This window comes from Bidens hawaiensis, unplaced genomic scaffold (genome assembly GCF_021521415.1).
Source record: "Bidens hawaiensis isolate Kalapana, Puna unplaced genomic scaffold, B.hawaiensis_p1.1 tig00033486_1, whole genome shotgun sequence".
NCBI classification, from domain to species: domain Eukaryota; kingdom Viridiplantae; phylum Streptophyta; class Magnoliopsida; order Asterales; family Asteraceae; genus Bidens; species Bidens hawaiensis.
Window position 1 is genome coordinate 4269 of NW_027495734.1, and position 144179 is coordinate 148447.

Below are 144179 nucleotides of genomic sequence, written 5' to 3' on the forward strand. Positions count from 1 at the left end.
TTGACACCCAATAGTGTCACAAGTAATGAAACAATATGTGGCGCCCCGATGTATAATCCGCCTTTGGTCGGGGTGTTACAGATTGGTATCAGAGCTCGTTGACTTTAGGATAGGTGGTTAGACGTAACGGCCTAGAATACCTAAGAGTCCCTTCTCGCGCATGAGAGAAATCTCATGTTTGCGCGCTTATTGTTAATTACTCGTTATTTATGAATATGCTCGCGCTTGCGCAGTATATGATTTTATGATTTATTTTCGCGATATTTCGATTTTTGTTGAATTTCGATTTTTATTGATTTTTCTTACATATTCGTTTGTTGGGTTTGAAAATCCGAAGAGTCATGGTGATACATGAATAGTTGATTTTCAATTTCCATTTACGATTATGTTCTGAGGTTGGAGACTTGAAAAGTCATGGTGATACATGAATTGTCAACCTCCAATACTCATTTTCTTGTATATTTTATATTGAAGACTGAAAAGTCATGGTGATACATGAATCGTCAATCTCCAATACTCGTTTGCCCGTATATTTTAAATTGGGAATTCGGAAAGTCATGGTGGTACATGAATTGTCGATTCTTGATTCGAATTTGTTACCTTTATTAAGTCTGCATTTAGGGTCATTTATTTTACTTTAACTTTGGACAGTAACTGACTCCGCGAAACCAAGCTTTATAAGGTTATACTTTGCGATAAAACCAAGATATTAACTAAAATTAAAATTTTTATAGAATGCCTCCGCTATCTCGTCGCCATCTCAAGAAGAAAGAAGCCGCGCGCAGACGTTCGCTGCAACGTTCCCAGGAAATGGCCGCCGCAATAGCCCGAGCCTTAAACCAAAACAATGCTAACACCTCTGGTTACAACATTAAGTCCTTTAACGCGGGTAACCCTCCAAAGTTCACAGGTCTTGAAGGAGCCACCGTGATGCTCCAGTGGCTTGAGAAAATAGAAAACACTTTCCTCCACACCCAATGCCCCTCAGACAGACGAACCCTATATGCTTCCAGTGTCCTGGAATCTAGAGCGCTTACATGGTGGAATGGAGTAGCTCATGCGCGTGGCGCAGAAGCTGCTTCTAGCATGCCCTGGGAGGAATTCAAAGAAATTCTGACGCGAGAATTCTGCCCTCCCAACGAAGTTAAGCGCCTGGAGGAAGAATTTTGGAATCTTAAGCAGTACAGCGGTGAAGCGCGCGAGTACGCGACGCGTTTCCATGAACTAAGCCTGCTTGTCCCTCACCTTGTTACCCCTTCCCGCCGAGCCATAGAGAAATTCCTTGGGGGTCTCCCCATGGAAATTCAAGATTCTGTATGGGCCAGAAACCCAGTAACCCTCTCTGACGCCATCGAGTTGGCCGCTGTGCTCAGCGACAACCATGTCAGAGCAGGAACCCTGTTCCTGCGGGGAACAGAAAAGACCAAACTCACCAAGACTGCCCCTGAACCAACAGAAACCAAACCTGAACCCTCAAACCGTAACAACCTCAAGCGCAGGCGCAAGGCCTATGCGCTTACCAACCCGCCCATTGTCCAGCAACCCATCTACCAACCTCCAGTTTACGCGCCTAACCCACTGTCAACCTACCCAACACCTCCTGTAGTCCACAACTATGCCTTAACCAATCCCGCACTCCCTGCCCCGCCACCTAAGAAACCTTACACAGGAAATCAACCCTTTTGCCCAACCTGTAGACTTCACCACCCAACCCAAACCCCGTGTCGACAATGTAACCGATGTGGCCGCGTTGGTCACTCTGCCGAATACTGTAGAGTCCCTCTCGCCAATCCAATTGCGCCAACACCACCAGTCTACCCGCAGAACCCACAACCAACCTACCAAAACCCACGACCCAGATCGTGCTTTAACTGCGGTGATCCCAGTCATTTCCGGAACGCGTGCCCGAGACTACAAGTGCAAATCACACAAGCGAATCCAGTGAACCAGATTTCGAACCAAGTGACGCGTGGACGAGCTTTTAACATAACCGCGCACCAAGCGCAAGCAAATAATGACGTAGTGAATGGTACATTTTTGCTTAACGGATTTTATGCTTCTGTACTTTTTGATACTGGCGCCGATCGAAGTTTTATTTCTCGCGCGTTTGAACAGAAGCTTGCGCGACCGCGCAACGATTTAAAGGAGAATTTTTCAGTTGAATTGGCTAATGGCGAAACTGTTTTAATTAACTCTGTGATTAAAAATTGCACGCTTAACCTTAACGAAAACGATTTTCTGATCGACCTCATCCCCATGCCTCTTGGAAGCTTTGATGTTATCATTGGTATGGACTGGCTTACGCATAATCGCGCCGAAGTTATTTGCGCCAAGAAGTTGATTCGCATTCCTCGAGAAAATGGTGATCTTCACATCTACGGCGAAAAACCCTCCAGTGGTCTTAAGCTTATGTCCTGCGCCGAAGCCCAAAGACTCATGAGGAAAAGGTGTATTGCATTCTTAGCCCATGTGGTTAAACCTGCTGAAGAAAAGAAGCTTCGCGATATCCCTGTTGTGCGTGATTTCCCTGAAGTTTTTCCTGATGATCTTCCTGGTATCCCGCCCGCTCGTGAAGTCGAGTTCCGTATTGATCTTGTCCCTGGTGCTTCCCCCGTAGCTAAATCTCCTTACCGTCTTGCGCCCGCTGAGATGCAAGAATTGGCAAGCCAACTTCAAGAGTTGACTGCTAAAGGATTCATTCGCCCTAGCTCTTCGCCCTGGGGTGCTCCGGTGTTGTTCGTTAAAAAGAAAGATGGATCGTTTCGCATGTGTATTGATTACCGCGAGTTGAACAAACTCACCATTAAAAACCGGTATCCCTTACCGCGTATTGACGACCTCTTTGATCAACTCCAAGGCGCCTCTTGTTTCTCGAAGATTGATCTCCGCTCTGGTTATCACCAGTTGCGCATCCGCGATGAAGATGTTCCGAAGACTGCCTTTCGAACTCGTTATGGCCATTTTGAATTCTTGGTCATGTCCTTCGGTCTAACCAACGCACCTGCCGTTTTCATGGATCTAATGAATCGGGTGTGTAGGCCCTTCCTGGATAAATTCGTGATCGTGTTTATCGATGATGTTCTGGTGTATTCTAAGACCAAGGCCGAGCATGAGCAACATCTCCGATTGGTATTGCAAAGGCTTAGAGCTGAGCAACTCTATGCTAAGCTTTCCAAGTGTGAATTCTGGTCTGATGAAGTACAGTTTCTTGGTCATGTTGTTAACAAGATGGGTATTCATGTCGACCCATCCAAAATTGAAGCAATCAAGAACTGGATTACGCCATCCTCTCCTTCTGAGATCCGTTCCTTTCTGGGCTTAGCTGGTTATTACCGGCGTTTCATTTCGAACTTCTCGAAGATCGCTTTGCCTTTAACAGCTCTAACGCGCAAAGGTAAACCGTATATTTGGGGCTCGAAGCAAGAAGAAGCCTTTCTATCGCTCAAGCGATTGTTGTGTGAAGCTCCTGTTCTTGCGCTACCTGAGGGTAATGATGATTTTGTCGTGTACTGCGATGCCTCCAACCAAGGTCTCGGTTGTGTTCTTATGCAACGAGGCAAGGTTATCGCTTACGCATCAAGGCAACTTAAGGTTCATGAAAAGAATTATACAACTCACGACCTCGAACTTGGTGCAGTTGTTTTTGCCTTGAAGATCTGGAGACACTACCTTTATGGTACTAAGTGCATCCTCTACACCGACCATAAAAGCCTTCAGCATATCTTTGATCAGAAGGAACTCAACATGAGGCAACGCCGATGGAACGAACTCATCAGCGATTACGATTGTGAGATCCGGTATCATCCTGGTAAGGCTAATGTGGTAGCCGATGCGCTCAGCCGAAAACCCTGCCAGCTTAACTGTATCTTGCCGCGCACGCATCTTCACTTTGCGCCGATCCAAAGCAACCTTGAATCGCGTATTCGTGAAGCGCAGCGCGCATCCATCAGTAATGGTAACCTTCGCGCCGAGTTAGCGTGTGGCGCGGAAACGCACTTTGTCCCTAATCTGAGTGGAATTCTCTGTTATCTTAATCGCATCTGGATTCCCTTTGATGAGAATCTTCGTGCTGATATCCTGAGTGAAGCGCACAAATCTCGATATTCCGTTCATCCTGGCGCCGATAAAATGTACAAGGATTTGCGCATTACTTATTGGTGGCCCGGTATGAAGAAGGATATTGCTGTGTTCGTAGCTAGATGCCTGACTTGTTCTAAAGTAAAAGCTGAACACCAACGCCCATCTGGTTTGCTCGAACAACCAGAAATTCCTACGTGGAAATGGGAATGTGTAGCGATGGACTTTATTACCAAGTTACCTTTGACAGCAAGCAAACATGATAGCATTTGGGTAATAGTGGATCGTTTGACTAAGTCTGCTCACTTTCTGCCCATTCGTGAAAACTACCGTGTTGAGCAACTTGCGCAGCTTTATGTCAAAGAGATTGTCTGCCGCCATGGTACTCCTTTGAGCATCATATCCGATCGCGATGGCCGTTTTATATCCCGCTTTTGGAAATCTCTCTAATCTGCGCTAGGAACTCGCTTGGACATGAGTACGGCATATCATCCTCAGACTGACGGTCAGTCTGAGCGAACTATTCAAACTCTTGAGGATATGCTCCGATCTTGTGTTCTTGATTTTGGAGGTAATTGGGATTCGCACCTGCCTTTGATCGAGTTCTCTTATAATAACAGCTATCATTCCAGTATTGGTATGGCCCCATTTGAAGCACTTTACGGTCGTAAGTGCCGCTCCCCGATTTGTTGGAGCGAAGTGGGTGAAGCTCAAATCATAGGACCCGAACTTATTCAAGAGGCAACCGATAAAATCGCCAAGATCCGTGATCATCTGCTGACTGCCAGAAGCCGACAGAAGAGTTACGCAGATCGCAGGCGAAAGCCTCTCGAATTTCAAGTTGGTGATCTTGTTCTCCTCAAAGTGTCGCCCTGGAAGGGTGTTGTCCGCTTTGGGAAGAAAGGTAAGCTTGCTCCTCGTTATGTTGGTCCATTCAAGATTCTCGCGCGTGTAGGAAAAGTTGCCTACAGACTTGACCTGCCGCCCGCGCTCAGTAATGTGCATCCAACGTTCCATGTATCCAATCTCAAGAAGTGTTTAGCTGACGAGAACCTTCACATTCCACTTGATGAAGTTCAAGTTGATGAAACTATGCATTTCGTTGATAAGCCTGTTGAGATTATGGATCGCGAGGTAAAGCGAACCAAGCGCAGTCGTATCCCTATCGTGAAAGTTCGCTGGGAGTCCAAGTGCGGAGCCGAGTTTACATGGGAAAGGGAAGATCAAATGAAGATCAAGTACCCGCACCTGTTCTCTGCGCAACCTACTTCGAGATAAATTTCGGGACGAAATTTCTTAAAGTAGGGGAGACTGTGACATCTGCCCCGATCCGACCCGACCCAGGTACCCGTTTCCCTTATCCGATCTTTTTCTTTTGTGATTTAATATTTATTTATACTTATATTTTACTTTTAATAATAATATATATTTTCCTTCCCGCCTCTTTCTCTCTCTTTCTTTCCGCCGTCCCGTCCCTCTTCTTCTCTCTTTCCGCCTTGTTTCCCTCTTTTTCTTCTAACTCTTTGCTTGTCCTTTGTTCCTTCCCGCCTAAGGTTGTCTGCGCAGCTCCACGCGCCAGACCCCTTACAAGGAATCCTGCGTGAAGACCATCTGTTACAGCGATACGCGAGACGAACTCTTCTCGCAGCGCGCTAAGATTTGTAACTCTTCTCGCAGCGCGCTAAGAATTGTAATTCTTCTCGCAGCGCGCTAAGAACGGTAGTTCTTCCCGCGACGCTCTAAGGATTTGTAGTTCTTCTCGCAGCGCGCTAAGAAATGTAGTTCTTTCCGCGACGCGTTAAGGTTGGTTCTGTCTACCTTCGCGCTCGCGCTCTCTTGACCTTCTATGTCTGCCTTCGCGCTCGAGCTTTCTCGCGCTAAACCCTTTGAGTTTTCTTTTGTTTAATCTAGCCGTTTGCTTTTGTGTTGTCTTATCTTTTGTGCTGTTGACCTAATCTGCTTTATGTCTGAAAAGTTACATTCGGCGCAGCATGCGCACCAACCCCATTGGTTGGCAGAAAAAGTGACTGACATTATCTTTTGAGATCTGCTTTTGCCATGCTTGACCAGTACCTTTTTCTGAACTGCCCATGCCTTTTTACTGTTCCCTGTCAGCTTTTTCTCTTTTTCCCTGCTGCCATATCTTTCCATATCTTTTGCTTTTGGATTCTTATGCTTTTTGATATCTTTTGCTTGATCCTGTTAAGATCCTTTCCCCTTTTCTAGGGATTATGTCTCCTAGGGTTTTCCTATAAATAATAATCTTATTTTCTTTCTAACACATCACACACAAACACTTAATTTAACCTCCTCCTTGCTCTCTCTGCCGCCTCCCTCTCTGCCTTCGTCTTCCTCTCCGTTCTGCCCTGCTTTTTCGGTATTATATATATAATAATTTACTTATGCAAACTTATAATCAAGACTTAAAACAAATCATTAAAACAATAATCTTATTTATAGGTTAACTTGTGCTTGTTTAAAGTTGGTTCTTGCTTTATCTTACACCGCATCGTTTATCAAGTGAGTAATCTCGTACCTAATCCCTTTTTGCTTTTAATGTTTTGGGATGTTCATGTGTTCATACAAACTTAGAGTCTTAAACTTGTTTATGAGCTTTAGTCGCGCAGTATCCCATGTGTTGAGGACGTTTACTTGGCTGTTTATTTGTATGTGTGTATCATTAACCGCTTTGTTCGGCCTATTCCGTAGTTTTCATGGATCCATTAGATGAACACGGGAGACCTATCGTTTACGGTTTTCTTTGTTTACACTTGCACAGATGTTTTCTCGTTTTTGTGCTCAATTGGGAGCACGGATTGAACTATGAACTATGAGCTATGATCTATCTAGGCTTGATCACAATCTGATTGCACCCTTGTTAAACACCAGACATACACGTGTTGCGCGCAGATTTATTGTTATCTATTATTATCTATTAAACTTGATTTCTCACCAACACGCAAGTGTTTGACGTTTATTTTAACACATGTTCAGGTTTGCAGTAGCTGTTTTGGAGCTTGTGGACACGTAGGAAGTTTTCTTTATTTTGGACCTAGATTAAAATGTATCAAGACAAGTTTTTGCTGTTCGAATATTATGATTCATAATATATTGATTTATGATGTTTTATGTTATCTTGTTTACTTTGCGCGTGCGCGAATGAATGTATTTATTAAATATTGACACCCAATAGTGTCACGAGTAATGAAACAATATGTGGCGCCCCGATGTATAATCCGCCTTTGGTCGGGGTGTTACATTTGCAGTTTATCAGTTATTGATTTTGGTCATCAACAATTAGGATTGAGTTCTTAGTGTCATTGGCCTGATTATCTTTAACCATAGAACTAATATTTCATCATTACCTAAGATTACAATCAAGTAGATCATTGTTTAGCTGTGTCAATCAATTGGATTAAGTTCTAACGACCACCATAGTCAAACATTTAGTCTTTTTATTTATTGATTCAAACAAAGAGTATAATTCCATAGGTTTAATCATTTATCCAATTTGCTTCGATACCTGAACCCTAGAGTTTGGTTGCTTTTTAATCATTGTTTACAAATCAGAATCTTTAAAACCGCTTGACATCGTTTGTCTACATAGTATAATTAATAATTAGGTATTAGAATTGATTTGCACTTTCCACTGATTCCCTGTGGATTCGACACCTTACTTGCCCTAGCTAGTGAAGGTATTTTATAAATATTTTTGATTGACCTTTCGACATCGATCAATAACTCGACTCGTATCCTCATTCCGATCAAAAGCCTTAAAAAAATTGAAATTTGAAATTTGAAAAAAAAAAACTTTACGGCGTTAAGTTTTTTTTTTTTAACGCAGGTCTAATGAAAACAATTAGTATTCTATAATACAATGTAGTTTTATGAAGAAAAAAAAAGAATTATATAAAACAAGATAAGGGACTTTAAATCAGTATATACCACACGATCTTCAACCGTTAAGGTTGAATAAATCAAAAGTTAGAGTTTGACTAATGTCACGTATTTGACAAAGGTTTTTAAAAACAATTTTTATCTGCTCACGAAATAGTTTCACAAGGTACAACAACAAGATTAGTTGCGGTACTGCTGAAGATAATCGACTAACATTAAGTTACATCTAAAGGAGCATGTCGTAGTTGCAATAATCCATGACATGTTTATCTTAATATTGTGGTATATCACAGTATTGTATCGTGTTTCACGAGTCCTCCTCAAGTTGCTAAACGTAAGGTAGTGACCATTTAATGGTTCCCTTTTCCACCCAACACAATATTACTTGATAGCTTATTCATTGATTTACGAGAACATGACATTAGAAACTTTAAGGGACTCGTGAACATCTTTCTCACTGATAAGATTAAGCCATTTGTGGTTTACGTTGGACATGTGGTTTTCAAGAGATTGTGATATATGCTTTTCGCATTTTGTTTATTAACAATTTAAGTTAATTTTTGTTATATGCTAATCAATAAACCAATTATTTAGCAATAACTAGGTTAAGGATATAGAAGTAATTTCAGCACAAAAGTTCCAATAATGACCATCAAATTAGAACTAAACTTGGCCCACAAATGTACTCCTCATTCAAATCCATCCATCACATTTAAATTATTTTGTCTAAAATCATTTTTAATTCTGTGGATTAATTTTTTAAACTAAAAATTGGTGAAACGTTTTAGCTATCAATGAATTTGATTCTATAGCTATCAATGAATTTGATTCCTATAGATACCAAATTTAGGTAAGTTTTATAAATAATGCATTATTTTTTTTAATGGCCATGTTTGTTTCAAAACATATTTTAAATAACTATTTTTTTTATGTCAAACTCATTATCTTACAACAATCTCATACCAAAATATTGTAATGTAGGGATATTTCAATACCCCGTAACAAACCGATAAAGTCAGACTTAAACAAACCGATTAAATTAGACTAAAATCATTTAGAACCTAATCAAATTACATATTTAGTGTTTAGTTTTAATAAATTAAATTTGGTTACATTGGGGAAATCAAATTCATTGATATTAGCTTATGGATTTGCCTGTTAGTACAACTCATAACATTTGGCGTAGTAAAAAGTAAAAACTAAAGAAACAGATGCTAGGAACCGAAGAACTCAAATACGAACCAATGAACACCCCTGCCGAAGTATTGACTACACAAACGTACAATTCCAACGTATAACCTAAACAATTTACGTGACTTAAAAAACATGTAAAAAAGTAACGTATTTCCTTTTCGGATCAAGTTCGATTGATTGTCGGTGAGTACTGACAAACTTCGAAAACAATTTTTTTGCTTTCCGAAGTTTATTTGATCAGTTGATGGTCACTGATGAACTGTTCGGTTGATGAATTTTCGTTGATAAAGTAAGTTTTTTATAGTATTTTATAACTACTTTTAGCAATGTACATACTTGTTATAATTGTTCAAAATAAGATTTTAGGAAAAGAAAATAGCCGGTAGCCTTTCATCCAAACACCGTTTTACAATGCTTGTTCTTATTTACATCAAGTCTCGAATTCTTTTAACGACCTGTCTAGTTTATCATTCAGTGAGAAACTTAACCCTTTGTAATTACACGAGATTTACACTAACGTATGATCTACAGATATCTAACATCATCTTCATTTAAAACTTTAAGCAATCTTATATTTGTGCTAAGTTGAATATATAAAATGTAATAATGTTATACTTTAAGCAAGATACATCATTAAAAGGATTGTGGTATAGTGATGATTATTTTAGTTTTATTTTTATTTTAAAAATAAATACAACATTTTATTACTACAATGATCATCTCAATCACAATGTAATTTCAATATAAATCATAGATAATTTAAAAAAAAATGCTAAACTTTTTTAGTGCCATATAATATAAATCCATGAGATCTTGTAAATAATCTACTTTATCATACTATCATAAGTTTATGTCAACTCCACTTAAAATGGATATACTTTCTTATGAAAAGATGTCAAAAATCAAGTTGGCATCCAATAGTGACCATTTCATTGTATATAACTATTTATACAAAATTGTTAGTATGGTTTGCATCTCATAATATTAAGTTGGTAGATTCAAAAAGTGGTCGTGATAAACTTTTATGGTTGTCAATTGCCATAGTTTACCAGAAAAAATGTTTACAAGTCCACTTATTATTTTGCAATCAAAAGTATATACTATGATTATTGATAAGTATAGAGCTTATAATGATTTTATCCCATTACTCCTCCCTTTTCCACCACCCAACAACCATCACCATCTTCATTCCACCACCCACCATCACCTCCACCATCTCATGTTATTATAATTTTCTTCATAATCAATCACACTCAACAGCCCACACGTGTGTCATATCAATGTCTTTTACGTTCAAAAAAATATGCCAAAGACCAAACTAATCAACCAATTAAGATAGTAAAATATGCCCTGAAAACTACCCAAACTACTTTGGACTTAATTGGATCGAGCAACACAAACAACACTGATAATTTTGTGGTAAATCATAATGACTTTTTCAATATTATTAAGAACGAAAATCATATAATATTGACTTGCATACTACTCTAACTCTAATTCCTAATAATACTCAAACAATTAATAAATAAACTCTATGTCTATAACTCAATCATTATCTCTTCTCTTTAATAGAACTTCCGTATAAGGCTATTCACTATGGATGGGCTTTGAAGCCCCTCCACGTCATCGCCACGTAGAAAACGAGGCTTCGAAGCCCTTCTTCATAAGTCCCGCTGTGGTTTAAAGCCCCTTTACCGCCCCATTATGTATATAAATATATACATATATGTATGTAAGTGTGTGTGAGAAAGTGAGCCCCCCCCCCCCCCCCCGCTCTTGAGCGCCGGTCTTCATGAACCCCCCCTCCCCCGACGCCCTCTTCTGAGCGCCCCTCGACGGTGTTCAATCCCGAAGGCGTCCCAACCCCCCTCCAAACCCGCACATAACGACCCGTTTAATAGAATTTCCCCTAGTACCCTAACGGTTTGGGGGTTTGGGCCAAAACAAATATCTTTTTGTATAAAAAGTCATCAAGTGTTTACTTTTACCTTTTTATACATCGGTAGAGAAAAATAACATATGAACTCTGATAATAAACTAAATTCTTTATAAAACAATCTACACGAGTACTACAAAATTCGTAGAATGCATAATCAACTTTAGTAGGAAATCACAATTAACTTGTGTGTACATATATTGTTTTAAATGTGATACAAAATACAATTTTTTTAACCACGTCTCTTTATCCATTACACTGTTTCTTATTATCTTTCTTGCGCTACGCACAGCTTTGTTATGTAGTTCTTATAATTTCCTATTTAAATTGGTAATGTATTAAACGTGCCATGTAATACAATTTTGCCAACCCTCTTTTTTTATTCTCTTTTGTATTTGTAGTAGGGATGAGCAAATTCGGTACCGGTACCGGGTATCGAAATCAGTACCGATTTGGTACCGTCGGTACCGAATAGGTACCAAAGTTTTGAGTTTCGGGATCGGTACGGTACGGTACCGGTATTTCCCGAATTTTTACCTTCAATACCAGTATTTCGGTACCGGTACCAAGATTTTATGATTTTCAGGATCGGTATTTTCGGTACCGGTACGGGTACCGTACCGAGCTCATCCATAATTTGTAGGTTTAAAGTATAATATAACTCTTTTTAACATTTTTATTTTTTTAAGGTTAAAGAGAAGACTTGGTTTACTTTGAAAGTTGAAACAGTAAGACTCGGTAATAATCAACTTCACCATTCAAAAGTCTTTAAAAACAAAAGTATTCAAACATATCGGTATAATGTCACAAAACATTACATATGCTTTTATTTTAAACTTTATGAAATGCATTCTTCTAGAATTAAATCGTGTACATGACCATTCTTGACGTACTATATGTCCATATAACTTAAAAATGATTGGTATCGAACCATATTATAACCGTATTATATCGATGCCAAGATTCCGTTATTGGACCTCATCTTATGTTGATGATTTTAGTGTTATGAAATCGTTTTAGGTAATTAGAGTTTTCGTAAGACCTAAAGGAAATCCGAATGAGTTACGTTATGAGTTAGGATGTGCATAGTGCACACTTATTTTAGATCAGTCTGATTTCAAACTCCGATGGACAACAGAGATGAGAGATCAAGCGAGCAACGGTTCCTTGGTGGGGATCAAAGGGAGTAACATTTCTAGCAAGCGGAAAATTGATTATCAGTACGGCTGATGAAAATCCTGAAGAACTAGAGGTGCACAAACCGGTTTAAAAACCCAAAACCGGTTCGGTTTAGTCAACAACATTCAATACTGGTTTATGATCAGTTTCGGTTTGGGTTTAAATATGTTTCTTGACTAGGTTACGACCAGTTTTGGTTCGGGTTTAAATCTGTTTCTTGACTAGATTACGACCGATTTTGGTTCGGGTTTTGACTGGATTTTGGCCGGTTTGGGTTCGGTTAATCGGTTTCGGTGGAGAAAATTACAAACCAGTTCTGAACCTACGGTTTCAGTCGGTTCCAAACCGGTTTTTACATAATCGGAACTCAAACATGTTCGATTCAGTTAACCAGTTCTTTTGCCCATCTTTACTAAAAACTAATCTATCAACACTCACTATCTGCTAAATAGGTATTGCCCGATCAACAGTAACTGACACAAACCATAAATAAGTTACCATTGACAAAAGTCAATCATTAGTGGTAACTAAGTTACTATTGATAGAAGGCAATAAGATAACAATACACTTTAGACCGGACCAAACCAAAATTGTACCATCATATGTTCATATAATATTTGTCTAACCACAAAGGTCAGTTCGTTCGGTCAACCAGTCTAATCAGTTCAACTTCAACCAGAGGCAATTCAAATGAACTCAACCAGACCAATCACGTAACCAGTTCTTTTCGGCTCAACTGGTCGGTCCGTCTCTAAAAGTGAAAACAACTCTCAAAACCGCAACGTTTTTTCATTCATCATTACACAACAAATACTCTATTTACACATATATAAGGATCTCCATACCCAACATTAACAAAATCTGTAACTTAGATACAACCTAAACAAAACAAAATACTATGATAATAACAAAGTATTATGCTTCTTCAGTTGTCTTAAGTGGAATCCATTCCTTATTTGTGACTTCTTTCTTTGCACGTGACATTAATCCAAGTAAATATCCCACCAAAACACTAAATAATAAAACACCTGCCCCTTGAACATACCACAAATACGTTGTTTTTCCCATTTTACCCTTACCATTACCGTTACCGTTACCGTTACCGTTATTGTTACCCTCGGTAAGGACCATATTAGTAATTTTACCATTCACAACTTCCCCGGTCGATAGTATCTCTACACTATCGTGCATCTCGCCATCATGGTTTCCTATATATGTAAATGTTAGTTTTTCCTTGCTGGCAATGAGTTTGGTGTACCCAAACTCACCGCCTCTGTATATGGAGTAGGCCGGCTGTGGGAATATTGGCATGTCTGGGTGGTTAGACCTAGGCTCCCAGATGGGTTGCCAGTCCTGTCCAGCCATGCCAATAACCACATGTACCGGCCCACTCCCGCATGTGTAGTTATTTATTGGACAGAAACGTTCGTATCTATGAACGTGGCCCCACAAGGCCAGGTTCACTTTATTGTCCACTAACAAGGGTTCTAGATGCTCGAGCATCTTTTCCCTGATCGGACGGTCTCGCACTTCGTTACTCGTGGTGTACATTGGTCTATGTCCTTGGACCACGACGAACGGTGTTTTGACCCGGTCAGCGGACTCCAGATCGTTTTTCAAAAACTCGTATTGTTTGCTCCCTTTTAAAAAGTTTGTTTCTGTCGATAGATACACGAAATGAACGACGCCGAAGTTAAACGAGTAGTATAGGTTCCGAGTCGGTGGGGCCCGGGACCCGGTCGACTCGGACGAGTTTCCGGGCATGTGGAATTTCAAACTATATGGTACACCACATTCGCCACCTCCGTCTTTCGCATAAATATACATGGCCCAGTCCGGCTTCCACGGCTGCATCGGCCAATCATATTCATGATTCCCGATGCAGACATGGTAAGGGACTTGTGAGGCCACGGGCTCGATTTGGTTAAAGAAGTGGTCCCACACCCACGAGTAGCCGCGGGCGTAGCTTATGTCACCAATGTGGGATATTAAAGCCGGTTTATCACCGAGTGCCTTGATGTCACGCGTGATCCATTTTATGGTTGAAATGCTTTCGTCTTGTGTTCGAATATATGTGTTGTATGGTGTTGCGGTTCCCATATCCCCGTATAGAAACGCTATCGTTTCAGTTGCGTTTTCGTCCGGTGACACAAATGTGAAAGTTTTGCTCCAACCACCTGCATCACTCCCCACCTGTAATACCAATTACCAAAAAATATTATGTGCCTAAGTATTATAAATATGAATAAAACATCAAAATCAAGTCTTAACAAAGAACATTTGCAGACAGAGACTTTCTTATATGAGTTTTGGTCGCTTAACACAGACTTTCAGCTTGAGCTCGAGTTCGGCTCGTTTATGTGAAAATTAATATTTGGGTGGTTTTAGTGGAGATCAATGCACCACATAATGCAGGCTTATTTACAAAATAAAAATTAGATTATAACTTATTAAGTTATAAGCATTAAAATTTGGGCTTAACTTAAACGAGCCAGACAAGCAAACAACAAGCGAGCTTACCTTGGCTCGAGCTCGGCTCGTTTACAAACCAAGCCAGAGTAACTTGACACGTTTATAAACGAGCTGATTTCAAACGAGCCACGAGCTTTTTGAACAAAAGAGCTGCTGCTACACTCTTAACCGAGTTAACATTTGACCCATTTAGTAATCGTTATGATAGCCGATAGATCTTAAACCTTATAAAACTAACCGAACCGTAACTGAAAACCAAACAGACTAATTGATACCGACAAAACTGGTCGGTTATGGTTAAGTGAATATAACTAACTGATCATTCGGTTATGGTTACAGTTAAGGTATCTTCGTTAACCGACTTTAAGCAAACCGAACCACATCATCAACACATCAAATAATGCTTATTATTGTATGATGAAAGGTGTTATCACCATAAAAAACACACGCTTTTCGAACTACACCGGCCACTTTGAACCGAATCGAACTTATAATTGAAGTCTGATTCTAACTATCGATAAACAGAAGCAAAAAACTTAAGTTTAATATAATAATATGCATCATAAACTCAAAACACAGCAGAAAAAAAATAAAACAAAATAACGGAAATAACCATAACCGGCTGTTAACCGACAATAGGTTATGGTCGATTAACCGACTTTGCACAACCCTAATTTTGGGTTCCCCTAAAACCTAAACCCTAAACCAATTATCAGTATTCTTTACGTCAAAGAAACTACTTGCAATCACAAAATTAACATGAACACACTACGATCTTAATAACGAAAATTAAATTTTATTAACCAGACTTATCAACCGCCGGCCAATATTAATCCCTACTAACAATCTGACCAGCAACAAATTACCTTATAAAAGTACCTCTTTCCGGGCTCCAAACCCACCATCACCCCATCATGTACAAACCCGGGATCCCTCCACCCGACACTACTATTCGCCGGCGCATCACACATATCCTCCCTCTCATACCGCTCCACCCGGGTCCCCACCTCCCGCTCCATCCCACCCGAACCCAACCCGTATCTCACCACACTCTCACTCCCATCCCCACTCACAAACATCACCCTCATCTCACCAACCCGACCCGTCAACGCCAAATGCACCTGGTCCGGACCCGACCCGGATCCACGACCCGACCCGGACCCGGACCCGAATTCTTCGGTTTCGGCTAAAACATGTTTGGGTTGGGGTAACGGGTTGCGGTCGTGGTCGAGCCGAGTCGGGACGATCTCCGACTCGGTCCAACGGAAGATCCGGATCTTGTATCCGGATCTTAAGTTGATCAAAGGGAGGGTGATAGAACCCGACCCGGATTGCCAACCGGGTGAGGTGTTAAGGTAGACATAGCCTATATAGTTTCTAAGAGATGAGTTGGGTGGTGAGTAGATACCGAGCCAGTCGAGTTGAGAAGGTGAGTTGACTCGGGACCAGGTTATGGTGAGTGAGTTGTTGGAGTTTGATAAAGAGGTTGTGGAAAGAGTGAGTGAAGGTTGAGAGATTGATGGGGTTATGAATATTAATATTAATAATAATGATAATAATAATAATATTGGTGAGATCATGTTGGAATTGAGGGTGTTGACTATTGACAATGGGTTTGTGAAGAAGATGATAAATATTAAATAGATTTTGTTTTGAGGTTTTGATTGTGATGAAAGCAAGGTGGTTGGTTGTTGTTGTGTCTGTGTTTTCTGACAGGAGTTGAGATGTGATTGGGCCAGATTGGTGGATGATGGGCAGTACAAATCGTTCGGCTTTCGCTCGAAAACTGTTTGAAAAATGATCATTTGTTTTTTTACTTGATTTTAAACGAGCCGCTCTGCTCGGTTCTGTTTTTAAACGAGCCAATCAACGAGCAAATGTCTGCTCAGTTCGATTCGGTTCGGGTCGAATATTATTTATTTATTTTATATATAATTATATATAAACAAATGTATAAATATATAGACAACACACACAAAATATAAGTATAATGTTTTTTAAACCCTTTTAAATTTTTCCTATTACGTCAATTTTATATTTATTAGTTCGATTCAAGTTTTTAGAATACTACAAGTTTGTTTGCGTGTTTATTATATCTCATTTCAAACTTCTTTCTTCTAAAAATTTACAACATATTATATGTTTGTCTAAAAATTAATAACTAATTTACAGAATATATTATTTATAGCATTTAAACTTGTTTCTTATAGAAAATTTTAAAGTGAAAAAGAAATAAAAAATGCTCGAAATCGCTCGATGTTTGATTGAGAAATGCTCGTTTCGATTTTGGCTGGTTTCGTTTTTCACTCGGTTCGAATTCAGTCGTTCGGTTCGGCTGTAAACGAGCCAAGCAACAAGCAAACCTTCGCTCGGTTCGGTTCGGTTCGGTTCGGCTCGGCTCGTGAAGAGCCCTAGGTGGATGGATTGGATGGTTGTATGTTTGATTTCACAAGCTTTGAGAGGAATAGTGAAACTAGGGACTTTTCGGTACATTCACATCTAGCGCGTTAAAGATGATTTGGAAATTTAACGGGCGCGTTTGGAGTGTTAATGGGCAACGTGTTAACGGTGCGAAAGAGGGGGAAGGGTGATCCCCCCCCCCCCCCCAATGATCATTTGTTTTTTTACTTGATTTTAAACGAGCCGCTCTGCTCGGTTCTGTTTTTAAACGAGCCAATCAACGAGCAAATGTCTGCTCAATTCGATTCGGTTCGGGTCGAATATTATTTATTTATTTTATATATAATTATATATAAATAAATGTATAAATATATAGACAACACACATAAAATATAAGTATAATGTTTTTTAAACCCTTTTAAATTTTTCCTATTACGTCAATTTTATATTTATTAGTTCGATTCAAGTTTTCAGAATACTACAAGTTTGTTTGCGTGTTTATTATATCTCATTTCAAACTTCTTTCTTCTAAAAATTTACAAAATATTATATGTTTGTCTAAAAACTAATAACTAATTTACAGAATATATTATTTATAGCATTTAAACTTGTTTCTTATAGAAAATTTTAAAGTGAAAAAGAAATAAAAAATGCTCGAAATCGCTCGATGTTTGATTGAGAAATGCTCGTTTCGATTTTGGCTGGTTTCGTTTTTCACTCGGTTCGAATTCAGTCGTTCGGTTCGGCTGTAAACGAGCCAAGCAACAAGCAAACCTTCGCTCGGTTCGGTTCGGTTCGGTTCGGCTCGGCTCGTGAAGAGCCCTAGGTGGATGGATTGGATGGTTGTATGTTTGATTTCACAAGCTTTGAGAGGAATAGTGAAACTAGGGACTTTTCGGTACATTCACGTCTAGCGCGTTAAAGTTGATTTGGAAATTTAACGGGCGCGTTTGGAGTGTTAATGGGCAACGTGTTAACGGTGCGAAAGAGGGGGAAGGGTGATCCCCCCCCCCCCCCCCCCCAAAACCACACACACATAATAGATTGAAACACTTTAAAAAATCAGGTTTAATAGTATGAGCATTCAACTTTATATGATCATATGTAGTGGATGAAGTTTCGGGCATTTAGAAAAAAGTTAATGGATGTAGGCACTTGTAATTATTAAATAATTATTATTTTTTGAATTTTTTAATAAAATAAAAAGTTTGTTCTTTGAGATGGGAAAATGTCGGATTCTTTGTATACTAAAATAACAACTTATGCAATAATAAAGCTTCAAGAAATTACAAAAACAATGACTTGCATCCCAAAGAATACACTAACACTTCAAGGGCCTAATTGGACAACTAATTCAAACTCATCTCCTCCAACAAAACCTTAGACCTCTCACAGCTCACCTAAACCTCCATCAATTGTGGACAATTCCGTCACAACTCACACGATGGGGCGCTTTCACCCCCTCCAAAGCGCCCACTACACATGGTCTAACACTAAGACCAAGTGTGGGCGTTAGACACTTAGACCAACGCCAAATCAACAAAGGGGCGCCAAGGGCACCTCCATGAGTGCAGTTGCGACTTGTGAGCGTCATTCTTGAATTCTGACATATATTTGTGTTGGATTTGTTCCAGCCAATGGAGAGGGACACGAAGTGAGAGTGAAGACGTCATTGGGTGTGACCAGTACACTTGGTCTAAGGGCGACTCGTGTCATATGACTAAACTAGTCTCTTTCTTCCTCATCATTTTATTTCTCATATATGTTAAGTCGAATTACTAGTGATGAAGCATCTAACTTATTAAAGATTATTTATTTATTTATTTTCTTTTATTTTCTAAATCAATTAAATATATATTCCATATCTTGGAGGTATATAAAACTAAAACAATATCAAATTAACTATGTTCTTTGTCATATTCAGACAAAGTTGTTCGAGAAATTGAATTTATATTTGTCAAAAAGCTTATATTTGAATGGATCTTAATTTAGGTGATGTTTATGGAAGAATATTAGAGTTATGAAAGAGAAATCCAAATAATAATGTAACTAAAGTTAATAAAGTCGTACATCATAAAATTAAAATGACTCAAATTGTAGCTTAAGTAACCAATAGCAGTTCGTAGCGTAGTTTTTTTTTTAAACGGCCGTTTGAATTACTGACGGACCACTGGTCCATCTAATCCTCTCCATTCCACTCTTAAAAGAAGGCCCAGCCTATAACCCTATGTTTTTTGTCACACGTGATACTTGAAGTCTTGAACCCAAGACCTCCTTTATTAAATTAAACTTTTAGGTGTCCCGCCTCAATCACTTAGACTATGGGAATTGACACGTTTGGTTGATATTATATATTGGTGTAAATCCACTCACCTCAATTCAAAATGAGAAGCAATTCTGTTGGTAACAACTTGTTATCCAATACCCATTAAGCAAAGGAAGCGTTGATGGCATGGCGGTTGATAAACCTATTTTTCTTAATAAACCCAAGATCAAATACAAATCATTCTTAACATGAAAACAATAAGAAACGATTTGCTGTTATTATTAGGTTTGTTTTTATAAGTGTTTGCTGGTATTTTTTGTTCGTATTTGCTGATTTCCGATTATGAGACGTTATAAGTATTTGCTGATTTACATTTTGTTGTTATTATTAGGTTTTTTCTTATGCTGTTATAAGTATTTACTCTTATTATTTTATTACTAATATTGATTATTTTGTTGTTATTATTAGGGTTTTTTCTTTGTTATTATAAAATATTGATTATGCAAATTGGTATTGTAGTTGGTATTGTTTCATACGCTCTCATTTTTTATAGATTGATATTGTTTCCTACGTTCTCATGTTAAGATCATTTTATATATGAACCTTCCCCGTTAAACAAGATACATTGTCTATTTCTGTATGAATTGAAATTATATTATTTAGGAGCATAGGTTTTATAATATAAATTAATTATTTTAAGTAATTACAATAAATATAAATGAAAAGGTCACATGGTTTCTTCAACTCGGGAAAGTTTAACTTATAGATTTTGTTTGATGTTGATGGATTTTGAAATGTCATGTTTTTAAATGATTTAATTTTTTGAAATAATTAAGATGATTAAATGATAAGGATTGATTTTGAGCAATTCATGTTTTAATTTCAATATTTGTTTGTGTGTTTTTTTATAAAAACTAAAAAAAGTACATGTTTGTTTTATTTTAACCAAAATTATAAAATATAATGAAAACAATATAGAATATGTTTATATAGACGAGTTGAGATAGATATGTTTATTATTTTAATTATATATATAGTTACTATAGAGTGGGATTTGATACTGACTGTTAGATGAAAATCCAAGATTGATTCTCAGCCCTTCGATAAGTGAAGTTTAAATCTGACCGTCCGAAAAAAACCAAGATTGATTCTGAACCCTCCGACAAGGCTATAGCAGTTAATTACGTGTTCTTCCTCTTACTTAAAAAGTTCTTCCTCATCCTTAAAAATAGAACCTCCTCCTGGACTGGATTCTACAAAACCCAGTTGATATGAACGACGATACAATCTGACCTCCCTTAGTTTGATTTCGCTTACTTCGTCCAACTCATAACTCGCGGTGTTTCGTCCTAGGGCGGATAAGATCTCGCTTCTCACGGTTAATAACAGCCGGTAATTTGTTGATTTTATTGGTTTATGTGTGAATGGCGTGATTGATTTGTGTTAATTCGGTTTGGATCTTTGTTGACGGAATTAGGGCTAAGTGGATACCTAATTTAGGGAAAGAGGGTTTCAACAATACCAACATCCTTTAAGAACAATGGTACTTGATTTTATCAATTTCGAATTGGGTTTTCATTAATTTACTGATTTATCAACTGGGTTTTAATTGTTTTAATCATTTATGATCTGGGATTATTTTTTATTTATTTATTTATTTATTTTTTGCGTTTTTTAGTTCAAACAAGAACTGGGTTTCAGGGTTATCTATGAAGCGCGTGTTTTTATCTCGAAAAAGAGCAAAGCTCATAATGCTTCAGTTTCGTCTGTTGAAGATTTAGTCGTCGTTATGTATTGTTGGCTATCACCATATTCAACACTCTCATAATGGTCAGTATATTCTTAAAACCTTAAATTATACTCCTGTTATTGTTTGATTTTTAGAATAAATCAATTAAGTTTGCTTAGATTACAAATCGAAAGAGACGGTTACTTTTTGATCACATGTTCCAGGAAAGGGGAGGTTGAGGATGGTTATCTCAACCCAAGAATGTCATTAAAAAGACAGTTGTGGGTTTTTCATCACGTGTTGTTGGAGGTTTACGACGGTTCCATGCTCTCAGGCCGTTCCTCCCCCCCCCCCCACCACCACGTTGCCTACCTCCATATGCATACATTCAGAGATCTCCCACAACAGAATGTTTGTTTGTTCATCGTCCGATTACAATCATGGTTAGTAAGTACGATTCCTTACTCAAAGCCCGGTTTTTTTTTCTTTTTCATACTAAGCTCGCTTGATGAGGGTTTACACAATGGGTATTCAATTGAGTCATTGTATTTGATCAATAGTTTGGTTTAGCGGAATTGTATTCCAGGAGATTTCCTTCTATTAAATTAATTCTGAGGTTACTTGAAATCAGAAACTTAAATTTGGGCCTACTTAAATTATGTTTGTGGTTGTGTAATCTGGATAATGGTCTATTTTACGTTATTTATATATTATATCTGTGCATGTATTGAGATATTTTTTTCTTACAAGAGTTGTTCTGACTTAGTATGGCTGTTAATTCGGGGCAATAATTTTTTATTGCAAGTAGAGTTGTTCGTTTTTGCTGATATACAGGCCAATAGCAAATAACAGTCAAATCTAGCTCTTATTATTGTGTTCTGATTCCGATTTGTAGCAACCTTGGGTCGAAGTCGGTGTCCAATTGTGTCGTATTTGTATGCATTGCATATGGGATTGTTGTAGGTGTTGGTGTTCATGTGACTTCTAATATCTTCTGTTTAGCGTTTTTTTCTTTTTTTTTTCATAGGTGAAAATGGTTTTTCCTATATTTGCATTGCACCTTATAAGATAGTTTTAAATAAATAAAACCTATAGACCTAGAGGATTGTCCTTTTCTCTATAAAGATTGTCTTTCGTCTACGATTTGTGTTTTTGAATATATTCATATAGTTGTGTATTATATGAGTTTGACTTATTGTGCTATATTTGACAATTTTTGTAACATTAGGTTGAATGGAAATTTGTTAAGATTGATAAGAAACATCATCTTAAGTTTGCTTGATAGTTTATTCATCTTTTTTAAAGTTTCATATCAGGCTACCGGGACCAAGGAAAGTTGATTAATTGGATATGTGAACTGATTAAAGCACAGGTCATTAATTTACTAAATTTTTCTTATTATTTTTAGTCTGCTTCTTTTATATTTCCTAACGTGTGGTTTTATCAGACCTTGCCACCGATTTTAGATGCAAGAGTGGGACTCGGTAAATTCCTATTGTTACAGGACTTGCAGGTATGCATTGTAGACTTGTGCCATGCTGTTTCCTTAGCATTTAGAAAAAAGTTCAAGAGTTAAAATTACTAATTCTTTTTTTGCTTTAAATTGATGAAGATGTAAAGGCAATCTGCTTGGGATGGAACAAGTATGGTCTAGAACACATTCCTCACTTATAAGTTTTACTGTCACTTAAAAAGAAGCGAAGTGAAATTTGAACTCGACCATGAAACCGCTTTCATTAGGGTATAAGTATCGTGTCTCTTATGCATCATGCTTATACGACTCCGTAATTAATTTAATATAAATGAGCAGGTTGACCACATCTTATATTCATCCTTGGTCTACTCTCATATACGTGTTCATTCCCTGCACGCTATGTGAAGATAATGACCTGATGGACGTACTATTCCTTATGCAGGTATCAATATATACATGTTTTTATTTTTGTTTATACTTTATACCAATAACATGTTAAATGACAAAAAGATCCCGTGTTTCAGGAACCTGTGTTACCTGAATGTTTTCTTACAGCTAGAGCCATTTGATTGATTAGTGCTTATGATTGATCTAGAACATTGGATTGACTAGTGCTTATGATTGATCAAGTTCTTCAATCATCAACATGGTTGCTTTTATATGTTTTGTCAATTCGGACCGAATTGGAGCTTATAAGCCTACGGTTAACCGAAACTTGCTCTGGTTGATTGGCTACTATGCCACCCCAGTTGAAAGGCTCCTGGTTTACAGGTTTACCTTTTCATGGCTAATGGCAGTGTGGCTTCAAGGCATAGAGGTTTGTACTTTGTAGCGTTGTCTATTAATTTTGGTTTGGGTCAAGACGGGTTATTAGCAAATGAGTATATTAATTTGGGTCAAGACGGGCTATAAGCAAAATGAGTATATCAAAATTTGCACCTGTACTTTCATAATTTGTTGTATATCAATTTGTTTATTCTATTGTTTGTCAAATTATAATTTTAGTTATGCTCACTTTCAGGGACAATAACTGTAAAACTATAATGGTTGACTTTTTAAAGTCAAATGTATTACTTTACATGCTAATCTTTGAAACTGCTTTATTTTACCGTCACGTAAAAAAATTCATGGACTTCAACCACGGTTCAAACAAATCTTTAAAGTCAGAACACATAATTAGATTTATTACTACAAGAATGATAATATTAATATGTTTCTTGCTGAAATTAAGTTTTTTGTGAATAAATGTTGTTGTGCAACTAATATGCAGTTAAAAGATTGATTATTCAATATGTTGAGTAGGCCCCGGGAACAAGAAGAGGCTGGCAAGGAGCTCCAGCAAGCCTAGGTGGATACCCCATAGAATCTTGCGCTTAGAGAATATAGGTTTAATGATTCAATATTAGCTATATTTTAGAAGGACCGAGAAAAAGAATACATTTTTGGTTGTAAATATCATTGTATAAAGTATTTAACTATTCGTCTATTCATATACCAAATACATTGGTTAAATTGTTTGTTTTCAGTTATAGTATTCCCATTGAACGTTAAAGGGCACGCATTTGATGGCCTATTATTAAAATGAGCTCAGGTCGAAACAGGTTATTTAAAATAGTATCAAATTGGTTCGGATCAAAATGGGCAAGTCAAAAAGGGTTCTTTGTTAGAATGAGATCGAGTGAAAATGTTGCATTAAATTATAGTATTTTTTTTAACTTAAATGTCTAATTCATGTATTCTAAGTATTTATGTTAATTTAAGTGGGCTGGTCGGGTTCATGTTTGGTTCAAAACAACTTTAGGTCAATGTGTTTGCTTTAGTATAATAAGTATTTATGTTAATTTAAGTGGGCTGGTCGGGTTCATGTTTGGTTCAAAACAACTTTAGGTCAATGTGTTTGCTTTAGTATAATGAGTTCGGATCAAAATGGGTTATGACCGGAATGAGTTCGTGTCAAAACAGATTGTTTTAAGTTGTAATATATTCTAACTTGAAAGTCAGATTCATGTATTTTAAGTTTTTATGTTTGTTTAAACGAGTGAGTCGAGTTCGTATTTTGTTCATAACAAACTCAGGTCAATGGTTTTCTATGTATATTTTTCTATTGACTATCAGTCTATTACTGACTTCATTCAATCAAGTTTTATTAGTGTTAGTTAGTATGTTAATTATTTTTTTCACTCACTCACAGATTGATTACCAATGGGTTGATGGCCCACTAGAAAAGACAGAAGTCTTTAGAACTTCAAAGGGTGGGAGGTCTTTCAAGTCTTCGTAATGGCAGGAATTCGTCAATCGAAAATAATAAAAAAAAAAGAAAAATAACTTTTATTAGTGGTCTTTTATGAGTTAAAAGATGAGTATGTGCTTAAGGTGCGAATCATCCATTTATGAGCGCAATTGGTGTTTTCAAACCCGATGAAAATGTTGTACATTAAATTATTTCTCTTACGAACAATTTTTGTATGATATTTCTTTTTTCATTATTTCATTATTATATTTAATGTAATTGTAATTTTTTTTTGAAAGATGCAATAAAAAAAGTCCGACTAAGAAGCCGAACTCAAAAAGATTACATCAAAAGAAGTGGGGTTTTTAGCCAATCATCCCAAGTAAACTTACATTTTCTATTTCTGTTAGAATACCAAGTAACCAAAAAATAAATTATCGAATAAAAAATTTCTCCACTTTGAACCTCCTTCAGTTGATAAAGTAGCATATTTCTGAATCTTCAGCCCACCACGTCATGAAACACACTCAATAAGGTTTTTGTGTTTAATTATGAGAAATTGTTGTGTGTTAACATAATCGTGTCATATGTTATGGCATATGTTTTATGTTTGATTTCACACAATGCGTTGATGTTCCCGTCCACCGGACGGGCAAAGTACTAGTTGTACTAGGAAAGCAAAATTCAACCAAAACGGATTTGAATTATACCAATTCCAAATTGTGTTTGAATCGGGTTATTATTTGACATTTTGAATCAATTTTTTTTTTTTGTCTTGTTAACAGAAAATATACCTTTGTCGAAGTTTCCCGTCACAAAACTCGAGCCTTCGACATTCACAAAAAGAAAACCTTTTGAGACAACCTCTCTAACCATTCCATCAGAGTGGTGATGGGATTTAAATCAAATTATAACAATTTATCCAAAATATAATATCTCAAAGACTGAATCTATAAAAATTAAGTATTATTTAAAAGAATTAAAAACTTAGTTTGTGTTTCCAGTTTAACGAATTAATAAGAATATATTTATTTTTACCTTCTATCAAAAACCGTCTATAAATTTCGTATCAAGAAAGACACTAATTTTCAATTCCTTTAAATTACATGCAAGATTAAGATTCATGGTCGATATCACAAAGTATACATTCAAGTTTAATTGACATAACAGGATGTGAGCATATCATATCAACTTAAAAAAATTATGTTAATTCGCTGTATTTTTACATTAATAAATTAATTTTTGTTTAGTTACGATGCAATAACCGGATAGCAACCGAATTTGCGTCAAACTCGCAACCACACAGCATAGGTTTTTACCAACCAACTACACGTCATTTAAATATATCTTTTATCATAAATCACACAAGTGTCAATATTATTATGCCATTTCATAATTTCCTGTTTGAGTTTATTATCATAGCCATAACCATAACAAAATCATCCGATACCAGCTAAATTCGTGTCACTATACAACATGTTTTAACTCCCTATAATTTTCAACAAACTCAAATAAACGACTTGATAAACATAAATATATTCAAATAACAAGTCCCAATTTAAACCCAATACATATTAACACCATCACTTATAAATACCTCCTATTTTCACCACCATTCATCATTCATAATCTCCCTCCAACAAAACTTACAAAATATGAAAACCACTCACCGGAATATTCTCTTACCACTATTACTCCTCCACCTCCTCATCACTGGTGTGACATTCGTCAATTTCGGGTCTTATTTGTATTCGTTTTTGTATTTGTTTATTATGTAAACCGACCCGATTTGTAAACCGAAGCTTATGTTATAATCAAAATGATGGATTTATGTTACAATATTGTTTCACACTTGTTGGGTCTTGAAAACATCATATTTTTATTTTTATTTTTATTTATTTATTATTTATTTATTTATTTATTTATTTTTTTGTTTTGTGTTTTTGTCTTGATCCATTTTGCATGAAAACTCTTGTGTCTCATACCCATATTTGACCACCAACATTACCCTATATATACACCACCTTTCTTCTTCATTTTCCCTTGCTACAACTCCAAAAAAAAAAAAAAACTCTCTCAAACATCAAAGATTCAAGGTTATCTTCTTAAGTGTTCTTGAAGGATTTTGGTCTTTCATCTTAATTAGTTTATGTAGCCTTATTAATACTTGTTTATGGTTGTGCAACATATATATAATATACACCCCTTGTTTACCTTTGATAGTTACTTCTCCGATTCCGGTCGGTGAGGTTTCGGACCCCATAAGGCAAGGCTTCATGAGGACTTCGTGTCCTTGATATATATACATCTATATAACTTGTTCATACATATTAATCTTGCTTATTTTAGTTTGTTGGTCATGTTTACAAGTTCCATGGTTATGGGTTTTTAAGAGTCTATGCTTCGGTTTAACCGTAAATAGCTCTAAACCGTAAACCGAACTTTGTTACTAGTTTTGTTTGTTTAAATATACTTAGTGTTAGATCTAAGTTTCTAAAATCATTTTTACAAATTCTATGGTTATGGGTTTGTAGAATCTTACCTCGGTCTTAACCCGAAACACGATCTGAACCGAAAACCGAACTTTTGTTTAAAGACTTTATTGTTAACTTTTGGTATTTTTTTATTTGTACATTATTATACAAGTTATTTAGTGTTTGGACATGTGGAAACCATCTATGAACTTGTTGTAAGATGGAAACCGAACCAAACCGATTCTTGCTCGCTTAAGACACACAAGTGTGTTTTTTTTTAGCCATCAAGACTTGTATATTTCTTTAAAAATAGTTACAAATTGATTTTTAAATATTTTCTGAAGTACTTGGAAATGTTGGATCCAACTTGATCTCATAACAAAGTTTGGACCGACAAAACCGAACACTCGCTTAACGTGCGTTGTTAGTTCTAAAACAATGGAACTACATACTTGGTTAAGTCTTATTAAATTTTATTGAGTTATCTCATAACATTCAATATTTTGAAAAGTTGACTTTGGGTTTGACCAATTATCAAGACCCGAACCGACAACCCGAACACTCGATAAAAAAAACCCGTTTTAGTATCTTTATTCCAAAGGGATTTGCATTCTTGCATTTTACCCACCTTATTACTTAACATAGGTTGAGTAAATATTAAGGTTAGATACTTTAACCCGGTTTCGAGCAAACTTATATTTTTAAAGGGTTATTATTATAAATTCTTAAATAGTCACATTTTAAACCTTGAACTTTAATTATTTACATTTCTCAACATTTATTTTGTTTAAAGACCTTCAAGACAACATTTCTAAATTCAAGACTTCTTTTCTTTTTAGGCATTGTGCGTTAAACTCGTCGTTCCGACAAACCTCCAAATTATCATCTTTCAAGTTTACTACTTGAAGGTGAGTACTTCATACCCCATTTTCCATCTTTTATTTTGGGGGTGACATTTCATACTTATTCAACAAAATGCTTTATATTTGAATCTTAAACCACAAACGTAGTTGTATACTTTACCTAAATAATTGCTCGATTTGGTGTTCTATGCTTATATGCATATGTGTTTATCGCTTTTGGTTGGTGGAACTATAAAATCCTAGACTATTTGGCATCCCCTTATAGCAAGGTGTCGTTAACGTAATGCAATTAATGATAACTATAAAATCCTAGACTATTTGGCATCCCCTTATAGCTAGGTGTCGCTAATGTGTTTAGCGATATCTATTTATCCAAATTACCACTTTTATTTATCGTTTCGTATGCAAGTTGTGTGGCTATCTTTATTATATACTAATATGATTAAACTTATGAATTGCTCACCGACCTTTGTGTTGACAAATTTTATTTTATGAAATGTTGCAGGTTTGCATCTTGGTTGATTTATGATTATGAAGAAAACGACATCAAAGACCTTAGGATATTAGTAAAAATGAACAATATCAATTTGCCATATTTTGTGATATCTTGTTTATGGTTGTTTTATGGATAATTGTTATGTGACATTTTCGATGTTGTGAAATGAAATGAGTTTATTAAATACTGTCACTTTAATTAGTGTCATGTGCTTATGGACAATCGTTACACATCGGCATGTTTCGCCGCCTTTGGTCGGGGTGTGACAACCGGAATATCCCCGATCACTTCCATCCACCACCACAACCACCATTGCACCACCACCACCACCACCCCACTCCACCGTTGCCTGCCACCGTTCTCGCCACTACCACCAAACCACCCACCACCGGAAGAAATCGATCCAAGATACGGCGTATCGAAAAGATTAGTCCCAACCGGACCAAACCCGATTCACCACTGAACCAATAATCAAATCTACGATATGGGTTTTTGCTGAAACTGAAAATCTTGGATGCCCATATCATTTATTCGATCAAACTCGTTTGAATTCCGTCAATTCGTTTCGATTTCAAGATCCTTTGTTTCTTTCTTTTTACAATTAGTTCGTTTTTTAGCCTAATTTTGTCTTTTTCTTTTTATTATTAATAGGTTTATAGAATTATAGGTTTATAATTTGAAAAATAGGATTGGTGATTAGGTTCTTATTTTCCTTCAAAATAATAGTATTTGTGTTTATATTATTCGTTAACAAGCTTTAACTTAAGGGTGTTTAATGAATTAAATTTAGAGCTAGTCGAGTAGAGACGTAGAGTTATTCGAATATTAAAATTTTGAATTGAATCCGAATTCGATTTGAAAAAACATAAGTTCAAGTTGATTCGGTTCTGATTCAGTTCCTTTCTAAATCAGTCAAGGAAACAATTTAATTCAATTCATTTTCGAAACTAAAACTTGTACCTTTTTTAACATGCAATAAAATACAGGTAATAATATATGTAAATGTTAAATGACTAAAATCTATCCGTAAATGGTTATTATGGTTTGAACAACAAAATTCAACCAAAACAAATTTGAATTACCGGTTCAAATTTGGATTGAATCGGATTATCATTTAAATCGAATTCTAACAATTTATCAAAAATCTAAATCAAAGTAAATTATCCAATGATTATAAATATGAATTGCAATTATTAATCATGTTGTCGTCTCAAAAGCGTATTAAAAATAATGTATATGTTTTTAATTTATGACTTTTACATTTCCACCCGTGTAACATACGAGTCAATATTCTAGTAAATAGTAAGTATTACTAGAAAGAACTAATAGCCTAATTAGTACCCGTTTAACGAATTAAAAAGAATTTATCATCTTTCCTTCTCTTAAAAACCATCTATAAATAGTAAGTATTACTAGAAAGAACTAATAGCCTAATTAATACCCGTTTAACGAATTAAAAAAAATTTATCATCTTTCCTTCTCTTAAAAACCATCTATAAATTTCGTATCAAGAAAGACACCATTTTATAATATTAATTAATCTTCAATTCCTTTAAATTATACACAAGATTAAAATGCATGTTCAATGACACAAAGTATACATTCAAGTTTGATTGAGTCGCTTAACTTATTGTGGTTGCGCCATATCATTTTTTTTTTTTTAAAATATGTTATTTTTTTGTATTTTTTACGTTGATGAATTTATTTTTTTGTTTAATTCCGGTATCGTAACCCAATACCAATTAAATTCGCGTTAAGCGCACCACACCACACGAGCTTTTACCAACTAATTACACATCTCAATGTTATTCAATCGTTTCCTAGTTTCCTTTTAGAGTTTATTAACGAAACTAATGAATACTAACTGAATTCGCATTCAACTTAAACATGTTTTAAATCCCTATGATTTTCAACAAACTACATTTAAATAAATAAATGGCATGATAAACACAAATACTTAAATAACAAATCCCAATTCAAACCCAATACATAATCACCATCTCCTATAAATCCTCCAACTCCTATTTTCACCATCACCACCATCTCCCTCCAACAAAACTTCCAATACATTCACCGGAATATCCTTCTACCACTATTACTCCTCCACCTCTTCATCACCGGAATATTCCCAATTACTTCCATCCACCACCATAACCACCATTGCACCACCACCACCACACCACTCCACCGTTGCCTGCCACCGTTCCCGCCACCACCACCAAACCACCCACAACCACCATCACCGGAAGAAATCGATCCAAGATACGGCGTTGCGAAACGATTAGTCCCATCCGGACCAAACCCACTTCACAACTGAGCCAATAATCAAATCTACGATATGGGTTTGTGTTAAAACTTGAAATCTTGGATGCCCATATTGTTTAATCGATCAAATTGAACTTGAATCCCATCAATTCATTTCAATTTCAAGATCCTCTGTTTCTGTCTTTTATCAATTCATCTCAACTTCTTTAAAAATTGAACCAATTATCAAATCTACGATATGGATTTTTGTTAAAACTTTAAATCTTGGATACCCATTTCGTTTAATCGATCAAATTGAGTTTGAATCCCATCAATTCATTTCAATTTCAAGATCCTCTGTTTCTGTCTTTTATCAATTCATCTCAATTTCATGAAATTGATCTTATATTTTACAATTAGTTCGTTTTCTAGCTTAATTTTGTTTCAATTGAATCTCAATTTCCATCCTTGTTGTTGAATTTGAATTCCAAAGTTGAAGTATAAATGCACTAAAACAGAGAGTTGTGAATGGTGGTGTGGAAGCAGCAAAAACAAGAATGGAAATAATGAAGAAAATAGTTGTACTAAAGGCGATAGTAGTTGTACTTTTTTAGTTCTTTTTTTTAATATGTTTATAGAATTATAGGTTGAGGTGGTGTCAAGAGAAGTCCATGACTTGCATTAAATTTTCAGGCTTTTTTCGCATGAGGAAGGTGGTAGCTAAATCAATGGGAGGTTGGTTGTAGTTTCAGAAACTTTTGAGGGGGGTACTTTTATGCTTATTCAATTGCTTAATATTGGTTGACTTTGTTAAATGTATATTGTTGCCTCTCAAATTACATAATATGGTGTGCATGATTTGATTTGGTTCGGTTTTAAGCCTAATCAAAATTGAAATTTTTAATTATGAGTTTTTGAAAAATGATGGGTTACAGTAATTTTGTTTCTCGTTTAATTGGTTATGTATGCCAGTTCGCATCAGATTGATTTTTGGTTAATTAACCGAAAATTTTGAGATGGATTAAAACTTAGTTTAATACGATTCGGTTAATTCGGGTTAACTAAATGATTGAAAAGTTTCAACTAAATGATTGAAAAGGTTGGTTGTAGTTTTAAAACTTAGTTTAATACAATTCAGTTAATTCGGGTTAACTAAATGATTAACTTAGATTAAAACTTTCAACTAAATGATTGAAAAGTTTTGGGTTAAAACCTAGTATAATACGATTCGATTAATTCGGTTATAATTTGGTTATAGGCCACCCCTACATGCGTGATACAAATTGATTAATTGATATGTGAGTCTATTATGATTTTTTTTTATCAAATCACATCAATAATATCAATATTTATTTGAAACCGATATTTTCAAAAATTTAGTAAATGCTGCATAGTTATAATTGTGACATTTGAGACAAAATAAGGTACACCTCAGTACGTATTTGCCGATTAAGCAAATAAACGCCTTTTGCGTAACAAACAAACGATTAACCGAACGGGTCGGGCTATGACCCAGATATCTCGGGGGGCCATTTATAAGTGATATACGATCTATACAAGCTAAAATATTAGAAATATGGTCTTAGTTAGATAGCAATCAAGTTAAACGAAAACATGCTCGTTTAACCACCCGCTATAGATTTAAACGTGAAAGATAGTTACAAACCAAGCATTGTATCATCCGTTAAGCCGAAAAAGACTTACCAAACACTTATTTGAAATGTTTTAAGCGATCCGTGAAAATATTTTTGATTTTTACAAACATATAGTATGTTTTTATAATTTTACTCAAAACTAGCCGAAAAACACTCGTTTTCGCGTTGTTTAACGCACCCGATAAGTTTTTCGCGCCAAAAACCGAACCCAAACTAAATTTGGACTGGGCTTTTCGTATTTGGGCTTGAGAAATCAGAAACTTGGGCCAAAATGGGCCCATGGACCTCCGATCGCAATCAGCCCCCCCCCCCCCCCCCTTTTGGTTCTTTCATATTTAAACTAGATCCAAGATATTTTTAGCCTCATTTTCTTGAAAACTCTGGATATAAACTCTGTTCCAGCCAAAAACCTTCAAACCCTAAGGTAAGGGGCTTAAATAAGTAGCTTTTTTACTGGTTTAAACCTGTTTAATACCATAAAAACATGTCTTGGTTACTAAAAATCATTCATAACCGTGTAAAAATCCTAAAAATGGTCCATAAACATGTTTTGATCATACACATGGTAAGGAACCTGTTTTGATAGTTTTTTTGGCCATAAACACGGATTAAAGGGTTGAAACGGCGTTTTTACGGTTCAAAAGTTCGTTTTTGTGCACTAGCCGAAACCCTAAGTTAAGGGCTGTTATGTTGATGAAAAATTGCTTGGTTTGTGATATAGGACTTGTACCTAGCTTTATTAGAAGCACAAGAACCTGAAAACTTAATTAAAAAGTCGGAAACGAGCCAAACCCGCTAAGGTAATGCCGAAACACTCGCTTACGGGCTATTTAGGTTAAGGTTGTGATGTGCAAATTTTTAGGACTTGAAATTTTTAAGGGACATAAGGGACCATGTCAATGAGCTCCTGTTTAAATTTGGTAATTTTTCGACCATCTGAGAATATTTGGCGAATTTATTACCGAATTGGGACGTTTATTTGGGATAAATAGCTAAAATACTTCAAAAATTATGAAATTTTTCTGATAACTCAGATTTGATGCATTTTGATCACATATAAATTTTGGGATCATTTGGAGAAGTTTATAGATGTTTTGTTTATTTGCGTTCGTGTGAATTTTTACATCCGAATTTGGGCCAAAAAGAATATTGCACGAGCTTTTTACATTCTGAAATTAATACAGGTTGTTTTGAGACATGATTTTAGTATTCAGGAATTTTTGTGGAATTTTTGGAAATTGTTTGGGGTAAATGGACGATTTTCAGGCGAAATATAGCTGATAAAATGAATTTTTATAAATTAATAAATCAGTAAATAAATTCCATAAATATTTTTATAAAACTCTACATATTTTAATTGATAAGTGGTTAAATTTTCATAATTTAATGATTAACGGTTAATTAATTATGCTAATCTGAATATTAAACAAATGCATTTTTTATAAAAACCGGCAAGTTCGTGACTAGTGAACATATGGGAAAATCAAAACACCAAGAGTGATCAAAAATCATATGTTTGGACTAATTAAGTGAAAATGAACTTTTCTATGAGAAACCTGGACAATCCGGGTGGATTGTGCGCGTTTCTTCTCAAATCAAACTGAATAAACGGAAACGGGCCCCGTGGCTAATCCGGGACCCTAATAGGTGATCCTTCTTTATAACTTAATCATTTTAGTAACCAATACATTTACTCAAGCTTATTTTCCCATAAGTGTTTTCTGAACGCGTAAACGAGCAACTTGGCCCAGCTGGGAAAACGGGAGTCTGAGCCAAGTTCAGTTTTAAGTATTAGACATTGAACAACATCACAACCTAAGCCTATTGCCACTTTCTGGCATTCCAGCTACACCCAGATTAGTTATACAGCCCAGTTTAGTATTGAGATTATAATAATATTAAAGTATTAATATTATTATAATATTGATTATAGGAACTACTGATAGCGGACCGAACAAACCACGAGTCGATACAGTTCTGATTATCTACTAAACCGTGAGTTTCATGACCCCACTTTTAAACTGTTTTACGAACTTTTGGGGTGAAAAGCATGTTTGATTACATATACATACCTGAAACATGTACTGATGTGAATTATCTAAATGCTAACACACGAAAGTCCCCACGATCACAGTGATTAACTTCGAGCCGGTGGCTTGTGAATAGTACTATTGGTTTGACAAACCCAAATGGAATCGGCCTGGTTGCCGTGTCACATAGCGCCGTTTGCACATGACCATATTTATACAAACAGGCTATGTAGTGTTAGACATAGCTACCGGGGCATGTTGTGGGCGGAAAGGGGCCACAGTGGTTGATTGAGCGTGGGAAATGGAGGCACGCAGCACGAACATTCCAGGCTTCACTGTAGCTTAGCATAATTACATCACATACATCATTTACATACATACATACTTCTTTCATGATTACAAGTGCTGAATTGTGAATACTCATTACTATTTTTTTGAAACTCGTGAAACTCACCAACTCTAGTAGTTGACCCGTTTTAAACTGCTTTTCAGGTGTACCTAAATCGGAGTAATTTGGTGATCTGTCACTTGCCTGAAGTGTGTGGTTGATGCTATGTGAATAGAAGTAAAGACGTTAGTAGTAAGAACGTTTAGTTAACGAACTAGTTTTGTTTGTACTACCTAGACTGTAAAACAATGATAGAACGAAGAAATGTAATACAATGTAAATTAGTTTGTAATGTTTATTTATAAACAATGTGTTGATACCAGAGGTGTCTGTTACATTCCCGTTTTACGCTTCCGCATTGTGCTAGTCGGGGTGTGACAATAATTTAGTAAATGGTTTTTAAAAAACTGGGTTTTGCAATTCAAAAAGGAGTAGGAACGCAACATTTTACCCGCTTGCCTTTTGTTTTGATGCAATCACTATCTTGCTTAATACAATTAAAGTATTAATTTTAAAAAAAAATTATCTCAACATATTATCTAAAGAGTAAAGAAACATATTATACTCTTTGAAAACAACTCAAACATTTTATTCATAAACTAAAACTTTACTTAGAGAAACTTATGATAGTCAAAATAGAAGTTCTCCCATACATTTGGTTTATCAGCATCATAAGTTTCAATTTCCTTCTAGATGCAGACGCAAGTAATGTGAAAATATGTGATGATAGTCACATTTTCTATATTTATAAACTATATTAACGTTATCTGTTGAGTCTATACACGTCGGTTACGTGACTAAATGTAGAAAACTATAAGGTAAATCGTTGTCAATCAACATCACAGGCGTTTTGCAAGGTCGTCTTAGATCTTATACAGGGTTTAAACGGCGTCTAGGGCATGAAATTTAAAAAAGAAAGTTATATATCTACACATAAATATTTTTTTAACATTAATAAGTAAACTTGACTTATAAAAAACCAATAAGATCCTATCCCAAAAATATAAAGAAGTTCATCAAACATCAAACAATTTAATAATATGATACTGGTCTAGGCATACTAGTTAAGTAATGGACATGAAGATATCCTAATAATATGTTTTATTGGGCCATTTTGTGATGATTTTTTTATTTTTAATAAAAAGGAATTTTTCTAATACTCCTATCGGGCAATTAAAATTTCAAGGACGGCCTGATGTTTTGGCTGATGTGGCAGCCCCTTAACATCAGTTACACTGCGCTACAGCGTTAAGGGGCCGATGTTATGGAGGAGGCCGCAACCCATTAACGAGCATGATAACGGATACATGGTGGGTTCACCACCCACTAACAACCAATCAATTTTTTTCTTTTTGTTTTTTATTTCCTCTATTATTATAACTAACTAGCCACGCCGGCCCACATGCATAAGAAACTAAGCTAGGGTTTTGGGTCATCAAAAATTTCAGTCTAAATTTTTTATAAAAGATGGTATGCTACATATGTAAATGTTAAGCTGTTTTCGTTTACAAATAATTCTATACTAGGTTAGATCTCGTGTTCTACACGGGTGGAAAATATAATAAAAATAAAAATTATTATATGTAATACGTAAATTCAGTTATTTCACATAATAATTTTATTTATAACTTTTATTTTATATTCATTTAAATCAAATTCTAACTTAAAGTAATAAAATTGAAATACATGTTTATAAAAAAAATTAAAAGATTTGTCCATGATTTTCACAATTTAATAATTTTCCAATATTTTAGCCATTGTATTGATTTATATAGTCGAACTTTTGTTATTGATTTAAATGATTATAAAATAAAATTAATGAATTTATATTAATTTGTAAAAGGTTTAAGATTAGTCTTTTTAAATTTATATGAATAAGTTACTATAATTTTAGAATGGTAATTAAATGAAAAATAATAGATAGAGGCTTTCATGCATTTAATGAATTGTTATATATTTTAATGAAAATTAATTAGATGAAAAATGTATTTAAGGGAATTGCATATGTGGAATTCAATGTGGACACTCTATAATGGTGCCATGTAGAAAAACCATCTTGCTTTAATAATACAGTTAGATTAGTTTAGTGGTAGAAACTTTCACTTGCTTCCAGGATGACCAGCTGTCAAACCTCACTCTTCGCATTTTTAATTTTACCTTTTAGAATGGCATTTGTTCGGTACGGATGCCATTTGTTTTTATCGAATGACATTCGTTCGGTGCGGACGCCATTTGTTCGTTAGGAGGTCATTTGTTCGTTTCGGGTGACATTTGTTCATTTCAGATGCCATTTGTTCGTTTTGGATGCCATTTGTTCATTACGCTATATCTTGGATCTCATTCTAATACAACCTTCATCAATCTGCATCTCAGTCTATCAATTTGTTTACACGTAGGGCTGTAAACAGGCCTCGTCGAGCCGTCTCGTATTGATTTACAATAGCTCGACTCATTTCAAGCTCTTTATATGAAGCTCTAGCTCGACCCATTTATTATGTTAATTAGTTTATATATGTTTATATATATTTTGAGAAAAACCTTAAAAATGAGCGTAAACTCAACTCGTGTAGGCGTAGCATCTTAAATGAGTCAAAGCTCGGCTCAAGCTCGATTGTAAAGTACAAAATTAATATATAGAAGTCCAAAAGAAGTAAACGAGCTTCCTATACAACTATACAAGACTTAACCCCGGGCTCAATAACCAAACTAACTAACTCAAAAACACTTGTCTTATTCCAAACTTTTTATCAATCCGAACTCGAACACAGCTCCCAAACACCTTTACTCATAACTTCTAAGCAGTGTTGCAAAAATTCCGACTAGACACTGATTAATCCCCGATTAATCGCTACACTTCATTGATTAATTTTGGGCTAGTCGGCTAATTAATTGGTCAACGGTCAAATCCGGCCAAAATCGGCGAGTTCCGATCAAAATTAGTGGCTTCCGGCGAGATTCTGAACGAAATCATCGGTTTCCAGCAAGATTACTGCAAAAAAAATAGCGATTTTCAGCGAGATTCCAGCCAAAATATGACTGTATATGGATAAAACTGAAAATTACATATAAAAATGTGTACGTATATGAAATTGAAAAATATATACACTAAACTCCGATCCAATTAACCGACTAGCGATTTTTACGACACCGGTTCCAATCTAAGGGGGTGTTTGGCCTTGCTTATCAAATAATAATAGAAAATAAGCTATAAGCCACAAAATAAAAGTGAGGCCAAACACCCCCTAAGAGCTTTCTCATCCCATCCATCATCTTCTCCTCCATCTTTAAATTTTAAAAAAATCTACCAAAAACTAACTCCATCCCATTCACTATTTGTTTACCCCAACCTTAAATTATAAAAAGTTGCTCCACCAACTTTTTATATATAAAAAGCAACTATTCATCATTATTTAAATTATTGTGAGTGTATAAAAATAAGAAATATAATAAAATAATTGTTTGTGAGTATGATAAAGATAAAAATGATAGGCGGGATGTAAAAGATTTTAAAAAATGAGTATCAAATTTTAAAAACTATAAATTTTAGTTAAATTACAGGTAAAAAATGATGGATCCAATATGAATACTCTGAGGCTTCAAATGAAAAATAAATCAGTTGAGATCTAGCAACTGCTAATCTCAATCACACTCTCTCTGTATCTCTATCTCTACTCAGATCTCACTCTCGATATATAATTACGTACACAATCAAACAACAAACAAATGAGCATTCAAATCTCGGAATCAAGTTGACCTAACATGACGCGTGCTCGTGTATTCGCAGCGGTTTCGTTGATTCTATTGCTTCATTGCGTTTTAAATGCTGCCGTTGACGGCAAAACGCTAAAACGAGACGGTAATTGCTCAATTATCTATTTATCTTCTAATTTTTACCGTTTGAGTACATAATTAGGTTAGGTTTTGTGGATACTGTTAGCGTAGATGATGTGTTGTTGAATATGCATCTGTTTATCGGTTAATTACTTATTAGAATGTTTTTGCTATTAGATAATAGATAGTTAGATCCTATGGTTTGCACATAGAGCTCGGCTCGTGAGTCGTTTTTTCAAGCTCAGACTAGGCTAGGCTAGGCTCGTTCGTTATTTATTAATTAAATTATGTACGTTTTCAAGTATTTTTATATGTTTTGAGAAAACGATTATTTATTAATTAAATTGTGTACGTTTATAAGTATTTTTATATGTTTTGGGAAAACGAGCTCGACTAGGCTCGTTTAGAGCCTTTTTTATTTATTAATTAAATTGTGTACGTTTATAAGTATTTTTATATGTTTTGGGAAAACGAGCTCGACTAGGCTCGTTTGGAGCCTTTTTTATTTATTAATTAAATTTTGTACGTTTATAAGTATTTTTATATGTTTTGGGAAAACGAGCTCGACTAGGCTCGTTTAGAGCCTTTTTTATTTATTAATTAAATTGTGTACGTTTATAAGTATTTTTATATGTTTTGGGAAAACGAGCTCGACTAGGCTCGTTTAGAGCCTTTTTTATTTATTAATTAAATTGTGTACGTTTATAAGTATTTTTATATGTTTTGGGAAAACGAGCTCGACTAGGCTCGTTTAGAGCCTTTTTTATTTATTAATTAAATTGTGTACGTTTATAAGTATTTTTATATGTTTTGGGAAAACGAGCTCGACTAGGCTCGTTTAGAGCCTTTTTTATTTATTAATTAAATTGTGTACGTTTATAAGTATTTTTATATGTTTTGAGAAAACGAGCTCGACTAGGCTCGTTTAGAGCTTTTTTATTTATTAATTAAATTATGTACGTTTATAAGTATTTTTATATGTTTTGAGAAAACGAGCTCGACTAGGCTCGTTTAGAGCTTTTTTATTTATTAATTAAATTATGTACGTTTATAAGTATTTTTATATGTTTTGAGAAAACGAGCTCGACTAGGCTTGTTTAGAGCTTTTATTTCTAAAGCTCGAGCTTAGCTTGTGAGTGTTTTTTTCAAGCTCGAAATGGCTCGGCTTGTTTGTTTACTATTTGGTAATTAAATTATGTACGTTTTTAAGTGTTTTTATATGTTTTGAGAAAAAGCATTAAACGAGCTTAAGTTTGGCTCAAGTTTGTGTAGTATCTTATATGAGCCAAAGCTCGGCTCAAGCTCGGTTGTGCAGTGTGAAGTTAATACCTAGAAGTCCAAAAGAGGTTAAACTTAAAAATATTCAAGGCTCGTTAAGGCGCGACGAGCCTAAACGAGCTTCCCATACAAGGCTTGATTAGGCTTGGTTTTGTGTATTTTGTTAGCGTAGATTGATATGTGGTTAAATTTTCATTTGTTTATCGGTTAATTTTTAGGATGTTATTGCTTTGTGTGATTGGATTGGTGTTAGATAGTTAGATCTTATGGATGTTTGGTTATAGTTTTAGCATAGGTTACTTTTAATGAGGATTAACTGATAACTTAAATAAGCTTCAGTAGGTAAAAAGTTATAATACTGTGCAATTGATCGAACAAGTTCAGGTTGAAATATGTAATGAGGTTGATTAGTTTGTGGGTAACAGATTTTGTTTCATTAACTAACGTGTAAGCTCGTTTAGAGCTTTTTTTCTAAAGCTCGAGCTTAGCTTGTGAGTCCTTTTTTCAAGCTCGAAACGGCTCGGCTCGTTTGTTTACTATTTGGTAATTAAATTATGTACGTTTTTAAGTATTTTTATATGTTTTGAGAAAAAAGCATTAAATGGGCTTAAGTTTGGCTTGAGCTCGTGTAGTACCTTATATGAGCCAAAGCTTGGCTCGAGCTTGGTTGTGCAGTGTGAAGTCAATACCTAGAAGTCCAAAAGATGTAAAACTTAAAAATACTGAAGGCTCGTTAAACGAGCTCGACTAGGCTCGTTTAGAGTTTTTTTTCTAAAGCTCGAGCTTAGCTAGTGAGTCTTTTTTTCAAGCTCGAAACGGCTTGGTTCGTTTGTTTACTATTTGTTAATTAAATTATGTATGTTTTTAATTATTTTTATAAATTTTGAGAAAAACCTTTGATGAGCCTAAATTTGGCTTGTGCTTGTGTAGTACCTTATATGAGCCAAAGCTCGGCTCGAGCTTAGTTGTGCAGTGTGAAGTTAATACCTAGAAGTCCAAAAGAGGTTAAACTTAAATATATTCAAGGCTCGTTAAGGCTCGACGAGCCTAAACGAGCTTCCCATACAAGGCTTGAACTCAATAACTAAATGAGATTTAATTGAGACCCAGGCTCGGCTCGTTTTGAGCTTTTTATTGATCCGATCTCGAGTAGATCGCGAGCTGCTCTTCTTGGCTCGTTTGCACCCCTATTAACCATGGAATTGATGTCCAAACTATGTCTTATAAGATTGGATGCTGAGAATCTGCACTTTTCTGGTGACAGTTCTCACGAAAAGATTATGTATCTGCTTTAAGAAATTTTGATTAAATCCTTGTATTTTTTTTTCATTTCTGATTCATATTAGTAATGATATGAAATTTGATTTGAGAAAATTATGATGATTAAAGCATGCAATTAACCTTATTGGGCTAATCAGTAGTACTTGTGTTTGATTGTAGTGAAAGCACTTAATGAAATTAAAGCATCTCTTGGATGGAGGGTGGTGTATGCATGGGTTGGAGATGATCCATGTGGAGATGGTGATTTACCAGCTTGGTCTGGAGTCACTTGCTCCACGCAAGGTGATTACAGAGTAGTTACCGAACTGTAAGTATAATTTCATTTTCTCATGTTAACAGTTTATGAATCTGTCAGTTTATATGAATGTCTGCATTTGATCCAATTATGTAATTTCAGGGAAGTATACGCGGTTTCAATTATTGGGCCCTTTCCTACCGCTGTAACCAATCTTCTAGATCTTACAAGGCTGTAAGACTCTCTTCAAGATCTTTCTTTACTATTATGCTTGTGAGTTGTGGTGTGATAAAAATATTTACTTTTTCTGTTGGTAGGGATCTTCACAACAATAAGCTGACAGGACCAATTCCACCTCAAATCGGGCGTTTGAAGCGTCTTAAAGTACTGTATGTTTCTTCCCTTGAATCTTTAGGATTAGATCATTTTGTGATTCTTACGTATATTGCTAGTGAAGCTTCATAGTTCGTAATATTACTTTCTGATTTCATCATATTAGTTAGTGGATCTTAGCAAACTTGATAATGATTAGTAAGCTACTTTTTGGAGTCAATGCACCAACCAGGGGCATTGTTCTATTATGTAGTTAGTTACATATTCATAATATTTACACAATAAGATTGATGTTGGCCCATAAGATTCCTCAGTATCGTGTTTATGGAAGGGCCTTTTAGGTATTTGCCTAACAGTCAAACACTCACATTAAACCATATATCTTTCCAGTAATTTGAGGTGGAACAAGCTGCAGGATGTAATCCCACCTGAAATAGGCGAACTGAAGAGACTAACACATTTGTGAGTAATTTTCACCATTTATTATAAGTCCAATTTATATCAAACTAAAATAAAACACATATTGAGTTAGTTACTTGTACATCTTCAGGTACTTGAGTTTCAATAGCTTTAAGGGTGAAATCCCAAGGGAACTTGCCAATCTTCCCGATCTACAATATCTTCATCTTCATGAAAATCGCTTTATTGGGCGGATTCCAGCAGAACTAGGGACCTTACGAAATCTTCGTCACCTGTACGTTTCAACCTTTTTGCTAACATATACCTTACATTTTAAACGTAGCCCACTCAATGACTTTATCTTTCTTTTTTTTTTCCTTGAAAACTAAATATCTCTTTTTGCATGTGATATAATAATGTATACATTGGCCATCAAGTACTCTAAAAGGTTTTTATTAATGCCACCTAACTATTTAAACAACTTTAGAGCCCACCCAAGTATTAATTTGGTTTCGTTCGTTTCAAAAAGTTATAAAAGGACTAAACGTTCTTGAATTTAAAGTTTTTGCCACTCCTAGAGTTGTAAAATGACAATAACGCCCCGCAATCTACTCAATATGTCATGACAGTTCATTATTAGTTGATTATTTTGGGTAGCTTCTGGCACGTTGTTGTCATTCTTACAACTCTAGACGTGACAAAAGCTTCAAGTTTTTGTTTTTGTCATTTTACAAATTTCTTATGAATCTTTTGTCAGAATCGACATAAACAAAATCATTAGTGGATTTTCTTTTTCCAAAAAAAGTTTTTTTTTTTTGGGGGGGAGGGTACTTGATAAATTTGCAAACCTGGATGATGCTGACGTGGCAAGAAATTGTGTTTGTAGAGATGTTGGAAATAATCACTTGGTGGGAACTATAAGGGAACTGATACGTATCGAAGGATGCTTTCCGGTTCTTCGCAATCTGTATGTCCTTTATGCTTCTGATTAATACTTAGTGTGTTAAACGTGATGGCAAAAACTATATTATTCTTTGGTACCAATCGTTTTACAAATACTTGGTTTCTTAAACATGATATCAAGAACTATGTTATTACTATCTGAATCTTTTTTGACAACTTTCAACCCGTTTGACCGTCCATTTCCCTTGTAACTGAATATTTCAATTTGGTTCATTTTGGCTCGTGTGTGATAAAAATAAACCGAAATCTTGAGTCAATTCACATATAAAATGATTATAAACTTATAATTACCACCTGTACTATTTACACAAATGTTTAATAGCTTTTGTTTACCGTTGTGGAATTTGCAGTTATCTAAATAATAACTATTTAACCGGAGGAGTCCCCGCACAGCTTGCAAACATGACTAATCTTGAAATTTTGTAAGTATTCGTTATTCAAACAACTTTTCAGCCCAGTAATATTATTCTTCTAAGTTTCTCGAACATGGCAATAACGTTGATGATGATTTCAGGTACTTATCTTACAACAAGATGTCCGGGATCGTGCCAGCTGGACTTGCTCATATCCCCAAGCTCACTTACTTGTAAGTGTCCCCAAATCCATTCATACGTTGTATTAATTAGTTATTTGATTAAAATATAAAAAAAAATGTACCGCTCGATCTGATTGAAGGGTTTGTTGTTAGGTATTTGGATCACAATCAATTTAGTGGGAGAATTCCGGATGCTTTCTACAAGCACCCGTATCTAAAAGAACTGTGAGTCTATACTCGTTTTTGATTTATTTGTTATTATTATTATTATTATTTATCACAATCAGTTTGGGAGAATTTTTGCTTACTTCTGTGTTAATATGCAGATATATTGAAGGGAATTCGTTCCGACCCGGTGTGAACCCGATTGGTATTCACAAGGTACTCGAATTATCAGACTCGGATTTCTTATTTTAGGTACCCAATTTGTTGTGTTTGCTCGAGTGTTGTTAGCCTTATTATTTATTCCTGAAAAAGCAAAACGGTATAAAAGAGTATCAAAAGTTTTGTTCTTGATAATCTACCGCTTATCGGTTGTGCCCCAAATGGGGATTACCGTCTCTTTTGTAATGGCGATTTGAACGTATGGTGAAGTTTTCTTGTAGTTTTATGTATATTTGAAGCGGGTTTTGTTATTATAATATAGTTTTGAAATGTGTTTGGTTATCAAAGATGGTTTTTGTAAAAATATTAAAGCTTCCTGAGATGATATTGAATCCTCTCCAAACGGGCGTGACCGCGCGAGCCACTGTGCGTTATTATGGCTCATCAAGCTCGGGTTGACTCGTTGACTATTAAAGCTTTGATGACTCTTTCACCATCGTTCTCTTTAGAATCTGTTAAATAAACTGACATTTAACGAAACAAGTGTTTAGTTGATAGAATAGTAATGTCTTGACTTGTAAACATGTTACAAAATGTGTCAGGAAAACACACTATTTTGGATGTTGTACCTAAAAACATAATGTGTGGGCTGGGTTGACTACTCGGCCCAGCTGAGTAGTCCCATGAGGCCTGAATACTCCGGGTAAATCGAGTAGTGCGCTGTCTGTAGAGGTGCATAAATCGGGTTTTTCAAATACCCGGTTCCGGGTATAGAACCGGGTTCGGGGATGACCGGGTATTGGCAATACCCGGGTCGGGTTCGGGTCCAGGTATTGCCTCTAAAAACCATACCCTATGTATCGGGTTCGAGTCAGGGTATAGAACCGGATATTCTAAAACTGGCTATTTGAATACCTATTTCCGGGTATTAAAAAAAAAACCCTATTTTTGGGTTTTTTCGGGTATCGATTGGATTTTTTTTAAGGGGTTGCACCTTTTAGGGGTATTTTTCGGGTATTTTTTAGGTATTTTTTGGGTAATTTTGGGTATTTGAAAAACCCGGTTTCAGGTATTGGAAAAACCGGTTTTGGTATGAAACCGGTTCCGGTTTTCGGGTATTACCGGGTACAAATCGGGTTCGGTTTGGGTACGGGTTTTGGTACCGAAATGCATACCCTATCCGTACCCTACGGCTAGGGTTCGGGTACCCGGGTAATACAAAATACCGGTTCCAGTTTTTTTTTTGGGTCCGGTTTCAGGTTCAGGTTTTTGGTGCACCTCTAGTGGGCTGGATACTCGGGTAGTGTGACTTGAAGCGGCATTATCTTATTAGTTAATTGTTGAATGAATCCTTGGGTACTGACCGAGGAACACCCCATCACCCAAAAAAAAAACCATTTTTGCAGAGTGATGGGATTTTCACATCCTTAATTTTCATTGACTTGTGATAGATAAAGCTTACACGTTCTCTGTGACGATATGAAGATACAAGATATTAATTTTGGGTTCCATTCAATGAAACTTGACCTATGTGAAGTTGACATATAGTTTGGAATTAACTAAAAAATGAAATTTGGAAAAAAAAAAAAATCTGCAAGCAAGTTCACCTTTGTTTGGTTGAGAACATTGTAATCTATCTTATTCGACTACACTTAAAATCATGTAGGCTAGATACAACATGTAACTCTTTAACACGTTAAACGGATTTGGGGGTTAAAACACAATTAAAGTGATAAGCTGACATAGAGTTATAATTAAGTTGTAAACGGGTTAAATAGTTGTAATACAATTATGAGTTTTTGAATTGATATAAATATTTATTTGTTTTTCTCAAATTTTAAGAGGGTGTGCGGTGTACCCGCTAATTTAAACAACCCAAAGACAATCAACAGACCCACAAAAATTAATTATATTTATCTGTGGTGTGGTCTCTATTATGACGACGACAATAGAAGATCAGATGAAAGAGAGGGTAGTGTTTTTATGAAATAATCGAGCAACATCGATCATCATTTAATTCATGACAACGATACTTTGTAAGATAGTTAGGCAAGTGGTTGACATATACGGAAACAAATTTAAAGTTGTGCCGACCATGATCACAAGTGGAAATGATATTTGATGTGGTTTAACAAAAATATTTATATTATGTCTACATATTAAATAAGTGATTTGCAACACAACCACATGTGTAACATGGTATGTGATATACTGATATTTATGTGGTGGCTTAACAAAAAGTGCTTATTTAACTTATATCAAGATGACCATCGTATTTACTATTTAGCGTGTACATTTGAGATCTTTTTATGCTACTTTGTACAGTGTGCTACGAACTACAAGGGTGGTTTGTGAGTCAGCGAAATGAAGATAGAGTTTTAGACCCACACTTAGTTAAGGCCTCCAAATATATATATATAAAAAAAGCATTATATATAAATATATATTTAATCGGTGGATTAAAAGTAAATATGTTTATTGGTTTGGTGGTAAGCTTGTGTGTTGCTAACTCGTAGGTTATGAGTTCAAGACTCAGTATTAGCACCTTTTTTATTTGTTTTTTTTTTAAATTGTCATAAAAGGACCACAAAATCTCATTTCGATTTAGGCCTCCAAATAACATCGTTAAGCTGGGCCTCATGAACTAATATATAAATAATTAGTTACAAAAGTTTTAAACTTATTCAACATTTTAAATAATGTAGTACTAAATTATTAGTTTCATCTATGGAAAAAATATAAAAACATTGAAGACTCCTTTTCGTACAAAGTGTACGAATAAACCATGAATCTTGATTTCACTTAAAACAAAAATGCGGTAGCATAATAGTAAGTACATAAAAGATATTGGTCGCGTAATTGTTTTATACTTTTATAAATTGTATAATTTTCTTCTTGTTTAATTTTCTTCATGCGTAATTATTTTACTCCATGAGTAATTATAACTAATTTACATCATGCACAATTATTTACAATAATTTACTTCATGCGTAACTCTTTTACTCAATGCATGATTCTTACTTCATGAGTAACTATGACGCGGAAGGACTTCATACGCTTTATATGTTAAACAATCATTTTTATTGTCATTTATATTGGATCATTTACCTAATTATAGATACATTTTCATTTGTAGTCGTTCCTACAATTGTACAAAAGAACATTTATGCATCATAAATTATTATGAACCAAGTATTATGAACATTTATGTAAGATCACGTGTTATGGGCTCTAAGGGGAGCGTCATCCAGTGCCCAACTCAGCCAATCTTATCCAATAGCATGGAGCACAAAGGAGCTTCACTATAGTAACAACATCAATCTCCATTTTACATGCAACCCACTACAATCTAGAGGTGCACATTCCGGTTAATCGGTTAACCGAAAACCGGTTTTTTTTCTAACCGGTCTTTTTCAGGAAATAACCGGTTAGACCGGTTAATCGGGTCGGTTACTAACCGGTTTTGAAAAATTAATAAAAAATAAAATCGGTTAACCGGTCGGTTATTAACCGGTTTTTAATAAAATAATAAAAAAAAATCGGTTAACCGGTTAATAACCGGTTTTGAAATCAAGAATATAAACCGGTTACTAACCGGCGGTTAGGATCGGTTACTAACCGATTAGGATCCGACCGGTTAATAACCGGTTAGCTTTTCGGTTGGGAACCGGTTAGTATGTGCATCTCTACTACAGGCCAATCAAACGGATACATGGTAAAGGATGAGTACGCTGTTGATGGATCCATAACGCTTTCGTAAGTGATTCCGGCCCATAACACTTTCATAAGTGATTCCGGTTGTGGGTCGTACTTCATATGTGAGATTTGACCTTTTTGAAGTTTGTTTTTTTTATTTAAAGTGACACATTCAAATAATCTAGTTTATGTTTAAATAATCTTGATTATTTTAAATTTAAAGAAAAAATGAAAAAAACTAAAATATCCATATGACCGGTTAATCAAAATATCCATTTGATCAACCAGTTTCATAATATTCACCCTAAAACTTATCAATCTGACAGGTTAATCAAAATATCCAATTGATCAACCTATTTCATAATATTCACCCTAAAACTTATCGAGTCACTTTTAACCCGGTCACTTTTTAACCAACCAGATTACGCTTAACTAATTTCCAAAATAAAACAACAAAAAATTATAAAAGTCAAGCATGTTAAGTCACATTCCATTTTTTTATATAACAAAACACATAAGTCACAATCCGAAATTAGTTAATAAGTCACACTTCACAATTATTAATTACACATAAAACATCAAACTTCAAACAAGGTACAAGAAGTAAAACACGGTGTACAAGTCAACAATGCGAAAATAAATTCGACATAGTTCTTGTTTTAGTTCTACTTAAAAAAACTTCCGGCCGCCATAAAAGCGTCTGCGGCTCCAAACTCGCTTCCCGACTCCTCTTTCTTCTCCTCCTCTTTTTTCTCCTCAGCCGGCGGCGGCGCGTCTACCTTTTTCTCCCCCTCAGCCGCCGGTGGCGCCGCCGCCGGAGTACCGGACTTTTCATACTGGTGTAAATAATCATTAGCCTGTTTTAAATACTGGCCAGCCCCTTGAGTCTCATCGAATTTTCCGTATTTTTTGGCGGCGTCAAGAAGGTCGGCTGCGGCGCCAGCCACCTTCGGCTTGTCAATTTTGTCAGACTGGTTGCTGGCTGCACTCTGCGCCGCTTCAGCAACCAACTTGGCACTTGACACGAGGTCACTGTTCGATGTCTGGTTCGGGTTTGTGTTTTTGTCGTCGCCGCCAGTAACGGCGCTAGCGGCGGCGCTTTTAATGTTGCTTAAGAATGAGCTCATTTTTTTTTCAAAAAAAGGTGGATATTGATATTTGTTGAGAGGTTGGATTTAACATTTAGGGGGTTAAATAGATGAGGTGTTGACGGATTTCCCCTTTGGGAAAAAGGTGGTGTGTGGTTTGTGGGTTATTTTTGTGAGGGTATAATGGTCATTGTGTGTTTGTTGATATTATTTTGTGTCGGCCACTTCGTGTTGGATAAGTATGTGGGCCCCAGTTTGGATATTTTTTGTGACGTGGCAGGGGCTTAGCTTTACAAGTGGGGCTCTAGTGATTTGTGTTGAATGCGTGTCGTGAAAGTGTAACCATTAAATATCTTTACTTGAGTCGAGCACGTTAGGATAAGCTTGGTATCAAAAGTCCGATATCATATCAAACTGGTATTGATATCGGTAGTATCAATCTTGAAAATCGTAAAAAAAGAATATCAATGCTAGTATTGAAATTGCTCGGTACGATAACAGTACGGTTTGATATTTAAAAATAAATCAACTTAAAATATCGGTACCGATAACACCGAACCAGAAAAAAGCAAAAAGTGGTTACCGAAAATGGTCTGGTACAGTACAGTTTGATACCTGGTACTATTTGTCTGTCCTTACCACTTGGTTAATGTACTAATTTCATCGACTTGTCACTAACATCGACGTAATTGGCTCGGTATGTGAGATTGGCAAGCAAAATTCGAGTTAGTGAAACCGAAGGAGATGCTTGTTATGGCACTCATGTAGTTTTGTGCATGCTCTAGTAGAATCGTTAGTTGCGAAGCTGAAGGTGAAAGATTAGTTGTCACGCGGCTCGCTCAGTTTACGCCCCCAGTACCCTAATAAATTTCATCACTTATGAAATTCAAAATCTTAATTATTTATTCGGAAAATCTTACCACACATCTTGAGTTCACTAGACTACACGTCTATAACTTATCACTTAGTGGGTGATAACTCGATTTTTGTTTACTTGGTTATAAAATTGTATCATGTATCCCGTCTTGTGTTGAATATACATCACTTATTATCTTTTGAGTTCACGAATATTATCGTCTTATGTGGTTAAAATATGAATCAAATTACTACACAGCTGCACTCCCTTATTTAGTGAACATCAACAACCACATTAATAGCTTTGACTCATGTACCAATTGGATCAAGAGTCTTGTGAACCTTGTATTTAAGAACAACATTTGTGGAATTAACTTCTTCAAACTTTTGAATATCAACCACCACCACATTTAATCATATTCGTGTATTAAGATATGTACTTTGCATTATGTAATCCTCAATCATTTCTTTTAAGAGGTATTTAATTTTCAATGTCACTTTAGCAAGAAAACTAACGGGGTTAGATTCCGTTAAGTTCGGGAGTGCAAGAAACAAATAAGGTCAAAGTTGAGAGTGATCTGAAATTTGTGTACTTGCAGGCGGAGGAAGAGGCCGACTGTGGTGGAGGCTGTCAGTGATGGAGTCCGGAAGTGGCGGAGGCTGGTGTTGGTGATGAAGCTGGTGGTGAAATTAGGCCTTCAAATTAAGTTGTATACGAAACTAGGGATTGAACTTAGGTGTTGCAGATGGTGGTGGAGGCCGGTGGTGGCCGGCCATAGGTGGTGGTACATATATGGAATTAATTTATTTTAAGAGGTATTTAATTTTCACATAAGCATGCCACATGTATTAAAAAATGCCACGTTAGCAAGAAAAGTAACGGAGTTAGAGTCCGTTACGTTCGGAAGTGCCAGAAACAAATAAGGTCAAAGTTGAAATCGATATGTATCAAAGTAAAAGTTGGGAGTGCTATCATCCAACTGATGAAACTTAAGAGTATTAAAAACCGATGCGGCCATACCCCTAATTTATAGCCATGCATTTTATTTTATTAGTGAACTTCTGTCGGCAACATCTTAATAGCATATTCCGTTAAATATTAACTTTCCAAAAAAGCCCATCAAAATCGAACGTGGTTCAACTACGATCACATATTCTAGAAAATAAGTTATGTTAACTTTTAACTATAGGTAAAGTAAATATAATGTAAAAGTTATGTCAATAAAAACTTGTGTATTGCACAGATTAAGTAAACCTGTATGCTATACAAATTAAACAAAATAATGTAATCTGTTAAGAGTTAACACATGCATTCGTCAAGATATGTGCTAAAAAATGAACTTTGACGTAACAGTTATGAATTTTGTCAACTTTTAAAACACTATTTTTTTCAGTTGGGTAATAATTTTTTTATGTTACTGATAAATTTTAATTTAATTGAAGTGTACTTAATCCTTTAAATAATATAAATATAAGAAACTAAGAATTAAACTTGCTTATAATACCACCTATTTCTTTTTTCTTTTTCCTTTTATATTATCATTTGGCATATTATATTTTTTTTCTTTCAAAGCAGCCAACCACGTTAATATTTTAAAGTATGTGACTTTTATTTAGAAATAACTCATAAATAACGGTCTTTATCATTATTCCTTTTCTTTATCTTTTTATTTTTTTTAAATATTTAACTAAATAATTTTGAACTCTGTGATATTTGAAGACTTAAATAGAAGCTTTTAAGTTAAAAAAAAAATATTTAGAGAATTCATAATTAATTTTATATCACCCTCTTATCTCCATGCCCCGAGTACCAAAGATCACTCTTAGGAGGAAACCCACTTATATGTGAAAAAACCCACTGACTCAACCTGAAACCCTTTATTTTTTGTCACGGGTGTGACTTGAGTTCAATACCTTCCTTTTTTAATTTGAATTCTTTGGGTGTTAATGATATAATAACTATCAGTTTTTAATGTATTTTTTCTCAACTAAAATTATTAAGATGATGACATTATGTGCGGTGATGAGGACATATGTGACATTTTGCAACTACTCTTAAAACCATAAATAACTTTCGGTTGCATGCTTCATAATTTCATACATTACAATATACAACCCTTGGCTCCACCACCCAACAATTGTATTTCTCCACAGGAGTGACACTAAGAACACATATGATGGAATTGCAATTTACATATGAAAGGTGCATTGACATGTTATACTGTACAACTATTCGATGCACATGCTTTTCTTTGTGAAGTCTTGTTGGCAATCCATATGTGTTCTCAGGTCACCCCTTTAGAGCATCCTATTTACTTTCTTCTTTATGTACAACTCCATGATGCACAAATGGGTAGGATGCACAACTCTCTTATGCACAAAGGGGTAAATAAGAGAAGCGGAAATAAGAATCGTGGACTTATAGAAATTTAGCATGTGGCGTAGTAGTTACTTGTTTATCAGATATAAATATTACAAATAACTAATCCATATCTATATTTATATCACAACTTTTTAACAATTTCCCTCATTAAATATTAATTTTACTAATAAAACACATTTATTTTAATATATCTCTTATTTTAAAAAACTTAGAAATTTAACTATTATTTAATTTTTGTTTTAAATCAAATAATAATGAAAATTAAATTGCATTAAATAACACATAATGTGTTTCAAAACCCGAGTTTTCGTCCCACCGTGTGTTACGCCAGAGAGTTCTGCTCTTGTGGTGGCACAACGGCCGTCAAGTGGCAGTCGACGGTATGGTTTCCCGATGCAACGCCCAAGCCATACTCTGAAGCTAGCGTGGGCCTGGTTAAGACAACATAGTTTGGCCAGAGTGAAGGCATCAGGAATCTCCAAATTTAAAGAGTGCGGTAGCCTAAATAAGAAGTCGACGTTCTAAAAAAATGTAATACATCTTCTCAAAACAATTTAGGTTTTTCAATGTTATACATTGCATTCCTAATTTGGGCCTTTTCAAATGACCTTAAATGGGCTTATAGTATGTAAGATGGGCTCTATCTACAACCAGTTTTTCATTTGGACCTTTTCATCTTTTTGATTAACTCCAAATCTCCAATAGTCCAATACAAACAACTTTTTGCTATTTAAAAAAAAGCCCAGCCACACAACCAATTAAAACAAGCCACATCATCAGATCCAAATAACAAATTAACAACCAATGGTTTGCACCACTTTATTATCTATGTACATCCACTCGTTAAACATTTTAACAAACTGAAGTGAAGAAGTAGCCATGGTTTCTTCTGCTTCATTTGCACCTACATGGCACACTTGCTTCTTAACCACACCATCTACCGCCACTATTGGCTTTCGCGGCGGCAAATACACGTGTAATAATATTTTACATTCATCAACACCATTAATATTGCATAAAAGAAGTTGGTTTGATAAGTCTAATATTATTCCTTTGGCTGCTTCAATGACACTTCTTCTCTCAACATACCCTGGTAAATAGTAAATACAATTCTTGTTGCATTGGTTAATAGTATCTTTTATGTATATATAGTATAAAGTTGTTTTATTATCATTATCTTATCCTTGGTCCAATCTTGACAATCTTAAATGTGTGGCTCATTTTGTTTTGACATGCATATAATGGATCATTGGGCTTATGAATATTTTATTAATGGGTTAAAACAGGGCCGTCTCAGACCTATAAAGAGCTCGGCCGACGTCGAGGCCACGGTCTTGATGAGGCATAAAATTAAAAAAAAAAAGTTATATCTAAACATATAAATACATGCTTTTTTAAGATTAATAAGTGAATTGGTCGATAAGATAAGAGCCACAAAATATTAACAAGTCCATTAAACATCGAGCAATCTAATAATATGTTACAGGGTCTGGGCATACTAATGAAGTAATAGACTTGTAGATAACCTACCTAATGATATGTTTTATTGGGCCCTTTTGAGAGGATTTTTTTTAATATAAGGGTCTTTTTCTAGTACTCGTCTTGGGCATTCAAAATTTCGGAGACCGTCCTGGGTTGGTTAGAACTTAAATTCTTAAAGTTAGATTTAAGAAAATAAGTAATTAAAGGCTTTCACTATCTAGACAGCCACTAACGTGTTATACATGCCGCATGACAGAGGAAAATGATCATACGGGGTCATACAACATGCGAATAGTGGCCAGACGTGTTGTATGACAGTATGAGGGAAAAATTATACTACTGGCATGATGTGTTTGACTGACAAACAAATGATTGATGTGACAATTGACAAAGTCCTAGGACCCATATGACCATTTTTCATCTTATCATATGGCTCGTATCATGTGTAAAAAAACCTTGATTAGATGAAAATTTTGTATAAAAAGTTTACAAAATCATTAACTGTTTACAAAATCCTTTGAACAACTTTTAACCCTTTGATGTAACAGTCTTTTAATGCTACATATATTCTTATAAACTTTATTGAGGATTTTGGATTCTCTTACAAGACTAATTTTTTTGGCAATGATGTTACAGCCCAAGCCGGAATACTTTCGGGTTTCCCTGGGATCGAATCACTCCCTGGTCCCGAACTACCAAAGCTCGATTCACTCTCTCGCTTCAACGGTATCATGTGCCTTTCCCACTCTTTTATAGTTTTATTACACACGAAAACAATTCCCATTCGCGTTCCGGTTTACTAACACAAACTATATATAACTTTTGTGCATTGCAGAAGAAAACCAAAAAAGGTATGCAGAAAATGATGCAAGATTTAAAGATTCTCCTTTGCTTAAGGAGTTTCTTGAAAAATCCAAGTTGAACAAAGCAAAGTAAGACAATATGCATTTCTCAGTTATATAAAAATTCTTTTTAATAAAAGTTGAAAATAATTTATGAATAATGTGTTTAAAGTGTTAACAATATGCATTACTCTATGCAATGTAGTTTATTTATTACCAAAAGATGTAACAAAATTGTGTTACATTTACAAATTACACATCATAAATAATCAATATACTTTTTTTATTTTAAATAAAAATATATCCTTTAGCCTATTAATTATAATACATAATACATAAAGTCCAAATGAAAGAATATTAAGCAAAGCCCCTCAAACTACTACTTTTAAGTATGGGTGCAAACGAGCCGAGCTACTCGCTAGCTACTCAAGCTCGGATTGATAAAAACTTGAAACGAGCTCGCGCTTCAAATAAAGCTCGCTTAGTTATCAAGCCTGAGGTCGAGCCTTGTATGTAAAGCTTGTTTAGGTTCGTTGAACCTTGTTTATTTTTAAGGGTTGCTTCTTTTGGACTTTAATGTATTAGTTTTACACTGCACAAACCAGCTCGAGCCGAGCTTTTGCTCATTTAAGGTACTACACGAGCTCGGGTCGAGCTTAGGCTCGTTTAAGATTTTTCTCAAAATATATGAAATTAATTAGAAAAACAAATCACAAGCTGAGCTTGAGAATTAGAAAAAGAGTTCTTAACGAGCCGAGCTCGAGCTCTAATAAGTCAAAACCAGCTAAGCTCGAGCCTAGTCGACCTCGGCTCGTTCACACCCCTACTTTTAAGATATTAAAGACTATAAACTTGTCAAAGGTATACATATTTGTGAAAAAAAGTTTTAAACTAGTAACTTGTTACCTACTAGATTAGTCCAAATAAAATGGTCCTTTTTTTTTTCTTTTTGGTTTAAAATCATGCAGTGTTACTTCATCAAAATTTGACCACTCTAAGTGGTAACTTTGATCCAAAAAAAAAAAAATGTGGTAACATGTTTTTTCAAAAAATTCATAGGTACCTGCATTCTAAATAAGTTTAGGGGTTCAATAATTATATATATGAAAATTAGGTTGCAGGATATTTTTCATGCTACTTAGCTGATGGGTTCATCATTGTTACATAAGTTTAACAAATGATTTTGGTCTGATTTTCCCGGAACATATGTGATTAACTTGTGAGAAAATTTCAGGAATCGACAATCGATACAAGACAAGTATTGCATAAGAGGAGCGGAATGGGGAGTTGGCGATTGCTCGACCGAAGGAATGACACAACTAGAAAGGGACGAGTTTATCACCGCGTTGAAAAAGAAAGCCGGAGTAGAATGAGAGTCTTCTATTTTTTGTAGACTAGTTGTACTTTTCCTTATCACTTGATTACATGACCAATGTTAAGTTTTACATCTTGACTTCTTGAGCATTCTTTATAACAAAGATTATGTTGGACCAAACACAGATTAAAACCAGTAAATCAACGTTGGACCCGCCAAACAACCTTGAAACACGAAAACAAGGTAGTGTGTCGTGATCATTGGCCTTGAACGGGCAACACTCCCAACGGATTGGATAACATTCGGTCCGGACAACAATGCTATAGTATAGTAAGAAAAGGATCTTAAGATAACTGAGACTCAAGTTTTTTTCAAAATTAGGTGTACGACTATTATACTTATTCTCATGTCCGAGCTTTTGATCACATAGATAGCTCCTTGTAAACATACTAGACGTTAAGTAAACCATCTATGAACTGACTTCAGAAAATATGTTATGTTTATATTTATTAAGACGAACGAACATGAACTATATTTTATTTTCATAGAATAAACAGACTTTCCGTTCATTTATATACGCTTTTAACACCTATATATACGTGTGTGTGTGTATGATATTTTACTTTAATATCTTTTATACCAAAATTTATATTTTACTTCAATATCTTTTAATAGGCTATTTTAGTAGATGGTTTATGCTTCTTCATGTTTCTTTGTTTATCTATTAACGAACAAACAAACATATTCTCTTAATTTAAAAAAAAACAAGAAAAACCGTTCATTTTAATGTGTTTCATCCATTTAGTTTAACATAAACAAGCGTACTTTCATCTTCATTCAGTTCGTTTAAGCCCTATTCCAATTAATCATGAAAACTTGGTAGTAAATAGCAAGATAAAACATTAGATACATAAAACTACAAGCTATCACATGTCCCTACCATAATCACCCTTAGGGCTGTAAACGAACCGAACGAACACGAACAAAGCCTTGTTCATGTTCGTTTGTTAAAAAATAATGTGTTCACGAACAGTTCAAGAACACTTACCGAACAAGTTTTATGTTCGTGTTCGTTCATTAAGGAAATAAATGTTTTCATGAACACAAATAAAATCGACAGAGCCTAGAGATTGAGACCAATGTATTCATCAATGTGAATAATAAAAGCTTGTAAACGAATCGAACGAACAAGAACACGGGCATGTTCGTGTTCGTTCATTTAACTTTAACGAACATGAACACTTAATCGAACAAATATTTATGTTCATTTTCGTTTATTTAAAAAATGAGCATTTTGTTTTCGTTTATGTTCGTTTATTTAAAATCTAAACGTAAATGAACACAAACAAACATAAACGAATATAAATGAACACACTTAAATGAACACAAATTAACGAATATAAAACATTTAAGTAGATGACTCATCCAGATAATATTTAATTATTTTCTATTAATACATAAACGAACATAAATAAACAAACACAAACAAACATAAATGAACAAACAGAACATGTGTTCATGTTCATTCGTTTATTAAATAAACAAACTTCCCGCTGAACGGTTCACGAACAGTTCACCGAGGCCTAATCACCCTTCCAACATACCAAAATGAGTATTTATTATTTAACTTACCAAAAAAAACAGAAAAACAGCCAAATTCTAATATTTTATTCAAACAAAGGAAAAACAAGATTCTGATGTTATTAAATAAACAAAACTTCCGGTTCACGAACAGTTCAACGAGCGTTCGGTTCTTTTACAGGCCTGATCACCCTTCCAACATACCAAAATGAGTATTTATTATTTAACTTCCCAAAAAAAAACCCAAATTCTAATATTTTATTCAAACAAAGTAAAAAAAAAAAAAAAAAACAAGATTCTGATGTTACTAATTTGAAGGCAAACTCCCATAATTTCTTACTCTTTTTGCATCCTCAAACTCTTGAAGAGATGCAGCATGCCTTAATCCAGCAACATGAAGCTCCATAACTCTACCACTTGAACACATAATATCACAAGCTTCACATAAAAATGGATTACTTAAGCTTTTCCCACCTCTTCTTGAGTTGTTAATTTTCGCTTTATGCGCAAACGTTTCACCGTGCATCTTTAGATGGTACACGGTAGCAAACGCGACCTGGCAGACCACGCAAACAAACCTTGTAGACGACCGAGAGCTTCTAGAAGACTGCGCGTTGAAGGGTTGTAACTTTCTTTTCCGGTCAACCGCGGGTTGACTTTCGGAAACCGGCACCTGCATGAAATGTTTTAGTAAGGCTACACATGCAGAATAGTGTCCAATGTCATATTAATAATTTAATACTCATAAAAATACGCTTGCAAACGAACCAAGCGAACATGAACGTTCGTTAAAAAAATGAGTGTGGTCGTGTCTGTTTATGTTCGTTCCTTAATAGTGTAAACGAACAAACATAACAAAGCAAACACTAACTGAAAGTAAGCATGAACATCAATATGTCGGGCCTAAAAATTTAATAAAAGTAGACTAAAATGTAACGACGCGATATATTATAATGTAATAAAAGAAGACTAAATTGTAACGGTTCTAAAATATTTTAATTAATATGTAAACAAACGAACATAAACGAGCAATCGGGTCTATGAACTAAACTATTTGTAAACAATAATAACTTCGCAAACAACTTTATTTTTGACAAGTGGGTCCCACAAATTCGGTTAATTTTTTGTCCTTTTGACTGAACTTGAGACCGATAAACTATGTCTTGACCCGTTCAGATGCGCCTCGATTTGGCCCAAACTTGAAGACGGGGATCCGCATAATTCACACCAAATCGGGTTGCTAATCGCCTCTCTTCTCTTCTTCATTTGAGACATGTTGACTTTGTGTTGTTGACTTTCAACGTGACAAGTAAGGTGAAAAACAGAGTTAAAAGTCAACTGACAAGCTTTGCAAGAAAATGCAATTTTCTCTGGGCTTGACGAAAACTGCAGCATTGGAGACTTTTGAGACGTGCGCGGTGCCAACTCAGCATCCTCGTTCCTGACTTGTGTCGGTGGGCCCTACAATGTGGATTTCTAGGGTCAAAACCGAAAACTGATTCTGATTCTTCATGTCACAATAAGTTAACTGTTTTCTTGGTTCAACTGATAGACAGGGCCGTCTCCGAGAATCGCGAAAAAATTTTGGGCCGAAGGCGAAAAAAAATAATTGGGCCTTAAATTAGTTGAGTAATTGGGTTTAAACATTAAGAATACATATTTTTTCTCAAAAAAATACATATATAATTTTTTTTAAAAAATAATTCGGGCCTATCGGGATGTCGGGCGGGGGTCCGTCGACCACCCGGCCCAGCCTCATAGCCGGCCTTGCTGATAGAGGTGACAGTTTTGATCCAATTATAAAAGAACGGGTCGATTCTGGTTATGTTTGATCTCTAACGGGTCAAAGGGGTAAATAAGAAACGGGTCATACGGGTGGTCAAATAGGTCAAAGTTACCCAAAGTCTACACTTAATGCAAAAAACAAACCAAATTTTCTGTATTATAAAGCATTAAGAACCAAGTAACTTAATAATAATAATCGCCGTATAAAATATTCATAATATGCATTTTGAGAAAAAAAAAACAAACATGACGATTTTTCACAAAGTTACCTGTGCAAGTAAGAGCGGTTTCAAGTCATTTTGATGTTGATTTTTTAGTGCTTCGATTTTCTTGCGGTACTCTAGCTCCCTTTTGATTGCAAGCTCCACTGGCATGATGCTACACAGCTTAACCATCTCTTCCTCCATCTTGACTATTTGACTTTTCGGGTTGGTATTGTTGAATAAATAATCACATCTGAAAAACACAAGGTGGTTAATCATTTAACTTGCAATCTAAGGAAATTATAAAGGTGATCACCCAAGTATGGAAACCTTTTACAAAAGTGAAAGTAGGTTCTGTCAACATAAATTGATTAATTTGATAAAAGTTATGCGGGTTGACTTATTTGAAAGGCATTTGTTTCGAAAGGACCAAAATATAACGAGCGCGCCATAATGCTTATGTATTGTGTAAAAAGCCATTTCTATTAAAAAAAATGTAAAAAAGATGCAATTTTTGGTCATACATATCACATAAAGCCGATGAAATTATCATCTCTCTAAGAAAGAGACCAACGACGAAGACATTATGAATGGTTTACTTGATTTAAAAAAACCCGACACGTAAAAAAGATGCAATTTTTGGTCATACATAAAGCAATGCCTTGCGCGTTTTAAAACCAAGATTAAACTAACTGTCTAACAGCTAAGCAACTGTCACAGGGTGCTGCAGTAACGATGAAGATATTTATTGAAGATAAAATCTTCTGTTCCACAGTGAATTTACTTTATGGTGTGACCAATGCGACTTGTCATTTTAGTTGATACAGTTTAGGTTAAAATCGATACTTTAACTGAAACCGACAACTAAAAGGCATTAATTCTTTCCATGTATAACATAATCCATTTCGAATGTCTTAGACGTCAAATCTTGTACTTTCTAACTTTAAAATACTTAAGGAACATGCTACAGTTTTTTTTTTCAGATGTACTATTTTTTAAAGTTGATGCTTTGATGAAATTATCAACTTTCCACTGAAATAATAATAATAATAATAATAATAATAATAATAATAATCTCTTCTCAAATTCAAAGTTGCAGTTGCAGAGTCCAAGCATTGATCTGAAAAAGTTGAAATTTACTTCGAAGATCAAAACACTTCCTATAAAAATAATTAGAACTTCACAAAGTGACACAATCATATCTCCGAACATATATGATTGCAGCCCACTCCGAGATAAACCAGAAATACCCTTTTTACCGAATAATTTGCCTTCTTAGCCATACAATTAGTTTCCTTTTACGTGTTCGATTTACGATCATATCATTATTAAATTTTATAGGCGAAAGTTCTCAACTTTCCACATTAAGCTTTGCAAGAATATATAGACGAACATATATACAAGAAAATACAGAAAATAATTAAACTCTTAGTTTTAAAAAGTGAGAGACGAACAGAAAAACGCCTTGGTGCCATAATGCAGCACTTCATTTACACGTGGGTCAAAAGTCAAAACTGGTAACATATATGGTCTGGAGGTGGCTGATATATAAAACCGACCAAAAGAACGAAGACCTTATGAATGGTTTACTTGATTAAAAGACCAACACATAAAAAAAGATGCAGTTTTTGGTCATACGCATTGCACAAAGCTTTCACGACTTAAACGTCTATGAGCACCTCTTGCATTTTAAAACCAAGATTAAACTGTCTAACCGCTAGGCGACTGTAACGACCGGGAGTTGCAGCACGAAGTAACAACAGCGATGAAGATATTTTATGAAGGGATGCTATATTTGGACACCAGCCTGTCAAGGCCTATACGAGGCGAATAACCCTATATGAGGTGTATAGACTCTAATATCTCGTATAGAGTCTCAGGCCCATACGAACCGCATAGGCACCTAGTTTTGCGTGTTTTCTGAGATTCTTGCCTCGTTATCGTATAAAAAAAAAAGTAGGGTATGTTTTTTTAGAACTTAATCATTTATTATAAAATCTAATTAAAGTTATATTTTTTACAAAGGAACTCTTAACAACCAAACATTTTTTAAAATTTTTTTTTATATATTAACATTATTTGAAAGTAGTTTTATCATATTTTATACATAGTTATTAAAAGCGATAGGCGCACACAAGGCGAACGTGCCTCTCCCAGGCGCTAGGCGCAAGGCGCAAAAAAAGCGTGGGCCTGAGACAAAAAAGGCGCACTTAAATAAAAAAAATCACAAACAAAATTTATAATGGCAAACAATACTTTATTCAAATACCAAAACAATTCAAAAGCATAATCCTCAACCATAGTTTCCAAAATCATATGAAAATCCAAAATAACCAAATTGTTCATACTCAAAAGCAAAAAAAATCATAATAACAAAACAGAAAACCATTAACAAGCTTGACTAAACTAACAAAACAGTCTATTACTAACCTCATAATCGAAAACAAAAAATAAAACAAACAGAGTTTTACTAATCTCATAATCGAAAACATAAAACAAAACAGAAAACCATTAACAAGTTGACTAATAACCTCATATTCTAAAACAAATATATATATATATATATATATTGCTAAACTGTTCTTCCGGTAGAGACTGGCTGCTCTGTAGTTGTGATAATAAAAACTTAATGCCAAAGATAGACACTAACACTTAATTATGTTAATCCCATATTTTTTGGGTAGGTTATTCAACTATTAATCATATAATAATCACATAAAATCAAGGTTAACAAAATTTTTTTTTTTTAAAATATGCACTTGCCGTTTTTATTCCTAAAATCCGCCTTTAGTCAACCTAAGCGCTGTAATTGCGCCTCGCCCTAAAATGTCGCCTAGGCGGCTAGGCGCAGCGTTTTTGATTACTATGATTTTATATATAAATTTTTTATTATTACACATATAAATCACAAGTTTACATATGTCTAAAATTTATGTAATAACAAAATTTACATATCTGTAAAAAAACATAGATATGTGTAAGAACTAATTTTCATAATTGAAATCTTAAATATAGATATAAGAATGATAAAACTACACTCAAATAATGTTAACATACAAAAAAATTTATAAAAGACGTTGATTATTAAGAGTTCCTTAAAGTCCTTAAATAATTTAACATCCATAAAACATATAAATATAAAGGCAAACTGGAAATAAATAATCCCAACTTTTGTGTATTGACCGATAATAATCCCGACTTTAAAAATCACTATCAGCGGTCCCAACTTTCAACTATTTTTGTCTCTACGGACCTCTATTAAAAAACACTTAACACCGTTAAGTTTTTTCCAAGTTTCAAACCGATACTTTTTTTACATCAGTCAAATCGTATCGTTATTCCGATCAAAAGCCCTAAAACATCGGTCCCTAAAACATCGGTTTGAAACTCAGAAAAAAACATAACGACTTTAAGTGTTTTTTAACGTAGGTCCATTGAGACAAAAATAGTTAGAAAGTTGGGTCCGCTGGTAGTGATTTTTAAAGTTGGGATTATTATCGACCATTGAGACACGTATAGTCTATACGACACGTATATTTTACTAGTCAACTTTATCTATATGACTGAATAGGCCTATACGAGTCGTATATCAAAACTTAATTTTACAAATTACAACCAAAAACAATAAGGTTATACCGTATAACCTTATTGATCTTCTAGATATCATTAAAACTGTACGGAAACAACAAATTATCAAGTAATTTGAGAAATCAAATTAATTATGAAAAATGAGAGATCTAATTAAAAATTAAATAAAATTGTTTAAATATAAATTAGGGAAATGATGAGGAACATTACCTAGATGCAAAAGTTTAAGGAATCTGATGTTGTGTTGTGTGATATTATGTTACATGGACGCCATGAAAGTAGAAGTGAAGATATGTCGTTAGGTGTGGTCGGAGTGGCTCATTGGTTGTATTTATCGGACAACAACAATAAGTTTAGTTTAGTTTAGTTTCGTAGGGTGAAGTTAAAAAATAAAAAAAATAAAAACACAAAAATGTTTTCAATAGTACTTCTTGTTCTTAAAAAGAAAAGAAAATAAAAAAACACATTGATGAGTGAACATCATTGTGTCTTTTTGTTTATCATTGTGTTTTGTATTTATTTTCGTCATTGATTGTGTCTTTTTTTTCTTAATATTGTTTTATATTACTCAAAATTGTGTTATATTTTGTTTGGCATTGTGTTTTTTTTTTTTTTTTGCGATCTATTGTGTCTTTTTTTGTTATAATTGTGAATTTTGTTTATTTTCATTATTGTGTCTTTGATCTCGGTATTGTGTCTTTTCATCAGTTTTTTTTTTGAACGAGATTGATGGGGGAAATATTTTAGTTTTTTAAATTTTTTCATTTTTTTTAATGTTTTGAGTTATGATTTTTTTTACTTTTTTGAATTTATTTTTAAGGGTTTTTTTGAATAGTCACAAAAATCATTATCACACTTCTTATTTTTATTTCCCTTTGTGTTCTAACTTACCCTAGTTTAGTTTAGTATGGTTTTTGCTTGCCAAATTTATGTTTTTAGTTTGTATATTATGTAATGTGTTGCATTGAGTCCTTGTATTTCAAATGTAGTTGATTAGACACCTTGATGGAATTAAAGTTTTATGTGTCGTACTCGTACCGAAAACAATAAAGTTGAAAACCGAGTACTGTATCGAATTTGTTGGTACGACATGGGTATAGGTATCGATATGGTATCCATTTTGGTACCGTTTTGTTTTTTCTTTTTTTTTAAATCTTCAATAATCTTGGCCGGTATGGATAATAAGTTGAATTGGTACGGGTACCAAATTGGGTATATTGTACGGGTACCAGTTGGATTATACGATTTGTGACTGCCAAACATTTTCTTTTACTTATTTGATTTTTGAAAACGCCAATATAAGTAATAAGTTGTTTTCAAATTCAATCCCAAACATGCCCTTAGTGTTGGTGGTGTGATTATTCGTGAGAGTGAATACGTGCCGGTGTGAAATTGTCAATGATCGACATGCGTTGTGGTGTTGTGTATTATTATTTCTAAACATAATTTAACCGGAAATGACACCAATTTGAAAGCGGAATGGCGAATAAAAACATTTTCAGTTTGAAATCAAAATTTAATTTTCTTACTATCGCCAAGCCATGTCCTAATATCTTTAGGTTTGCTTTTAGGCTTTTAGCTAGATCTTTCCATATGCAACACCAAGAAATTCGTCTAGGACGACTAATGACAAGAACGAGCCTCTGTTTCTTTATAAATATGATAATTTTACCAAAAAGAAAACATAGATGCAATGACGACGAATTGAGACATAACAATAAATCCGTTGTTGATGTTTCTATATGGGTTTCATAGAACACCCATGGACGCTAAAGATTTGTCAACTAAAAGTCTACAACAATGAAAATCAGGAGTTACTTAGTTAGATGTCATATGTTAACTAAAGTGTCTATAGCATAAAAGAAAAAGAAATATACTATTATTAATTACTCATTGATGATAAAATAAATGTTAAATAATTACTATTATTAATTATTCATATATATTAACATAAATGTAAACTAGTATTTATTTTATCGTCTTATTTTATTTTCGTTTTACTAAAAAACAAAACTTTATACTTTCATAACTATCTAAGTATACTATTAAAGAAATAAGAATTTTGGACAAACGGCCTCTTTTGATTGGTCCATCCCTATTACTTTTATATATATCAAGTATTCTTATATTTTCTTCACAATTAAAAATTCAAAAAAAATAAATAAAATGCATATTAATTTTTATTTATTGATAATTGACTTATTATTATTACTAATAAATTTAACTTGTAACTTATTTCCTAACTTTTTGATTGCTTTCTATATTATTTTTTTTAAGAAACCTTTTGATTACGTATGTGTGAATTGTACATGTCTTCATTTTATTAATTAAGTTAAAAAATTACGAAATATACTTTTCATTTTTACTGTAACTATTGAAATTCCTTTTTAAAATAATTCCATAACATTTTATAAGATCCATCATGTTACAAATGCAATACACTCATTTAAATGTTAATTCGTTTTGAATCATATGTTTTATGCTAATCCACTAGGTTCATCAAAACAAATCCCAATATCCAGGTACGTTGTGTTGTTCCATTCATTTTGTAGTGTATTCATTAAGGAAATTTTTAAAGATTTATGATTTGTTTATAATTTTATAAATTATAAGTGTAAATTAAATTCATCTTTATTTAATGTAACACGCTACTTTTCTATTTTTATAAGTTACCACTTATATAATTTAAATCGTTTAACTCATATAAGTAGAGAAAAAATTACTTAAGGTTTTAAGTATAGATATAATGATTTCTTGACTCTTTCAATGTGGTTATCATGTTTTGAGTAAAAGTGTCAATTTTAACCCATTTTCTAATGAACGACCGATTTTGGTAACATGTTGATGGGCCAAATAAAATATCTATTACTATTATTGTTTTTAAATCCGCTAAAATTGGCTCATTCAATTTTAGGTTGGGTTATGTAGGTTACTTCGGTTACGAGCTTGCTTTAGTTTCATGCACACCTGCCAAAATCAAAATCATCCAATTGTAAGTAAATAAATTAAAAAACTAAAATATTATCTTATGTTCATTCTTTTTTTTTTTTTTTGCAGCATGCTTTTACATGGTCTTAGATTAATCGCTTGCGATAACGTCAACATAAAGTTTTTCGGGAATTCGACTATTATTTTAATAGAAATGTCAAGGTATTAGGTTACAGTTTTGTTGTAGGTGACGGTCTTTACCTGTCCTTAATACATTTTAACGCTTGATGCCGAAATTCAACTTTGGTTGTTTTTGTTAGCCTGTAATAAATAAAAGTGTAACATAAGATCTAATAATGCCACCAATCTAAATCAAATTAAATTATTATGTTTATTTAAGTGAATGTGATGAATACTAACTATTAAAATTTTAAAGTATATTGTTTAGATATTTCTATTGAAGTAATGAATTTTTAGACATGTATTATTTTCTACAGATTTAACACCGCATTAGTTTACTTTTCTCAATACAATCAACAACGTTTTTTTGGTCCATTATAAATACTTAGCCAATACGCCTAAATCCAATTACATTATAATTTCATCAAGTACATGTATCTTTTACCTATTAACCAATTTCTAAACGCTCCGCAAAGTGTTCCGGTCGGTGGAGCGACTGAAAAATTTCGAAGGCTTTCCCTGAAATTCACTTTCATTCTCTATCAACCGATAATATGAGACCATTAACATGGTTAAATCTAAACTGTTTGTCCAGAAATGTCTACGATCGAGTAAATAGCTATACGAACGAATGGATTGGATCAAGTTGGAAAATAACGCTTTACGCCCAAACATTACGTATAATGCTTGCATCCTCTATATTACCGCGACCCCTTCGCGCAATTCTTCTGAATTTCTAATATTTATGTACTTGCTCACATTCATGGTTTAAATGGATCGATTTATTGGAACTTATATAACGTGTACGTATTTTTCGACATGACACTTCGTAAAGATGACCGACATGATAAGTTTCAGTTATTTTTTTGACAATATAGTTTCTTATATTAATTTCTTAACTTCTATATTATGTGTTTATAGTATTTATTACAATATTTATTTGTGAAATATATATGTTTTTATAGGTTTTTTCATGTTTTAATGATTTTACATTACATTTATTTGTGTATTTCAGTTACGCACGTAATAACATCATGTTGTCGTCCCAAAAAATATACTACAAATTATCTTGTCATTTAAAATTATATATGTTTGTTAGACGATTTCTATATTTCCACCCGTGTCGTACACAGATCAATAGCCTAGTTAATTAATGTTATAGCTTACAAGGAAATTGCTTCTTGATACAAGCAGAGAACCAAAGGTAAAATATTAAGAGATTTATGATAGATAGGTCCAAAAAAATCAACATAAAATACATGTAAGAAAAACATTATAAATCATACCAACCAAATAACATGTCGTGGTTTGTTTAAATCCGTGATTTTAGTATAATAGTTTTAAATTTGTGATTTTCGTCCCTGTGGTTTCATTTCACTGGCAATTTAAGCCGAATTCACTAAACCCGTTAAGTCTTGCCGTTAAATCCACCAGTGTGTCGTTCATGTGAAGGGTAGTTTTGTCCTTTTTGTCCCCAAAATACGCCCAACCCCTCATATGAGGAGGCTTGCGAATTAGGACTGAGGTTTATTTGGGGAGAAAAATGACAGAGCTGCCCCTCACGTGAAGGACATGCTGATGAGTTTCATGACCAAACTTAATAGGATTAGTGAATTCGGGTTTAAATGCAAGTGACATGAAACCACATGGACGAAAATCGCAAATTTGAAACTATTGGACTAAAACCATAGGTTTGGACAAACCACAGGAACGAAAACCATGGTTTACTTTTTTTTTTTTACACTTTTTATTTGCAAAGCAATCAAACCTTATCAGGACGTGATTGAGATTCTTAGAAAGCATGTAACATGTGAATATCGAATAAGTGGTTAAAAAGGCAATAAATTGAGAGTTAAAGTTACACTGCTTTCAATCTATGTTTAAAGAATTACATTCTTGACGTGCATTTGTTTATTTTTAGAATACCTAAAAAGGTTTATAAAATTATTGTTACTTTTGTTTGATTGTGTAGAATACAAAAATAAAATTCAACAAATTTTGTAAAGGATTTAGACCGATTTTAAGCTACTCGAGATAAACTCGTTAAAAAAAACAAACTAAGTCAAGCTTAAGCAAGCTCAAACCCAAACTCCATATCTCGAGTTTGAGTAGAGCCATGGGCCCGAATAAAGCTATTATTTATATAAGTATAATAATATTTAGTTTTTTGTAATCAATATATAATTAAATAACAAATATTATTACATACAAATTATGATGAAGTAAGTTAATATCATACAAATATATATTTATAAGTACATATATTTATATGCTTATATAAATAAAATAATTAATTATAACAATAATGAATAAGTCAACTTCATACTGAGCTCAAGCTAAAAAAATATTAAACTAAACTTGAACATTTAATTATAAACGAGACGGGCAAACTCAAGTTCAAGACCTTTAAGTTAAACAATTTGAGTTCGAACTTGACTCAACTCAACTCATTTAACCCGTCTTTAATTTTATTTCTAGGTTCACACTTCAAACCCCTTAAAAGATTATTTATTTAAGAAAAGCAGGGCCAACTCAACTCTTTTGGAGGCCTAAAATGAAACGAGAATTTGATGCCTTTTTCAAATTTTAATGTTACAAAGCAAAACAACTAACAATGAATATGCTTGTTTTTTCAAATAACTTAAGAGTAATCTTTATCATTTAGTTTGTTATTTGGTCTAATGGTCTTACTTTTATCATTTTGTATGATTTTGGTATAAATTATGTCTTATCTAAGTAGAGACCTAAAGCTGTGGCTTAATTTTACTCCTCCTAAAAACAGTTATGAAGAAAAGTACATTTTGTTACTCTTAAAAGATTATTTATTTAAGAAAAGTACAATTTCTTTTAACAGCATTTAAGATTCTTTAAGAAAAGTATTATGTTTGATTCTCTAAAATCAATAAAGATCTCTATATCTTCTCCCATGAAATCAGCACATCATCCTCTTACATTCCCAAATCCCTTACCACCTTTTCTCATTCTTGTTCTTCATCTTCATGTATCATCACATGCTTATGTAACCATAAACCATACACAACACAACACATATCACACCATCAAAGGATCAAACCCATATTTCAATCCAAATCTCAATCTCCATGCAATTTGTCTAATACTTTTTTTACATTTATTTCATGGAATCCCCTAATTCAACCAATGCCATCCGATCCGATCACTCGTTTCGACAATCCAGTTCGTTACAAATCCTAACTGAAACCGTTAGAATCTTGAAATGTAATCCAACTACATTCATCACCATTAGTTTACTTCTGATCTACCCGGTTTCAGCTATCCATTTATCGAATCTATTAGTCGATAAATCCATCATAAAACAAATCACAAAATCAATTCTAGTCATTGTAAACTCATGCGGGCTTCCATTGACTCCCTTCGTGAAGGAATGCTGTCGAAAACTTTCAGAAATTACGATTTCATCCCTGGTTTCTTTCCCCTTATACTGCACTTTGTTATTAGTTTCGAAAGCAGCTGTTGTGTACTCAGTTGAATGTACTTACGGAAAAAATTCGTTATATTTAAATTTTATTTGATTATGCGAACGATTTGGAGGCGAGTTGTCACAACTTATTTGTTGGTTTGTGGATTAATTGTTGGGTGTGTCACTTTGTCTGTGATCATGCTAATTTGTGTTAGCAGATTGCTTTTTGTGATCGGGTTATCGCACGAATCGATTGCTAGTATCGCAGTTGTATCGGTCGTTTGTTTCTTGGTGTTTTTGGGTTATGTTATTATTGTTTGTGATCTTTGTATGGTGATTTCAGTGTGGGAAGATGTTTCGGGGCTGCAGGCGGTTATGAGGTCTAGTGTGCTGATTAAAGGTCAAACTCGAGTTGGTTTGATGATATTTGTTGGGTCGACGATTGGGATGGCGATCGTTAAAGGGTTGTTTGAGCTTCGGGTGAAGAGTTTAAGTTATGGAGACGGGGATTCGAGGATATGGGAGTGGGCTGTTTTGGTGCTTGTGTATAGCTTCGTTGTGCTTATCGATTTCATGATGAGTACGGTTTTCTTCTTTAGTTGTAAGTCGTGTAGTTTAGAAGTCGTCGAGAGTGGAATGTAAACGAGTTTTAGAAACCTTTTATGTTCAATCGGATATTACAAATGATGCGTCATTTACATGTAAAGCTAATTATAAACACAGTATTCACCAAATGTCTCTTTACAATGACTTGAAAATTCATATCGACGTTTTATATAATCTATTCCACCCGTAATAGTGATAACGGATACCATTTCACCGAACTTCAGCAACAGGGATAAGCGGTTCACGAAGACTGCTGTGGTTTGAAGAATATGACAGAGGAACTAAGGCTGGGTCCTGATAAGCAGAACTAAGTTGCCTCAGCAAACGAGGCATTTCAGGTAGACTTTGATCTTCTCGGTCTTTCTTTCGTAAAGTCTACATTTATAAAGGAACATTAGGTAAAGGAATTTATGGAGGTTTTGGGTTTGCTTAGTAAAACTGTTTATTTGTGAGTGATTCGATTCGGGTTGTGTTTAGTCACTAACGGGCCCAATGAGTAAGGTCAAAATATTTAGCTAAAAAGAAAACGGGTTTAACGGGCAGAAGTTGCCCAAAGTGTATTTTATTAATGTATACAACCCTCTCGTATACCTTCATTAGAAATTTTTTTTAATCACAGTTAACACATTGACTCTTTATACGAAACTTATAAAAGGGACAAGTGTTTAATATTCATATTATTATTATTATTATTATTATACCTTCATTAGAAAAACAAAATTTGATTTTCTTAATCACAGTTAACACATTAACTCTTTATACGAAACTTAAAAAAGGGACAAGTGTTTAATATTCATATTATTATTATTATTATTATTATTATTATTATTGTGAGCGACTTTTGACATTTTATAAAGCACCTCTATTCTTTGTGAATTTAGACAATATTTATATAACCATGAACAACATACCTCGGTTGAATAAGCACAAAATATGGGTAAAAAGCGTTTCCGACAATATTCGTTGAAGAGAAGAGTGACAACCGGAAGAGGTATAGTGACGGATGTTGCATAAGGAAGCTTCTTCAGTTTAAATATTCCAGACGCAATGAATTGCATCAAAACAAGAGAGAAAATAGTGGTATCATGAACAATGGGCCAAAACTTCCCAGCAGATTCATACTTTGGTGCATAGACGTATAACGTCTGCATAAAAACGGTGCCTATATCATCAGCTTGAACAAACCGAATGGAGCATGAAGAAACATGAAATGAATCTGACCTGATCCATGACGATGTTTCCCGGTCTTCGAGATGAACGAACCACGACTCGATCTTCTTCCCCGGTAGCTTGAGATCTAACCAAATCTCGGATCGTCTTCTCCGCTCAGATCTGCAATGGCTTTTGGGGGTGTGGAGGCGACTGCTAAGAAATCTCGAGGATCTCTTGTTTACAGACACAAAAATGGTTATGGTGGTGGCTCTTATTGAGAACAACAACAACCCTTAATAAGGAGGTGGAGACCTCCTTATATAGGGAGCCTCATGGCCACCATCATAGTACCCTAATGGGCCTAGCCCAGTTAGGGTTACCTCCACAAAACCCCCTTAGCCCAATAATATTGTATTAGTCCATATAATAAAATAAGCCAAAAATAATAAATTAAGGTCGTAAGCCGGGTTTAGTACCATACCCCTACAAGCCCCCCAAGTCCAGTGTTGCTCCTAGGCGTGCAAGCGTTTAGGTGGAGCGCTGGACTTCATAAGGTGTGTTAGGATATGAGGCGGTTTTTTCCCCTTTCTTCGGCCTTGTCTTTATTGTCTGAGTTTTGAGAGGTTTTCTCCATGATGGTGACATGTTGTGATCCTTATGATAATAATGGGGCACTGGCATGAATAAGATATAGCACGCATCATAACAATAGTGGCGCGGGGCCTGATAAAAGATAGAGTGCGCATCTCGATAATAATGTAATGCAACTTGCGCGCGAGGCAGCTTACGAGCTATAAAAATAATGAAGCTTGCGCGCGAGGCGACTTACGAGCTATAAAATAATGAAGCATGCGCGAGTTGCGGCTTATGAGCTATAATATGATGATAATGACTGGCCCACAAGGGCCTCTTCTATGCAGGATGACTATCCCGGCTTGTCTTCAAAATAATAATTGAGTCACAAACGGCCAGATAATAATAACAATGTCATAGGTGCTTGTGCGACTCGTAGCCGAACCTGCAAAAACATATCAACAAAAGGTGGATGTATTACAAGGTTCCCAGCCTCGGGCAAATTATGAGGTGTGCCCAACCTATGTTGGCGCGTGGCCGTTTGGGATATTATTAGGCTCCCGACCTTTATGTTTGGCGCGTGGCCATGTGGGATATTATTAGGCTCCCGACCTTTATGTTTGGCGCGTGGCCATGTGGGTTTATAAGGATTCCCAACCTTTAAGTGTGGCGCGTGGCCGTATGGGTTTATGAGGATTCCCAACCTTTAAGTGTGGCGCGTAGCCGTATGGGTTTATGAGGATTCCCAACCTTTAAGTGTGGCGCGTAGCCGTATGGGTTTATGAGGATTCCCAACCTTTAAGTGTGGCGCGTAGCCGTATGGGTTTATGAGGATTCCCAACCTTTAAGTGTGGCGCGTAGCCGTATGGGTTTATGAGGATTCCCAACCTTAGTATGGCTCGTATTGAGGACCCGCGGATGCGCATGCATGGCGGCATACTAAGGATCCGCGGGTGCGCATGCATGGCAGCGTATTGAGGACCCGCGGATGCGCATACATGGCAGCAGAATGTTGATTCACGGCGCGCAAGCATGGCAACGTAGTGAGGATTCGCGGGTGCGCATGCATGGCGGCGGAGTGGTGATCCAAGGTCGCGTATGCATGGCGGCGGAGTGGTGATCCGCGGGCGTGCATGCATAGCGGCTGAAAGTTGAGCGCACATGCATGGCGGAGAGTTGAGTGCGCATGCATGGCGAAGCGTTGAGCGCGCGTGCATGGCGGTGAGTTGCGCACAAGCATGGTAGAGGGTTGCGTGCACATGCATGGCGTTGGAGCCTTCTACGTAAAACCAAAAGCATGGAGTCGTCTTTCGAACTCACATGGTGGTTTTCGCGGGCGCACATGCATGGCTGCGGATTGAGGATCCGCAGGCGCGCGTGCATGGCGGCGGAATGGTGACCCGCTGGCGAGCATGCATGGTGGCAGTCTTGATCCCGGCGGTGCGTACGTATGGTGGCGGAATGGCAGAAAGTTGAGCGCGCATGCATGGCGGAGAGTTGAGCGCGCATGCATGGCGGGAGTTGAGCGCGCATTCATAGCGAAGGGTTGAGCGCGCATGTGCTTTGCCTTAGTTGTGCTTAGGTATTTTTATGGTCCAGCTGCGCAATGCGTAGGATGGATGCTATGAGTAATTTGAGCTAAGGCTCATATTATTGGGCTAAGGCCCTAACGTTTTAGAGTTAAAACTCGTTAACGCGTCTGAGCTTGAAGCTCGCGCATGTATGTTTTACTTCGTTTTATTTTTAGTTTGATGTCAATACAATGTTGTCATATTGCTCAAAATTAATAAAGGGAAGTGTGAAACATGTATGCAAAAGGTAATAGAACGCATGTTAAGAAAAAATAGAGCGTATCATTATTCATAATGGCTTAAAAAGCCTTGATTATGAACTTGACAACTTTTACATGAGACATTTTCTAAGTTGTGCTGCGTTCCATGTGCGCGGGATCTTCCATAGGTGGTGGAATGTTGATCCGCGGCTGTGCGCATGCATAGCGGCGGAGTGGTGACTCGCGGGCGCGCATGCATCGCGGCGAAGTCTTGATCCTCGGCAGTGTGCATGCATGGAAGCAAAGACTTGATCCTTGGCAGTGCACATGCATGGCGGCGGAGTCGTGACTCGCGAGCCCGCATGCATGGCTGCAAAGTCTTGATCCTTGGCAGTGCGCATGCATGGCGGTGGAGTCTTCTGCGTAAAACCAAGGACATGGAGTCGTCTTCCGACCCACATAGTGGTTTCCGCGGGCGCGCATGCATGGTGGCACGCAGGTGTTGACCCGCGGTAAGTGACCCTCGGCAGTGCGCATGCATAGCGGCGGAGAGAGGACCCGCCGGCGCGCATGCATGGTGGCACGCAGGTGTTGACCCGCGGTACTGCGCATGCATGGCGGCGGAGAGAGGACCCGTCGGCGCGCATGCATGGTAATAGTCTTGACCCTCGGCACTGCGCATGCATAGCGTCGGGGTGTTCCTCCGATGCGGCGCATGTATGGCCGGGAGAGTTCGTCCGCAGCGCACTTGTATGGCGTCGGAGTGTTCCTCCGATGCGGCTTCCTCCAAGGCGGCACATGCATGGCGAGGAGTGTTCCTCCGATGCGGCGCATGCATGGAAGCAAAAAGGTGATTCGTGGGCGTACATGCATGGCGGCTAGTTGTTCCGCAGGGCGCCTGTTCATGGCGGCGGAATGCATCATCCAAGGCGGCGCGCATGCATAATGGCGGGTCGTTGATCCGCGGGGTCGCGCATGCAAGGCATCGGAGCATTCCGCCGTTGTTGGTTTCATGGCGGCGCGCTGTTGCCTCAAGGCGGCGTGAATGAATGATGGCGGAATGTTGATCCGCAACGGTGTGCATGCACGGTGGCGGAGCGTTGTGCCACGGTGATCATCACAACTTGCGACTTGCTTGCCGGAGCAGGAGGCGGCGTGGACTCTAATTGCCCGCCATGTTTTTTGTTTTTTCCGGTGATAGGTTTTTCAATGAAATTTTTGGATGATGATAAGAAAATTGGAAACTGGACCCACCGGGTATTTAGGATCCTACCTCCACTAGTCCCCCTAGTCCAGTGCTGCTCCTGGGCGTGCAAGCGGTTAGTTGGAGTTCTGGACTTATTAGGAATGCTTGTACGGTTTTTCCGATCCGGTGTTTCCCAAATGTACTTTTTTGCTTATATTTCTACTTTGCTTCGGGTTGTAAGAGGTTTTAATCATGATGGCGCGTTGAGCGAAGCGGAGCGCGTCCGGTATACGGAGCCTGCCCAGCCTTGTATTCGGCGCGAGGCCGTATGGGTTTATGAGGATTCCCAACCTTTAAATTTGGCGCGTATGTTACCCGCGGTGATCGTGTCGGAGCTTTAACTTGGCCTGCGGGAGCCGTATCTGAACGGCCATTTCTTTGCTCAGAGCGTACATGTGATCCGCAAAAGCCGGGTTTGACCCGCGGAAGCTTTCTTGTGACCCGCAGAGGTTGTACTTAAGCTGCTGGAGTTTCTCGCCATGACCCGCGGTATGTGAGGTTGGTCCCTTCCAACATTTAAGTTGCCCGCTAGAGTTATTCATTGATCCGCGGGAGTTCACAATGTGATCCGCCAATTATTATTTAGCGCGTGCGGCATGCTATGGCGGAGTTGAATCGCCGCACGCATGCGGCTTGTTTGTTTCGCGAACGGCGTGGAGGTTGATGTTGATTGCGGAAGCTAAAGTTGACCCTTGAGGCTTTGGTTGTGCCTTTGTTTCGCGGGAACTTTGCTTGCGGAAGCAGAAGTTGATTGCGGAAGCTAAAGTTGACCCTTAAGGCTTTGATAACGCCACGCGGGAACTTTGCTTGCGGAAGCAGAAATTGAACCTTGAGGCTTTGATTGTGCCTTGCGGGAACTTTGCTTGCGGAAGCAAAAGTTGATTGCGGAAGCTAAAGTTGACCCTTAAGGCTTTGATAACGCCACGCGGGAACTTTGCTTGCGGAAGCAGAAATTGACCCTTGAGGCTTTGATTGTGCCTTGCGGGAACTTTGCTTGCGGAAGCAGAAATTGATCCTTAGCGTTCATAAAGCTTCATTCGCAACGTGGAAGCAAAAAATGACCCGCATGAGATTATAGTTGATCCGCGGGGAGCGATTTTGATCCGCGGTTGATTGAAGTTGACATGCAGGGGCTATGGCGGAGAGTAATCGCCGGGAGCGCGCATGCAACCCGCTGTGACGGAGAGTAATCGCCGGGAGCGCGCATGCAACCCGCTGTGGCGGAGAGTAATCGCCGGGAGCGCGCATGCAACCCGCTGTGGCGGAGTAATCGCCGGGAGCGCGCATGCAACCCGCTGTGGCGGAGAGTAATCGCCGGGAGCGCGCATGCAACCCGCTTTGGCGGAGAGTAATCGCCGGGAGCGCGCATGCAACCCGCTATGGCGGAGAGTAATCGCCGGGAGCGCGCATGCAACCCGCTGTGGCGGAGTGTTGTGCCGCGGTAGCAGACATGCGTGTTGCGTTGTTCTTCCGTGGTGACGCGCATGCATGGTGACGCGGCGACGATTTGCGGTGGCGCTCATATATTGTATCGGGGTGTTCGACTGTGCGCGTGCATGATGGCGCACTGTTGCTTATGGGCGCGGAATGGACGTCACAGTGGTGGTGTTGGAAAGCCAGAGCGCTTATATGGTCCGCAATGACGCGCGGTGTTGATTCACGCCAGGGCTCATGGATGGCCGCGCGGTGCAGATCCGCGGCGGTGCACATGTATGGCGCCTTGATGGCGGAGACAGCCCCGACGGAGCTGAATAGAAGAAGGAGGCGGAGTCTATCTGGCCAGCACTGTTCTGATGAGATTTGTACAAGACATCCCTGGATGACAAGACAATTGAAGCTGGCCAGCGCCATCCTTTTTTTTTTGTAAGGTAGCAGATCTAAAAGCTCATTTTTTGCATTATGAACTCGTATATGAAGATTTCTGCGCCGGATCTTGGCTGTATTGCCGGAAAAAATGCAAATCTTGCACCGTGAGAATTTTTGGCCACCGAAATAAAGTAGATCTGGTCGTCTCGGTCAGATCTAATTAAAACCGTCACAGATCCGGAGCATTATTGTCCGAATCTGGTAGCTTTTTCTGAAAAATTATCAGATCTGAAAAGGTTTTCAGATTTATTTCACCCTCTCGTTCTTCCAAAAAGCAGATCTAGAAGTCAAAAAAGGAGAGTCGAAGATGCGGCTCGTTTTCGATGTGGTCCCACGGATAGATCTGAGGACCGAGACGAAAATCAAGACGTGGTTCGTTGCCGGTCCCACGGATGGTGCCAATGAAGAAACATGAAATGAATCTGACCTGATCCATGACGATGTTTCCCGGTCTTCGAGATGAACGAACCACGACTCGATCTTCTTCCCCGGTAGCTTGAGATCTAACCAAATCTCGGATCGTCTTCTCCGCTCAGATCTGCAATGGCTTTTGGGGGTGTGGAGGCGACTGCTAAGAAATCTCGAGGATCTCTTGTTTCATCATCATCATCGTACTCAGTATATCCCACCAATAGCAATGCTATGGTAGGGTCTGAGGAGGGTAAGATGTAGACAACCTTACCTCTACCCCATAGGGATAGAGAGGCTGCTTCCGATGAGACCCCCGGCTCGATAGTAGTTTTGCATCAAGCCTTGGACATAAGGCACATAGCACTCAATCATCGGGACACCGGCTGATTAGTGCATGTGCCCTTGTCTTTCGGCTATCAACGCCACCACATGATGCCTGATTAACCTTCCCCCACTTTTAACGTTATTTTCACGAGATTAGTAAAATAACGTCAAAATTAGTGCAATTTTACTTTTGCCCACCCGAGAGTTCACACATATATACATTATATGCGTGCACCGCCAGCAGGGCATCGAGGATCTCTTGTTTACAGACACAAAAATGGTTATGGTGGTGGCTCTTATTGAGAACAACAACAACCCTTAATAAGGATGTGGAGACCTCCTTATATAGGGAGCCTCATGGCCACCATCATGGTACCCTAATGGGCCTAGCCCAGTTAGGGTTACCTCCACAAAACCCCCTCAGCCCAATAATATTGTATTAGTCCATATAATAAAATAAGCCAAACATAATAAATTAAGGTCGTAAGCCGGGTTTAGTACCATACCCCTACAGAGCATGTTCGTGTTCGTTCGTTTGTCTTTAACTGAACAAACGATAGAACACGAACAATTAAACGAATGAGTCGGGTCTAAAAAGCTAATAAAACTAGACTAAGTTGTAGCAGGCCTACAAAATTTAGTTGAATATACCAACAATAGTAAACGAACGTACTTAAACAACTAAACAAGCGTAAATTAATGAACATAAACGAATTTAAATGAACAAATTGCTCATGTTTGTTCGCTCATTAAATAAACGAATGACAAGAATATGTACAAAGTAAAACTAACCTGGTTTCGGTAGATGATGTATGCAAGAGCAAAATAAATCAAGAGAAAGGGAATAATGAGAGGAGCCAAGAAAAAATATGTAATTCCCACAAGTCCAAAAAAAGAATCTTTGAAATGTCTTTATGATACGGGAAAGACGGAACTGTAACCTCATCTGAATTCTTCGTAAAAGGTTTACATATTAAGCTTATTATGAAAGGTATCACACGAAAGAGTTCTGATGAAGTACTCGTCCACCCTGATGTCACCACGTATGCAATGAAAAACGATGCCTGCAAAGCCGTTTAAAAAATATAAAAATGTGTTATTTGTTTATTTAAATTTTGGAAAAATGTTATATACCTGAGCAGGGACCGAGACAGCAAGCTTGGAAGGAATATCTTTGACCTCAAGAAATATAGATAGTAGACCAAAAGCCGATGCAGATAAAACATTGGCAAAAAACACGTTCCACACAGTGAACCAAATTACCTTGTGACAAGCGCTCCTTTCAATATCACTATTACAAACATAACCTTGTTGAGAGGATAACAGTTTCATAGTTGGAGGAATAATCTTTAATGAAATCTGAAGAATCAAATTCGGAAGGTATCCTGTAATTACTTGACTCACAATAGATCTGCAGCATTATAAAAGATTTCCTGTGATATGAGCTTAAATTTTTCATTATATTTATTTTTATTTGAATACAGGCATTATTACATGTCATCAAGAACACAAAATTTGTTGACTTCAACATCTCTTAAGATATTAGAAAATCCAATTTTTCTGCAACAGCTTGCATTTTGTATTATCTCTAACGGATCGAAAGTCCCCTGAAGTGTATTTTTGTTTTTGAATGCAGAAAACCCTCCTAAATCATTTTGTTTGAAAAATTAGATTGTATATAATCTTTGGAATCTTTTGCAAAAATTATTTATAATTAACTTTCCAAAAAAAATTGTTCAGGATCAGCACGGCCCTACCCGACTTGTAGGGGGTGTAAAGTAGCCTAGCCACTCGTAAGCTACTCGAGACCGGCTCGTTTAAAACTCGAATTGAATCGAGACGAGCACAGACCTAAAAGTAAGCTGCTTTATTAAACGAGCCCGAGCTTTACTCATCAAGCTCGAGCTGGCTCGTGAGCCTAAACGAGCTGATTAGTTATACAATTTTTATTTGATATATTAAATATATATTTGTATACATAAAAGAAACTAAATAATATATATTTTGTTATACATAAAACTTGTATTTAAAATATACATAAAAATACTTGTAAATATAGATAAATTAACTAATAAAATGATAAACGAGCCGAGCCCGAGCCTGAAAAAGTACTCATGAGCTGAGCTCGACCTTTCGTAACAAAGCTCGAAACGAGCCGAGTTAGAACTCTCTGTAAATTAAACGAGCCAAGCTCGGGCTCAGCTAGTTTGCACCCTTACTGATTTGTACCAAATTCACCCGTTTGGACTCTAACCAGCCAGCCCGCTTGACCGGCCCATGTTTCATAAAGTGATAGAATGTTATGGTTTGTGGAAACTACTTACATTGTAAGGATACTTGTGAGGGCAGGAAAATAAGTTTCCAACTGAGCAAGATTTGCAAGTCCTTGAAATATAAAAACCGGAATAAGGAATATGATTGTAAGAAAAGCACACGATAAAATAACCACCAGCCTTGAAATCCATCTTCTCATAAATGTTGAAGAGAAAAATGGCCAATAAACATCCTGTGTCTCAGGTGCTTGCTCAGTTCGCCACTCTGTGGGATTATTTGATTGTAGCATGTGAAGAGCGACTGCAGCACCATAACGGGAATTGAATGACACAAAGGCAGCTCTAACTTCCTTTCTTAGCAACAAAGTAAATATTAATAGAAAATTGAGATGCTATAATAAATATGCAAAACTAGCTTGCATCATTCATGAAAAGTGTAACTAATGTATGGGAGGTGATTTATACAGCACCAAGCTATTGTTTTTACTATTTTCCCTTATACAAAAAAACCGTAAAGAAAAAGGTATAATTGTCAAATCCAATATGTTAATAGTGTACAAATCACCTATCCTAAGGTGTTGATCTTATATAACAGGATTTGTACATACAAGAAAATATTTTTCCCGAATTTTCCAAAATTTGATAGTTTCTTTATAGTATTAGTTTTGTATCAAAAATACAAGTTTACAAATTTCTCTCTGCATATTTATATCTCTCTAGCATCTAGTGCAATAATTTCTGATTTTATTATTTTATTGATCATAAAAAAAATTGTAGTTGGGATCTACCTCTCTTGATTTGTCCTTTTTCACTTTCACATTCGAGCCATTTAAGAAACCATCATGATTGAACATTGGCTGAGTTGGCGTCTTTCTGATTTTGAAAATCTTTTTGTAGAGTTTCTTCACGGCATGCTGAACATAATAATTTATAGTAAAACATACTAGCAAATTATTTACTTATAAAATTTGGTAAATGTAAAAGAATGTAACTTACAGCAACGGTCCAAGCTTTGCTCTTTCGATGAACCACCACATGAGATAGATATGTGTCCGGGTGATTTTGGGTAAAAAAGTTATCAACACTGGTGCCAACACTGATACCTTTTGAAACAGGTATATTGCTAACTAAAATAGTGAACTGATGAGGTTGAGGTTTTGATGAACTGAAATAATCAATCCCTTTTGAAGATACGTATTTGTATTCCTGAAGGATGCAAAGTAAGATCTTAAGCTCAATCAGTTATTTAAAGTACAATTATTTTGTTTTTCTAATTGAAAAGAATCACAATCAAAGATGTTTTTTCCAGTAGATCGAATAATTAGATTGTGTAGATACATCGCACCCAATTTTAAGACATGAATTTACAGGAGATTGGCTTCTTTCGTAAAGTGTTCGGCAAGAAGTTCGTTTATTTAGTAAATGAATGAACACGAACAACAATGTTTGTTCATTTAGTTAAACGAACGAACATGAACACATGTCTTGTTTGTTCACTTCGTGAATGCGCATTTACGTTCGTTCATTTAAATTCGTTTATTTACATTCGTTTATATATCTATTTTACTTTTTTAGGTTCACTACAATTTAGTCGAGCTTTATGGAATTAAAATATAGCCTACAATTTGGTCTGGTTTTATTAACTTTTTAGGCCCAACAGATTGATGCCCATGTTCATTTAATTGGTTTCGGCTCAGTTATGTCTGTTTATGTTCGCTCATCTATGTTCAGTTATGCCCATTCGTTTACATTCATAAGCCGTTTGTTTATACTCTTAACGAACGAACATGAACAAACTCTTAACGAACGAACATGAACAAACACGAACACATTCATTTTCTTAACGAACGAAAACAGACAAGAAAATCCTGTAATCCTGTTCGTTTAATCTTCGTGTTCGATCGTTTGTTTGGTTAAATTATAAAAAAAATATACGAACATTCCGCATTCATGTTAGTTCGGTTCGTTTACAAGCCTACTTTCGGAAAGTTTGAGACTGATATAAAAACAATGTACAATCTAAATATTATTTCATATGTTGTATATTTAGAATGAACTATCTACTTATTCACACAATATACAAAATCTATGTAAGATAAGTTTACTCAGCAGATTATTACCAACAAAAACAGAAATAGTATAACTTACAGAAAAGAGAAAATAGCATGTAATGAGGGTGACAAAATACACAGCACCTAAATGTATCCATAAACTGCAAGAAGTTTCAACTAAGTTGTTAGGTTTCAATAAACACACATTTGAAAGCATGTTATGATATCAAGTTACCACATATTACCTATTTGAACCATTGTTTACATTAGAAATGCTAAATACTTCCAGTGTATTGTTTGTCAAGTTTATGAAATCGACATCTTGCAGCTGATTTCCAGAGCAATTCACAGGAATCAGAATAAAGATTCCAACAATACCCGCGACAGTGAATACTTTAAAACTGAAATAAAGAAAAACAAACTAATTATCGTGCAATAAACATCAATCTTAAACATTATTTTAAAAACATAATCACCTGAAGGTGATTATTCGCATGAATACAACCGCATCAAGTCCTGAATAAGCCAGCAGTTGGTCTTCGGTAGGATGCCATGCATTTTTTATCCAACCAGCAGTAGGTAACAGCCTACTCAAATGAAAATGACCTGGTCTACGTACACTGGACATCCCCTCGGCAAGCAAACGGGGAATAAAAACTTTATAATTTCCAGGTTGTTTACTCAGAATTGAAAACAGGGTGAAGAAGATTACACATAATGCAAAATTGATTGCAACAGACGTAAGAAGACCCGAGAGAATCATTTGGTAATCCCAGTTTTTATTAAAGAATCAGACTAGTGAGAGTCAACAGCAAAGCTGCATACAGATTACTAGATTAGAAGTGTGAATAATGGTATTGATGCTCAAATACAACTATCAACTTCTTCCTAAATTAGCCGACAAACACTCATATGTATATGAGATATTCCAAGTTCAAATCATATAACGAACTACTTGCTACTGAAGCATAACACGACTAATTCAACAACTTCAACAACCCAAACATACTACAGATAGATCTTCAATGCCTTTTAAACTCAAAAAGATTACAATTCCAGGTTGTTTACTCAAAATTGTATACAAGGTGAAGAAGATTATACAAAGCGCACACTGATTGCAACTAACGTAAAAAGACAGGAAGCAATCATTTGGTAATCCAAACTTTTTTGTTGTAGAAGATCAGACTAGTGAGAACAAAACAACAGAAATGCATAGATATTTGGAGTGTAAATAATGGTGCTCAAAATTCAAATACCATTAACTACCAGTATCTTCCTTTGTTAGTCGATAAACACACTATGTATGAAACTTTCCAAGTTCAAATCAAATAATTTTACTCACTGTGAAACTGATATAAGAAATCTGCATATTTGTGAAGTTGACTAAGTATTTACTACAGAAACATCTATAAATCAACAGCTTCAACAATAATGGTGCTAAAACACAATGAATTAACTACCAATGTCTTGCTAGATTAGGTAATATACACACTCATTCGTGCATGACACATCCCAAACTCCAGTAATATAGTTTTACTATCACTGTGAAACTGAAATAAGAAATCTGCATATTTGTGGAGTTGACTAACTACTTGCTACAGAAACATAACACAACTAAATCAACAGCTTCACCAATAATGGTGCTAAAATACAATAAAGTACCAATGTCTTGCCAGATTAGTTGACAAGACACACTCATACGTGTATGACACGTCCAAAGCTCAAATCATATAGTTTTACTGTCACTGTGAAACTGAAATAATAAATCTGCATATTTTTTCAGTTGACTAACTACTTACTACAGAAGCACAACATAACTAAATGAACACCTTCAACCGCCCTAACACACAAATGCAGATCTATCTTCAGTGCCTATTAAACTAAAAACAATCCAGTTTCACGATCGCAGATACGTGACACACAAGTAACTGCCCTAACAACAATTATGAGTCAATATTGAGCATCTCATTTCCTGTTAAACTCACATAGTTTCCATATTTCAACGATTAACAATATCACAAAATGATCTACTAACAAACAGAAAAAAATAACATGATAACATCCGATTAGTAAAAACTAAATCTAGCAAAACATGAGTCGATTAACAGACCTAATCATCCAGACGGAAGTATCATGATTCAACTGTCACTGTGAAACTGAAATAAGAAATCTGCCTATTTGTGGAGTTGACTAACTACTTACTGCAGAAGCATAACACAACTAATTCAACAGATTCAACAGCACTAACACACAAAAAACAGATTGATATTAGTGCATACTTAACTAAAACTAATACAATTTCACAATCACATATGCCTAACAGACAAGTAACTGCCCTAACAGACAATTACGAGTCAGTATCAAGCATCTAAATGCCTACAAAACTCGCATAGTTTCCCTATTCCAACAATTAACAACATCACAAAACGATTTACTAACAAACAGAACAAAATAACATGATAGCATCCAATTAGTAAAAACTAAATCTAGCAAAACATGAGGACAGCATTCGAATCACAGACCTAATCATCCAGACGGAAGCATCATGAGTGGTTAACAACAAACCATACCTAACTTCTCGTTCAAATCATATAATTTTACTATCACTGTGAGACTGATATAAGAAATCCACTTATGCTTGGAGTTGACTCACTACTTACTACAGAAGCATAACACAACCAAATAAACACCTTCAACAGATCTACCACACAAATACAGATAGATCTTAGTGCATATTAAACTAGACATAATACATTTTTTAATCACAAATGCGTAACACACAACTAACTGACTAACTGCCCTAACAGGCTATCAGTCCATTACGAGTCAGTATCGAGTATCTAAACACCTATTAAACTCGCATAGTTACCATAACTCAACAATTAACAACATCACAAAACGATCTACTAACAAACACAACGAATTAACACGATAACATCCAGTTACTGAAAACTAAATCAAACAAAACATGAGGACAGCATTCGATTCACAGACCTAATCATCCAGACGGAAGCATCATGATTGGTTAACAACAAACCGTACCTAACTTCTCGTTCAAATCATATAATTTTACTATCACTGTGAAACTGATATAAGAAATCCGCTTATCCGTGGAGTTGACTCACTACTTACTACAGAAGCATAACACAACCAAATAAACACCTTCAACAAATCTAACACACAAATACAGATAGATCTTAGTTCATATTAAACTAAACATAATACAAATTCACAATCACAAATTCCTAACACACAACTAACTTACTAACTGCCCTAACAGGCCATTAGTCCATTACGAGCCAGTATCTAAGCAGTTAATGCGGAAAAATATCGGATATCGGTCAAGGACCGTTATCGTAGTGAGATATCGTCGGAATATCGGTAATTTTAATATCATGTAAAATTCATATATATAGCAACTTAACACTAATAATTCAGTATGGTCTCCTACCATTAACAAGTTAACCTTTCGCAACTTGCAAAACACTAACAATTATAGCAAGTAAGAATTGATTAAGACTTAAAACACTAACATTGAACACTAAAAGTTAATAATTAAGACTTAAACTCTAATATCAGGAATATTAGTAATATATCGGTCAAATATCAGTCCAATATCAGTCAATATCATTGATATTATCGGTACCGCTATTCTGACCGATATTTTAACTGATATTGGTGATATATCGGCGGTATCGACTGCATAGGTCAGTATCGAGTATCTAAACGCCTATTAAACTCGCACAGCTTCCATAACTCAACAATTAACAACATCACAAAACGATCTACTAACAAACACAACGAATTAACACGATAACATCCAGCTACTGAAACCTAAATCTAGCTAAACATGAGGACAGCATTTGATTAACATTTAACAGACCTAATCATCCAGACGGAAGTAGTTTATAGCTAACAAATCGTACCTAATTCTCGTTCACACCTGCCGCAAGCTGCCGTTGACCGATTGGCGGTTGTGATGCCGGAATTGAGTGTAATCAGCAGCTTGTTGACTTCGTGCGGAAGAAGATACCGTTGAATATTCCAACAAACTGGCCGGTATATTTGGAGAATAACTTTAATATTCATAGGGTATACTGTTTATTATTAAGAGAGAGGAGTTTGATTGAGAATTGGATGGTGACATAACGTGTGAGACGTGTGAGTTTTGCTAGAAGAAAGATTTTTATATTTTTTTATGTTTTGTTTCTTTCTTTCATTTTCCATGTGCTGTTAAAAAATTGTAATTGTCACATTTTAAAATGTGGACCTTGGAACTTTGATTTTTCATTTTTGTTGGATTTGGACATCATATTAATCGTCGGTAGATGTCACTAATAAGCTTATCAAACCAACTTGATTTTGTTATTAGTAATAGCAAGGTATAAATATAAGAAAAGAAAATCGGTTACAAGCTACAAATCTTGAATATTAAATATATAATAAAAACTAAGCAAACCTATTCAAACTATTTTAATATAAACGAGAGTTACAAATTTTAAATATTAGATTTGTATGAACTCTTTGAAGGGAAACCGTTAATGGTTATGTTCTCTAATAGTCACTAGAGGTGGGCAAATAAACCGGTTAACCGAACTAACCCAAAAACCGAACTGGTTTGAAACCGATTATGTAGAAACCGGTTTGGAACCGATTAAAACCATAGGTTCGTAACCATTTGTAATTTTCTCCACCAAAACCGGTTTCAAACCGGTTAACCGAACCGAAACCGATAAAACCCGAACCGAAACCGATTGTAACATTGTAAGAAACTGGTTTCAACCCGACCCGAAACCGATTATAAACCGGTTTTGACTTTTGTTGACCAAACCGAACCGGTTTCAACCCAGACCGGTTTTGAGTTTTAAACCAGTTGGTGCAGCTCTAGATGTCACCATCATTTTGGTTTATATTGAAATACGTGTTGTAAGCGCGTCGTTTTATATAGGTGAAATTATACTTAAAGTTCATTTTAAAATTGTTTGGCTTGTCATAACACAAGACGAACACACTGCAAGAAACCACTTAAGATAAGCACCAGAATGTTTAGACATGTTTCAAAAGTTGACATAATCACAACACAACCTATGCGTGCTTTTATAACGCATCAATACATGTTCACAAGTTTTTTATCGTATTCATAAATAAACTGGCTTCACACACCCTGTGTATTTTACATTTAGCCATTTGCACTTACCACATCACTTTAAAAACTACTGTGTGTAAGTGAATAGACTGTTAGGTTGTGTGCTATGGGCGCGGAAGGAGGGGGAGAGGGGCGCGGTGGGGGGAAAACACCGTAGAGGGACGCGATGAGGTGGGGCGCGGAGGGGGGAAGGGTGGAGGGGATGATGGGCGCGGTGGGGGGGGTGAGGTGGGGGCCACCACCAACAGCTTTATGGCCGTTTAAAAAAATAAATAAATAATATAAAATACTACATATATATACCATTCACCCAACCTCTACAAACATTTCATTCTTCTATTTAAACTTTATAAAACTTTCTCCTCAAATATGTCTTCCGACTCATCTTTGACACCCGACTTCCAGCCCGATATCGACGATATTTCCAATTCGGATTCAGAGGATGAAGCGATATTTAGTGTCGTTCTAGAGGCTGCCCGACTCGTAGTCCAGAATTGCGAAAGCTCACAACCACTAGAAAGACGTCTCGTCTTCAATGGGATCGCGTAGGTGAGCATGACCGGTTGATGAAAGATTATTTTTCACCGGACGCGACTTTTGATTCGAAACGATTTCGGCGCCGTTTTCGAATGAGTCGCCAACTATTTTTACGAATAGTTGGTGATTTAGAAAGCGTTTATGTATTCTTCCAACAACGGGCGGACGCGAGAGGTAAACCGGGATATTCAACAATGCAAAAATGTACGGCGGCAATTCGTCAACTAGCGTACGGGACTGCGAGCGACACCATAGAAGAGTACTTACAGATGTCGGCGACAGTGACTCGTAAAGCACTTCACACATTCTGCGAATGTGAGTATTAATATTCTAATTATTTATTTCAAAACCGTAACATTTTAAGCATGAATTTCATAAAATTTGTTAAACTTAGGTATTCCACAACTATATCATAAAAAATATTTGAGGAAGCCGACTCAAAGCGACGTACAAAAAATATACGAGGTGCATCATCAAAGACACGGTTTTCCCGGGATGCTTGGTAGCCTCGATTGCATGCATTGGGAATGGGAAGCCTGTCCTGTTGCTTGGCAAGGTCAATATCATCGGGTGATCATGATGGCCCAACAGTTATTCTTGAGGCGGCTGCATCATTTGATCTTTGGATATGACATGTGTTTTTTGGGACACCCGGTGCAAACGATGATATAGCTGTGATTAACGCGTCCCCTATTTTTGACCGCCTCACAGACGGAGTCTCGTCTGACATCTCATTTTCCACGAACGATGTCAACTACGAATACGGATATTATCTAGTCGACGGTATTTATCTGGAGTGGGCCACGTTGGTTCTTAGCTTTACGTGCCCGACTGACGAAAAACATCAGTATTTCAAGAAAAAAACACGAGTTGGTAAGAAAAGACATCGAAAGGGCATTCGGTGTATTAAAGAAACGTTGGTCTATCTTTAGACAACCGGCTCGTTTTCTAAAAATGGATAAGTTAAGAAACATAATGTACACTTGCATTATCTTGCATAATATGATATTAGAGGACTCGGGTAGAGCAGTTTGCCAAGGCGAGTACAACGATGAGCCAGAGCCGGTCTGTACTAGAGATGGCCAAAAAAACCGGTTGGGGAACCGGTTTACCGGTTTAAACCGGAAACCGGTTTTTACGAAAACCGGTTTTTACGAAAACCGGTTTTTTAAAAACCGGTTTGACAGGTTTAGAAACCGCCGGTTCGTCTTTCGGTTACAAGTTCTAGATCCAAAACCGGTTAACGAACCGGTTAATGGAAAAACCGGTTTTTTTATTAACCGGTTATGGAAAAACCGGTTAACCGGTTTATAAAAAAACCGGTTTATAACGGCTATATGCCCGTTTTTTTTTTTGTTTTTGGACCGTTTTTTTGTTTTTGGACCGGTTTATAACGGCTATATGCCCGTTTTTTTAAAAAAAAAAAACCGGTTAATAAAAAAAACCGGTTAATAAAAAAACCGGTTTATTAACCGGTTCTAATCGGTTTCTAAACCGGTCCTAACCGGTTAGACCGGTTAGGGTTTTGACAGCAAAAAACCGGTTATTAACCGAACCGGTTTTTTTCCGGCCCAAAAAAAACCGGTCCGGTTAATAACCGAACCGGTTTTTTTAAAAAAACCGGTTTGTGCACCTCTAGTCTGTACACTAAACAAAGATGAGAAACTTGCTAATCTATTAAAAACACGAAAAAGGAAAACGAATTTCAGCCTTCGATCGGATTTAGTTGAACATCTTTGGAGTAATAAGCAAGATGACGGCGAGGACGGCGACTAAAAATAGCTTTAATTTTTTTATATGTTTTTTTATTCAATTTATTTTGTATTTTAGTATTATTGCATTTTTTTATTATTGTATTATATATTATTGTATTGGTATTTTTGTTTTAACAAAAAAAGAAAAATGTTGGGCTTCGAAGCCCCCTCACCATAGAGGGGCATTATGTCCTGGGGCTTCGATGCTCTCAATGCCCACGTGGCGCTGACGTGGCGCTGTGAAGGGGCTTTGAAGTCCCCCACCATAGCATACAGCCTTATGAATGATGTCGTATACCTCACACCTTGTCAACATATGGCCCTTTACCACTAAAATGATGTTTTATCCTTGTCAGTACATAGCGCGGCCCTTGTTTATGTATCGACCAATTATATCAACACCCATCACAAGACTATACACCTTAACCTCATGCGGCTACAACCCTAAAGCCCCTTCTGACACGGTTATCTATGCTATAGACCCGCCACAAGCTCAGGAAAGGATGGGTTTGTTTCACAAAAGTCTTAAACCTCACCTTAGCGACCCGTGTTTCAATATTTACTTGGATGAATCTTTTATTCAAATTAAAGATGGATATATGTAACTGGTTCACTCAAATAATACATTATAACATAATTCAGTTTGTGTAACATCCTAATCCTGGCATGGTATATTAAAGCCTTTTGTTTTTATTAAGTAAGATAATTAAAATGACTTGATGATTTTGATTCAAGTTATGTTGATTAAAGTAAGACTAGGCTCAACAAAACTTATGTTACAAGTGTGTGGTGTTAGCGAACCTATCAATAGCTGAGACTAAATATACGTTAATAAGGAAAGTTTAGTGCCCGAAAGTGTTAACACAATCAAATTTGGAGTACAAGATAACCAATTGGGGAGAAGTCACATGTGAGAGTAGTTTAAAGAGATTGCGAGTGTGTTCTGTGTGTATCGGAGAGAAACCGACAAAGAGAGGAGAGATCAAATTGTTAAATTAGGATTTTGAAATCAAACAAAGAGGATAACCAGCCATCTTCAAGTGGAGATCAAGATTGGTCAGTGATTTCTTAACCCAAAACTCAAGTGTTTGATGTTAGCTTTTGGTTCATGACGGGTTATAGTTGAAAACGGAAATTGTTGTTTGCATATGTTCGGATAGCTGCCTTAAGGATTAATCAAGTTAGAATATATGAAAAACCCACATCACCACCTTTTTGTAGTTTACTTAGTTTAAACGTTATTTTAATTAAACACTTTATGTTTTTTCCAAATAAAAACTATACCACATTAGGCTACCTCTTAACCATTCAGAGTTAAGACTACATCTTAATCATTAAAAAGTTATAAATCATTAAGGGCGCGTTTGTTTCACGGACTTTTTTTAAAGGATTTGGAATTGGAATTGGAATTGGAATGAGAATGAAATGGAATGTTTGAGAATCCCTATCATGTGTTTGGTTGGTTAATATCTATTGGAATTGGAATCTTCTTCATTCTCGGTTTTTTTTTTTGAAGAACGAGGACAATGAAGGAAACGTTTTAGTTTTTTTATATTTTTCGTTTTTTACTTATATTTTGAGTTATGATTTTTTTATTTATTTTTTTTGCATGTTTTTTAAGGGGTTTTTATTAACAATAAAAACCTCTCAAAAAAAATTCAAAAAAATTAATAAAGAAATCATAACTCAAAATATAAGTCAAAAACGAAAAATGTAAAAAAACTAAAACGTTTCCGCCTTTGCCTTCATTAAAAAAAAACACCCGAAACCCGTTTTGACCCGTTCCGACCTTGACCCATCCGACCCGGACCCGTTCTGACCTGAACCTTTTGACCCTAACCCGTTCCGACCGAACAAAACAACCCTTTTTTTAGTTGACTCATTCCGACTAATGACCCGTTTCGACCCAACCTAACCCATTTGTCACCCCTATTAGGGTTAATAAAACAATCCTTTATTTTCCATAACAATCCTTATAAAATAGGTGGGATTTTAAAATTCCATGAAATGTGAGATTTGATGGGATTTAGTTTCCATTCCCATTATTTCATTTAATGGAACGAACATATCAATTCATGGGATTTAAAATCCAATTCCTTAGAATTCCTTCCAAATCCTTGAAACGAAAAGGACCTTCAAATGTAGCATCTTAATGACCATTAAGAGGCTATCAAGCAGCCCCTTAATATGATAAGACATTTTCCACGTTTTAGTGTATTATTAGTTTACTCATTAACACAACACAATCAAAGGAGCAATGTTCTAACAGTACCCTAATGACTTTCTTTAAAGAAGGAGGTTGTCACTTTTTGTTCATGAAAAAACGTCATCCACAACCCTACAGAAGTAGCCATTCGAGTGTTTGAGTTTTTTCTGTAATTGATGACTGACCAGGTCACCAGTAGTCAAGTACTTTCTACACTCGCGAGCATAGACAGCGTTTTGCCAATAGACAACCCGAACAAAATAAGAAACACACGAGGCATTAGCCCGCGGACAAAATAATACGTGCCCATCTCCCGAGAAGCCACTATGCGACACAACTAACAATAATAATAATAATAATAATAATATCATTTCTTCTTTCACCACATCTTCTTCAACGCACTCATCATCTCTGTAAGTAATCCATCTCCAATTCCAATTACTCGTTGTAATCACATTCGAATTAACGCAATTAACACAAATCCTCGTTCGATTTCACCGTTTAACACCAATTGATTCCATATTATCGACCGGATCACGAAATTAGGGTTTTAAATCAGGATTAACCGTACGAATTACATGATTTACAATAATAGATAATGCTATTGCCTACTTTATTATATTGTAATCGTTGTGCGAATGATGGATCTGTTTTAATTTGATTTGTATTCTGTTAATAGTTTAGAGTTGTAATTTTAGCTTTCAATTACTTGTTATTGCAATTGAATTGACGCAGTTAGTTCTAATTCTCGTTCTGTTTCAACGTTTTAGCCTTTTAGGTAGATTGATTCTCTGTTATTGACCGGATCACGACTTAGGGTTTAAATTTAGGATTATTCATACGAATTACACGATCTATAATAATAGATAATGTTATTGACTAGTTTATGAGATTGTAATTGTGTTGCGAATGACGGATCTGTTTAACCGATCCGTTCAGTTCAATTTAATTCAATGAATATGATTGAGTTAATACTTTCGAGTTGCTTTGTGAATATATGAAGTTATTGTGGTGTAATTTTAGCTTTGGATCTGAAGCAGGTTGTAATCAGGATATATAATAGTGTTTTTTAGTTTCAGTTCTATGGATTTATGTTTTCGGTGAATGTTATTGACTAGTCTATTGGATTGTAATCGTTTTGCGATATAAATTAGGATTAATCGTTTGACTTACATGTTTATATTAGAGAATGTTATTGACTAGTTTATTAGATTGTAATCGTTCTGCGAAATAAATTAGGATTAATTGTACGAATTACAGGATTTATAGTAGAGAATGTTATTGACCAGTTTATTAGATTGTAATCATTGTGCGAATGACGGATCTGTTTATACATCTAATAAACTAGTCAATATCTGTTAATCGTTTTATTCTTAGTTTTTGAATATGTAATTTTAGCTTTGGATCTGAAGCAGGCTGTAATCAGCATTTGTAACAGAGATAATTAGTTTTAGTTATATGGATTAATGTTGTCAGTGAATGTAATTGACTAGTCTATTGGATTGTAACAATTTTGCGAAATAAATTAGGATTAATCGTACGAATTACAGGATTTGTAGTAGAGAATGTTATTGACTAGTCTATTAGATTGTATTCATCGTACTCATTTTGCGAAATAAATTAGGATTAATCATACAAATTACAGGATTTATAGTAGAGAATGTTATTGACTAGTTTATTAGATTGTAATCATTTTGCGAATGACAGATCTGTTTATGCAATCTTTTGAATTCGATTTGATTCAGCAGATTTGATATCTGTTAAAAGTTTAGAGTTAGTTTATGAATATGTGATTTTAGCTTTGGATCTGAATCAGGTTGTAATCAGGATTTATAATAGAGAAATTTAGTTTCAGTTTTATGGATTAATGCTTTCAGTGAATGTTATTGACTAGCCTATTAGATTGTAATCGTTTTGCGATACAACTTAGGATTAATTGTTTGACTTACACGATTCATATTAGAGAATGCTATTGACTAGTTTATTAGATTGTGATTGTTGTGCGAAATGACGGATCTGTTTGAGTGATTGTTTCAGTTCAATTTGATTTAGTGAATATTAGAGTTAGTTTATGAATATAGGAAATGATTGTGTTGTGGTTTAGCATTGGATCTGAAGAAGGTTGTAATTAGTATTTATAATACAGAAATTTAGTTTTAAGTTAAATGGATTAATGCTTTCAGTGAATGTTATTGACTAGTTTATTAGATGTAATCGTTTTGCGAAATGACCGCTGGTGAGCTATTGTTTTAATTTGATTAATGAATATGATTTCTGTTAACAGTTTCGAGTTGTTTTATGAATAAAAGATATGATAATGTTGTCATTTTAGCTTTGGATCTGAAGCAGGTTGTAATTTAAGGTTTATTGTAGAAGATAGACAGAGATGAGTGAGGTATTCGAAGGATACGAGCGACAGTATTGTGAGCTGTCTACAAATTTGTCCAGAAAATGTAATGCTGCTGGTTCAATTCTTGTTGAAGGTATTGTTTATTTTAGAATAGTTTTTATAACAGCTTTTGTTTGTCTATATTCTTCATTGCCTTAAGTTTTTCAGATTTTTGGCTTTCTGTTAAGATTATGTTTTATAATTTATCATTATTTTGACTAAGATCATCATTTTTTTTTTGTTTAATTTGATGTTCTGAGGTGTTAGTGAAAGATTATCTGTACAAGTTATGTTATCATTTATTGAAAACAACTTATTCATGCTAAATGTAAACTTGGAAGTTATAATTTTGAGTCAAGAATACCAGGTTAAAGAAGCAAACTAACTGTTTACTGAAAACTTCTAAAATAAGCATATAAGCAAAAATACTTTTCTTCATCCAAATGCTCAAAAAGTGCTTATCTGCTTTATTTTCTTTACCATGCTTAATGACTCTTCAGCTTTCAGTTATATAATACACGATTAAATAGTGCTTTCACGCAATGACTATTTCTTTTACTTAATGATTTTGTACAATGTTTTGTTGAAGGGTAGTTAATTAGGTGTCATCCTTGCATAGGGGCCATGCTAACATTCTCTGTATCGTTCCGATTTTATTAGATAATATGGCACATCATATAATCAACATCATATTAGTACATTAACGCATTTCTGATGAAAGTTGTTAATGATATTCTTAGAAGCTTAACATCTGATTAGCACACGTAAAAGACGTATCAAGGGTTTATTAGACATTTGACTAATAAACAAGCACTTCTGATTTAGTATTTACCAACTGTTTTGACGTGGGATTGCTGAGCTTAGATGTATACAGTCTCTCTAATTTGTAAAAATAGAGTAATGCTAGAATTAATGTCATATTGGTTTTATTGAAAACTGATCTTTTACGTGTAATTGTGATGATATGAAGAGCAAAAAAGCAAAGAGATATCAGAACTACAATCTGGATTAGATGAGGCTGATGTTCTGGTAACAATTAGTCATTAAACTTTATTTTTATATGCAAAGCTTCTTATGATTCTAGTTTATAATTCGCATATAACAAATTGGTCCAGATAAGAAAAATGGATCTTGAGGCAAGAAGTTTGCAGCCAGGTGTGAAAGCAATGCTACTTGCCAAACTTCGTGAATATAAATCTGATCTAACCAAATTGAAACGAGAAGTCAAAAAACTTGCTTCTGCTAAATCCAGTCAAACTGCACACGAGGAACTACTTGAATCTGGGTTGGCCAATGCTCATATGGTAAGCTATATGTGTTATTTTTAAACGTTTGTTGCACTTTTCTAGGTTGGAAAGTGGAAACTGTAGTTGTTTTCTGTATATATGGTTTCCTATCTGTTTATTCTGTATATATTTTCAGTAACCTATAATAACACTAACACCATCGTTTATGTTAAAACAAACTTAAGTTTCTCTTTTTAATTATATTTGAGATTTTATGGTACTTCATCTAATCTAATTTTTTTACTTGGTAAACAAAATTAGTGGTGTGATAAAAAAATGTTTTATTTATTAAATATAAGAATTGTATCACAAACAAACATGAAATAAGAACATGAAATAAGTTTACATCTAAATTATTTAGTTGTATATCTTTCATGAATGAACGTTTATCTTTATATATTGTATTTTTGTTGTTATTTATCGATTTAATTACAATAAAATTTTAAACTGTTTGCCAACCAAATATGAGAATAGATGGTAATAAATCATTTGCGAAGAAGCAGTCTATTATATGGACTGGTTTTTATCTTCCTTAAAAAATAAAAATATTAAATCTGTCTATTTTATGGTCAACAGACTTGTGATTTGTTTTTTGGTCAGGATGATCAAACAAATAATGCAATGGCAAGATTAGTTTAAGTTTAGGAGGTGGTTTTGACCAAACATTTTAATGGATGTTATGGATAATTTTACAGGCATCTGCAGATCAACGAGAAAGATTAACAATGTCAACCGAGAGATTAAATCAATCTAGTGATCGAATTAAGGAGAGCAGGAGAGCTGTGTTTGAAACTGAGGAACTTGGAGTTTCAATTCTTCAAGATTTGCACCAACAACGAGAAACTCTCTTAAATTCCCATGCGAAGGTATTTTATAATCTTCAAAATCATCATTATAGGTTGATATACATTTAGGGGCATTTTTTATATACCCCTAAAAACTTGGAAACTATCTGCTATCATATATACCCTTGCAAAAGTATTATATATGTCCTTACAAAGTAGTTAAAACTTAAAATATCATATATACCCAACTCATTCAAAACAATTTAGTAAATGGCCATTTTTCCTTTATTTTTCTACACTTGAAAGTTTCATACATGGCCATCTTTAACTCCGATTTTTTTATCTACCCATTTTAGCTTAATTTTTTCTAGCCGTTGTTAACTTAAATATTTTTTTAGTTTTTACTCAAAAACAGTTTTCGTCAATAACAAAATCGAACATAAGTCGGTAAACGGTTGTGCTAAACCGATGAAATAATGCCCTGATGTGATAACATAATGGGACAGACCGAGATGCATGCGATTATACCTGTTCGACTATCTAATCCAAATTAGATTGCTTATCGTTCGATTATCACGCGAATATACCTGGTTTGATTTTCTGATATGAACACTAAGATTTGATTCTTGTATTATATGCCGTCGAGTGAACAAAAGAGGAGAGACGATGGTTCCTGTTCGTTTGCTTGTCGTCGTTGTCGATCAAAATTCAAATTACAAATAGGATTCAAGCAAATAGAATAGAAAGGGGTACAACGGTCAACAAGTAAAAATTCATTAAAGTTAGCTACATATGATATCTTAGTTTTGGTTAGGTATATATGAAAATTTCGCGTCTGTAAGGGTATATATTGACAAATGACAACATGATAAGCATTCGTCATAAGGTTTTGCACGCATCAATAACGCTTGTACTTGTTTGACAGCTTCATGGCGTAGACGATGCCATTGATAAGAGCAAGAAAGTGTTGACATCAATGTCAAGAAGGATGTCAAAGAACAAGTGGATTCTTGGCTCTTTGATTGGTGCTCTTGTGCTTGCAATCATCCTTATCTTGTATTACAAGCTTTTTCATTAGTGAAATCATATTTGACCATATTGGGTGTACATAAACAAACTTATGTTGTTTTAAACCTCGTGTTTTGCTGTTTAGAAACCACTCGTTCATTTGAACCTAAGTTGTAACATTAATGTCAAGTTTGATTTCTTTTCAAACATGGTCTGGTTATGTTATGTGTGAACTTTTTTGTAGAGGTGGGTTGTTTTTGTTGATGTCTTGATGACATCCGGGAACAACATGCTTCATATCGTATGAGTCGTACTGTAATTGAACATTTTAATTCAATGATTAGAGGGTGATGCTATACGGGCGTACACCGCCCATTAATTTGTAGAACATGTTTCACATCATACGATTTGTATAAGGTCATATGACCCATATAACTTTTGCAAATGCCTGTTACGACTATAACGTCGTATGGATGTATATAAGACGGTATGCTAGCATATAGAGGGTGTAACACGTCTATACGAACACATAGATGTAGTACACAAACATGTAAAGGTGGTATATTGACATATAGAGGCTTGTACGGTTGTACATGACTTGTAAACGAACTGGAGGAACAATAGAACACAACAAACATGTTCACCTCCGTTCGTTAAACTTAACCATACAAACAATCAAACACAAACAGTTAAATGAACATGGTTTTCTTGTTCGTGTTCGTTTGTTAAAAAAAAATCAAAGTATTTACGTTCGTTCTTTAATAAATGAACGGTTCACGAATGTAAACGAACAAACATAGTAGAAAACAGATAAACAAAGATAATTGAGCTAAAACAATTAAAAGTAAATGTGAACAACAATGTTACGGGATTAAATTATAGTAAACCTAAAATTTTAATTATTATTAACATATTAATGAATAAACTTAAATAAACGTAAACTAACGAACATAAATAAACGTACAATAACAAACAAACTTTTGTCAGACGCTTCATGAGCAATTCACCGAATGCTTGGTTTGTTTTAGTGTTAAGTGTCACGGATCAAGTATCTGAAGATCGAGATGCTTGAATTGTTGAAACGCTTGGGTTTGTTGGCTCACCTCGGACTTCATCGGGCACGACGAATGCATCATTGGTAGTGAGCTGTTGCCGCTCGCCTGATGAGTCCAAAGGCAGAACAAAAACCAGCAAACCTTGATCATAAGCGGACCGATTAGCTGGCCTTCGGACGCCATGGGTGGATCTAGAGTTTAAATGGGTGGTTCCCGGGAACCACCCGAGTTTCGAAATAATAGTGTATTGATATCTAGAAAATATTAGAGGAACCACCTTATAAATTAGAAAAGAACCACTGTATTAACATTACAAGTGCTGGACTAGTTGATAAGTTGTTGCCTTTGTAAGTGGAAGGTCATGGTTTCAATTCTATGAATTAAGCAAATTTTTAAATCTTTTTTTTAAGTCAACCTTATATTAATTTAGAGTTTTATAAAACACACGAAATTTATAAATCTTTTTTTTAAGTCAACCTTATATCAATTTAGAGTTTTATAAAACACACACTTACACAGTGGTTGTCTCTTTAAAGTTAAGTTTAGATTCATTTGTTAAATATTTAATTGTTCTTGATGTTGTTAATTGTTAAATTTTAGTTTTAGTTTGGTAGTTTTTGTTAGTTTTTAATTTGTTAGTTTGTAATGAACTCTGCCCGAATCATCGAACCAACCCGAATCATCGAAACGACCCGGATCTCGAACTGACCCGAACCTCGAACCGACCCGGGATTTTTTATACCCGATTCTATGAAATTGAAGCATATAAAAGTAGTGCACCACCTGAAAAAAAATTCTGAATCCGTCATTATCAGACGACACAAAAGTCTGAAGAGTAACTCCATGACATAAGTAACTCCATGACATAAGGGTGGATTCACTACAATATGAAAGTGTTTGGACTTTGGAATACATTTGTCACACATCTTTTTTGTTAATAATTTTTTTATCACATGCATTTCCTAAAAAAGCCGCAAAAATGCAAAATTATGTGTTTCAATTCCATTCATAAATAAAAAATATATATATATATATATATAGGGTTATGTTAGAATAAAAACCCACTTAAGTTGTGAAAACTCTAGAAACTCATTCTCAACCATATGTTTTAATTAAAGTTTGAATCATGTGGTTCACAATTAAAGTTAATAAAAAAATATAAACATAAATATAACATTTTCTCTCTCCTGAAAACATATAAAAAAATTAGTAAAAAAATGTTAAAAAATAGCAAAACAATTTTTTTTATGTTTCGATGTTTTGTATTAAATGTTACAACATATATTACGTGTGTGAAAAAAAAACAAAAAAAAACGATGTTACATAAGGTTTTCACGGGTTTTCACAACTCAAACAGGTTTTCATTCTATACTTCCCATATATATATTTGAGAACCATGGTGAGTTTTAAGAACTTAATAACTCAATTCTACGCCACACGTTTAATTCATTGGATTGAAATATGTGGTTGAGATTAAATCTGGTAAAAAAGTCAAAGTAGGAGAGAGAATAAAGATGTAAGTGGTTACACTAACTTTTACGTCCGTTACACATGTGTAAAAAGTCGACTCGGTGCGTAAAAAAATATGTAACTTTTTTACGTATATGTAGCATGTGTAAAACAAATTTCTAAAAAATCTGGTTCTTAAAACTAAAAATCTGCACAAATAGCTTCCAAGTTTCCAACTAACTTCCTTTCGTTCACTCCGGCGGTGTTTCAGTCGTTCACGCAGCCACCAAACCACCTCCCTCTCTCACTGCATATATAATAATATAATTATAAACCTCACACACATTCACACACATATATCTATAATAATAATAATGTCCTCTGTATCCACCTCAATCATCCTACCTCCGGGAACCACCACCACCACCGCCGGCGGAGATCCGGTTCCTTATGCCTTCGACATCCGTCCGGTTCAATTTCTTCAAACCCTAGGTTACAATGGTACGGAAGCAGGATTGATGGTGTGAAGGCTGTGGGAGAACGAGGAGGTGAAGGTGAAGAGGAGGATGATGATGAGGTGGAGAAGGCGTTGCGATTAGACGGAACGATACCGAGGTCGTCGAATGAGTTTGTCGAGCAGGTGTCGTCTCGGGCGTATGATATGAGGCGCCATCTGCAACAAACTTTTGAAAGCAGCAGTTATGATGGTATCATTTACCTCTTTGTGTTATGTGGATATAATAATTTTGATTAAACTAGAGTTTGATATGAAAGTTATGGTTTATTTCTTTGGTTTCGCATTGGCTTTCGCTTAGTTTATTATTATTAACTATTTCTTGGATATCTGTGATAATATCTATGAGTTCATGAAAGTTGTTCCCTTGTGAATTGTGATTCAGAAAAATAAATTTATTTACAAGTGTGCTTTATAAAAAAAAAAAAAAAGAATAATAATTATCAGTTTCCAAATTTATAACCTTCCCCTGGCATTATTCGCATAGATTGGGAAAAAAATCTTGATTTTTCTCTTCTATGAATTACGGAAATAGGTGTCGGAATGTTGGATTGATCATTGATATATGAACGTGAATATTCAGTGGTATTTGTTTGCTTATTTGTCAGCTAATCTCATATATAATACATGCCAAAATCCCAATATTCTAAAAGCTTCTTTTATGATCTATTTATTCAGTATTGGAAGCCAATCCATGGAGAGAAGATTCAAAAGCTGTCTATGTATTAACCCGCAGGGAAAACGAACTTTGCACAATGAAAACCCGAATGAATCGCAGGTTTAACTTCTATTTTCTTACTAATACAAATTTTTGTGTGTAACTGTAAAGTATATTGTTTGGGTTGCGCTTTATCTCATACGGGTCAAGTGGGCCAAATCTGGAAAATTAGTTAGAAGGGGAACAGGGCAAACGGGTCAAAAGTCGCCACAACGTCTATGCTTAGTGCACACAATCCCCTATATCGTTGTTATCCATATATTTAGATTATCAGTGTAATTCTATCATTTTGTAATCATAGCAAACACGAACCCGTTTTGACCCACCCATCTTGTAGCCACTAAAACATGGTTTGCATTTCAGTGAAGTTGAAAGGGAACTTGGGATGTTGTTTTCCAAAGGACGTAAGTTAAGAAATCAAACGAAGAAACCAAGTGCCAGTAAGTTCCAGATGCTTGTTGAAGACGTGAGGGATGGAGTGCTCGTAAGTTTTAATTTAACAAATGAATCAATCAATATCACAATTATTTTGAGACCCAAAGTGGGTGTTAGAATATGAAATGGATGACTAGCTTCATTCCCCCATGTAATAACTGTTTTAAATATCTCACATCTCCTAAAGTCTAAAAACAATTAACAAATGGCAATTATTTGGTTGTAGAAAATATAAAATATAGAGAATTTCTTATTTACATTTTTTTTATTTTTAAATACCACATATATAATTATATATCGTTCATGTTCTTAAAATATCTCCTAAGTAATAGGTAGAGTGTGCATGAAACTGAAAAAACTGAACAAAAACAAAAACCGACGATTTGGTTCTATGATTTTGCATGTAATAAAAACCGAAATGGCGTCGAAAATTTATAGATTTTCATTCGTTTTATTAAATTTTAAGTAATTTATATGAATTTAATAAATACGTAATTAATATATTTTAGCTCAATTAATCAGTTACTTAGTAATTTAAAAAGTAATTTAGATCAAAATTCATTATTTTTGGCCAACTTGGTTTTTGACTCAAAATATTTAAATGATAAAACTGAAAAAAACCGAATCGAACTCAAATTGAAAACTGATAAACCGAACCCGAACGATTTTTAAAAATTCAAAAACCTAATTTCAATTTTTGGTTTGATTTTAGCCTAAAATCAACCCAAACCGAAGCATACACAGCACTTAGAAGTGTAGAAATGCTTTTATACACACTTATTTTACCCAAAAAGTTCTTCTATTATTAATATTCATTTGGTAATGATTTACATACAATGATTACAATCAATCCAAAACTCAAAACTATAAGTACAAAGATTTTGAATGCTTATTTACTTAAACATTAAGATTAAGAAAACAAAATTTTAAGTATCCTAATCAATGAGAATACATACAATATTTAACCAATGTTATCTAGGTCCGGACAGTTGTTGTGATGACATGTACGAAAACGAGTTAGGAGACGCGCTCGGGCTACTACTATAAACTGTGGCCACCATAAACCCGCTTGGTACCTCGATCTCCGCACCGGTTACAGCCGTGGACGGCTCGGTGAACCTTCGACCGTAAAATCTCAAAAAGTTTAAACACTCCAGCCGTGGCTTGCCCACGGGTAAAGTCCCTTCTAGCATTGCCACGACGTTAGCCATTGTGGGCCGTAGGGACGGGTCTTCGTGTAGGCAACATAAAGTCACTTTTACTAGCTTCTCGGCTTCAGGATGTGTCACACGGCCAGCTAACCTCGGTTCCACTAGGTCCAGGTACCGACCTTCCTCGTGCATCTCTAATGCCAGTAAAGGGAAATAAAAGGCACGTGCACGAGGACGGGTCTGGGACCCAGAGGAAATCGAGGACCGGCCGTCAGTGCTGGTGCTTGGGTTCCCCGAGCCATGGCTTGGGGCTTGGACACAGTTCTTTCTACCTTGAATCAATTCCAGTAAAACCATACCGTAGCTATAGACGTCAGTTTTATCTGAAATAGCGGCATTCGTGAGCCACTCAGGTGCTAGGTACCCGCGGGTCCCTCTCATCGTCGTAAACAACCCGGATTGTTCCGGACTTAGCAATTTAGACAATCCGAAATCCGAAATCTTTACTTGCATATTATCACTTAGAAGAATATTTTCCGGCTTAACGTCACAATGTATGATCTTATGCTCGCACCCGCTATGCAAATACGCAAGACCACGCGCGGTCCCCACCGCGATCTCAAACCGCTCTTGCCACTCCATTGGCGGTCCAGAGCCGAAAAGCGTGCGGTCCAGCGAACCCCGGCTCATATACTCGTACACCAAAAACCGCTCTCGCCCGTGCGCACAAAACCCCTTAAGTTTAACCAAATTCACATGATGAATGTTCCCAATAATTGCGATTTCGGTACCGAATTCCTTCTTCCCTTGCGCACCCAATGCGGTGATCTTCTTCACCGCGACCACCGTCTTATCCCGAAGCACGCCTTTATAAACCGTCCCGAACCCACTCGACCCGATCCGAGTACTAAAATTCACCGTCGCCTCGACAAGATCCCCGTAATCAAACCGAACAGGCAAACCCGCTATCGAAAACATCTCGAGATCACCCGAATATGAATCCTCACCCGATTTATTCGAATCTCGCTTCATTTTATTATTTTTCGCTCTTCGACTAATCCAAACAGCCAAAATTGATATCACAAGAACTCCGGATCCTGGAAGTAATATTAACCCGATAACCGGGAACCTAGAACCCAAACCATTCGCTTTCTTTCGACCCGAAAACGATATAGATACCGCTTTCACATACCCTAACTTATCATCTGATTTATTACTGGCTTGTAAAACAATAGACCCAAAATGATTATCAATCAAATGACATGATCCTGATTGGCTTCCATGAAACAAACCCAAACAAGAACAATTTGAACTACACATATCTTTACATGTTGATAACCCGATTCCGGTGCCATTCGGGTTCATAAAATCGACCGGAACATACTTCATACCCGCCCCGAGTGGGACGTAAACATAATTATGCGACGAGTTCGAATTCTGGCGCGTTTTATTGTCGGTACAAGATTCCCGCAACGAGAGCGAAGTATCCGATAACGAGCAGCCCCGTTTCATGACCGGGTCGGTTCGAAACCCGGGCGGGCAAGAACAGCTGCCCGCAGAACAGAGTCCGAGCTTAGCTGTTGGACACAATTGTTAGACACATGTAATTAGTCAAATGTTAGAGGTAGCGTTATGTAAATATGAGTTAACTATATAAACGCAGTGAAACTGTTTCTCACATTTAATATAATATTATTTATATAGTTAAAAAAACATTTACAGTTTTACACACACTTAAGAGTTAAATATAGCTTACCGCATTGGAACGGGGGCCCACAACTGTCTGACGGCGTCATGAAATCCGTTACCCTAGCTTTATTTACGTACCGGTTAACGACGAGACGACCGTCAGTTGTAACTTTTAATATTCGGTAAGCGGAATCTGTAGGCGCGGGTGTAATCAAAACTTCTATAGCGAGGTTGGATACCGGGTCCCCAAACACGTAAAACCCTGACCCGTTTATCAATAAAGAGGTAACGGGCGGGTTCGAGTTTTGGATGGATCTGGTATCCATTAATAAAGTGAAGTATGTCAAGTTTTGCCACTGGAGTATCCCGTCCTCGGGGATTAACCTAAACGTGTAATCGCCTTCGGAGTAATCTACGTCCAAAGTAGCCGCGGTTAACGATTTCCCTGTTGGAAATCGTTGGCCCGCAACGATTGTGTCTGTCGGGTAATCGAACGATTGCCATAGAGTTTTGTTGAAATCGTCAACGAGAATTAAGTTTCCGGAGTCCAACAGCTGTAAGGCACCCACCGTGGAGTTAAGTGTTGGCGTGGACCAAACCGGTTCACCTGCATTGAACACAAATGTTAATTAGTAAATGCTAGAGATAGCTTTATATAAATATAAGTTAAATGTATAACCTCACGTCTCGTAAAAAAGAATAGACGTCAGGTTATACACTTAAATTATAATTAATAATTAAATTATGATATTGTATTGATAATTTACAATATTAAATATCATATACAATACAATATCATAATTGTGTAATTTTTATATTGTATTGGTAATTTAATGTTATCAATACAATATAATTATTGTGATATCGTATTGATATTGATATCAATACAATATCGCAATTATATTATTATTTACACACACTTAACAGTTTAACTACCTGACACGTCATGGATAGTTAATCCGCTACCAGACAGGCGAACTTCACCGGAATCCGAGATCGCCCGGTTCCGGTTCGCGGCCCAAACGACGGTGTCGGAGGCGGTATGGTAAACCACGAGGTAAAACGACATCGTTTTGGGCCGCGGGTTGCGTATCGCAGCGGTGTAGGTTCGGTTAACCGATCGTAGGAATTCGCCCGATAAGTTGTCGATTAACCGATATCTAGTAGTTGTAAAATTCGGGGCGATGGAGCCGGAGTAAATTATGGCGGAGTGGGAGGTTGTGAGGAGGGTGAGAATGAAGAAGACGGTGGCGGTTACGGCGGTGGCGGTGGCGGCCATCCATGCATAGAGGAATTGGTCGCCGGAGAAAGTTGTTAATATTTGAAGTGTATAAAAAATGGTGGTGAGTTTGTATTATTGTTGTTGTTGTTATTATTATTATTGTGATGGTTTTAGTGGATAAAATATAAAAGAGTTGACTTATATATGAATATATGAAATGTTGATGGTGTAATTTGTTTAATTTATTATTATTATTATTATTATTATTATTATTATTATTATTTTGTTTTAATTTAATTATTAGGCTTATACGTGTGGACTGGGCTAACGTGAGCTAGCTGACGAACAGTTTAATTCGGTTAAGTTTTTTAAAATAAATTTTAAAATAAAAAATTTGTTACCAAATTAGAAGTTGCAGAGGTATTGTTAACTGTTAAGTAGGGTAAGGCATATGTGTTAATGAGATGGTGGTGGAGTATTAAAGAAGAGATTTGGTGATTCATGTGATTTAAGTTTGATTTTTGTCGTCGTTATTTAGTTTCGGCGGCACCAGGTGATGATGGGAGACTAGGGGAGTAGGTGGTGTTCACTGGTTGGATCCTTGAAATGAACGCGTATTATTATCTCACGCATTGTTGTGCCTTAAGGCGAGTGTTCACGGCGTTGACCTTAGGTGAGGGTTTTTCCCGGATTGGAAGACGAGTGTCTCCCGATGATGTGAATTTAGCTCATTTGAAGGATTTGTTGAGCGTTAAAAAAACGGCTAAGCCTGATCTAGTGTTTTTTGGCACGCAGTTTGAGAAAAAGTCAACGGGGTCCCATCATTTGACAAATTAAGACTTGATATGTGTTACATGTCGTCAAAGTTTTAGGGCTGCTTACGAGTCGAGCCAGGGTGGTTTCGAGTTCGGACTCGAAATTAAACGAGGCAACTTAGCCAGACTCTAGCTCGATTTGAAGTTAAACGAGCTTAAGATCGAGCCAACGAGCCGAGCCATGACTCAAGCTGAGCCTGGGTCGATTTTGGCTCGGTTACAAAAACGATCCAAATCAGCTCAGGATGTTTCAAATCAACTTTTTATAGCTAGTTTTATTCGAGCTTTTATCGAGCGAGCCACGAGCTCGAACTTCAAGCCTTGAGCTTTTTGAACAGTCCTACTAAGTTTAGTGGTTTAGCCTATAAACACATTTCCTTTTCCATCTGTCATTTGGGCTAAGAGGTTCATACCGATGATGGTTTAGTTGACTTCTCTCTTCTTGATCATCACTTCTATATTATTGAACTAGAAGACCAACTGTAAATTATAAAATATTTTATAAAACTGGCATAATTGGTATTTTATAAAATCACTAGCAATATGCTTTACACAATAAACAATGCATATACATACATGTCACATGTGTGTATACATAACATAGTATATATACACATTAGGCGAGTGATACAAAAAGGTTTTTTTACTTTTTTTTAGGCTAAAAAGGTTTGAAGAGAAGAGAAGAGAAGAGAAGAGGACATGTGACTAGAAAGATGGTTGGTGAAGTTGATGAAAAAACAAATCATAACACAAAAAAAACGAGGTTAGACAAGGACATGTCACTCTTTTCTTCCTACATTTCTTTACTTAGAAAACTTTTCTTAATTTTAAAAGGCATCAAAACAAAAGTCTAATGTATCCTTTTTTTTTTAATCTCATAGAAGCTAAAGTTTTAAGTAATTGACTAATTGATGGTTAAAATTAAGAGAAATTACCAACATAGGAATGAATTTGTAAATTACCATTTTATTGTTTTGGCGTAGCAAGACTAAGAATGACGTGGGAGAACTGGTGGTGCAGGAGTTTACGGCTTGCGCCAGAAGATTCTTGTAGCCGGCCAATATTGGCACACCAGGTGATGTGATGAATCATATAACGTACAAGAATGAAAATAATGGCGTAGAAGGTATAGGTGTTTGTGGAAGAGCAAAAATGTTAAGGTTATTTTGGTAATTCAAAAAGGTTAAAATTATTTTCATAATTTTATTTTAATCAATTAGACTGTTTTAAGTTTTTTTTCTCTTAAATTAAATATGAAGCATCATTAAATATTTGGAAAGTTTAAGGAGGAGAAAATGCTAGAACTTTTTTTTATTTTAATCTAAATCTAACTTCCACCCATTTTATTAATTTCAACTCACCTTAATACATTTTCTTTTAAAATAAATTATATGATAGAATCTAAAACGTTTTCATCGTAATTTTATACGAGTCTTGTTGTATCGTTTAGAAAACAACGTTTTCAAAATATCTAAACCACCACCGAAAATGACAACAGTGCATCTAAACACTTACCACCATTCATCTTTAACCCATTATAAGAGTGCAACTATCATAGCACAACAATGTATCCAAGTAACACGTCTCATCCTTTCTAAGTACCGAGTTTTGATACATTGTGGGTTAAAACGCTATGTCTAACATACGATTCATCCAGTTTCCCGTCTATGATTCAACGTTGTAATCAACGTCGATAGATAGCGTAGATACCCTTCTCTAATGATTCATCCAACTTCACACATACAACTATTTGATGTTAGATAAATGTTATATGTATCAATTATTTAGGGCAAAGGAGCATACTATATATTATCTTGAAGCATTGACTTCTTCCATGTTGTTGAATCTTGACATCATTATTTATTAATGTATTAATTAATTAATCAATGCCCATAAGTCCCCCTGGTCTAAAGGGTAAGTTTTGGAAGAAATGGCAAGCCCACCAGGGCCCACCAGTTTGGTGGGAAGATTAGAGTTGACAACTTTGCCATCATCATTTATCAAGCCAGCATTTTCACATATAGGTGTACAAAAACCGGTTTTAAATCCAAACCGAACCGGTTTGGTCAACGGATGGTCAAAACCGGTTTGACTTAAACCGCTTTAGAAGCAAGATAGGCCGGCCTAGTCATGTCGGTTCAGTCCGGTTTATAAACCGGTTTAACCGGTTTTAAACTGGTATTAGCCAGTTTTAAACCAGTTTTCCTCAAATCGGTTCGGTTTAACCGATTTGGTAGATCTTAAGGGGAACCAGTCCTGAAACTGACGGTTTGGGAATTTGTTTGGGTGAAACCGATTTTAAACCCAAACCAGTTCGGTTCGGTTTGCCTAAAACGGTCCCAAACCGGTTTTCTTGTACACCTCTATTTTCACATATTCAGCTAGGCATTAAGAGACATAATCGATTAAGAGGTAGTCTTTGAATCAGCCAGCAGTTATAAAACTTACCCATCAAGAGGTGTATTTTAATTTTTAAGTGACTCAAACGTATGCTACCTCTGACCGATTCAAAAGACGGCCTCTTAATGGAATCATTAAGATGCTACCAAACCACCTCTATAAACCTACTTTCCTAGGTAAGGGTGGACAGAGTGAATGTGGGCTGGTGGAAAACCACTATCGGGACCCTCGGAATCACTACCCCGGCCCCTTCGGTATTGACCCAAAAGCAACCCGCTCAGGATAGTCACCCGCATATAAAACATCATAAGCTCACTTATTTGATCCGTTTACATGATTCATTTTTGTGAACATAGTTTAACCGAAGTTGGAAATTCAGATAAAATTTCTTATGCCATTTTTTCCCTTCTAAACCGGCACACACTTTTTTAAAAAACACACATTTAGTCAGAACCCATTTTGGCCTGAACCTGAACTCTTTTAGGCAAAACCGTTATAACCAATTACCCAACACACTATGCTTACTCCCAACTAACGATCATCGATAAACACAAATATAAAATATCAGTCATAGTCATTTGATTCTCTTAGTTATAGAAACTTGCTCGATGCTACATGTATTTGAATGAAGACTCATAGATATAACCAAAAAGATCGGTATTAAATGAGCTTCTTTTTTTCAAAGAAAGTTTTCAAGTGCCAAACTTGCATGCCTGCAACCGATAAGCATATGAACAGCGAAAGAAAACTCAACCACGCCATTCTCGAATTTGTCACTCTGTTAAGCTCTTGCATCTCTCGTTCCCTATAATAAACATATAAAATATTTATTAGCAAAAACATGAGATAATAATATATTCATAATATCCGATCATTGATATTTAACTATTTTATCGCGAAAATGTAAAAGAGAGATAATGTGAACATTGACCATGTGTGCATTCAAAAAGTTACATATATGTGACCAAAATATCAATCTGCTTGCATTTTCTGGTTCTAACTAACAACTTGCAGGATGACAAAAATGCCCTAAAAAAACCAAAAGACATATATACCCTTGATAGGAAACCGACGTGTAAGAGGTCAAAAATATAGATTGTCATCAATTTGTCATGATGAGGTACCGACATGTTACATGCCAAAAATATTGTTTGTCATTAAACTGTCACATTCTTCAAAATAAAAAAATTATATATTATTATTTCTTAGGTAGAGCTAGAGGTATATTAGTCATTTTACGATTTCCGGTGAGGTTTTGACCAACAAAACAAAAATAAAACTTGGGTCGCCTACGTACGGTTTTTTGTATTTTTGCAGGAACAAATAACAATAGTATATTTGAAACAAAAACCAAATATGATAGTCAAATAGTTCAAATCATTTGTTGACCAAATCCCATGAAACTGTAACATTTGACCTTTTCATGAATATGAAAAAAATTGTAGAACTAGTTTTAAAAATAAATAAAAAATAAAATAAAAAAAGGATACTTTGACTCAAATCAATCTCATAAATTTAACTTTATTGTAATAAAGAACAAAAAATTGGACCTTTGAATATTTTGGTACATTATTCACTAACCTTTCTCGGAGATAAAACATTTCCTCATGAATCGAAGTGATGGTGTCTGCAAGTTTCTTCAGCTCATATTCCATTGCCTGAAATATAAGCAAATTTGACAAATTTAAAACGCAATAATAATAATAATAATAATAATAATAATAATAATAATAAATAAATAAATAAATAAATAAGGGTATAGGTTGGGTTGCTGGATACGGGATCCTCGTAGTAGGCTGGACCAACATCCAACCGAGAGAGGGCAGTCTTTAGAAGCAACAGGTTGGGAAACCAAGAGAACGCTTGGCCTTTTCTTATCTTCTTCCCGCCCTAGGAGTAGGAGTAGCACAAAAAGAGGGATTAGCATTATGGACCATAAACCACTAACGCCTTCCAATTTCAACCCATTTGCTTATAAATGGATTAACTTGGGTCATGTTTTACGACTTTTATCTAGCAGGTACAATTGAAAAAAGGTTAGTTGAAAAGATAACAAGTCTATAATAATATTGAAATAATGTAGTTTTTGAATCCAACTTGAACAAAGTCAAAAACTACTTGTATTGATCCAACCCGTTTTGGCATGTTACCTAACCCGTAAAACCCGTCCATATTACCCAACAGAATTAGCCTCGTAGAGTTTCTTGTTCGTTAATGTGAAACCTGGCCCAAGTTATACTTTCTCTGACTCGTCTGTGTTAAGAGTCGAGTCGACTCAGAACGAGTCGGCTAATACTCGTGACTTCGTGAGCCAAGGTGTGAGTCAGGTGTATTACAAGTCAGCCTATCAAGTCAACACATTTTACGTAATTTTTGGCTCGTCTCTGATGAGTCAACTTGTGACTCAGATGAATATTATTTATTATTATTATTATGTTAACTTGGATTCCAAGACTAATTGTAATACTTGGTCCCCAAGGCTATCCTAATCCTAGATAATTAATAACAATAATTCTTTCGGTCTACCATTTGAGCTTTATTAACAAAATTATTTTAGCTTAATCATAGGAATTTTTTTTTATTGTTTTCACCTATTGATCGTATCTTTTGTGCCCAAAGTTTAATCATTTGCTATCAGTAGTCATTACAAAATACCTGCAGAATCAATATTGGTACACCTAGTTCTCCTAACCTATCAATATTAAGTATTTAATAATTTAATAAATAGTTAACCCTGTCTATTCAAACTCGCATTTGTTTAAAGACAAAGGGATTAATTATAATATTGTGGATAATATAACCGATATGTATGTGTGTATATAGGGTGAGGATCCTAAGCGAACATTTTGAAATTGAGAACTTTGAGAGCCATTTTGGACCACTAAAAAAATACCCCTCAAAAAAATATTAAACAGAATAAAAAAAATATAAAACAAAAAAAAACAAAAATTTTAAAAAAGTAAAAAATCAAAACGTTTATCTTACATCCTGGTTTCAGGAAAAGAAAAAGAAATGTTAATTGTGCATATATGCATATTATCATTTAATCACCAATTACATAATGTACACATATGTAACACATTATCATTTATCTTAATTGTATATATGCGTATAAAGAATAGCATGCCATGTATGTACATATATGTACATACGTGCATAAATTGCAAAAATAAGTATTATACATATGTGCATAAATTAGCTAAACCGAGAAATTTTTTATTTTTTTTCTTAATTTTTTTATTGAAACAGGGATGCTAAATAAACGTTTTGGTTTTTTTACTTTTTTTATTTTTGCGTATTTTTTTTGGCTCTATAATTTTTTTTATTTTATTTTTTTTTGGAGGGGTTTTTTTGTGGTCCAAAATGGTTCTCAAAGTTCTCAATTTACAAATGGTTCTCACACGATTCCAAAATATATATATAACTTGGAAACAGTGTGAAAGAAAATTTAATATTTCCACAATCCACAGGGCATTCTAAAACAAGAGATGTTGTGATCATTTAAACTATGACATCATAATTTGTAGCTCACTCCTCACATAGTCACATTAAAGGTGTAAATTTCAACCTATTTATTTCAAACGAGTCACTATGATAAATATAATATTTGCATAACATTATATGTGATAACTTAAGAAATATGGATTAATAAGCTTACATCAACTGAGCCTTTCTTGGCAACATTCGACCAGTCTTTAGCAGCTATACCAGACCTCCAATCAAATTCAACCGTAACATTAAACGGCGGTTTGTGGTCAACGGCATAAAAGCAAGCCATATAATCTCCAGCCTCAGGAGCTAGAAAAGAAAATTGACCCGATTGCACGTTTTCAGCAGAATGATAGCTATTCCCGTATGCAGAAGTCACCTATTACATAAAACACAGCAATCAATAAAATATTTCAATTCATACATACATACACAAACGCACACACACATATATGTATATATATATATGCACCAATATTGAATAACATAACATTCGAACAAAATATACACACATAATCCACAATTTCCAGCAAAAGTTCATACAAAATCAATATAAAAACCATAAACTTAAACAAATACCAAGACCTAAACCAGTAATTCAAATTGGAATATAGAAGAAGCCTCATCCGTTAAGCTTTATTGGACAAGCGAATGGTTCACGACCAGCTACCGAACGAAATTTCTTGTTCATGTTTGTTCATTAAGGAAAAGAACTTGTTCGTGAATGGTTCACGAACACAACTGAACACAAACAATACTTTATTTAATTTTGGCTAACCAAAAATGGTTAGTGTCCACGGTTCGGTCCAGCTACCAAGCTTGTGTTGGTGTTTTCTTTAACGTTCATATTCATATGTTAATTTTACATATATATATATATATATATATATATATATATATATATATATATTTGTTTTATAGTTAATGATTTTGCTTAAATTTATATGATAAGAGTACATATGTCCTTTAAAAGTATTATAAAAACTTTAATAAACATTCATTAACGAGCATAAGCGGATGTAAACGAACACGCTATCGGATCATGAACACAATTACACGAACATGGCCTCCGCTCGTGCTCGTTCATTTATTTAAATGAACTTAATCGATCGAAACAATTTAATATATAATAACAACCCTAAATATTCAATACTGCAATCCAAAGCATACAAGTTGTCAATGTTCAAACTGCGAACAACTAGTAATAAAAGAACAGTTCAAAACCAACAATAAACAAACAGATCACATAATCAAACCAAAAGTAAACCTCAGCAGCTCAATTAGGCTTACAATTAATATCAAACAAACCCTAACCTACAAGCAGCTATCCAAAAAATCAAAATTAACTTACAAAAATTATTAATTTAACTAACTCTAAGCGTAATTTTATGCCATTCAGGTAACGGCTGTCCTTCATTCGGATTAACAATCGAGTAATTTCAAGTATTTTATAAGAATTTAATAACTGTGTAACTCAAATACTTCAGCCCAACCGTTTGTACCGACCCAAATTCATTATTTTGGACTAAAACATTTTTACCAACCCAAAATTTTCAAACTCAAATAACAAAACCGAACTGAATCCAAACCAAAAACCACAATGTTTCAATAAATTCAAAAACAAAATGTTCCGTTTCTCGGTTAAAGTTTTAATGGTCGTAAAAATCCCGACTATGCGCCAATTAATCCCCATTGCTAGTCGCCACCATAGGGCGAGAATCGTTCAAACTTTTGGGGCCGAAGGCGAAAAAAAGTTTGGGCCTTATATGAGTTAATTAATTTTTTTCAAAAAAAAATATATAATTAATATTAAAAAAAATTCGGGCATATCGGTGTGTCGGGCCGCCGACCCTGTCCCACCCCACCAGCCGACTAGCAATTAGCCAATTACTACAACACTTTTAGCCCAAAACCGACCCAAACCGAACCGAACCCTGCACACCACTTCCTCAACACAAATAGTAATAAATTAACATTTCAAATACAACCATAAACAAACAAATCTCATAATCAAACCAAAATTAAACCTCAACATCTCAATTACAGCTAAAATATAAAACAAAAATCAAAACCAAGTTAAAAAATTTATTAATTCAATTAACTAAAAACCAAAATTAGCTTATAAAAATTATTATTAATTCAACTAACCAAAAACCAAAATCAAGTTATAAAATTTATGAATTGAACTAACTCTGATTGTAATTCTATGCGATTCAGGCAACCCCTGTCCTTCATTCGGGTTAACAATCTTGTAATGGCCAACAGTCATCGAATTGCTCTTCATATCTTCCGCTATGCACTTCGTGTGACCCGATTCCAGCTCGAATCGGATCGATTTGCCGGGTGTGGATAGAAACCCGATAATTATAACAACCCAGATTGAAGATCTGTGAAGGTTCATAGTTAACGGATGTGTTGAAGGTGACTTGGGTTTGAAGAATTGAGTGAGAGTCGATGGAGTTTCAATTGTGTGTGTGGTTTACGAATTTAACGGGTAAGTGGGCCGGGTATGGGTGAAAACTGGGATTCATGGGTTGTGGACCGGGTCGGGCTTGAGATTACGGTAGAGGTGAAAAAAAACCCGAACCCGGAACCGGTTTTTTTATACCCAACCCTACCCGTAGGGTACGGATAGGATATGCATTTAAGTACTAAAACATGTACCCGAACCGGACCCAATTTGTATCCGGTAATACCCGAAAACCGGAACCGGTTCGGGTTTTTCTAATACCCGAAACCGGGTTTTTCAAATACCCAGAAAATACCTGAAAAATATCCGATAAATACCCCTAAAAGTGTAATTCCCTTAAAAAAATCCAATCTATACCCGGAAAAAAAAACCCGAAAATAGAGTTTTTTCAATACCTGGAAAAAGGGTATTCAAATACCCGGTGTTAGAAAACCCGGTTCTATACCCGAACCCGATACATAAGGTATGTTTTTAGAGACCATACCCGGACCCGAACCCGACCCGGGTATTGCCAATTCCCGATTTTCAATACCACCCAAACCTGATTCCGTACCCGAACACGGGTATTTGAAAAAACCTATTTGTGTGCCTCTAATTACGGGTTTTTACTTTTTACTATGAGTTCGGTTTTGTTAGATTTTGTCATTTGGGTTTGAAAATTTTAGGTTGGAAAACAAATGGTCCAAAATAATTAATTTGGGTTTGAAACGTTAGTCGGGGAGTACTTGGCCTAGGCATGATTTTCACAACTGAGATCTTATGATGATTAATAATTTAGTCGATCGGTAGACATTAGAATATAGAAGTTTTAGGCTATATTATTTATTAATTTCTTATAAATTATCTAAAATTGGTTTTTAGTTATACAAAAATAGTACTGAAAAATCGGTTTTCTTAAAAACATAAAACCAAACAGGGCGATTTTAGTAATTGAATTTTAAGTTATTTTCGTTCGTTTATGTTTAGTGAACACCTCTAGCACAAAGGGTGAGCTTTGGCCCTTGGGCCTAGGCATAAGGGTTAAGATTTCGGCCTAGGCGCAAGATGCTTAAAAGTGAGGATTTTTTAAAGCAAGACGCAGAGCATAAAGAGACCCCTTTAAGCGTTTTAAACATGCTTAGACTAGACTGGTTTCATGTTATTTTTCTATATTCAGGCGAGTTGTTGATGTTTAAAGCTGATCAGACCATTCTTTGTTTCAATAGCATATGACAAGAGCTGAGGTTATAATAACGAATATTCGAATCTTTTCATCTATCGAGCAATATGGAAACTGAGTTTCTCTGTTTCATCCTATTTCGTGTTTGTTTCGGTCAATTCTTAGAACCGACAACCAGACTAATGTAATCAAGCATGGTTTTATTTCAAACTCGGTCCAAATAGTTCAGAGTTTAAATCCGTTTCCTCCCACACTAGAGGTGCACATAGAAACCGATTAACCAACCTGACCCGACAACCCAACCCAAACCGAAACTAAACCAGTTTGGAACCATTTCGGGGTGACCAAAAAATTACATGATGGCCTTGTTTGTCTGTTTGCAGTTATACAAAACAAAACTGAAAGCAAGAATACACACTGCATAATAATCTATATGCTTTATATGATGCTGCAATTAATATTCTAAAACAACAAACTTTTATCAACTTCCAAAACAGATACAATTACATGTTGGTTCAATTACAAGTAAAACAACCACTATACATGAATTATGAAAGATTTAACTGATAAAAAGGTTTATATGTAAAACATATGTTGCTCGTGGGCTACTTGAGTTCAGATCGATATAAAACCTAAATGAGCCGGCTTTTTCGAGCTCGAGCCTTGTATGGAATGCTCGTTTAGGCTCATCAAGCCTTGTGTATTTTAAACATTTTCGTTTTTGAATTTTTTATATGCTAATTTTACACTAAACAGCCAAACTTTGACTTGTTTAAAGTACTACACGAGCTCAAGCTGAGCCAACGCTAGTTTAAGGTTTTTCTCAAAATACTTAATAACTAACAGCGTATATAAATTAATTAATAAATATCAAACAAGCCGAGCCCGAGCTTGAAGAAAAAGCTCGCGAGCCAAGCTCAAGCTCTCCTGAGTCAAAACGAGCCTAATCAAGCTCGAGCTTGGCTTGTTTACACAAGAGACCAGAATATCAGGTAACTTCAAAACCAAAATCATTTCTGTATAACATCATCATCAAATCAATCAAAACAACCATATAATTAGATGCACATCCTCAATTTCAACTACCTTATTTCAAAAACTCAACAATAATCATCATTGATCAACAATTATCCTTCTAATTTTTTTTATTAAATCATTTCGTCACGACTCAAGAACTCGCTGCAGCCTCTTTCTCCTCCTCCCCAGAAGAAGACGCTGCAGCAGAACCAGAACCAGAACCAGAACCAAAGGCTGCTTCTGCTGCAGCGTCTTTGGAATCAGACGCCGCAACAGCGTCTTTCCCCGCTGTTGTGGCGTCTTTGGAACCAGACGCTGCTGCGGCGTCTTTCCCCTCCCCAGAACCAGATGCCGCAGCAGCGTCCTTCTCCTTATTCGACTGATTAATCGCCTCCTGCTCGGCCGCCTTCTCGGCCAGCAAAACAGGCCCATAATAATCCGCATTCGCCTCCATACACTTCTTCAAAGCAGAAGTAAGATTAAAGCACTTGTCCACTATATCTTCCTTATTCTTTTCGCCTTCTTCAATACACTTTTCCCAGTTAATAAACACTTCTTTACACCCACCACCTTTCATGAACAGACAAAACCCACATTCTTCTTCATCTTCTTCTTGATCTTGTTGTTGTTGTGGTTGATTCTTGTTTTCTTGATCTGGGTCGGTGAGTTCGGGGGGTTTAAGGTTGTCGGGTGATGGGTTTTGGGGTTCATCAGATTTGGATGACATGGCGGTGGCTGGTGGTGGTGACGGCGGCGTTATGATGGTGGTGGTGGTTGGGGTTTAGGGTTTTATAGGAGTAGAGAAGAAGGTATTAGGAAACCGCCTTCTATGTGGAAAATATAGAATTAAGTTTTGGAAGGTTTATTACATAGAGATATAAAAAAAATATTAGCGGGTGGCGGAGTCGTAAGAAAAAAACTTTTAGAGGTGTTTCCGGGTTTGTTCTTCGGGTTTTCGTTTTTTTGGGTTGGGTTTTTTCGGGTGTTTCAAAATTTTAATTTAGACCTGAAACCCAACTGAAATCTCTCATGGTTTTTTTTTGTTCGGGTTTTTTTGGTCGGGTTAATGTTTGGATGTCTAAGAAAACAAAAGGAAAATAAAAAAGTAAAGAAAAGTCCAACGTGAAAATTAAAGAAGCAGATTTTTCTTTACTTATTACGTAAATAACCAAATAATAAATAAAAATAACGCGATAAAACATCATATTCTTCGATTATGGTTGTTATTAGCCCTAAAGAGACAAAATATATAAACAATAAAGAGTCGATCAACCATAATAGGTGGAATAGAATAAAAACAAGTGGAACGTGTAGAGTGTTTCGTATATGGTGTACATACCTAATAATAATATCACGTATCTCATTTTTTAAACAAATAGTTTATAATTCAGGTTGACTCGAAGCCTAGAAATCAAACACAATAACTAACCCGAATTACTTCGATTCGAGTTCAGGTTAGACTTTTCTCAGGTTCGGGTTAGTTTGGGTTCATGTTCGGGTTTTCTTGGGTCGGGTTTCGGGTCAAAGTGACAGTGACCCAGATTCAATTCCTGTCCCAGCATTTAGCTTCAGTGGCATCAGAGTGATGATGAGAGACTAGACGAGTAGGTAGCGTTCTTTAGTTGGATCCTTGAACTGAACGAGTTTTATCTCAACCCACTGCCGTGCCTTCGGGTGAGTGTTCGTGGACGTTGGCCTTAGGTGAGAGTTTTTCCCGGATCAAAAGGCAAGTGTGTCCCGATCTGATGAATTTAACTAGTAGCATATTTAAAAGATTCGTTAGTCTTTCAAAAATAGATATAGAAAAAATATTTATATACGATGTAAATAAATATTGGAAACTCATATTATGAGATGGTTAGATCATTTACATTCCATGTTATTCAGTATACATCTATATAGTTTAACTAAAAAATATATATTTCTTTTAAATAGTTACACATTTGGTTCTTCATCTCTATCTTTATTTTACTCACACACTCTTATTTTATTGTTTATTTTCAATTTTATATATTCATAAAGTTATATAGATTGATAAATAAGGCCCTATTGCTTTCATCAAAATTTTATTTATTACAGAGGTTTCAGGGCACTCATATTATAATATTGAAAACCCAATTTTTCTTTAAATTTAGAGAAAAAGAATAAAAAAAATAACTAGAACACTCGTACATTTAAATTTAGGAAAATTAGAAATAAATAATCCCACCTTTTATATATTGGTCGATAATAATCTCACCTTTAAAAACCACTATCAATGGTCCCACCTTTTAACTATTTTTGTCTCACTGGTCCTCCGTTAAAAAATACTTAACGTCATTATATTTTTTCCTTAGTTTCAAACCGGTGTTTTAGGGTTTTTGATTGAAAGAACGATATGATTCGACTGATGTAAAACTTATTTGGAAACGGTGATTCAAATGGTTTGATTTTTGTTAATTGGAAATTCAAGCACTCGAATTGAAACATTGTTTCGTCGTTTGAATCGCCATTTCAAAATAAGTTTTACATCGATCGAATCGTATCGTTATTCCGATCAAAAGCCTTAAAACACCGGTTTGAAACTAGGGAAAAAACATAACGACGTTAAGTATTTTTTAATGGAGGACCAGTGAAACAAAAATAGTTAAAAGGTGGGACCATTGCTAGTGATTTTTAAAGATGGGATTATTATTGGCCAATACACAAAAGATGAGATTATTTATTTCTAATTTTTCTTAAATTTATATACGGTAAAGAGAAACTTGATAGATACAATAGTAACCCTCTATATTTAGAGGGCTACTATTCATCAATTTAAATTATGTGTATGAAATCAAGATAAAATAATAAAATAATTGTTTGTGACTAGATATAGTAAGAGATTTGGATGACGGTTTGATAGGTTAAAAAAATAAAATTTAAACAAAAATGTGTATTTTAAAATAATTAAAAAAATAAAGATAGAGATTCGGACGAGAATACTTTAAATGGAGAGGTGTTTTATGTGTATTCTTTATTTTATACTCTATATATTATAGAGAAAGTATAATTTTAAAGGCTCCAAACAAATATTTATAAAAATTTTTAAGATGGTGTAAATGGGCTCATTTAGTTTGGGACATTTGTTCAATTTTTTAAGACCGATAAATAAGCATAAGCCTCCTAAACAAAAAAATGGGCCGACATCCGTCATGGGTATTTTGTATAAAGATAGCTGCCACAAATACGGCCTATGGCCCTATAAGGCATAAGCAACTAATTTTTATTTTATATATTCTCACTGTACATAGAATTCAAATTCAAAACATTAAAATTGATTGGAGAGAAATTATTTCGTTACACAAGTGTATTAAGAAAATGATTCAAATTAGTTTCTTGAAATAAAATCATTTACTTAACAGGTCTTTCAATAATAATAATAATAATAATAATAATAATAAAATCAGTTAACATACACACACACACATACATATATATATATGTTGTTTCAGGATCAAATGCAAATCATTCTTAACATGAAAACAGTGAGAACCAATTTACGTTATTATTATGTTTGTTTTTATAGCTGTTTGCTATTATATTTTGTTTGTATTTGTTGATTTTCGATTATGACACGTTATATGTATTTATTGATTTACATTTTATTGTTATTATTAGGTTTTGTTTCTTATGCTATTATAAGTATTTGATGTTATTATTTTGTTGCTAATTTTGATTTTGTTGTTGTTATTATTAGGGTTTTTTCTTTGTTATTATAAAGCATGCTTATGTAGATTGATATTTAGTTGGTATTGTTTACTATGTTCTCATTTTTGATAGATTGGTATTGTTTTCTGTTAAGATTATTTTGTACATAAACTTTCCCCTATATATGATTTGGAACCAATAAGAATTGTTCATAAATATGCCATATTAACATAACTTTATATCTCTGAAATAATAATAATAATAATAATAATAATAATAATAATAATAATAATAATAATTAAAGGGCCTTTTCAAGTTTCAAACTGAAACGGTTAAAACCAAATGGTATATATTCAAACGGGCTAACTTGCTTCAATTTCGACGGTCAATATTCACCCATAGTATAGTATATGTCGTCATCGTGGTGGTTTTAGTTAGCAATTCGAATTTAAAACACTAGCGCATTCACATCTCTTTATGTATATTCAAACTTAAAATTACACTAAAAATCATGATATTTTCTCCCACTTTTCAATTAAATAATACTATTTTTAATATATTTATCACTAATTTTTCTATTTCATTCACTTACAACAACTTAAAAAAATATTAAAAAATTAATATGGTAAAACAATGACTTTTCAAAAATACAAAAATATCTTTATCTTTTCTTTTTTTTTCTTCATTTACAACACCCTAAAGTATCCCCTACATTGTATAAACTCCACTCATGTGACTTCTCTTAGGATAGCTAGAGAAGTTCAAATATTCATCTATTATATTATAAAATCTTATTTATTGGTTAAAACCATTTTAATAAGCTATTGGTGGAGTGATAAGAAAGAGACTTGGTGTTCCATGTGATCAGTTTCGATTCCTGTCCACAGCACGTAGTTTCAAAGGCATCAGGGTGATGATGAGAGACTATGCGAGTAGATGGCTTTCACTAGTTGGATCCTTGAACTGAAGAGGTTTTATCTCACCGCACTGTCGTGCCTTCGGGCAAGTGTTCACGGGCGTTAGCCTTAGCTTGGGGGTTTTTCCCGGATCGAAAGACGAGTATATCCCGATACGGTGAATTTAACCTATAGCCCATTTAAATGATTCGTTAACTATTAAAAAAACCATTCTTGAAAATCAGTGAAACACATCACAGTTGTGTCAAATCAGCAACGAAGCCATTCAATGAAATTGCTAGGAAGAAGTCTATATCTAGATCAAGTGAAATTGGAATATGCTCAATGCTAGCAATTTTTACCAAATTTATATATGAATCTCTTCCCAATAATTCCATGCAATTTGCCACACTCATCGTCTGTCGTTATCCGATCCAACGCAGTAGCAATAACTGTGACATTGTTTAAACATTACGTAACCAACTAAATCATAATTATGACATTATGTAACCAAAGAATCATTTGAAACTATGTAAACAGTAGCAATAATTATGACATTATCTAGATGCTCGTATGTGTATCGCCAATTAACTTGAGAACGAAAGTTTTATCGACCATTATGTAACAAAATTATGACATTATGTAAACAGTAGCAATAGTTATGACATTATCTAGATGCTCGTATGCTCGTCGCCAATAAACCTTGAGAACGAAAGTTTTATCGACCATTATATAACAAAATTTATTAATTGAAATTTGATTTTAAATCCGTCAATGTCCAGAGCCGGTGGTTAACCGAATGAACCGGCCTGCCTGTTTCAATAACTGAATTAAATCCAATCAAAATAACTAATATGTTAACTAGAGATATTTTGCATTAAGTTTGAATAACTAACATGTTAACTAGGGATATTTAAGTAGAGTAGAGATATCATACAAAACATTATTTCCATAAGAAACAATCCATAAATGACACATAGCAACTAGCAAATTTTATATTAAGGGTACAATTGTATTTTTAATTTTGATTTGTTTGGACTGCCCCTACAATTATGCAAACTTAGTTTACGTTATTTTTGGATGTGGATTTTGAATTAAATAATTTTAATTCCAGATTTTACTCTTATATGACTTTTGATCAATATAGTTATTATTTCTTTTTTTTTTCATTCATAGTCAGACCAACACAACATTTACAACCAGGGTAACCTCTAACAGCACAAACAAATCAACACAAAATACACAACACGATCATTACAACCCGCTCAACATTTAACAGCACAAAACATCACACGGTACTTAACAACACGATAATTACAACAAGCATAGCATTTAACACAAAACAAATTAGCACAAACTGCATAATCATTACAACCAGCACAAAACAAATTAGTAGTTTAGAACACAATACTAACAGCACAATCATTAGAACCATCACAACGTTTAACAACCTAAAACAAAGTAGCACATTATACATAATAGCATGATAATTACAACCAGCACAACACTTAAGTGTATATATTTGATAACAAACTCCAACAATCATAAAATATGAAGAAGATCGTTTATAAAAAAAAGCTACGGATTGTGTGCAATTGGAAAATTTCATCTAATTTGAACAAGGATATCATTCGGTTTTTCATTTTTGATTATCCTTTTTGCTCCAACCGTTCACGATGGTCATGGAACGCAAAATTAGGATAATGTCGGCGGTGATTCCGACCAGGGTAAGCGATAGGAGTTGCGACGGAAATTCTGGCGATAGAAGTTTCGACAGCAATTCTGGTGATAGGAGTTGTTCGTTGGATTGATTTTTCTCATATGTGTATTAAGTGTTTCATTTTTTTTATGATGATTTCCCGTATGCGATGGAAGTGGGACGAGAAATCAGAGGATTCTAATTATAAAAAACTATAAACTTACAGAAGTACCTTTTTTTTCCATTTTTAGTCGCTAATTAATTAGATATGATTAAATTCAAAATCTCAGCCAAAGGATGAAAATATGGATGGCTAAGATTTGTTCCTACTGTTTTTATCGTATTCTTTATTTGTATTTGATCCTTCTTCTTAAGTAGAAAACATACTAAAATACTAAATTCTGCCCAAACCCTAATATTCAAACTTAATGCAAAAGAATAATAAATAAGATAAATTAAAAACCAAATATTTTAAGAAACTTAAATAAATATATTATTTGAGTTCTAAACTCTTTCTTTTGCATTAAGTTTGAATAACTAATATGTTAACTAGAGATACTTAAGTAGAAAACATACTAAAATACTAAATTCTGCCCAAATCCTAATATTCAAACTTAATGCGAAAGAATAATAAATAAGATAAATTAAAAACCAAATATTTTAAAAAACTTAAATAAATATATTATTTGAGTTCTAAACTCTTTCTTTTGCATTAAGTTTGAATAACTAATATGTTAACTAGAGATATTTAAGTAGAAAAGGTACTAAAATACTAAAATCTGCCCAAACCTTAATATTCGAACTTAATGCAAAAGAATAATAAATACGATAAATTAAAAACCAAATATTAAAAACTTAAATAAATATTGTATTTGAGTTTTTAACTCTTTTCTTCAAATATAATCGCGCCATTAGGATTATCGGTTTATAGTCACTCAAAGGCGTATCATTAATTATAAAAGATGCATATGCATTCTAACCAAATTTAGTCTCACTTAAGACATTCAGATGGAAAAACAAATTAGCGGTTCAAAATAAAAAATAGAAAATAAAGGAAATTAGTTCATTGCAATAACTTTTGATACCCATATGGATTAACACAAGAGACAATTTCTCTATGTTTGGGTCAGAGATGCATGCAACCATCATTGTCACAAAGACGATCGTAATCAATAGTTATTGTTTAAAAATGAAATAACATAAATAATTGTCGATAGAACCAACCGTACGTACGCTGGGGTTGGATACTAAGAAACTACATAAAACAAAATACAAGAACACATATTAAATGCTTGTGGACCATTTGTTCAGCAAATTAACCAAGGTTTTAAAACATTAAAAAATTGTTATCTGTTATGAATCACCACCGACAACCTTGCCGATAATATTGTATGACACCAAATTTCAAAGGCCAATTATTTGACCTTGTCTACCAATTATACAATCTTGTCTTCTAAATAGTATAGTTGGTTGTAATATATATATCATGTAAATGTAAGGGTAAAGATTATCCGAGACACATTCTCATATTTGCTATTATCATCTTCCTTTCATAATCATATTCAATATTCTTATAATTGCGGTGATATTATAACACGTTATCAGCACGAGCCGCTTAACCAAGAAAGGTAATAGACACAAAGGTATCTACATAAGCATCATAAACACTTCTTTAATTATGTACATTAGATATATATCTATACATATACATATACTAACTAATATACTGAGTAATAGCAATAATGTGTATAAACATTGTTATTAAAATTTGATAACTATTCTAACTTTTATTTATATATGCACACTAATATCTCATTTAGAAGTTAGATTTATTTACACTAACAATTCTATTCTTATTATTGTGCATACTAATTACATATATTTTATAAAATAAACTGTATTTAATATCTTATTTATTATCTTACTTTAAAATAATTAATATTATATATTATATATATACACACACACAAACGGTAATGTTACCGTTATAAACGGTAATATAACCGTTATAAAAGGGTTATAAATTTTCACTATAAATAACCAATCAATAACCCCATTTCATTTACAACAAACATTCTTCTTATTAAATTTATCCAAGATAAAATTCTCAAAATGATTCACCCGGTTTTGATGTTGGTCACTATAATGCTTATACTACTTCTCATTCTAATTTTTAATCTCCCATCTGAAGATTTCGGCATTTTCTTTTTCTTTTATATGTTTATAGCTCTACCAATGTATTGTATCTCATTGTTGATTGATATATATGGATTCTAATATTTATCTTATTATTTGCTCTATTATGTTTAGCAACAAAATGTCAAATATAGCAAAACTCGAATTCCCTGCACTCAACATTTTTGGAGAAAATTATATGTCTTGGACAGCAAATGTCAAAAGACATTTAAAATCTATGAATGTGTTAGACGCAATCCAAGAATACAATGATTTCTCTGACCAGGATAAAGCAAGAGCTGATGTTTTCATTCATAAACATATTGATGAATTACTACAGCATGAGTATTTTAATTATGATAACCCATATATGATATGGGAAGATTTGAAAAGCAGATTCGGTCATCTAAAGGAAGTTTTACTTCCTACTTCTAGAGATGAATGGAACAGTCTTAGGTTCCAAGATTTTAAGAGGGTAAATGATTACACCTCTGCTTTATACCGAATTTGTTCAAAGCTAGAATTTTGTGGGTATCCCGTAACAGAGGAAGAAAAGTTAGAGAAAACTTTCTCCACGTTTCATGCATCAAATATAAACTTGCAAACACATTATCGTTTGCAGAATTTTAAGAGATACTCTGATCTAAATGCATTACTTCTTGTAGCAGAGAAAAATAATGAATTATTGATGAAAAATCATCAATCTCGTCCCACGGGTTCATTAGCAATACCAGAAGCACATGTTGCTCACAAAAGTTCTTATAAAATTTCTGATCATAAATGGGAACAAAGTCGAGGACGAGGCCGTGGACGTGGTCATTTTGACAAAAGGCATTTTAATGATCGTAAGCATCCATTCAAATGGAACAATAACTCTTACGGTCGTGGTCGTGGCCGTGGTCGTAACCAGAGAGCCAATAATTATCATGTCCCACACAATACCAATTCCAACCACCAAAATAAATGGAATGAAGCTGGTAGGTCCGAAAACAATGGCACTTCATGTTTTAGATGTGGAAGTACAAACCACTGGGCAAAGGCTTGTCGCACAGCTCCACATCTGTGTGAACTGTACCAAGCCTCTCTAAAAGGAAAAGAGAAAGAAGTGAACCATGTTGATAACTTTAATAATATCAATGCTGAGCTGAGCGTTGAAGACTTTGGGGTAGAACTTTGAAACAAAGTTGCTTGACCACTATAATTAGATGCAGTTATTAAGTGTGTTCTCATTATCTTTAGTTATGTAGTTCCTCTTTCATGTACTACTTGTGTTTCAATTAAATAAAGTTCTTATTAAAATATCATATGTCTTCGTTATACACTTATTTTTTTTTCTTAATATTTTTCAAGATTTAAAATGAAAATCACCGGAGCACAAGATCAAACAAATGAAGAAGATATATGTATAGCGGATAGTGGAGCCACGCATACTATACTTAGATCTAAAAAATATTTTTATAAACTGAAACCAACAAAAGGGATCATCAATACAATATCAGGTCCTACAAACTTGATAGAAGGAGTGGGAAAAGCTAATTTAGCATTACCAAATGGTACAAAGCTCAAAATAGAAAATGCTTTATTTTCCCCAAAATCAACAAGAAATTTGTTGAGTTTCAGAAACATATATCATAATGGATATGATACTCAGTCAAGGACTGTTAGTAATGAAAAATATTTGCATATCATAAGCAAAGATCAAATATTGGAAAAATTGCCAATGCTCCATTCTGGTTTGCATTATACATATAAATATGCCTCAAGCACATATGGCAGTCAAAGAAAATTGTTGCGATTCTGGTATCATAAACTTATGGCATGACAGATTATGCCATCCAGGATCCACAATGATGAAAAGGATCATTGAAAATACACATGGGCATCCACTGAAAGGTCAAAAGATCCATAAAATAGATAAAATGCCTCAATGTACATCTTGTTCTCTTGGAAAATTAATTACAAGGCCTTCGCCATTAAAAGTCGATAAAGAAACACCAATGTTTCTTGAAAGAATTCAAGGTGACATATGTGGACCAATTCATCCACCATGTGGACCATTTAGATACTTCATGGTCTTAATAGACGCATCCAGCAGATGGTCTAATATCTCTTTATTATCGACTCGTAATGTTGCTTTTGCAAAATTTCTTGCTCAAATTATCAAATTACGTGCACATTTTCCGGATTATACCATTAAAAGAGTAAGGCTTGATAATGCGGGAGAATTTACATCACATGCTTTTGATGATTATTGCATGTCTGTGGGGATTGTTGTAGAACACCCTGTTGCTCATGTACACACAAAAAATGGCTTAGCCGAGTCGTTGATCAAACGCCTACAGCTAATAGCTAGACCATTAATAATGAGGACAAAACTCCCTGTTTCTATTTGGGGTCATGCAATTATGCATGCTGGATCATTAATCCGCGTGAGACCAAGTGCAAATCATAAATACTCTCCCACACAACTTGTTTCTGGAAATGAGCCAAATATCTCTCATCTTAGAATTTTTGGTTGTGCTGTGTATGTTCCTATTGCACCACCACAACGCACAAAAATGGGTCCCCAAAGAAGGTTGGGAATATATGTTGGATATAAAACATCTTCCATCATAAGATACCTTGAACCTTTAACAGGTGATGTATTTACAGCACGTTTTGCTGATTGTCATTTTAACAAGACAATGTTCCCGACATTAGGGGGAGAAATGAAAAAGCAAGAAAGAGATATATCATGGTGTGTGCCATCATTGTTACACCTAGACCCAAGATCAAAACAAAGTGAGACAGAGGTTCAAAAAATAATACATCTACAAGAAATTGCAAATCAGTTACCTGATGCATTTACTGATATAAACAGGGTCACTAAATCTCATATACCAGCTGCTAATGCTCCAGCTCGAGTTGAGATTCCAAGCAAGCAAAACCATAATAATGCACCTCATGAAACTCAAAAACGTTTAAAACGTGGAAGGCCAATCGGTTCAAAGGATAAAAATCCTCGAAAAAGAAAGGGTTCTGAGAAGGATACTGACCCTAAGGAAGGAATGATTGACAAAACCTTCCCTCAGGAAAGAATAAATGATATAACATTTCCTCAGGAAGAGATAAATGATTCCAATAAAGAATTGTCAATAAACTATGGTAAATCACATATAATGTGGGATCGAGATGAAATGGAAAATATTGATGATATATTTTCTTATTCTGTGGCAAGCGATATCATGGAAGAAAATGATGACCCTGAACCAAAATCTGTAGATGATTGTAAAAATCGACAAGATTGGAACAAATGGAAAGATGCTATGCAAGCTGAATTAAACTCACTAAACAATCGAAAGGTTTTTGGACCTATTGTCATTACACCAAAGTCAATGAAACCTGTAGGATATAAATGGGTTTTTGTGAGAAAACGAAATGAGAAAAATGAAGTTACAAGATATAAAGCAAGACTTGTAGCTCAAGGTTTTTCTCAGAGGCCAGGAATTGACTATGAAGTAACGTATTCTCCTGTCATGGATGCTATTACGTTTAGATATTTAATCAGCTTAGCAGTCTCTAAAAATTTAGAGATGCGCCTTATGAATGTTGTCACAGCTTACTTGTATGGATCACTAGATAGTGACATCTATATGAAAATTCCCGAAGGATTTAAACTCCCCGATGCAATAAGCTCAAAGCCTAAGGAAATGTATTCCATCAAATTACCAAGATCCTTGTATGGACTGAAACAATCTGGAAGGATGTGGTACAATCGTTTGAGTGATTATTTGATAAGCAAATGATACACAAATAATCTTATTTGTCCATGTGTCTTCATCAAGAAGACAACATCAGGATATGTGATCATAGCTGTGTATGTTGACGATCTAAATTTAATTGGGACACAAAAAGAAATTAATGAAGCAATTGCTCTTTTAAAGAAAGAATTCGAAATGAAAGATCTTGGAAAAACCAAATATTGTCTTGGTTTACAAATTGAGCATATGCATAATGGGATACTTGTGCATCAGTCAACTTATACTGAGAAACTTTTAAAACGTTTCAATATGGACAAAGCAAATCCTTTAAGCACACCGATGGTTGTTAGATCACTCAATGTTGACAATGATCCATTTCGTCCTTGCGAAGATAACGAAGAGATTCTTGGTCCCGAAGTACCATACCTCAGTACAATTGGAGCACTTATGTATCTTACTAACTGTACAAGACCTGACATTTCTTTTGCAGTTAATTTATTGGCAAGATTCAGTTCATCCCCTACTAAAAGACATTGGAATGGCATTAAACATTTTTTTCGGTATTTAAAAGGAACTGTTGATTTAGGTTTATTTTATCCTAACGATTCAAAAGAAGGGTTAGTTGGTTATGCAGATGCAGGTTATTTATCTGACCCCCATAAAGCAAAATCTCAAACTGGATATGTATTTAAGAATGGAGGAACTGCGATTTCATGGCGTTCTCAGAAACAAACACTCATTGCAACATCTTCAAATCATGCTGAAGTCATTGCATTGCATGAAGCTTCAAGAGAATGTGTATGGTTAAGATCTATGTCACGACACATATTGATTTCTTGTGGACTAGAGAAAGATCGAATTCCAACTCCTATCTATGAAGATAATGCAGCTTGTGTCTCGCAAATGAAGGAAGGATATATCAAAAGTGACAGAACAAAGCATATACCACCAAGATACTTTGAGTATACTCGAGACCTTATTAAAGACAATCAGGTTGAAATGAGATATGTCCAGTCCAGCAACAACTCAGCTGATCTTTTCACAAAAGCACTTCCCACAGCAACATTCAGAAAACATGTTCATGATATTGGCATGCGCCATGTACGAACAATGTAACGACCTGCAATTTGAGGAGGAGCTATATACTGCACTCTTTTTCCCTTAGCTAAAGTTTTTTCCTATTGGGTTTTCCTTTAGCAAGGTTTTTAATGAGGCAGTACTTCAAGACCCCGAAGTTTTGAAATGGTGTCATCCAAGGGGGAGTGTTATGAATCACCACCGACAACCTTTCCGACAATATTGTATGACACCAAATTTCAAAGGCCAATTATATGACCTTGTCTACCAATTATACAATCTTGTCTTCTAAATAGTATAGTTGGTTGTAATATATATATCATGTAAATGTAAGGGTAAAGATTATCCGAGACACATTCTCATATTTGCTATTATCATCTTCCTTTCATAATCATATTCAATATTCTTATAATTGTGGTGATATTATAACATTATCTATAATATTGTACAAGTAGGTTGCCCACGGGTTGCATCGGACTTTTATGTGCACAAGAATTTTTTTTCATAACCCGAGTAAATATTTATGAATTTTAAAAGCGAATCCGATAAAAAGAAGAAGAGACATTTATAAGTGTTAGTTCTTCAACAAAATGATAGGACAGCTGACGTTGAATCTAATCCAATCTGGGCAAGCCCACTATTATTATTGTGCATGATAAAATTTATACCATTAAATATGGGTTAAGGTAGGTGGTGGTGGACGATGGTGGTGGCTGGTGGTAGTGGATGATGGTGGGTAGTGGTGGTGGTGGACAGTGGTGGTGGGTGGTGGGTGGCGGCGGACGGGTGGGTGGGTGGGTGGTGGACGGTGGTGGTGGTAGTGGACGGTGGTTGTGGTCGACGGTGGGTGGTGGTGATGATGGACGGTGGGTGGTGGTGGTGGACATTGGTGGTGGTGGGTGGCGGATGGTGGGTGGTGGTGGTAGTGGACGGTGGTTGTGGTTGATGGTGGGTGGTGGTGGTGATGGACAGTGGTGGTGGTGGTGTGGACGGTGGTTGTGGTCGATGGTGGGCGGTGATGGTGGCGGATAGTGGGTGGTGGCGGATGGTAGGTGGTGGCGGTGGTGATGGACGGTGTGGTGGTGGTAGTGGATGGTGGTTGTGGTTGATGGGGTGGTGGTGGTGGGTGGTGGCGGCGGACGGTGGGTGGTGGTGGTGGTGGTGGTCGTGGACGATGGTGGCGGCGGACGGTGGGTGGTGGTGGCTCATGGTGGGTGGTGATGATGTTGGACATTGGGGTGTTAGTAGGATGTGAAGAAGTGTGAAAATGTTGAACAATAGTTTATTTTTTAAGACCATAAAAAAACTTTTTAAATTTTTTTTTCTAAAAAAAACAGTCTTCAAAAGCTTATGTTTGTGCGCCTGCAGATGTAATCCCCTTACAGACTATTTAAGCAAAAATAAACAACACATTAGCATGCAAGCAGAAATTTAAACTCAAGCACGACACAGATAAAACTCTTGCCAGTTTGTAAAGAAGTTTTGATGGTTTTGTACTTTTTTTTCCCCTCAAATATGGATAAGTATAACAATAAAAATTAATATTTTGATACATATGAATGGATATAACAATAAAAAGACTAATATAAAAATGAGTCTTCTTAAATGCTAAATTCACTTGAGTGAACTCATCTCAGCTCATGAAATTATACTAGACAACTTGATTCGGCTTGAAATTTATACAATGTTCTAATTTCGATTGAGTTTTTCTAACTTATAAGTTTCTAGTCGTGAGATCTTTGAACAAGCTATTAATAATACTAATGAGTCATCATATTATGAATTGCATGTTTGTGTTTGAAGTTGAAAGCCACAGATGATATACATGTGTACTTATAACTTGTACAAGCAAAATATATCGTTAGCTTAATTTGACATTTATTTTGAAAACCCATTAAGATTACATAGCCTGTAATTATTATTACAGATAAATATCGGTGGCCAATGCCGCAACTCCACCAATATGCAAATTATTTGCTTTTTTTGGTTTAGTTTCGATACGTAAACTGAACAAATCAAATTCGCGTTGACTTGTCGCTGTAACGCTTAGTTTCGCAACCAACTGGAGTACCGTAACGAGCGTAACCGACAACAAATAAATTCATATCGACAGTCGACTCGCCACCGCAACAGTTGTATTTTACAGCACATACCAACTGAATGTACGCTAATGTATCACCGCAACACGACGGGTAAAGAACTCGTTTAATTTTAAAATCTAAAAGTACCTGGCTGATATATATGCATGGGAACTTCACCACTTAACATGCTTTGTTGCAAATAGGATATCATACTATTTTCGGTAAATATACTATTAAAAAGATATTAAGTCACAGGTGAAAAGTAGTCATCAATCATGATATCACCGGTTACAATATTTGATGATTTGAGAAATGACATAACCCGGCCATCTGGTTCCTGAGGAGGTCCAGAACCATGTGACACTGCAGTGGACGAGGTAGAGGCCGACTGTAGCTTTGTGGAGCAAAGTCCATGGATGAGGGTCTGTGGCTGCAGACTACAGGGCGGACGGGAGGGTATGAGCTCCACCCCCTTCCGTCTCTCTCTCTCTCTCACACACACATTTATGTGTGCGTATATATATACATACATACATTTTTAATAACTTTTTAATAAAGTTTGTAGAGGTTTGGTGCTCTGGAAAAGAGTGTGGGGTATTTTTTTAGAAAACTTGGGAATTTAATGTGATGATATAACGGTTTGTAGAGGTCCAACATTACTGGTGCTCTAACAACAACAACAGCAACACCAGTAGCAGCAGCAGCAGCAACAACAACAACATGGCGATTTGAAACACCCTCACATGAAAACCAACTTTGAACCCAATGCATTACCAAAGGCCAACTTTGAACACCAATGGGGTCTTAAAAAAAGTGAATAGCAAATTTATATTGTCAGTAAATGAGAGGTAGGTTCCAGAATTCCATCCCCATTTGGCTATTTTAGAGAATATATAAGAGATGAAGAGTTAATCAAGATGCATAAAATAAACCTTACTTTTCATTTTCAAAACTATAGTGTTGAAACTCATTAATATGACTTTGCACTATGCATTCCATATAGAAAAGCACTAAGATCATGTGTAGTGATAAAGCCTCATCACTAGGCGTGTTTTACATGTAGTGTCTCAGTCAGCAATATAACTTTATACAAAAAGTGGTGTAGTGTATAAAGCCCCGTGCAATCATTACCCAAGCATTATAATTAAAATTAAATATAAATAACATCAATATATGATTGGTTGGAATTTTTTTTTGGGAAGGGGGGGGGGGGTACTTGTTTGGTTGGAGGATTAAAAGGAGTGGCGCCTTCACAAAAATGGCCAACGCAAATATATATATATATATATAGTAAATAAAAAAAACCTCCATGGCATCCAGAGGGGCAGTGTTCCGGGCACTATGGGGCACTCTCCGCATCCAAAACGCCGCACCACAGTATTTTTTTTTTCCGACACCCTATCCTATTAACTAAAATCATAATTAAGCTGATCGAACACATTACAAATTCAAATACTCACCATTGTCGCGAGGGGATACTCATTACCATCCGAATGTCCTTTTGGTGATGCTAAAATATAATATATTGTTTGATTCAATAACGAATTAGAAGGCAATCAGGCATAAATACTGTAATGAACATGTATAGCAATATATCACTGAGTAACATTAAATGTTTATTAGTTATTAAATTCAGCTAAGGACACACAGTAAATTAGGTGACATATCCACCCAATTCATTGTTCTAAGCCTAGTCTTTTTTATTGATCGATATTGTGTTTAGAAAATAGACAAGAACGACGAATTATTCCCTAATTTATCAAAAATGTTACTCCAGTAGTTGTTACCGTCTTCATAATCACCATCATTAACCAAATGGTTCGTAAAAGCCTCCATCAAATAGTCGTCTTGGTATATCGTGTCACTTGCTAATTCAAGTGTGTTTTGGACCCCTTCATCTTTAGGGCTTTCAAGATCAGTGTTAACCGAACCATTCGATATGTTTAAACCGTTTGTATGGTTTTCTGCTTGCATATCTGTGAGATCTGATGATTTAACAGCTAGGGTTTGCTTGTTAAAATTCTCAAGTCTACTTAAATCAGTTTGCTTACTCAAAGTAATACCTTGCCATGCTTTGAGCACATCAAGGCATAATGGTTGTGGCACCGAGCGCGATGACACTGATGACTTCTTGATAAGAGGAGCTGAACCGTGATGAAATTGTTGGTAAAAGTTGGAAGCAACCCTAGGCCCACGAACCAGCCTAGCCTCGGCTTCGAGACGAGCATTCTCCCATTGTGTCATATGACTCAAGGTGGTATTGACCGCGGTTCTTGACTTGTGGGTGATTGGATCGATACCCATTTTGGTTAATCGTTTTTTGAGATGTGTGTTCCAGTAGTTCTTGATCTCGTTGTCTGTTCTCTTGGGTATATGAGTTGCGATAGCTGACCACCTGTTGATCATGTAAATACTATCGTGAGTATATTGATTTACTTGATCCCATTGATTACCAGATAGTAACATGTCCCGTTAGTTGACCAATAATAAGCTCAAATGCGCTCTATCTCTCTCTCTCTCTCACACACACACGTACACAAACATATATATTGTTACAAAGATGTACATTTTGTTTGATGATTCAATTCCATCGTTTTCAGTGTGACCACTTCCCCTGGTTCAGTGATTCTTATAAGACATTCTATTTATAGATTACAAACAAAGAGTGGAAATAGGACAGAATATATATTTACTTTTTTAGAAATTAAACAACAGTATTATGTAATATTTAACAAACAATTGTCTTAGCATATTTCATGCTAATATATGTTTCTTGAAATGTAGTCAAAACTTGAAGCAAATGGATTACCTATTTCCAAGAAGTGCATGGAGTTGGATGATGGTTTGCTCTTCTTGCAAACTAAACTTTCCTCTTTTAATATCCGGTCTTAGATAGTTTGTCCATCTCAGTCTACAACTCTTTCCACACCTTTGTAACCCTGCATGTTTTGGTTGACATGAGAGGTCGGATGTTACAGTAAACAAGATAGGCCTAGAGTGTTTATGTGTGATTATTGCTTACCAGCCTTGGCGGGCAATGCACGCCAACTTCCATGTCCATGTTCTTCTATGTACGCCACAAGTTTTCGATCTTCCTCCGTCGTCCAAGGACCTTTCTTCAATCCCTTCTCGAAACTCGGTGATCTTCCCATTAGTTCTATATTAACTCACTAGCTACTTGCAACAAGTATATATGATGGAAAGTGGGGTTGGATATGAGTAGGAAGTGAGAATATATATAATGGAAGTAACATGAACATGAATATGATATTGGGGTTGGGGTTGGGGTTGGGCTAATAAACAACATGTTAGACAAAGGAACACGGGCTATTAATTAAGGAAATCAGACATGTTGCGTACTATTGTTTTCATGGGTGTAATGACTAGCAATATGCTTAAATTCGGAGATACCCAACATCTCAGAGAGAATTTATTGTTCAAACAACATGTTTGCTTACGTGGCTAAACGGATCTTGGTGGTGTGTTATAATGTGCTTTCGTGGATTGGTGGTTGGGCATTACACGGTGTCTATAGATTAGATTCTTATTGCATCAATACATGCAGCTTGAGACCTTAACACGCACAATATGACGCTAATTATCTAATTATCTATTATCTAATATATATATATTTTCTATATAGGGGTGAGTTAAAATAAAAAGAGAGAGTTTTCTAGGAAGATTAGGAATAAATCATAGCCATTGGATCATGTTAATCAATGGTTGAGATTTAAAATTACCTAAAACCGACATAGTTTCCTAGAATAATCTTTTACCATATGTTTTAATGCCAAATGTCAAAAATCTATTGGTTCTTACCATTTTTAGGAAACTTTTTATTCTTATTTGAACCCTTTTCTATATATATATATATAAATGTGAAGTTTGGTGTCGCTAAACCGTCATTAGGCCACTTGGCGGCACCTTACTTGTCCATAGCATTTTGTTTTTTGTTGTTTCGGTACCGTACCGAACGTTACAATACCCGACTGAACGGAAATTCTTTTGTTTGTCTTAATTCAAATATCGTAACGAACGTAACGAAAATCAACAGAATTCGCATAAACTACCTAAGACTGACAACACTTGGGTTTACCAATGCCCGAGTTTGCCATCCGACACCACCCATTGGTCCATCCAATTTTATATTTCCCCCCCAGTTAGCTCTGGTACTGTAACAAACGTAGCCGAAATCTACCGACCCCGTGCCCAGTTACCGCCTCAATGCTTGAGACCGACAATAGATGGGTTTTACCACCGACCGGGCTTAATGATCAAACCAACGTCGTTTTAAATAATTTATTTATCATAATGTTAATTTAATGAATTTGTCTTCTGGGTTTAACACCAATGTTTTTCTAATGGTGTCTATAGCATAGTGAATGTAAACGATATGACCAAATTCACGTCGACTCACCTACGTAACGCTTGGGTTTACTAACACTTGGTTTCAACGTTGAGGTTTACCTACTGTCCCGGCACAACACGCCGGGTACTAACACTTGTTGTAATATATTTACATATTTACAGGAATCGTAACATTTTTTTGAAAGCAAAGTTGTTGATCGTTGCATAATCCATACTCTAATTACTTATCATTCTCAACATTGCCAATCCATTAATCGTTGTATTTCCTCTCTAATTGTATGTGTGTGTATTATTTTATAAGCGTTACGATTTTTCCTTCGATTTAGCATTACATATTAACCCAAAGAACGATAGATAGTTATGTTTTTTTTCTCTTAAAGTTGAAGAGAGTATATTTGCCCAGCTCAAATAATTTACAATTATTTTGTTTTTATTTGCAATTATGTTATTTACATTGTTTAAAGCTCTAGAAGTTAGTTTTAATCTGTATTAATTAATTAATGGTTGAACCATGGAGAAAAATTAATACATGATCTTAAACGATTGTTAGTGATAAACTATGAAAAATCTGACATAACGCTGATACGAAGAAATGAGGGGTGAAAGAGTAGAGAGATGATAAAATCCATTCCCTCCACCATAATATTCGTTGTACACTTGATTCAGTAAATGATGATGTGCCAGTGCCGTTATGTCCAAATATATCTTCATCTTTAAATTATTATTTCTCACCCTAAACTATGTGTTTTCTAAATTTAAACATTTAAAATAGTGTTGCTTTTAACAATGCATTCTTCTAAATACAACAAATTTGTTTGTATTTAATTTACCTTGACTTAAGATTTATAATCACTATTTTGGTCTATTAATAAAGGTGTATGATTTTCAGTTAAAAGGTTGTAAGTTATAGTCTTATTTAATTAGTTAAGAAATAAGACATATTAGTTGTTAACAAAATAAATAAATAAATTTCATAGGTGGGAATTGAGGTTGGCTACTTTTATGGAAATTTGAACAAGTAGGTGTGCATTTTAAAACATCACCATCTTGAGTTAAAAGCACAAGTGTCCATACCTACATGAAGTTTGTCAATCAATATCCATCGAGCAAACGTGTTAATTAAAAATAAATTAGAGGTAAGTCAGGTATGTACGTGACATGGAATGTACGTGAGGGATCTTACGTGGAATGTACGCGAGTCACCCCTCATTAAAGGGGTCACGTAGGAACCCCCCCCCCCCCCTATTAAGTTGGTCACGCGTGACTGGAGAATACTGACCACACTTAACATCGTCTTTCACTTTTTTACTTCTCTTTTGACCATTGAACAGTAACGTTTTCTTAAGAAAAAAAATATTTAGTATATCTATATTATAAATACATACATATATACCATAACCTATTTCAATCAATTTCAAACCCATTTCAACCAATTTCAACCATTCTCAAATCTTCTACAATTCCTATACAATCCAAAATAGATCCAAACTCTAACCCGATCCCGGTGGTAATGCAAGGTTCGGTTTTAGCTTACAACAAATGGATCAAGTATAATGCATACCTCCAACAAGAAGGCATGTCAAGCCAAACCCTTCGAATCGATGACGATGTTCAAGAGGTGGTGCTGGAAACCTAAACTGAAACCGAGAAAAAGAAGAAGTCGAAAAAGTGGGTCCCTAAAGAAACCCAACCCGAAATTGTTGAACCTCCGCTTCGGGAAAAGGTTGTCATGTGGAACACTACCAAAGAAGTCGTTTTGGCAAAAGCTTGGGTTAGCGAAAGTGAGAATGCGTTAAGGGGTATTGTTTACAATTTTATAATTTTTTGAACGATCTCAATTGTTTAAATTTGTTAACGTTTTACATTTTATTTATATGTTATTAGGTAACGCACAAATGAGACCGAGTTTTTGGAAGACTTTCACGCTCAAATATCATGAAATTTTACAACCCTCGACGTTTAGGCCACATGGTTCCATAAACGGAAAGTGGAGGAAGAAGAATAAAAAGGTGGGATCGTTTAACAATCTTTACATCTACGCCAAGAATAATCTAACGAGTGGTAGTAATGATGTCGATATTTACAAGTTGCCAAACATAAGCATGTCTTTCCCTACCCAAAAGTTTGGGAAATTGTTTGGTTGTGTTCGAAGTGGCATTTGGTGCCGACGAGGTTGATTCGGTGAAACGGACAAAAACGTTCAAAAGTGGAGACTTTAGCACGGGTAGTTCGGATGCCCATTGTAACCAAGATCTTAATATGGATTTTAGCAATGACGATCCGGATGAAGCTAAACGTCCGATTGGGAGGGACAAGGAAAGGGAAAGGGAACAAGATCGTCTTTAACCGACAACCCAAATTGAATTTTATAAATGATGAGTTTGCAAGTTTTAAATGATGTAAAAACTAAACGAAGAGACGGCCAAGATATAAATTGCAAGTTATAAATTGCAATTTTATAAACCGACAACTCCGTTTAATGAGTTGCAAATTGAGAAGATGAAAATGATGTAAAAACTAAACGAAGAGACGGCCAAGATAGAACGGGAAAAACTTCATTAAACGGAGGCCAAGTGGAAAAACGAGGCCAAGTGGAAATATTTCGATCTCTTAACGATAGATCTTACGGACAAGAGATTGACTTGGCGTTGGCATTAAAACGAAAAATTGGCCAAAAATATAACTTAACTTTCAAGTTTTTTAGTTTTATTTCTTGGTTATTTATGCTTACTTTTTATTAGTTTTTCTTTTTCTAGTTTTTAGTTTATGGTTTGTATTTTTTTTAATTAATGCAATCATTTCTACTTTTTTAATTTATTTTATTAAATATATAGTTTTGAAGATATATTTTAAATATAAAAATTATACTAAATAAAAAGAATAGAAAATGAAGAATGGTGGAGAATGAGGAAATGGTGTTGCCTCCAAGTTAAAGGATGTTAAGGCGTGATATTGAGTGATAAAGAGAAGCTAATGTGACGCACACGTAACGAAGGAATGGAATGGTATTGAAGGGCGTATACCCCTTAGCCTTAGGAAGGGAGGGATGTTCCTCTTATTTTAATTCCCACTAATTCCTGGTCTTTAAAAATCACTTAAACAACATGCACACTTTTTTCAAATACCCTTAAACCTTTTTGCTTTTTTAAATAAAAGTTAAGCATATATAATAAAAAATAAAAGCACTGTTTCATTACAACTAAAACATAAATATTTATAACAATCAAAAATATATGATTGAGAATATGAAAAAGTTCTTTTGTCTCACATTGAAGAAATGGAAAAACAACTTGTCACACATTGCTAGAAAGATAAATATGTGAGCTCCTTGTAAGGAGGAGGGCTCACAAGATAATATTCTTGTATGGCAAGACACACTTGGTGGCCTTAGTGAGTCACACCCGTTGCGCATAGGCACGAGCTATGGTCAAGTGCGATGGACGCAATGTGACACTTTGATGGCACCCTTCGCATACTCGCATCATTGCCAGCCGCTTGAGAACCATCTTAGCATTTTCATGGAAAAAAATAAAAATTTGAATTCTCTTCGCGCTATGCGATGGGTGGATAAAAGCCTCATCGCGATACGCGAAGGCTTATAGTTATCTAGGAAATTTTGGTGGCCATTGCACTACGCGATGGGTACTCTATTAACCCATCACGATACGCGATGTGCTGGCCATGCAGCCGTGACACGTTGCATGCCACATGGCATAACTAAGGCTGACTCAGCAAAGCTATAGTGTTATCGTAGTACGCGAGCCTTTCTCTTGAGTCCGTCGCGATACTCGACCAACTTCAAAACTCAGCTATAAGATTAAGGCCTGCATTCATCGTTCAAAATCTCTAGCGCTCTCTATCACTTTCTAATATATTAGGGTGTTAATATAATACCTCGAGTAGCTGAAACGACACCCTGTCCGATCGATCAAGACTTAGTACATGAATCCAAATTTCTGCCTGAGCAAGGTGAGACTTTAAACCTGTAAAACTCATGACAGATTCCAAATGTTTTCAAATGATTTTCTTTATATTACAGTGATAAGTCTTTGTAGACTTACGGGATGGTTACTACTGGTATTTTGAGATTTTGTATACAATTCTTACTTATATAATTGCTCACTGAACAAAGAGTTAGCCAATAAGTAATATGACTGCAGTCACATATACGGTCGAGTGACAAGTATCTTTTGGTAATTTGTAAGCAGGCAAATGTAAAAAGATCTTAATGTTTTAATTGTAAAAATGTGTCATTTACAAATGAATGTTGTCCCCAGTATTTCTGGCTGACCAAATATTTTTAACATATTTTAGATGACTTGTTATGCAAGGAATAGAAACAGCACCATGGGCATCTCAACTTAAATAAGTGGCTTGCCACCAGAATAAAGAAATATGTTTTGTAAATTAGGGTTTATCTCTATAAAACTTATGCTTGTATAAATATGTGTTTTATACCCAGTTTATGAAATAAGGATCATTGTGTTTTTACACTCTCATGATTTTTCCTAACTATGGTCCTGATGAATTTTTTCGCTGCCAAATATTTTAATAAACACCGATACAACTGCTAGCGATCACGGATCTCGCTCGGGTATATGGTCGGGGGCTGTGATAAATAAAGTGGCATCAGATCCACTAGTTTAAGCAAAATATATATATTTTGATAATACCTAGTTTTAAACATAAGAGTTAGGAAATCTACGTGTTAACTTCTATGCTATTTACACGGATAAGATTCTAACCATAAATATAATAATATGATTTCTTTTTTTTGTTTTTTGTTTTATTGTTTTTGATTAATAGTATTTGTGAGTTGGTGAAAGCCTTCCTGAACATATCTTTTACCAACATAAATATAGAAATAGTTAACTAGACTGAGGACATCCAGAATGGAAACGAAAATGAACCAGTGGTATTACGAGCTCAAGCATCAATAAACCCGAAACCAAAGAAAAGAAGATACTATAATAGAAAGGTGGAAAAAGGAAGAAGAGAGGAACGAAATTCGTTATCACAGAAACTCCACCACAACCACAACCACAACCCCCTCAGCCACAGGAAACTACAAAAATACCCCTATGGGATAGATTGGACAGGTGCCTAGCATAATGTGAAATTTTCCAACCCATAATCGATGACATCAATGCAGGGCCAGCCTATAACCCAGTGGTCGAAAACCAGTAAATTACAATGCTCCTAAATGAGCAGTTAAACTAAGCCCAAACGGAAGAACGGTTGATAAATGCCTGGCAATTCCACACTATATTGTGTAATACATATGCACCATTCTAAGTCGAAACCTCCAACTATCCCAACATGACAACAGAAATATGGCGGAGCTACGCCAACATGGAGAAGAGTTGGGGGAGACGGGTGACCGACTGTGAGATATTAGAGAAAGCATTACCTGGAAATACTATGACCGGGAGCCATAAATATGAAGAAGCATTAGCATATAATATAATACATATGCTCATTATCTATTTTCTTTTTCGTAAAAAAAAGTAAAAAGTAGGTAGTATATATTAGCTATCGAATATAATGATTCATATATATAAAATAGTAAAAGTCGTAATGATCAACGATTTTAATATATTATGTTTTAACATATTATGTGCTTATGCGCTTTAATATCTTGCTTATTTTATTATTTAATTAAGATATTAATATTTTCTTTCTTATTTATAATTTAGATATCGAATGAAGTTCCGCCTAGCCAGTTGAACAATAACAATCATGAAAATTTCAATCAAGAAAATTCTCTAAATATGAACGCTATTGAAAATATCATAGCTCAGAGAATAGTTGATGTAATCCTTTTGATAGCTGAAGCAATTAGGAAACCAGTAACTATAATTAGGGATAAGACTAAAAAAACAAACGAAAGCTTGATACTGAAGCTAATAGCAGTGTAAAATGGAGAAAATATTAATGTTATTAAAACTTTATTACCCAAAAAGCTGAAGATGAATGTTATTGGTTGTATTAACAAGGATATCTTGGTCTGTAAATCAACCGAATTTGCTGGCAATGAAGGAGCCATATCTTGGTTGTATTAACAAGGATATCTTAGAAAAGACGGAAGTTGTTATAAGAATCAGTAAATATGTTGAAGAAGACAAGATGTTATATGCTTCTAACCTCTTCAGTAATGAAGCATTAGAATGGTGGAGCATAGTCCTTCAGGTGAAGGGAAGTGACATAGTTTATACTATGACCTGGAGAGAATTTAAAGAAATAGTATATAGGAAATTATGTTCTCCTCATGAAAGCGAAAATATTGCTGCAATGCTCCTAAACCACAAGATGACGGGGGTGAATTGTTGTGAGTATACGACAAAACTCTTCGAATATGCTAGAATGGAACCGGCTCTGGCTTTGCCAGAATCGGTACTAATTTCTTGTTATATTTGGATATTAGTAAATGTAATCTATGATCTGGTAATGGCGGTCAGACCTCATACTATCGAGGAAACAATTGAGCTGGCCAATACCATGATAGAAGGATTAAGCCGAACACATGAAGAGAACAAAAAAAAAGGAACTAGACCAGAAAATTATCTAAGAGCTTTGTTCGGATAATAGGAAGAAAGGAGCAGACCAGTCCTATGGTCAGTGTTTTTGTAAGATTCGCAAAAGGAGGCATTCAGGGAAATGTGTTTTTTAAGAAAAACTAAGTACTAAATTTACTGCAAGATGCTTGGTCATACTGAGGAAGAATGTGGAAGGAAAGAAACCCGTGTTTTTGCTACGACTTTGGAGAACCTTTTCATATTTGTCCAGAATGTCCGAAGCTAACACAGGCGTCTGACAGCAAGGCAAAGAATGTAGAAGAACCTAAGAAGAATGAACAAGCTTTTGTGCTTACGACACAAGAAGCAGCAATGATTCCGGACGTGATTACATGTACGTTTTCTTATTCATGACGTTTATGATAAAGTATTATTTGATTTCCGACCAAATAAAAGTTTCATAAATACCATTTTCAAGCCCTAAAGAAACCATTAACCAAACTTAGTTAAGTCTGCATGGTAGAAACAGCAAGCGGGAATTCCACTCATATTCATGAAATACTTCAAGAAGAGAAAATAGATGTATTAGGTCATAAGTTTAAAGCGAATATACTTCCAATGATTCTGGCTGAATTCGATTCCATATTAGGAATGGTTTGGGTGGTAGCCAATCATACTCGAATCCTTTGTAATAATAATTCGATCGAGATTCGTACGCTAACAGGATAGATGATCACAATTCAAGGAGATAAGACTTCTAAACCCACAAAGTTTATATTTGTGATGAAAGCGACAAACTATCTAAGGAAGCAAGGAGTAGTATATAAGATTTAAGATTTCAGTAATCAATAGCGCCAAAGGAAAAGAACTAAAGGAATTCCGGTAGTATTGGAATACTCTAGAAGTTTTTCAAGAAGATCTACCTAGACAATCGCCTGATCATGAAGTGGAGTTTAGAATTCACTCAATTTCTTGGGGAGCACACGATTAAGAATCAATATCCATTACCGAGAATCGATGATCTATTTGATCAACTCCAAGAGCTCCATATTTTTCTAAAATCAATCTACACTCAGGATATCCTCAACTGAAAGCAGTAAGAAGATATTCCGAAGACTACTTTCAGAACAAGATATGATCACTACGGGTTTACAGTTATACCATTTGGTTTAACCAATGCCCTAGTTGCATTTATAAATATGATGAATCAGACCGTATTTGGATAAATTTGTGGTCGTTTTTATAGACGATACACTTAATTATTAAAAAAGTAGTGAAGACCATGTCAAACATTTTTATATGCTTTTAACACTATTGAGAAATGAAGCTTTATGCTAAATTCTCGAAGTGTGAATTTTGGTTACAAGAATTATAATTTCTAGGTCATTTGATTAACCATGAAGGTATTCATGTGGATCCTACAATGACAGAAGCTATCACTAAA

The 144179-nt window shown here is 35.3% G+C and overlaps 8 protein-coding genes, 1 long non-coding RNA gene, 1 other non-coding gene and 2 pseudogenes across 13 annotated transcripts; 4 read left to right on the plus strand and 8 right to left on the minus strand.

Moving 5' to 3' along the window:
• Positions 1–13183: 13183 nt before the first annotated feature.
• LOC143584889 (putative inactive purple acid phosphatase 2) lies at positions 13184–16335 on the minus strand. Its single transcript, XM_077066818.1, has 2 exons — positions 15622–16335; positions 13184–14476 (listed from the first exon to the last, which is right to left on the minus strand). Exons 1-2 carry the CDS (start codon positions 16333–16335, stop codon positions 13199–13201), a joined length of 1992 nt encoding a protein of 663 aa, XP_076922933.1. The 3' UTR covers positions 13184–13198.
• A 22407-nt stretch (positions 16336–38742) lies between these two features.
• LOC143584892 (uncharacterized) lies at positions 38743–44335 on the plus strand. Its single transcript, XM_077066820.1, has 11 exons — positions 38743–38860; positions 41554–41701; positions 41792–41863; positions 41947–42018; positions 42353–42424; positions 42513–42656; positions 43248–43328; positions 43675–43746; positions 43839–43910; positions 44013–44084; positions 44186–44335. The coding sequence occupies exons 1-11, from the start codon at positions 38764–38766 to the stop codon at positions 44274–44276; spliced, it is 993 nt and encodes a 330-aa protein (XP_076922935.1). The 5' UTR covers positions 38743–38763; the 3' UTR covers positions 44277–44335.
• Positions 44336–48390: 4055 nt separating this feature from the next.
• On the minus strand, positions 48391–49016 carry LOC143584893 (uncharacterized). Its single transcript, XM_077066821.1, has one exon. It carries the CDS (start codon positions 49004–49006, stop codon positions 48545–48547), a length of 462 nt encoding a protein of 153 aa, XP_076922936.1. The 5' UTR covers positions 49007–49016; the 3' UTR covers positions 48391–48544.
• Positions 49017–53084: 4068 nt separating this feature from the next.
• On the plus strand, positions 53085–55994 carry LOC143584891 (uncharacterized). The gene is made up of 4 exons (XM_077066819.1): positions 53085–53298; positions 54324–54413; positions 54523–54619; positions 55764–55994. Exons 1-4 carry the CDS (start codon positions 53085–53087, stop codon positions 55900–55902), a joined length of 540 nt encoding a protein of 179 aa, XP_076922934.1. The 3' UTR covers positions 55903–55994.
• A 1689-nt stretch (positions 55995–57683) lies between these two features.
• Positions 57684–59667, minus strand: LOC143584894 (uncharacterized). 2 transcript variants are annotated; one of them, XM_077066822.1, is made up of 2 exons: positions 59480–59667; positions 57684–58098 (listed from the first exon to the last, which is right to left on the minus strand). In XM_077066822.1, the coding sequence occupies exons 1-2, from the start codon at positions 59615–59617 to the stop codon at positions 57733–57735; spliced, it is 504 nt and encodes a 167-aa protein (XP_076922937.1). In that variant the 5' UTR covers positions 59618–59667; the 3' UTR covers positions 57684–57732. The 2 variants fall into 2 exon arrangements, 1 of the variants encoding a protein (XP_076922937.1); XR_013144450.1 differs by lacking the exon at positions 57684–58098 and adding an exon at positions 58417–58886.
• Positions 59668–70266: 10599 nt separating this feature from the next.
• LOC143584890 (hyperosmolality-gated Ca2+ permeable channel 2.4-like) lies at positions 70267–82843 on the minus strand (annotated as a pseudogene). The gene is made up of 10 exons (XR_013144449.1): positions 82298–82843; positions 82067–82222; positions 81919–81982; positions 80767–80976; positions 80559–80684; positions 79822–80120; positions 78632–78908; positions 78290–78561; positions 71066–71299; positions 70267–70529 (listed from the first exon to the last, which is right to left on the minus strand). The product of XR_013144449.1 is annotated as a hyperosmolality-gated Ca2+ permeable channel 2.4-like (transcript).
• Positions 82844–93791: 10948 nt separating this feature from the next.
• LOC143584896 (vesicle transport v-SNARE 12-like) lies at positions 93792–97113 on the plus strand. Its single transcript, XM_077066823.1, has 5 exons — positions 93792–93947; positions 94824–94882; positions 94969–95157; positions 95835–96005; positions 96850–97113. Exons 1-5 carry the CDS (start codon positions 93851–93853, stop codon positions 97000–97002), a joined length of 669 nt encoding a protein of 222 aa, XP_076922938.1. The 5' UTR covers positions 93792–93850; the 3' UTR covers positions 97003–97113.
• LOC143584901 (U6 spliceosomal RNA) lies at positions 94428–94532 on the minus strand. The gene has a single exon (XR_013144453.1). It is a non-coding gene; the product is annotated as a U6 spliceosomal RNA (small nuclear RNA).
• Positions 97114–99988: 2875 nt separating the features above from the next.
• Positions 99989–101155, plus strand: LOC143584897 (uncharacterized). Its single transcript, XR_013144451.1, has 3 exons — positions 99989–100143; positions 100629–100728; positions 101032–101155. It is a non-coding gene; the product is annotated as an uncharacterized LOC143584897 (long non-coding RNA).
• A 776-nt stretch (positions 101156–101931) lies between these two features.
• Positions 101932–105222, minus strand: LOC143584888 (G-type lectin S-receptor-like serine/threonine-protein kinase At5g35370 pseudogene; annotated as a pseudogene). The gene is made up of 3 exons (XR_013144448.1): positions 104880–105222; positions 104011–104550; positions 101932–103831 (listed from the first exon to the last, which is right to left on the minus strand). The product of XR_013144448.1 is annotated as a G-type lectin S-receptor-like serine/threonine-protein kinase At5g35370 pseudogene (transcript).
• A 3711-nt stretch (positions 105223–108933) lies between these two features.
• Positions 108934–114270, minus strand: LOC143584898 (transmembrane emp24 domain-containing protein p24delta9-like). The gene is made up of 4 exons (XM_077066824.1): positions 114061–114270; positions 112039–112248; positions 109962–110038; positions 108934–109185 (listed from the first exon to the last, which is right to left on the minus strand). The coding sequence occupies exons 1-4, from the start codon at positions 114268–114270 to the stop codon at positions 109041–109043; spliced, it is 642 nt and encodes a 213-aa protein (XP_076922939.1). The 3' UTR covers positions 108934–109040.
• A 19280-nt stretch (positions 114271–133550) lies between these two features.
• On the minus strand, positions 133551–135004 carry LOC143584899 (transcription factor MYB106-like). The gene is made up of 3 exons (XM_077066825.1): positions 134875–135004; positions 134662–134791; positions 133551–134247 (listed from the first exon to the last, which is right to left on the minus strand). The coding sequence occupies exons 1-3, from the start codon at positions 135002–135004 to the stop codon at positions 133572–133574; spliced, it is 936 nt and encodes a 311-aa protein (XP_076922940.1). The 3' UTR covers positions 133551–133571.
• Between the last annotated feature and the right edge of the window lie 9175 nt (positions 135005–144179).

Excerpts from the sequence above, each read along its gene's own strand:
- LOC143584893 (XM_077066821.1), bottom strand. The coding sequence starts at position 49,006 with ATGAGCTCATTCTTAAGCAACATTAAAAGCGCCGCCGCTAGCGCCGTT.
- LOC143584899 (XM_077066825.1), bottom strand. The coding sequence starts at position 135,004 with ATGGGAAGATCACCGAGTTTCGAGAAGGGATTGAAGAAAGGTCCTTGG. Across the intron at positions 134,792-134,874 it reads TGCATTGCCCGCCAAGGCTG|GGTTACAAAGGTGTGGAAAG; the intron begins GTAAGCAATAAT and ends CAAAACATGCAG. Across the intron at positions 134,248-134,661 it reads CATGCACTTCTTGGAAATAG|GTGGTCAGCTATCGCAACTC; the intron begins GTAATCCATTTG and ends CATGATCAACAG.
- LOC143584896 (XM_077066823.1), top strand. The coding sequence starts at position 93,851 with ATGAGTGAGGTATTCGAAGGATACGAGCGACAGTATTGTGAGCTGTCT. Across the intron at positions 93,948-94,823 it reads TGGTTCAATTCTTGTTGAAG|AGCAAAAAAGCAAAGAGATA; the intron begins GTATTGTTTATT and ends GATGATATGAAG. Across the intron at positions 96,006-96,849 it reads TCTTAAATTCCCATGCGAAG|CTTCATGGCGTAGACGATGC; the intron begins GTATTTTATAAT and ends CTTGTTTGACAG.
- LOC143584892 (XM_077066820.1), top strand. The coding sequence starts at position 38,764 with ATGACGCGTGCTCGTGTATTCGCAGCGGTTTCGTTGATTCTATTGCTT. Across the intron at positions 43,747-43,838 it reads ATGACTAATCTTGAAATTTT|GTACTTATCTTACAACAAGA; the intron begins GTAAGTATTCGT and ends TGATGATTTCAG. Across the intron at positions 43,911-44,012 it reads ATCCCCAAGCTCACTTACTT|GTATTTGGATCACAATCAAT; the intron begins GTAAGTGTCCCC and ends GTTTGTTGTTAG.
- LOC143584889 (XM_077066818.1), bottom strand. The coding sequence starts at position 16,335 with ATGATCTCACCAATATTATTATTATTATCATTATTATTAATATTAATA. Across the intron at positions 14,477-15,621 it reads GAAAGAGGTACTTTTATAAG|GTGGGGAGTGATGCAGGTGG; the intron begins GTAATTTGTTGC and ends TTGGTATTACAG.
- LOC143584898 (XM_077066824.1), bottom strand. The coding sequence starts at position 114,270 with ATGAACCTTCACAGATCTTCAATCTGGGTTGTTATAATTATCGGGTTT. Across the intron at positions 112,249-114,060 it reads CGCATAGAATTACAATCAGA|GTGACTTCTGCATACGGGAA; the intron begins GTTAGTTCAATT and ends TTTATGTAATAG. Across the intron at positions 110,039-112,038 it reads CCAAGAAAGGCTCAGTTGAT|GCAATGGAATATGAGCTGAA; the intron begins GTAAGCTTATTA and ends CTTATATTTCAG.
- LOC143584894 (XM_077066822.1), bottom strand. The coding sequence starts at position 59,617 with ATGGAGGAAGAGATGGTTAAGCTGTGTAGCATCATGCCAGTGGAGCTT. Across the intron at positions 58,099-59,479 it reads AACCGCTCTTACTTGCACAG|GTGCCGGTTTCCGAAAGTCA; the intron begins GTAACTTTGTGA and ends CATTTCATGCAG.
- LOC143584891 (XM_077066819.1), top strand. The coding sequence starts at position 53,085 with ATGGTTTCTTCTGCTTCATTTGCACCTACATGGCACACTTGCTTCTTA. Across the intron at positions 54,414-54,522 it reads TTCACTCTCTCGCTTCAACG|AAGAAAACCAAAAAAGGTAT; the intron begins GTATCATGTGCC and ends TGTGCATTGCAG. Across the intron at positions 54,620-55,763 it reads TCCAAGTTGAACAAAGCAAA|GAATCGACAATCGATACAAG; the intron begins GTAAGACAATAT and ends AGAAAATTTCAG.